Source organism: Haliotis rufescens, unplaced genomic scaffold, assembly GCF_023055435.1.
Source record: "Haliotis rufescens isolate VD_foot unplaced genomic scaffold, xgHalRufe1.0.p SCAF_6, whole genome shotgun sequence".
NCBI classification, from domain to species: Eukaryota; Metazoa; Mollusca; class Gastropoda; order Lepetellida; family Haliotidae; genus Haliotis; species Haliotis rufescens.
Window position 1 is genome coordinate 6152578 of NW_025964334.1, and position 144179 is coordinate 6296756.

The 144179-nt window shown below is 38.5% G+C and overlaps 1 protein-coding gene across 5 annotated transcripts; it reads right to left on the reverse strand.

The window, feature by feature from the left end:
* Nucleotides 1-9301: 9301 nt before the first annotated feature.
* LOC124148802 (paired box protein Pax-6-like) lies at nt 9302-70471 on the reverse strand. Of its 5 annotated transcripts, none has more exons than XM_046520103.2 (11): nt 70423-70471; nt 53370-53535; nt 49847-49936; nt 36296-36642; nt 24137-24362; nt 18749-18892; nt 17580-17662; nt 17071-17237; nt 13413-13516; nt 12344-12463; nt 9302-11892 (listed from the first exon to the last, which is right to left on the reverse strand). In XM_046520103.2, the coding sequence occupies exons 2-11, from the start codon at nt 53380-53382 to the stop codon at nt 11777-11779; spliced, it is 1410 nt and encodes a 469-aa protein (XP_046376059.1). In that variant the 5' UTR covers nt 53383-53535; nt 70423-70471; the 3' UTR covers nt 9302-11776. The 5 variants fall into 5 exon arrangements, with proteins under 5 accessions (XP_046376059.1, XP_046376057.1, XP_046376055.1 ...); XM_046520101.2 differs by lacking the exon at nt 70423-70471 and adding an exon at nt 63236-63323; XM_046520099.2 differs by lacking the exon at nt 70423-70471 and adding an exon at nt 59281-59671.
* Nucleotides 70472-144179: the final 73708 nt, after the last annotated feature.

Consider the following 144179-nt stretch of genomic DNA (forward strand, 5'->3'; position numbering starts at 1 on the left):
ATGTTTCCTGTTCATAACTTGAAATGAATTCATCTTTATCACATAACTGATAAATTATATAATAATAGAGTTTTGGAGAAGTAGGTATCTTGTGTGTCTATGGTGTGTTCCCATAATTACCTCAAAAGAAGTACGTGCCATTCTTTTATTATTGGATATTTTTGTATTCCATAAATATCCATGGGACGGTTGCTGCGCCGTGAAAAGTGCTTTCTCACGAGCATATTATATAATTGAATTTTACTGCATTGTTATTCAGATTGTCAATGTCACACGTGGAGAGCTTTGATGAATAGTTATGCAACAGCTTTACTAATAAAGATTACTTCGTATTTCCTTGATATAAAATTGACATATATCAAATATGAAACAAATCACCGTCTATTTAGGTTGATATAGGTTTGTGAATTTTGACCACGTTCAATCATATAGTGAAGAATGTCTCGATATATCATCCAAAGTGTCTAGCTGAACGAATTCTATCACCATTGCATATAAGGTTTGTTGGACGTCTATTTATGAATTATTCACCGTTTGGGTGACCCTGGAGATCATTAGCTACTGCTCTGGTGGCAATTAAGTTTTTCTAGACTCTAAATGACCCCGACTACTTTATCAGTAATTATGTATTCATTTTATTTTCTGAAACGTTCAGTTCCATTTTGTTCACTGATTATATTCGACAAGGTCGAATAAACAGAAGTTCAAACGTGTATCATTGAAGGACACGTTAATCACGATCTTACTTATCAAATTAAATCTTTCAAGAAATACAAAATACCACGAATGTCTGTATTGTCGGTCGCACTGAATCTATTTTCAGAGAGATGTATCATAATTACTCGCAACCATACCCATATATTCATTATAAGAAATACGTTACAGGACTATGGTGACGTTGTCTTGAATGTGAACTATGATGCTTCCCTTTGTTGAGACTTTCACAACTAAGTTGACGTTTATATTGACCTTGGACATTTTCATACGTCAGTCAAACCATGTTTCGCAGTGAAACAAATCGGTTCTTTCCATACACTGACTTTTTAGTCCATATCCATCTTATGCGCATGACACCGTTAAAATATTTTTTCTGTATTTATCATGCTCACAGCTATACATTGTGACCAACGATATAGAAGCAAGTGATAAAACGGATGAACCCATGACTTTCTGCCTGACGATGCACTGATCCCTATGTAAGAAAAGAGGATTAAGAGAAAAGCTAAATCTGTAATAAAACAGTAACTGAAGAAACGTTCTCTCCCTGTTTCGATGGCAACAAGGTAGAAAAATGTTCTCTGGTTTTTTTTCTATATGAGCAATTCTCCTTAAAAACAGCTTCAAAATATCATATTATAACTTTAAATCTTTTCATTTGGGACTTGTACGCCATTTGGGACATAAAGTCAGGATTGGATAAAAAGCGAGCCGGGAATTTCATATTTTACGACAATCACTATGACTTATCAGCAAGGTATCTTTGAAGCTTCAAATTGCTTTATGATAACGTAGTCTAGGTCTCTATCCAGGTGAACACAAGCTAAACAATGTCTCTCTATACATTATACGCCGAATATCAAAGGCAGGTAGCTAGGCAGGAACGGGCCCCCTGGTGATGTGGGCACAGAAGGAGTCGAATCAGAAGATAGTTTAGTTCACACATTGTCGCCTAAGCGAGGTATGGAATCCACACTAGTGTTTTATGTGGCTTTTAACAGATATATATTCCTTACTGATGGTCCATAAAAGCATTACAGAATTGTAATGGAAAAGCATTCAAATTTATGACAACTTTAGGCAGCCCTTTGCTTGGTACACATTTGTGAGTTCGGTCCTCTTCAGGTTTCTCGTTTTATCAAAAGACGGGTCAAATGTCAAAGCTTATTTTCGATACATTGAAACTTTGAAATTGTACGACACTATTGCTGTAAATAATAGGGCAACTTTAAAGAATTAAATTGAGATAGGGTCCATTGCTTCCCATACGCGACGAGATTATTAATTCTATTTGCAAGTCAACAAAAGTTCAAAGAAAACCGGATCCCTGATTGTATTTGATTTAATGTTATGCCGTCGTAGGGAGGAGGTGTTATATACACAGCTGACTGGATGCATTCTGGATTAACTGGTTTTCTAGAAAGCAGTATTTAGTCATCCTTACCAGTAACGGCCGCAAAACGCAAAAAGACCTGCGTTTTAAAGTCTACAATGAATGGGTTATAGCTTGCGAATATATTTTTACAATAATATATTCTCAAATGAAAATGTCAATAAGGACATTAGACCTTATGTTTCATTTTTCAACTAAGACAAAAAATATTTCGATGAACTTTTATGATGGAATAACATTTATGTAAATTAACTATATATGAGGAGTTTGTGTACAAAATGTGTCCAGGGTGCACAATTGTGCCATCTTTTCATTATTTCTTTATCTTAGATATGAAAACAGATTTACTTTTAAACCTGTTTCCAACACTTACAATTTACCCAAGTAAAGGTGTCATATCTGTATGAAAATGCACTCAAAACATCATGATAACCTGGGAAGAAGAAGTTCCAAATTTTGGGGTTTTGTTTAACACTGGGCACTTAAAACTGACACGAACTGCACCTTTAATCTATAGTTAAAATATACACCAATAGAGATATCTCCATATGCATCACTGTGTTTAAAACCTTGGGTGACACACCCTACACAAAGTCTCATTATACACGGCAATGATTTTTCTACCTTATCCGTGAACTTCACAGTAACTTTAAAACGTTATATGTGTATAACACAGCAGGAAAAGAGTGGAATTATCATTTGCTGTACTTAATATCTTTAGCCCTATTTTGCTTTGCAGTGTCGTTAACGATTACTGCTCTCTTTGAAGATAACTTTGCTCCATTTCAGATGTACAACACCATAGAGAAATATGAATCCATAACGATACTCTAATGCCGCATTAGGCTGATATGTACCATCAATCTATTCAATATATACTGATATTAAATGAAAAGTTTAAAAGACTTCTGAGCAGTCCACATAAGCACTTGTGTTGTGGTTAGCATTCTGGAAGTCCAACCCACTACTTAATGATCCTTGTAGTCTTCAGATGTTTGGCGCTGTAGCCAACATAATCCCTCCCAAAGCTACTGCAGCATATGTGTTCCTTTCGATCCTGACAAAAAGTTTGTATTGACAGAAGCTTTAATATAATTTTATCACTAATCAGTAGAGAGAAAGACATGATGGACTAAAAATCCCTTTGCAATCTTCGGCTAATTGTTATAAATGTATTATCAACACCTCTTAATTTTCGCTTTTTATGACTGGACACATTTCTAAAGATGAAAGGCTCACGTTTGGCCACACCTCTTTCTCGGCAACAGAACGAGAAGTGTAAAAATACTACTCGTAGCTTTTGTGTAGATTGAATTTAATGCATCGCAGGACATGGATCTTTCAAGCACAATAGGACGCAAACGGACACAATTTCATTTTGTAATTAAGAAAGGAAGTCATTTTGCAATGGTCTTTCAATTATGACGTGTTAAATGAGGCTTATCGCCCATATTCGTCCAGTGCAATCTAACCGACGGAAGCAAGCTGTGTTGCAGGCAAGGTCTGCTTGTCTATGTCACCCACGTGTTACTGATGTGTTTACTTAAAGCACAGATATATTTGGATTGTAGAAAAAGCAGCAAATAGTTTAAAAGATTTTCCCGGCGAAAAGGCAATATTAGATTCACACGGGTTCGCAGCAATGTAGAAAGGCGTTGAACCGTCTCGGACAATATTGTAGAGAAAGATCCAAATGATGTATTTAAGTCCTTAGCGTGACAGATTATTTAAGTCTTCTGTGCAAATAATTATATAAGACCAGAGTGCAGTTTCAAATAGTGTTTAACTTGAGTGGTGCCCTGATGTTCTGATTCTGAAAAAATGTCCACGTTTTTAATAACCTATGGACTTTACACTCGCGACTAGCATTTCAAGTTGTTGATGTATGCCTAAACATGGCACTCTTTTGTTAAACTAATTCAAATTTACATTCCATGAAAATACTGCTGGCAGTTCATACATGATCCTGCATACAAATTAGTTGTAAAAAGTAGATTTTCACAAAACACAACTATGAATACGTTACATTTAGACACCGGGTGTCAGCAATGATGTTTCAGTGATCCATTCAAATAATGTTCACCGCTATTTTGCCTTTTAAGTCAAGTAAAATCTGTTTCGGCAGGAAATAGAGACTAAATATTTTCTGGCGTTGGCGTTTTAAATTTTCGTCTTGAGTGTATATTACTTTGAAAAAGTAGTCAACTTACATTTTATCATTTTAACGTACTTAACTTAACAGTCATATCCACAGAGGTTTATCAATGTGTGCTTATCGTGATAGTTTTGTTTTGATGGCTCTCTTTTATCATTTGCATTGTACGTGGTAGTACTATTCCTGAAACTATGAGACAGCCAATGTGGTTTATTGCGCCTGACCCTAAGCATCGATCCATGTTTTACTGTTTATATGTATATAGATGTGACGATACGTCGGTCGCTGGGTCACTTGCCTAAATGTGACACGAGCGAATGAAACAGAGTATCTGGAACTAAACCCTACATTAGTATTGTCTTATAAAATATCTGCTGCAGATCAATCTTCCTGCCATAGGACGTTCATATTTCTACCTCACTACCACAGACGTCCTCCAGCATGACTATAATGTCTCCCGAACAGGACCATTGACGTCATACTACAGGAATAGCATCTCTCTACCACAGGACTACTGAATTCCTACCACGGGACTATTAACTTCCAACCAGGAATATCGACTACCGACCACAGGGCTACCGACTTCCTACCACAGGACTATCCGCTATCGTCCACGGGATTATCGACTACCGACCATAGGACTGTCGACTACCGACCACCGGACTGTTGACTACCTACCACAGGACTGTCGACTACCTACCACAGGACTATCAGCTACCGTCCACAGGACTGTCGACTACCGACCACAGGAATATTGACTACCTACCTCAGGACTATCGGCTACCGTCCACGGGAATATTGACTACCTACCACAGGACTATCAGCTACAACCGTCCACATGACTATCGACTACCGACCACAGGACTGTCGACTACCGACCACAGGAACCTTGACTACCTACCACAGGACTGTCAACTACCTACCACAGGACTGTCGACTACCGACAACAGGACTGTCGACTACCTACCACAGTACTGTCGACTACCGACCACAGGACTATCGACTACCGACCACAGGACTACCGACCACAAGAATAGTGACTACCTACCACAGGACTATCCACTACCGCCAACAGGACTGGCGACTACCGACCATAGGACTATAGACTACCGACCGCAAGACCATAGCCTTCTGACTGCAGGGTCACATATGTCACGACGCCTCCGGGGGAGCCTTAGTCGTAAATCGGTTGGTCATAAGGTGATCTGACTTACTACATGTCATCGTAACCCGATGGGCTGAATCGTGCTAAAGCTATCAACCATTTGCTTTCTTACAGACATAAGTGATGGAGCTGTAATATTGCTTAGTTCGGGTGGTAAAACCTATCATAGGAACACGGTCCCGACACCTGACAACTACATCACTTTGTGTGGGACTTCAACATTCATATAACGACTACACTCAGTGCTGCATGACCACAAGATCACTTCTATAGGACTATCTCGTTCTTACCATTTGCCTACCACAAGCGCTATAGAACTACTACATTCTTCTAATGGGACAGTCAGTTCATACTAGACTTCTCAGTATCCCTTCTAGAAGACTAGCACATTTGTATCACAGAAACCCTTCACGTATCATGACAACTACGTTTCTTCCATAAAACTACCATCTCCCTTTCATGACTACCATAGAACACAGAACAGCTGCATTCTTCCAATAGCATTGCCACCTTCCAACCACAGGCTACGCTTAGATCTACAAAACTGCTACATTCCTGATGTAGCACGACCACCTTTCTATCACATGACCACAGTCGGGATTCCATGACAACACCTCATGGCAATAACAACAATATGTTTTGCTCAACATTTGTCCGAACAACTTCGATTTATTTATTTTCCTACATTTGGCAAACCGGTCGGTTTCTGTTATATAGCGTCATCCATTGTATAATGGTGTCACGTTATTCCAGCGTGACGACATGTGTCTCACCATTGTGCGAGTGATATGGAAATTTACTGATAACCTTAGTATTTTACAATGTCGATAAACACTGCATCAGATTTGCAGGTGTTATTGATTATTTAAGGTTCGGAATTTTCTGTTTGCGAAACAAATATCGAAGAATTCCAATGTTAATTTGTTGTAAATCTCCTAACTGAAAACTACGGATATAACGAACTCAAAAGGGACCACTAATTTTAGTTCGTTATAACCGTAGTTCGTTATAAGCATATATACAGCATAACTACAGCAAATAGTCGGGACAAAAAAGTAAGTTCGCTATATCCGTCAGTTCGTTATAAGCGTGTTCGTTATAAACGTAGTTTACTGTATGTTCTCATTAGTCATTGTGAGGACCGAGAGCTTTCAAGACAAACGAAGTCCGCACGAACAAGCAGCTACCGATGCATTGTCAGCGCAGAAACATAGTTATGGTCATGATGTTTTGAACACGTGGTCTTGTATTGCTTGTATTGCTTGTATTGCTTGTATTGCAATATCTGAACAACATCTGGAAACTGAAACTAACGTTTTGCAGAGAGTGAGTGAGTGAGTATGGTTTTACGCCGCTTTTAGCAATATTCCAGCAATATCACGGCGGGGGACACCAGAAATGGGCTTCACACATTGTACCCATGTCGGGAATTGAACCCGGGTCTTCGGCGTGACGAGCGAACGCTTTAACCACTAGGCTACCCGACCGCCCCTTTTGCAGAGAGTAACTCGTTTGTTTTAGAGCATCGGTATGGTTGATGTATGGGGTAAAATCAGCGATCAGTTTATACATTTCGTTCATGATAACGAACGTGAACATATTGATGTTGGCACATTGGAGTTAGCATGTGATATAGTTTCATCGTGCATTTTAATATACCAAGCATGTGTATTTTGTAAGCACGATTTATCCAGCACGAAAGTATGTTTCTTCAAGTTCGACAGAATATTCTTTTGAAATAATGGCTAGGGAACTATTTCGAGTACAATAATGTTAAGAAAACTGCGACAGTTGCAAAGAGTGCTTACATCCCAACTCATTCCAGGGTGTGCTGGGGATATGACCGTCACAAGGACTTAGTGTCTGTGACGCGAGACAGCAAATCTTGGCAGGTGATAAACTATGAAACATATCTATGTCATTATGATGCAATATGGTGTCGATGATATGAAAAGAGTTATTTCCAGAAAGGACAGAATTCCATTATGTATTTTTGGCGCTTTTATCACAATTTTAGGGTTTACCTACATTGATTTGCAGATAAATATACCTGTTTGCCTACTATGTACATGTGGAGTTGAATCATTGGGATTCCGTACATGCACGTGCTCCATATGTAGATGAGTGAGTGAGTGAGTATGGTTTTACGCCTTTTTAAAGCAATATTCTAGCAATATCACGGCGGGGGACACCAGAAACCGGCTTCACACATTGTACCCATGTCGGGAATCGAACCCGGGTCTTCGGCGTGACGAGCAAACGCTTAAACCACGAGGCTACCCGACCGCCCCCTATACGTAGATGACTCATACATAAAAACAACCTTTAAACTTTCCCCTTATATGTATGAAACATCTGACTTTCATCATCGTTAAACTTGAAACACAAAAAGTGAATTTATAGGACTAAACGAGACAAATTCTATTGGACGTAAAAGGCAAAATAGCGGTGAAAATTACATGAACGAATCTTGGTAATCTTGTTTCGCTTAAAACGCTAATAGTAAATAATTTGAGCACAGAATCCAATGTGCTCGTTTGCTTGACAGAACCTTCAGGTTACCAAAATGTGCCTTTACTAACAAGATCATTTTAATTTTAGGTAAACTGTTTCTCAAAAGCACCACAATAAACACTTGAAACCAGAGCAGTTTCAAAACCTAATGCATTTTTTAAACGTCCATGTTTTGAAGCGTTTGGGTTCTCCAAAAAAGCACAAAAAATACCAACGAACGTTAAAACCTATATATTCATGTACATCTGTTTCCATCAGCTACTATTCATTGAACAAGAAAGCTTGGTTACAGCTTGTTTGTGGCCCACCGGCAGATTTACAATGCAGCGTGTGGACGTTCATGGAGGTTCATATTAATGTGACATTGGGTATATTATGGCGCTGTTGTTAATAGTTAACACATACGTGTTATTCTGGTAATACAGTAAAGTACGGTTATAACGAACTCAAAGGGACTACTAATTTTAGTTCGTTATAACCGCAGTTCGTTATAAGCATATACACAGCATAACTACAGCAAGTAGTCGGGACCAAAAAGTAAGTTCGTTATATCCGTCAGTTCGTTATAAGCGTGCTCGTTATAACCGTAGTTTACTGTACTCAAATGGTCATTTTTAGGTAAGGTTTTATATGCAACACGTACATTATGATAAGCAGTGCAAAAGAAAACTGCTGTTACCCTTCACTGTATTGGATTCAGCCAGTACTTTAAACGACGCCAGCCTGTGACTAAATATAGACTGAAGCCAGAAAATACCAAAGCAATGGTACAATGGGCATTTATAGACAGCAACGCAATGAAACATCTCTATACTGAAGGTCGAATGTTTACGTTTATGTATATAGATTAAACCGCTGCACAACTGATCTTTAGGAACATACAAAATGTACATTTACTGACAGGATCAATAAATCGTACACAAAGACCCTGAATCTTTCTATAGATAGCGAAGTAAACCTTTATATGCAAAATCAAACTGCTGTTACATTTATTAACATCATACGAGGACTATATATACTGCATGTTCCCACGTGAAATGTCATTGTTTGCCAAAGTGTACAGTCAGAGTTTAATGGCGCCGACATAGTCGTTTCTTCAGATCATGGAATGTTTAACCTGAATACATACAGAGCTACTTTGTTATGTACAGGTAATGTTTTATCTTGTCCTTGACTGTATGAGAGAACAAACACAGATTTTTCACCTTATGAAGGAGTAAGTATATACTCCGACACGATGTGTTCCTCATAATAAAGAAGTTGACATCCATAAATTCTCTTCCTCATGTGTGTCAGTTCTAAATGCTATGCAAGGACTTGATACACGCTGTGTATTCATATACAAAATAAATCCATATTTACACATTAAATCATTTTATTCAAGAAAAAAATGATCGCAGCAGCTGTTAAACAGCCACACGTAAGTCATGGTATTATTACTGGGTAGGGTACATGCTTCGTACAGGCAATGTTAAAAATATAGAAAAGACAGGGGAGACAATTACACCGAGTTTCTTTGCTACACAGGGGGTCGAGTGAGACTATACTAGTCGATAAAACATCAGACCTAGAGCATACATCGGCCTAAGATCGATACCTGACATCTTTGATTTTTGTCGATATCTTATAATAAATTTGTGTTGTTCCGTGTGATTCTAAATCACAGTGCCCCATAAATATGACAGAACAAAGATACACACTGTATAACTTTCGTGATTTTTCGCAGTTATATCGACGTCAATATAGTCTACAGAGGAAGAAATAGGGCACACTGTTTTATATAAGTATATGACAACAAGTTATATATTTGTTTCTTCTCCATTACCAGTTTCTAAACTTTGGCCGATGTATGTATAGTTTCTTTTCATTTAAATTTAAAATAACTTAGTGCTGAAGTGAGAAATATTCATGAAATTAAAGGATGTGTTGATTATATGAAATATCCTATCCGGCCTGGTAAACTATCGTGACTAACGATAATACTACGTGGTATATCAAACAAATATTTGTTACATAACAATAATTAAAAGTCTACTTCATTGCACGTATAAAATGTCCGCTGAACATACATATCATACATTAAAATTAGCTATATTTATCCATTAGTTTATCATTTTGATTGTAACTGTGTATTTATCGTACACAATCCATCTATATGCTTGAGAAATAAATAAATCTACCTTAGTGTTCTTGTCAATGCAGCGAAAATATGTTTTGAAGTGACCGTTGATAGGATGAATGAGTATTTTTAAAAGATTCCTCGAAAAGGTCACATAGGTAAATGACTAATTTGAAGAACATCCTCAGTATTGCACATAAAGAATGTCAATCGCAGTTTTTGGATCTCAAATACTGTAGCACTTGATACTGATAATTGTCTCTGCAAATAAGGACTTATGAATCGTCTGAGTTGTAATGTGAACGTGATTAGAAGTTAACCTTCTCTAACCTGGGACTACTGACAGCATGAGAGACATATAGGTGAATACATTCCTTCATTGTTAGTTCTGAGTACATAACCATTGTCGATAATATTTTACATGGATTCGTTTCGTTTCGTTACTAAATCAGTTTTTATATTTCTTTAGATACAAAACAATTATTATTTGAAGGTGCAAGATATTGGCAAACTTTGGTTAGACCGATAGTTTACATAATTTGACTTCTTTCTTTACCATATAACAGATGAAAGCTTGAAACAATAAAAATTTACATTATGACATAACGGCGTGATATAAATATGGATACATTTGAACTAATTTGGAATTGACATCGTGAGAGATTGGGTAATACATAACCATGCGCTGAGCGCCACTGAGATTTCTGCCCATTGTAGGCCATGCTGGGTGAGTGAGGTATAAACAGGGGGGTTGGATCATTCTATATGCTACGGGGCCACTGTTTTGAGAACACGCTCGTAAGTCCACACAAATCTCACACAAACTCTTCGTGTGCGTACACACTCAGTCTGTAACACAATACAACACTAGTTGGAAGTATGACGTCACCAATGACGTAATGACGATGTCACATGACTTCTGTTCTGAGCAATGTCCTGCCCATCTCGATGAGTCTATACATTTCCACTGTCTCTATGGATAGGTAATGCAGTGGACACGCGGATACACGATACACTACGGTAATCTCATTCGTAAACGTGAGATTCTACAGTCATTTTGATCAATGTCAAAAGCCCTGAGACCTTTTTTTCTTACACATAAGAAATATTTTGCTTTAGCGACCACTGACGATATAAGCGTTAGCACTTTCACAACGAAACTGGCCGTGCCAATGTGGAAATGTCTGTGTGTCGTAAAACATCATCACACACTCACAGTCAATACGGAGTCATAAATAAAACTACCGACACCTCAATGGTTCGTTCCTTGGTCATCCTTCGAACCGGACTGGTCGCCGGCATTGTAACATACATTATGCAGATAAATGTTATATATTGTCATAAGCATGGCTTTCATATGACAGTCTTTGAGCATCGTGCGCATGTGCAGTACTGGCAGTAGCCGAGGCTGTATTATTATGCTATGAATCCATTTCTTGCAGAATGGTAATGCTATGGCGGAAGGTGATGGGGAAATGCCTCACGAGTTGGGTGCCTTCCGATCAAGTTTGGTTTAGCTGCTCCACGTTGATCATCCGTAAGAATACGACCTCGACCTTGGGTCAAAGCATTTTAATCCGATATTATGCTGTATTCAGTCTGCTAGCCACGTAACAGACGAACTCATATGATTCTTGCAATAGTGGAAGAGCACGTGACTGCTTCACGTGACATCACATCAAGTTATTTTGAAACATTTTGAGGTCAAGCTGGTCATTGGATCCTTGGCCAGTATTGTGACGTCATTGAGGACATGTGATGCGCGCCCATGTCTTGATGATTTCCTCCCGGAACCTGGATAGGAACTGAAACCCCAGGCGAGATGAGACCTGCAAATCAATAGCACAGCCATTAGTGGTTTGATGGGAAATCCTTCAAAATAACCTGCCATATTCTTATAAACTATTTCTATTTTGTAGGTTGTATTTGAATTTCTAGATATATTTAGCTCAATTTGGCAAAACAATGTTACCTTGTAATGTGAGTTTGTAATTTGAGAACAATAAAACCTCAAGGATATTCAATAGAAAGAAGATGCCAGCGAACGTATATGGATAAAGAAAGCTCACAAAGTAATACAATCATATATGTATTGCCATATCAGAAACAGAAAAATGAGATGTATCAATGATGGTTGATCGGCTATCAACTCGTATTGCCATAACAGAAAACGAAAATGACATCGAAATGTATGAATTATGGTTGAACGTCCTTCAGTGCCAAGTGTCTGAATTGGTTGACTAAGAAGAAGCTTCTTTATTAATAAGGAGACGCTGGTACCTGTGGACGCTCCATTGTGGGCGCTGTGGTTCATGTGAGACTGCATGGATGATCCTGGGTTACATGCCTGGCGGGAATAGTTGGTTAACGCAAGGGGGTCGTAACTTCGGGGGGTGTAATCTAAACATGAAAAAACGGAAAACGTTAAAACCATGCTCCTTCAGACAAAAACGACTGCAATTATTGTCAAATCGTTATTGTTAAAGTTTAGACACTTTGTTAGTTGTTGATGTGATATTCTGTATGGGTGCTACCTTGATGTTTCAGTTATTAACTTCAATCCCATTAGGTATATAATATTAAATCTTTATATTTAAAAATATATCATTTATTTAACAAAAGATCACGAAACAATAATGATCAATATTTATATATATTTATATATGTTCTTTCAGAATAATTTTCTAATTATGGAATGAGTTAGATTTTAAGAGGCAACATTCGATTTATATATTTATAGACAGATACTAGTTAAAAACTGTCTGTATTGCCTTTTATAAGTTTTCGTTTCAAAATAGTGAATATATACAGGGTTAAACACTTCAAGAGAGCACAAAATAATAAAAATCCCTTCTAAATATATAATAACTATACATAACACTGTAAAGGTACAATCGATGCTTTTTGATTCTCGTCGTGGAGTTCAAATCAATTGTCACAGGTATATGAAAACTAATGTATTGATCGACAAACGTATGTCACTGTATGGGTCGCGGAGTACGTTTACAAGCAGCTAACACACATTATATCAGATTTATAGTACAATAACGGTATTGTGTTGGATACAATAAAATCATAACATACCTTAATGATAAATACAAAGCGCTTACAAAAAACAGTTTAAATACGCTAAGTTTAATGTAGGAATATACACGTAATGTGAGAACATGAAATTCATACAGATATTGTAATGAAAAGGTTGTTGTTTTGGGTATTTGGTTCTCTGTGACAAGAAGAGAAATATAGTCCAAACAACATGACACGACAAATCTATATATGGTATATGATATGTACTAGTCTGTATAACAATACAACAGTATAGCACGGCAGCTGGTCAGATTTAGCTCACCTGGTATCATGCATGAATAGGAGGAAGAGCTGGATGACTGGAGACAGGCTGGGTTCGTCGGAAGGTTGTTCGACAGGGAATAACTCGGCACAGAGGGGATAGAACTGCAATAATAATAATAATAATAATAATAATAATAATAATAATAATAATAATAATAATAATGATGATGAACTGCAATAATAATAATAATAATGAACTGCAATAATAATAATAATAATAATCATGATGATGATGATGATGATGATGATGATGATGATGATAACAACAACAACAATAACAATGACAAACAAATACCCCAACAAAACATCGACAATGGTGATAATCATTATGACTCACAGATAATCATTATCGGCTACTTATAACCGAAACTGGATGTTGTTGACTTGATTGGTGATGTTCATTTAAAATGTCAATAGCATGATAATGATTTAAATCGTTTTTCACTTCATGATGACAAACAAGCATTAGAGTATTTTGGATTACTCAATGATCAAAAACAGTATCATGAAAGACAATAATGATTAGGAGTGTGTACTTTTCAACCTGTTTCTATTGTTTTGACATAAAATAACCAACCCGAGCGATAAACGGGAATTGCAATGTGTTTTTGCAGGGATCTTTCAAGTGTTGATTTAAGTCACAATATCTGTGCAGTATCATGTGTTGCTTTAACACATGTATGAGCTGAAGCAAAACGCAAAGAAATGTAACCAATCATTTCGAAATTAGAGGCTGTCTCACGAGTTTATTTTCAAGTTATGTTGCTTTTACGTGCATATTAATGGCGCACTATATGCATATGAAAGAGATCCACGGAATTTATTTTTCAATTATCCCTTGTATAAACAGATTTTCCAATGGAGACCAGACATTTCCCATTTGCATTAATGAATTTCCCCCTTAAGAGCCAAAGACTAAAGTCTGCATGAAACAACCGTGACATCCTCCTCTATGGTCAATCAACACAGCGTGTGTCCATCACACAAACGTCCAAGCGATATCAATCACTAAGGACATTAACAAAAACACTCCACTCATACAATCTCTCCGGTGATGATGCCATTAACATGTGATCGGCCCTTTCGCTAAAAAGCTCAGCTTTTTTTCTGTTTATGTCCCTATTGATTCGGAGGTGGCGCGGCCAGGGAGCAAACGAGTCGAAGCCTGCAGAGTTATGGAAGTCCAGCTGAGACAAAATGCGACATTGTCTGTGAAGGATACCATTACTTAAAGACAATGCACGACCTAGTGGACAGCCTTGCAGTACTCCAGTGTTGGCCTAGGTCTCAAGGGGCCACTTCAGAGGCTCTTGTTGGTGCTACAACCAACGGGAAGTCTTCACCAACCATACTACAACTCATGATCTTGGGCTAAACAAGCTACTCCAAGGCCCCTGCATAATGTGGATATCATTTCAGGATGAAACATTTATTTCACTGATGAATTAATCACCAGTGCCTGTTGCGACACCGAGTTCCATTATCAACATGTGTATCTGGTTTGGCAATTACAATGAACATACGTCATTTGTATAATTTACGCTTAGATACGATGAATTGCTTTCTAAACGAAAAACGTCCCATAGTAGCTCCTACATGAATAATGTACCTCTTGACAGCGTAGTGTATTCATTGTCATGGTTAGAATTTATCAATGGAATAGTTCCAAAGTGTGCTCCCTTAGTAAATATGTCAAACATTTACAATTTATCACGCGCATGCGTGCAGAAATGCTCTGGCTATCTGACCTGTGACTGACTCTCTGAAACAATAATCCACTATAGAAATAGATTCCCGTTTTGTTTTCATGTATATGTTTCTATACCAATAGAGTGTCAATTACAAACTACTATTGATAACCGTGATATATACACCAGTGTCGGGGACAATATGTACCGGGTAATATACACGTTTGTGAATTATGTCACGTGATATGACAACGGGATGACACTTCCCACACCTAGTATAATCCCCTTAGCTCACTCCTAACCCCAATTGTATTTCTTCCACAACTTTGGCTCACATCTTGTTAGATTGGTTAATGACAGTACATATCATTTTGTCATCGATACTTGTCGATAACATCAGCGATATCTGTGATTGGCGGACACTGATACGGATACATGCGCAGTTATTATTTCGTGGCCAGTAACTTTATAGATGTGTGTATGTACGTAGGTTATATCCCATGATGTAACTGTAGGAGTTTAAAAATGGCCAAAAAACGGAGTTTCCGTCATCAGGTAATCTGAATAGCACTGATGTGTTATGTGAGCAATATCAATGGCTCATATAATTATCCATTCATATAAGACCACTTGGATGATTCTAAATGACACGAAACAGAAATAGTTATAAACAGGCTTGGACGCGTCCCAATGACACACGTAGACTTAGTAAATAACAGTGAAACCCTATTGAAGATTAAAACCACTGTTTACAGTTTTCAGAAGTCACTTAAAATATATGGAACTGAGTGAGTATGATTTTTACGCCGCTTTTAGCGACATTCAAGCAATATCAAGACAAGGGACACCAGAGATGGGCTTCACACGTTGAACCAATCTGGGGAATCGAACCCGGGTCATCGGCGTGACGAGCGAACGCTTTAACCACTAGGCTACCTAACCGCACTAAAGTATGTGTAAATATGCTTCTAATAAGTAACACTTTGACACTATCATTAATTTTAACTACGGTCTTTAGTTACGTATTATACCATCACAATCTAGTTCATCAATCAATCATCAATCGGTGCAAACATTTTCCCAAACACCTGCCGAGTGGCTCTCTGAAAACACGAAGAAATCAAACCCGCATATTTAAATACAACTCAGACCGTATCGAGATAAATTACAGTCAATTGGAATGCACTCCGTATGTTTACAGATTCAAAATATCGACCAAAACATGCGCATATCCATTGAGAATGCTATAAATCATTTGTAACATGCATTCATTGTGCCAACAAAGATCAATACAGTCACAATAGATTATTTAACGCTGCACCATTGACATTGCATTCGCAGCGATTATGGTCATGTGTCGCATATATCACCGATGTATTGAAATACACAAATGTACATCGCCGAAGGGGATCAGTTGATGTAATGTACAAGCTTGTCAATTGCACTTGGTGAACCTGTCGCTAATTATGAGCCAATGCCGTTCGATTTTAATTAAGGAGTGGGTAGAATTTTAAGGGAATGGCCACCAGTCAAAGGAAATGTATTACCGATGACAAAAAGTCAGGCGGGATGAAAGGCAACATTAGTCTGACGTTGAAATTGAACTGTGTTTGATGTTTATAAGGCGATTTAAATAGATGTGGTGTTTTATGACACTTTGGAGGTATTGCAATCATAAAAAGAAATGCACTGATTGCAAAGTAAGGGTTAAGCAGAATTAAAAGCGCTTCCAATTTTCTACACTGGGAACCACATACCAGACATTGTTATTTGCTAAAAAAAATCAAGCGTCATAAAAAAGACGATTTTTTAAAGATTTTCAGACTATCTAACAGCTGTGAGACAGCGGTAGTTGCAGTGATAGCTGTCGGGGACGCCGGCGACAAGTCAGATCTGACGGAAACCATGTCGATGAAGGGATCAATCAATCGGACTGTGTCTTTAAACCATTAGCAGAGAAAGCCTTACCTATAATTATCTGTCATCGAGGCGATGGGTTGGTGTATAGATGGATACATGCTGTTGGTGAAACTACTGTTGATGGGGAGGCGTGTGGCGCCGTTGGCGACTTCGCGACGTTGGTTACGGAGTTTCTCCTCGCGACGCCATTTCGCCCGACGATTTGAGAACCACACCTGATTAAAAAACACATGTTCTTGTTAGAGAATGTTTCAGGCTGCAAACTAATATTTGAAAATACCGATTGTACAATGAGAATCCCAATGTTAAATCTTCTGCGGTATAGATACTGATATAGATATTAATATTTATCAATTACCATATGTGTTATATTTTCAGGAGAGTTGGAAATATGAATGATATGCTAAAATATGTAGTACAAAGACCAGCCTTTGGATCTTATTTTATTTACCCCATAAACGGAATTTGTGAACTTGCCTTTTGTCTTTGATTTGTATCTTAAGTGTGCAAGCACATTATACAAGCATAAGTTTCAAAATATAACATTACACACGTACCTGTATGCGTGCTTCCGGGAGATCGATTTTCTGTGCTAAACGCTCCCGTGCAAACACATCAGGATAATGCGTTCTTTCAAATTCTGAAACATAAACAGATTTCATAAAATAAAGGTATAGTCATAAAGATTTATCAAATGGGTTTACTGCCTTTGACATTTTATATACTAGTTATAAGAAATCCCGACGAGAAAATAGTATGGTTTGCGCAATCAAAACCCACGGAAGCGGCATTGATAAACGTTTGCGGGCATGCTACGAAAAGAACAATTCATATCAAACACTACAATGCCAGAGAGAGAAATATGACAATTTGTGAAAATAAAATCAAAGACAGAAAAAATCGAAAACTGTCAAGTTGAATTTGAGCATTTACGTTGTTACTCCAGCAGCAATCGAATCTAAATAATTGTGCTCCGGCAAATTCGATTTGGCCGATATAAGATGAATTTTGAGCGAATATCAGAAATACGGGATGACCCTAAGATTTGACATACAGACGTGTTCAAGCGATTAGAGAGATCAAAGCGAATTACAAGTTGGAAATCGATGAGATTTGTACTCAGATTAATTACAGTCAGGCAAAATGAGCAATTACGTAAGCAGGAATGTACTGCAGTTGCAAGGATCATTGATTGTACATCGCCCGTATTGGTGAAATATTGGCTTCCATCGACTTTCAAACTGCTAAGATCTAACGAAGTAAAACGTGCTTAGTGATACTGAAATTATCGAACTGGGATAGAAATTGCACGTTAAAGGTTATGGTTGGCGGGAAGTTATGTACAATAATAGAAGGTATATGACGCGAGACTTTACACATCTATTGTATAACCCTTGAAATGAGAAATATGTGAGTGTCATTTTTGAGTTTTGAAAGAATCGAAATGACATAGTTAGAACCCATACGTATTTGTATGATATATGAATGCCAAAAGTACAATGTATATATTCCTGTTATGCGTATTCAATCAAAATGAATTAAAAAGCCTACAGTTTTTGTTTTATTAAAAAACGTTATGTTTGTAATATGATATTGTGCATTAAACTTTGAATTTTTGAATTTAAGAAATGCATGAGTATTTCACTTTTAAACAAGTATCCCGTATTTCATATTTAGCCCGTGTATTATCCCCATTGTCACATGTGTCCTCCTTTAGCAATATTACCTTTCTCAAGCGATTCAATCTGGGCAGCAGTAAATGAAGTTCTATTTCGCTGTAGCTTTCTCTTCAATCTCATGCGCATCTGTTCATCATTTTCGCCGGTCTGACCATCACTGGGACTACCCGTGGAACCTGCGCTGCTGTCGTCTGAAAAAAAGGTTTCACGTGACAACAGTATCTTCAATTGATCCTTGCTGAGAAAAATGATAGGGGGAGTCCATCCCTCAACGCGCCACAATACACGGTAATTCTTACTTTTCCCTCTAACTCCACATTGCAAGTGCGATACAATACCCTAAGCTTTAGCACTGGTTTGCTCTCCTGGACTCAAATGGTAGAAGTTCTGGCGGAAACCGTTCAACATATCGCATTACAACGTTAGGGACGCGGTTCGATTTTTCCAAAGAAAAGGGGTGCATTTTGACCTTTTGTGTCGTAAATCTGCCTCACGATCATGGCCGCGGCTCTACGAAGCGCTATATTTCATAGCAGGGAAATCACGGGAGCTCAGATACTTCACAGAGGCGGGTATTAATCTTCAGTTTTGCAATGGCATGCACAAAATAATTGATGCCACTGGATGGCTTTCAAGGTCACTCTGCATCAAAGGTCAAGACGTGTAATCATTGACGTAACGTCTACAAACGGCGTAATTTCCACAGCTAATGATTAGTTACTTCTGCGCATGAGCGCTCCCTTCCTGTTTCACGTGGCTCGTGCTGACCCTTCTACAGGTCATGGAAGTGCATCTGTAAGTGAGATGACGACGAATGAGCGACACCGCTAAGACAATAACACACCGGACGCAAGCGACAGTCGTAGCGCGTTCTGCCAACATAATTTTCTCTAATGCATGCCAGCACGTGCAAGAACTACGTCATCAAAGACCTTTACCACGTGACCTCCTTGCAGGTCGCAGCTAAGAGTGCCGTCTTTATATTTGTATATGATCAGCGAAGTGTTCTGTTCTGACACACTATGGTCATGTCAAAGAATTATTAAAATAATAACGTCTTTCATTATGTAGCATTAGCCTTTCAAACTAACAGGCCTTAGCCCCGTCTCCTCAAGGCTTTGATCATGCGCAGTCGGCAGTAATCTTGTAGCTGTACACGGTGCACGAGCTACACGACCAAACACAATCACGCGCTAAAAGGGAATGTCGAATCAATTAGCTTTGTCAAAGTTTTCTGACATTGTTGCCGCAAAGGACAGGCTGAGAGGAGGGAAGTGCTATTACCATGATCTAAAGTCGACTTTTCTCAGTGATATTACTGCAGTCTTTGTCATAATCAAATCTACTTTCAGACTCTATAGACTTGTCATAATCTGTGAGCGCCTCGGATTCGTCACACTCGCAGTACCAAGTCACAAGTAATACATCTCTCTCTCTGTTTGTATAATACTCGCCGGCACAATCTGTAGGCTTCGTTGTGTTTACAATGAAATGATTGACTTGGATCAATGCGCATTTCAATGAGTTTTCTGAGGAAAGTTGACTCTAATTTGTATTAAGTGGACGGGACATTGCTAGTTCTCGTGGCCAATTTCAATCATGACAGAAAAGGACGAAAAATCTAAATAAAGAGGATTAAGCCACATGATTGGCAGCATTCGTGTCCATATCATTTGTGAAATCTACAAATCATTTTGCTCGGCATCGCGCAATTATCAATCATTGTTTTAGTAAATAACGGTTTTGCGGTTTCCTACCAGCGCCCCGCAGAGAAATACACAAGAATTATCACCAGATCTGTCTCTTTACTGAACATCAAGGGACCCAGAGGACGGAGTGACGGAAACATCATAAAATCAAATGAATGTATTGCATATGAATAGTTCATGTATTTTGGAAACTAAGTATCCTTCTTTGCTCCTTAATGTAGTACTGGATGACTTACATTAGTACAAAATATACATGCAGTCGTTTCAAGAAAGAAATAAATGAAATAAAATCTTTTCAACTGTTGATGAATATATTTTTCACTATTCGTGTCCACATTACAAATGATTAGTGTAATAGTGTTTCTATAAATCCTTCAAAGCGGTGTTTTTCGATGGGGCAAGTATTGATTTTGAGACAGAAGTTATTTGGCTAGAAAATAAAACAAATTAACGTATTCCATCTCTCGCTTTTATATCTTTACCCTTCCGTATATAAACATACTTAATCTTACAATGAATTATCAATCAAGCAAACAGCGTCCTTGCTAAAGGAATTGTGGATATCGATAGCTAGCCTGATCGAAAATGGAACAAATCATGTATTTTTGATAATGATTGATGCACTCCAAGTATATTCCCCCACACCTGTGTGGCTGAAGGTGTTGCGAGCTGGACGCAGGGGACTTAAGGTGTAGAACCCGTACTGGCCTCAACCACCGCCACTACTAACACTATTTACAGCCAGCGTTTGACGTGATGGAACACTAAAACTACTTAAGGTCATTTTCCGAGACTCCTTAATTGAAAAGAAAGAAATTGAAACTGCTAGCTTTCTGTCAGGGTCCGAAAGGCTGTTTTCACGTTTTCATGGCTCATTTGGTCTGCGCTGCAGCTCTTGCTAGACCATTAGTCTAGGTGACACAACATATCTCATGTAGCGCGTTGGCCGAGTAGTGATATAAACGGCTCTCTTCCCGTCTCCCCGATTTAAGCAAGCCTGCGCCTGGTCTTTAGAAGGCATCTCATAGGATCGCATACTCTCAACCCCGACTCAAAGATTCCGGATACTAGCTAGCGTTGAGTCGCAACACTGTAGCGTATTAGACGTGCAACCAGCGCATGTATTTCTTGATAAATAGCTGGTATTGTGGCCTTCCGCGACTTGCTGCATTCACACAGAACGATTAAGTGCTCAAAAGTACTAAACATATTTATACGCGCCAACAAAAGAAGTCCCCCTATCGAGGGAAAGCAAAGAGATGAATTGAATGGCGGAGGCCTTCTCAGTCCAAGGGATTTAATCGTTTCTATTCTCCTCTTATTTACCTGCGCAGGGATTAAGAGGAACGTGTGAATAGCGCGCCAGACATGTCGACGACATTGAACAATGGCCAGAGGGTTTCATCCCTAGTAAAAGTCATTGGTTTCAATAACAAAAATACGCGATTGTTGCGTCGATGAATGCATCGATGTCGGACCCTTAGCAGTAATCGTTATGGACTCGCTATCGGAGACTGGTCATTTATCAATACGTGTTGTTACATGCTTTTGATTAATTTCTACAATTTTTAACAGCAAATTCCTCCAAGCTACGCCTTCTGCAAAAACACGTGGTGAGGGGTACTGTCTGACATGCGCAGATGGCGACTTCCGGCCCTATGGCTGGCCCCCGGCTAAGCGGATATAGGCCATGATTGGACTGAGTTGCGTTCCCAAAAGGTCGATTAACTCTTAATATAACTCAATTAAAGTTACATAAGTACATAAATGAGGGGAATAAAGTGATAGAAAGGGGAGACAATAACTCCGGACTGCGCCTGTGGCTATTATTGAAATGTTGTAATCTGTGATAGCTCGTAGTGGCTATTACGCAAAGAAGTACGGGGGTAGGTGTAACAGTTCTTTCAATTGTGCTGGGGACAAGGATTTGTGAGAAGACCCCACGGGAGGCTGTGAGGGGGATTACAACCAATTGGGGAGGTTTTTATGTTGCTAGGCGTAAATGTTGCGTGAAACTGACCAGACTGTCAAGAGCGGTCATCGCCTGCTACTGGACATTGATTCACGTATTGATGGGTTAATCTGAATGTAATACACCCTTTACCCCCCGCATCTGTTTCTTACCCATGTTATGTATCCCCTATCCTCAGTCCCTCGTGACATTGAACCCCGCCCCCACCCCCACCCCCACAGATAATACCACACACGTTAAGACAAGTTTAGATAAGTCTAAAGACCCCATCAGTAGTAAAAGTGGCACGTTGATTGTCACTGATGTCTGAATAAAAAAGCCATTGTTTGGCACCACATTGTTCTGACATATGTACGTTACTACATTAATGCAGTGCTATACCAGAAGCGAGACTGGCATAATAAAATTTACACTTGTGGAGAGTTGTATTTATCGCCCCCAATGGAGCGATACATGCCTTCCATTAATTTCAAACAATTTTTTCAGACAAACATAAAATAAATTACATGTTATACAAAGAGTTGTCCTCTATGATCAACACCAACGGTGTGGCAGTGATGATAGATGGGTGTTCGGTGCCGAATACATTGCATTATGTTTGATACATTTAGGATGAAGAATGCATTGTAAGCATTTAAGAAGCAATATCCATCAAAGCATACTGATTGACTAACTTATCCCGTTGAGCAGGCCGACATTATGCAAGTTAAAAGTACCATTTAGCGTTCTATGAGAAGAAAGTTTGAACCGTGGTTGAATAGAAGTTATGGCCAGCTTTAAGCCTTTTAAAAGGTTATATAGAATTGATATACAGATTAAACGATGTCACGTCATTTATATGTTCTTTTCCATTATTAATGCGCGTACTTAATCTGTTAATCTGAATAGCGAATGTGACGATAAATATCTAACTTTGTTCATTTTTGAAAATAATTATGTTCTCATGTCTTGATACACCAATGTAAATCTCTTCTTTTTCATTACATAAATATTAAAATGTTTGAAATAGGATTACTGTCTCTGTATATTATAATGGAAATACATGATAGACGAGTGCGACCTTAAATAACAGTTTCAATTTTGTTGTTTTACTTTTAAGTACCATTATACTGAAAAGGTTTGCATAAGAAGTGAAACATCTCTGCTCTGTAAATGCGATATGTACCTAGTATATCTTTTCATGTGGAAAAATATCAAAGGGCAAAATGAACATTGCTATATGTCTGCTGTTCCTATCTTGCCCATATGGAATAACATTTTCTGTTAATTCACGCGATTGTAATAATTCTTTCAATAATTCAATCAACTTTGGGGGGTGTCATGACACGTTCTATGCTGTTTACACAGAATACGGCACTACAAAAGGTTTAATAGTTGACCGTCATGTTTATCTGGGAATTTCAAAATCCACTGTATTCATACTTATACATATTCCATACATATTTCCACACTTCGTTTGCTGTATCTTCTGAATCCATCATCCTTGCCTGTTATACGCGCTGTCCGTCTTTCAAACTTACTACGATATGTAAGTCACATACTCTTCATTTGTCATGAACGGTAGAAAGTATATTGATTTTTTCAACCTTATACAGTTACACTCTAAAAATGCACCACTTCCTTCATATAGCCACACTCAACCCATTGCGTTCATAACATGTACATATTCAAGGAACACTTATGACTTTGTCTTGAAAATGTGAAACATAATTCCTTCAATAAGGTGTTTTATAAATATAAAAGTTTATACTTACACTTACTTTTCTTCTCAGATGCCATTGGGGAGGTTGTTTGAGGAGGGGGGTAGGCGGAGGGAGCGCCGAGGCCCCCGTGCATGGAAACTGTAGGTGTATACCAAGGGTTTGGCCGAGGCCAGCCCTGACCGTTCAGAAGACCAAGTTTATCATACATGGAACTCTGGCCCATAACTTTCTGGTTCTCACTGGCCAGTGTCCGTAGGACACGATTGATTGAAGATACCTGAAATCAGAATATGCATCAAAATTAATTTATGCCAAAAAATTGTTGTCTCCATTGTCGAAACTCTAGTTTCTTTCTTATTTGGTTTACGAATATTACGGACCTATATTAATTTCTAGGTTGTTAAGCGCAGTAGCCTCTGGCACCAACATATACATCTCGTGAAAGAATATAATCTCGTGAAAGAATGTAATCTCGCGAAAGAATATACATCTCGTGAAAGAATAAAGGGAAGGTTAACATTTCTCCATCCCACCTTCCCACGTGGCTAAACATTTTTGCTTCGGTTTATGAATAGTAATTTTCTAAATTAAGTCCGTTTCGAAGATTTTAAGTCCTACTTCTTATTGCATGTAGTCAACTGAATATGTTGCAGGGTATCATTATTATTACATTTTACAGGTACGAGAGATATAAGAATATAGTCATGTGAGAGTTGAATTTATAATGTGTGTAACATCTGGTAGTAAAGTAAAATATATGTAAAATAGTACTCAGACTAGTTGTAACTATAAAGTCCGTTGCTTGTCTCTATTTCGTTCGCCCCAGCTTGGTCATTACAATATTGACATTAATAAATGTCAACAGCGAAGAACGTATTCATCACTGGTTTAAGGCAAACACCTTAATGTTTCTAAAATCATGTAGTTACTCAATTAAAATTTCAGTTATCTATTTTTCCATGAAAAGCTTCCAAAAAGCACATTTTCCAAACAACAAAAATCATCATTCATGAGAATGTTTTTGGGTTATATTGTTTTCGTATTAAAATCATGTAATAACCATTCTTGTAGAGACGAACTTATGTCTAATTCCAGTTTATACATTATCATCAGAGTCATTCCATTTTGTGCACTATTTAATAATTACAATATGAAAAATATATTGAAATTTACTGAAAACAGTTATAATATAATATATAGTCATAAATCGAAACTGTCAGGTGGTTTTTACTTTAAATGTTATTAACATTTTTATTCAAGTGAAACCGTGTCATATAGAATTGTACATCATGTACCGAACTCATTTCTGTAAGTAAAAAACACAGTGATAACAACAGAATGCAATTTTCTACCGATGATCCAAGTAACATTATTTAGCATACATTTGACCAGTTTCTAGTGTTAGTCTCTTTAAAGGATCACATAAAGTAAATTGCATTTAATAGTTTATGTGATTAAAAAACTCGTCCATGGTTGCTATTCAGATATAATGCAGCATACGCCCATGGTTACAAACAATGGTAGCGTATTATGTTTGTCATGTTAGTATCAGGAAAATACTATCCCAAACCATTTTTTACATATATCGAAATGTAAAATATAGCATGCGCGTATAGCAAAATGTACGCGAAGACGAAATAGAAATTGGGTTAAGGTTAAAAATGCATCTTGATACAATCCACAAAGTCCATTATTAGCATGAGAAAATGGAATTCACATTCGTCACCAGCAATTATATTCATCTGAGTCACTCTGATATTAGTTGATTGCTGAGACACATTTATTAAGAAAATTGAAAATTTAAGAAGACAGAAATCTTATCGACGTGTTTCACATTTGCACAAAAATGAAGAAGTCACGTTAAATAGTGACTTAGTATTTGTTGGCGATATATTAAGTAAGTATCGATACCGACAACATACAACATGATCGTCAATAATTCAAAAGGTTTACTCAGTACGAATGAGGAAGTCATATATATAAGAATTCTGTTTTCTTCCTTTACAGCTATCAATAACAATGATGGTAAAAGCAATGATCATAATAACAATGGCACGATTCGGGATTAGTATTACTGGTGATAAACAGAAGGGATAATCATAGTGTATAACAATTGTCCATCAAGATGATCCACGAAATGACGAAATTTAGTAGAGTGTTGGTTAACCATTTCAGACAAGCTGTGTGACAAGATACACAGTCACTCTGTCAGTTGTCACGTCCCGGAGATATCATTAGCCCCAGTTTCTGTCTACTATTATGACCATCATGATGGATTTATTAGTACGAAACGTATGTCCTAATGCAAACAATATCCTCTGACATCCCCTGCCAAGTAAATACTGAAATGGCATGGGGAAATTCCTGACCGCTGTTCCTCGCCCGACACTCATTCATTCAGGCTATTTTGGCAGGGGATGGTGTTAGTGTTCTCTCTTCGTGTGTCGCAACCCCAGGACATCTTGCCATATAATTTATTATGTATTAAGGAAAATATGTGTGGTTGAGGTAAGCACTTCTTGTAAGGAATAACATGAAACTTGGGACACTGACATATTTCTTACAAACATCATGGCATGGCAGAGGGTAAATATGTGTTTTTAAATATAATACTTGTTCGTGTGCATTTTGTTAATTGTGATAGTATACGGTTGAGGCAAAGTGTTTGTAATTTAGGAAATAGAACATTTGATATTGTTTCCCCAAGTAGTAAGGAGGTATAAGACTCCACAACTTTAAAGTATGACACATCTAAACATGGTATACATCAAAGCTGGAAAAAATAACAAAATGAAATATTCACGGAAAAAATGTTTAAGTTTGAGGAAAAACTATACTGCATACTTATTGTAGATAAACGAGAGTACGTAGTGGACATACAGTTAGGTATTTTGTTTTGCTTATGTATAGGCATATTTAAGACATTTGAGGTAATTATATTATTGCGCACGAGTACACATTGATGAGCTAATATCCTGACGTTATTTGATATATTTATAGTTTTGTGATTATATAAACTACTTTCGTGATTCTTAACTGTCAGTTTAATACACTATCTTTCGCAAAAACTGAAATATACATGGAATAAAGGCTTTAGTAAAACTGATCAAAACTCCAATAAAAATGATGAAACACGCCCTTTATACGACTTGAAACTGGAGACAGGCACATTTGTTATCTAATGCAAACAATCAACCCTGAACCAATCGTCTTGAAAAGAAATATTTCAAATTCTGAGACTTTTGATGGAAAATACTATTGAAAATGAATTAACGTCAAAACAGGCGAATATTTTAAAGTGAGATTTATTGGTAAGATTGGAGGGCCATCTCTCAGTCTCAAATCACATAAGAGGGTCCGTCTTGTCGCAGTTTCCGTCCGTGACTAGACCACGTTAGTGCGAGTTCTACTGCTTCAAACTCCCCCCTTCTTTTTTAATGTTTTCTACAAATTTTGCGGTTGACTAGGTTTTCCCGGTGTGGCCATGACAACAAGGAACTCTCTTGAAAAGGAGACTCGATTTTTCAGAGGAGCCAATCACGGCCTTTGTAGCAGCCTCACAGGGCTACCCAAATTAAAAGTGTCATAAAATTTTACTAATTCAACCCCCTTGGTGATTACAGGACTTTGCAGAACTGGAATTTTTAATCAGAGATAATAACACCGATTTTGTTATGTGTTTTAGTAATCAGCGACTTTTGTTTAACGACTTTGTGTCAGATATTATTCGTAATAAAACGCTTCCAGAGGTATTTAATATCTGCAAGAAATCTTCGAAAGGGCATCTTTGATAGTTTCTTTGTGTGTGTGGAAATACTACATGATCTAACCCAAAGAGGATTAATATAGTCATTACTCAAATAATTATCATACTGATAATGTTAATTTTTTTGAATATGATTAGTAGATACACTCATGAGTGTGCATCACATTTTTGTATAAGATGAAGCGGTCGTGTTCAGGAAAAACACAAATATCAATTACAAAATAAACATAACCAACAAATACAACATAGGCTACAACAATATTCTACTTCTCATATGTGCTATGTATATGTGTCAACACGCTGAGGTACATGTATTCAGGAACATTAATCCTAACCTATTTCCTTTGTTCGGATTTAATTAATCTCCATATTACTTATTCATGCATGTTCAAAGACGTGCCAATACGTATTTAGCAGTGCGTATGCAATAAAGCAGTCCCGACCACAACGCGATTCACCGTCCATGTTGTTAAACAGAGACAAGAGAAGGGAAATATGGTAAATAGTGTCTTAAACCCTTTGCAAGAAAGAAATGGTTCAGTTAACACTGAAAGTAACATGTCTCAAATAGTTTTCTTATAAACAAGTTAAAATCAGCTTGAAACTTAACACGTTGTAGACACATATAGAACATATTTGACTCTTAGTGTTCCATGTCCACTATTAGATATATAATGTAATAAATGAATATGAAATATTTTATATCATGCAAACATTTGATATGTAACATTAAGAGTCAAATATGATGTATATGTGTCAACAACATGTTATTTTTCACAGTTCTTATCTGTTCTTAAGAACATACATAACTATTTCACTTTCATGACAATGCAAAAGTTATTTACATAAACTTCGTTGGAACCATTTATAGATGTATTTATAGAATGCCAATCATACCTATATTAAGCCATGTCACTTGCATTTCAATATGCAAATAGCAAAGGACACTCCATTGGAAGGAGCTAAGACGATTCAGTGTAAATGGTTAGATACCAATTTCAGGGATTTGTATTATTTGGACTAACACAAACTGGAAAGGTCCTTCACCAGAGTAAAATCAAGAATAAGAATGTCAGTGTCAAAAGACACGGCGACTCACACAAAGATGAGCACTGCCAGAGACTATAGCTTGAGTGAGAGAAACTCGAGCGACCCTGTACCGGAGTAAAACTCAGAAAGTAGGCGGCAAAGGACATGGTTACTCAAACAAAGATGAAGGACTGTAGCAGCGGTGAAATGGGAGCATTTTCCTTCATGAATGATAAAGTATCTCGGGCTGAGAGCACCTTGCGGGAAGACGATGATAATTAAGATTTCTATTCGTATCATTGAGATGCCGCCACAAATTGATACGCGGGCTAGAGTCTCCCAGCTATTTGGTCTGTTTCCTTCAAGACGGGCTCAATCTTCTGTCTCTTCTATTGCTCCCATAGGGAGCTCGCCAATGAATTTCACTTAAGATATCTTGTCGCCAATTATGCCCCTTCTGTCATCAATTGTGTAGATTTAGTAGGGGGCAGAGTACATAGGCAATCTTGCTGTAGAGTTTTATGGTGCAAGAGGGGCCCTCTTCGCGTCAACGTAATGGGGCAAATATAAAAACACTATAAAAATAAGATACGTATGGGACTGAGAAACAAACGTATTGATTTGTTAGAATATGATATTATGGCGTGTGTTTAACAAGTAGGTCTCTATTCTGGTCACCTTTGGGTTGAGAGCTCCATGAACTGCAAGCATTAATTACATGAAAAGTTTGGTAAAAAATGAAATAGGTTGTCACAATGAGCGCAGTGAGATTTTGCAGTCCATTAGCAGTTATCAAATTGGCCTGGTTACAAAGATAAACAGAAATCGTACTGTATATGAGTTCGATCCAACAATGCAGACACCGAGATGAACAAAGTACATATTCTTCTTTTATTGGGGAATATAAATGTGCTTCTATGACTTTGTATTTGGAATCCAAACAGTTATAAACATGATAATTAAAATTGCAACAGTCACGTAGATTTGCTCCACGTATTCATTGTTTGTCTCAAACTGCATTTAATGGGGCGTGGTACGTAAACAGTCGTGAGAATTTGCATGTGAATAAAGAGGAAATTGAATGGAAGATGGAAAGAAAATTAACAGTATCAATGACGTCGCCAATTGCAGCGTCGTATTTCATTGCAGAGTCACGGCAGGGGGTACACGAGGCGAGCATGCCAGCAAACTGTTTGTAAAGACGATGTACCTCTGGCTGCCATGCCATGGACTTGAGAAGAAAGCCCCAATGGAGAATAGAGGCACTTTCAGCCCAAACTTAGCATGATGGATCGTGCTTTGCGGCACTGTGACATTGCTATAGCGGCGCTAACACAGAGAGTTAGGGTTCGCCTCGTGATGCACGGGCAGCGCCCGCTTTGAATGTGCACGAGCGGGGGAGACACGTGAATCTCGTGCAGTAATTTGTTTTCATCTTGCATCGAGGGGAGAAATTCCCATCGCCTTGTCATCAGCCAAGATATAAATTACTTTCATTTCTGGTTCTCAGAAACACCGTTGCCTTGATGAATTGCCGTGTCGATCTAACAGAGCTTTAAGAAGCTAGCCATCTACTTCTAGGCCTTTTATTACACTAACGAGATATGTGTCACCTCCGCTAGTTCGCACTGTGACCCTTGCTTGCGACTGCAAGGGCGTCCATCCGCGAGGAAGGGACACCCTAAGTAGCTACATCGGGGACTGATAAATTTCTTCAGTTCTAAGAAAGGTAATTAAATCGAAAATCAACATTCGTGGGTGCAAATTAGAAGGACTGACTGAAACCTTGGCAAGTGCGTCGCTTGGCGATAGGGACCGTAGAGGGCTTTTAAGCAGTCTGCAAAAGTTCCAATTTGCGTTGAAGACTTGGCACCCGACTTTATACTTCTTAACGGTGTCTTAGATAGTTATGTGTTCAACCTAGCGGAAATTTTCTTCGCAGATAACTGCGCTACTCTCGCAAGAAAATGGCTGCTTTCACGATTTAATAAATTGGTGACGTTTATTATCATCGCGATGAGCCGAAGGGCCTAGAAATAAATGAGAATTAGGGCCTAGATTTCGGCGTGGCACAAAGACAGCCACATGCAAATGAGGGACTACCCAGCTCACCATGGCCGCTCAGGCGGGAAATTGTTCAGTCAAGCGAACGCGATTTGATTTTTTGAGAAAAATCATCCCAGATGTGTCAAGTTTTAATTAATATTTCAAAAGGTGTGTGAGGGAAGGCAAGTTTACGAACCGGTTTACTATCTGAATCATAGCACAGACGCCCTCTGAAAATGTCCCGCTTTCCATTGGTGTCAAAATGGCGGGATGGACAGTAATATCACATCTCTAACTTCAGACAAATCTTAACCTAGGTGAGAAAGCATTGGTCCAACATTAGGCCAGCATGTGCGCGCCCATCACATCCTAGAAGAAGCTGACGAAAAAGCCCCAGGCTACTCCGTCACCCGCTCAACTTGGAGTAATTGTCAACTACAGGATAATTAAAGAAGCGAGACCCCTTGTCGGAGTTTGAGTCTACGCTCAAGCCAGTGCTCGGGCGAGGAGAACATGGGTGATGACAACGGGACATCTGGACGTATGGACATTCGATGACCTTTGGTCTCGGATTGGAGTTGACCATGACTTTGACATTTAATGCCCAGACCATCAGTGGGGGATTCAGCTGATTACATCTTGCATGTTCAGTCGAAGACAATGGCTTATTTCTTCAGCACCGCTCACGTTATTGAGACTATGGTCCAGCTTTCATTGACAAACCTCCATGTAAAGTATCCTTACATTATCCCTATAGGTTATTTCTTTTATGAAATGAGAAATAACATAGCACCTTCACTTGCTGTTATGAATGTTCAATGTGTCATCGTAACCTAAATACTGGTATTAAATGACAAGACACGTTATACAGTACGTCCAATACGACGTGGTATAACCAGAACACACAGTATTTAACGAATATATCCATACCTACACATTTGTCAAACAGCACAAAACCAGTTTATTAATGTCAGTTTCTTTATATACACTGTCTATTGTATATAGGACATATGATCTCGTGTGATACCAATTTCATAAATCATATTTTTTCAATATTTTTTTCTAAGATAATACAAAGTCAAGGATGGATAATTTGAACCTTCGCATTTCGCAAAGATCATTTTGAAATTGATGAAACTGCCTTATTCGGTTATAGATATGGTGTCCCTTTTCACCTTTTTGAATGTTCAAAGATTTAAAGAGATATGAATAGCTTTAAACCGGCGAAAAATTATGAGAGGGAAAGTACTCCTAAATATTTTATCATTGTTACATCATATTTCTCAAAGGAACAAAATTGTGTCGAGGCTTTGACAGTTTGACGTGTAAAATATCATTTATTATGGAGAACGTTGGATTAGACATAAACCCAGGTGTGAGAATAGCACCAATCTAATCGATGCTGTAGCTAAAGTGATGAAAATCTTGAAAAACATATAATAAATTATACAATGTATATTTTGGTAAAATCAGTTTGCTTAATACCCAACGCTACTTACATGCTAACTAATTTGGACAAGAAAGGAATGTTGACACTTTCCCTCGTTCTCAAAGGTATAAATCACAACTTTACTAAATGACTTGTAAATAAACAATGAAGTAAGGTTCGATATATATTTTCTTGGAACATCATCAAGAATGATTCTGTTAGTTGTGAAAGAATTATGATTTGACACACAAAACGCGGTTTTAAGATGTTCTCCATTCAGTGGAAGAATGATTATTCTTGCTTATGCTTATGTGAATACGTGTGTGTCACTTACGCAACATCATAATGTCTTTATCAATGAAATCTTTGAAGAAGGAAAGGATTCATGTAATTCTAAAGTGTATTTTGCCATATAAAATGCATGTCCTCTGTATTTGATTCCATTACTCGTGTATTTGTTTAAATAGCTGATGAAAAAAGACCGAGGGTCCACAGAAATATTGGATTAGTTCTGGCAAAGGGGATTACCTAGCCATTCTTACAAACAAATGGCAATACTTTGGGATTTTCTTGTTAATTTACTCCTACTGCAAGATGTAGAGGAATAGCCAGGAGCTTTCTTATGAATCATCAGAGAATTAATCAGCTCACTCTCAATTTGATCTTCATTGCAGAGTAATGATCGAACACTACTTCGCACCTGCACGATAAGGACGCCCAATTCAGAAAAGAAATTAAGTGCAAATTTTAAGATAATTAAATTTATCAGGTATTCCTGGGAAAATCTGAACAGATCTTCTTATGTCGTCCTCCCAGCCTTTGTTGTCCCTCGAGCACATCCTCATCAGTCTCTTAGAGAAAATCCGGTTTGGGGGGAATGCGGAGGGGATTTGTAATAATTTTGCAATTTCATTAACTTTCACGGCTAAGCGAACAAGTAAAGATGGTCATTTCAATTAGGTACTTATAAACCTACTGCTACTTCGCATGAACAAACATTCCTTTTTCGAGAACCATTACATGACAAGTAAGTATTGAATATATTTGACTTATTAAGAAATCATTTTGGACGAATAGGCTACAAGTTATGACATTTTACTTCAGACTTGTTCTCGGCAGCCGCGTCCTAAAGAACCCATTTCCCCAAATAGCCAAGATGGTCTGAACTAATAGGAAGACATATCAAAGCATGACGCATTTTCCTGTCTAATACCAGTGTAAGGTGTAATACTTGTCATCTTTTAGTCTCGTTATACAATGTGACCCAAATGTGATACAATAGACATTTGCCCTTCAATGAAACATCAACTGTCACCTTTGATATTTGATCAGTTGCACCCATGCATGAACTCACCGCCGTCAACTCCCTATATCGTCACTTGCATATAAACGACTTAATTTTTTTATTTGGCGTCAAAAGAATGTCACAAAAGCTCATATAAAGCCTTGATTTCATGTCTTCAAACGACAAAGGTTTAGACTGTCCGACATCGTTTATGATTTGTGCTGAATATATATCTTTTGATCATCGACCTTGTAATAATAGGAGAAAACCCATTAGCCATCGCCTGCCACCTTAACTCTAGACCAAATACACAGCCTACATTCCATGTAATTTTTATAGGTGTCGATAGAAAAGGTCCAAACAGGGTCGAGAATCCCAATCACTCTTGTACTGACCCCATGTCTGTGGGGAAACCCTGCTAAGAGGACCCCTCGATGGATGGGATATAAGTATGCACTTGGCATCATAAACAGGGCTCTTTATTGAATCGTTAAATATCAGTAGAGGGTAGTGAGACTTTATTGACGCCATACAGAACCTTTATCTTCTTAGCATTTATCTGAACCCAACAGAGAGATTTACGGGGCGTGGAGGGCCGGAGTATGGGCATGTTTCCTGCTAGCCCAAATTTCGTCTCACGTATAGGCTTCGCTCACTGCAAGGGGTCTTTCAATCCAAGCAGCAATTTCCTCACAAAACATGTTAAATATAATATCCTTTACCCAGCAAACACCACACATTTGAGGACAATTGTGGCGCATCTTTGAAGCTGAGCCACAATGGGCACTGATGAGAACAGATGGGACCGTCATCTCGCTTCTAGCAGAATGCCTGCTCTATAGGTGGCGCTCTGCTCTTGTACTCCCCGTAAGAAGTCGTGCTGTGTGTTTTCAATGGCCAAACAGAGACTCTAGCCTCAGTTTCTGTTTGCCAGTTCAGAAAACCTCTCCTTACGTTTCTGAGGGTCTCTATTAAATATAGGATTGCCGCCACCGACGATGATAAACTGTTTGTGTTTATTTTAGCATTATTATGTATCCCATTTTATGTTTTCTGCAGGTGTTGAGTGATGTATGCAGAAGTCATAGCAAACAAGGGACACTAGAGTGTACGATTTTTGAAGGTATGTGAGAATTCGTCTACCATCACTATGAACAAAATATCCCTAAATCGAAAAGTACCTGTTGGAGAATCCAAAAGCAGTATTACTTGCACTTTGGTGTCTTTCAAACGCTGAACGTTTCGTCAGTAGGACATGACAATATCCATTTTAGAGAAAGAAATAATAGCATATTTTTCAACATAATCAAAGTTCAATATCATTGTGAAGTAAGATCATAATGTATCGCTGCATAAAGAATGTACTTAATGTATCAAACATTAATGCGGTTGGTTTTAAAGTAAAGTTGGTTAAATATTGTCCATACCTAGTTTTTACATACTATAAATGCACCTTCTCCTTCCTAACTGTTTCCGAGTCGCTACACGTGAACAATAGATTTGATCCATTGCCCATACTTAAACCCTACTTTACATGAAATACACATTATGCCCTCCCCATTGCCACAACACACTGCGTCCCTACGTGGCGCTGTACGAGTATTCGTTCGTGAGCTAAACGGTATCCAGTGGACAAAGCGATAAAACAAGGTAATAAAAAAGTGTTTTGTAGTAGCACTGCAACGATACACTGCAATAAAACACAGATCAAAAGAATACACCAGCCAATATAAAAACCCTGTATTTGAAGTTCTGAATGATGTAGATGTGTTAGGTTGCTACTAATATAAAGCTAAGCGAGAATCCTTGAGTATCTGAAGGAAACAACACAGGACCACAACACTTTTTTTAACAGGTTCGATAAAATATATCTGAAACTGCGTGGTGTTATTTCTGAATTGTCACGTGACCTAACGTGTATTCTGATTGGTTGATTGTCATACTGACCTAACTTGCCCATCTTCCTTGTCTGAATCAGTGACGTTCTGGCTGGGAAGTGATTACAGTTTAACCTTAAAATTCCAAAATTGCTTGCGACATGACAGTCGTATTGCACCTTAAAATGAAAATATTGATTTCATGTGTAGGCCGTGGTGTTAATCAAGGGAAAGCAGTTGCATGCGCTATCTCAGAGCCATTTTCATTAAGTTAATATCTTGTGAAATAGTTTTTCATAATAGACAGTTTAAGCCAGAGTATTGTTTGTGAACATTCTGGTAGGCTACGGTGAAATATGTCACATACGGTGACCATATCATGTAGTCGTATTGGTGAAGCCTATAAACCGTGGTGGAATATAATTTTCCTTAATGGTTAATACAATCCCTTCCCAAAATAGTAGACTTGGCACAGAATACAGTTACAGATACTGGGAACACTACCATCTGGTCCAAGAATGTTGGATCAATGCATTGTTACAAGAGGTTCCTATTGATTTCATGATTAACTGTTACGTTTAGGTTGATATAACACCTTCAAATCAGTCTACAAAGCCCATCAGAACTGTAGAAAAGGAGGTAGTTTGGTATCAGCATGTTCCTCTGCATAATGCTCCCAAGAATATTATATCATCTCCTCACTAATATAAGTATGTTTGTTCATCACTGAAGTGTCAGATGTTATGCATGATGAAGGTATATACAAATGAATACTCACACTTGGAATATTATCTTGATTGCACACAGCTTCAGACAGCAGCCGATCTCTGATTTCCCAAGCAAATATAGACGGGCACTCGCGTTTAAACTGCGCAATTTTTGAAACAACGTCATTTGTAGCCACTCTTGGTTTGCTGCCACCAATGGCCCGTGGCCGGATGGAGCCGGTCTCGTAGTAACGGCCCAAAATTTTGCTCACACAACCGTTCGATACTTGCAAAATTCTAGATATGTCACAAGGCCTGGCGCCACTATGGGCAAGTTCGACGATTCTCTGCCTTGTTGAGTCTGGCAATGGTCTACCATTAACAAACACGCCGCCCAATTGGTTCACTCCACTGTGGCCTACAAGAATAACATATTTGTATGAATAAACAATGTGAGTAGGTGGGAATGTAAATAAGCTGAGTAACAATATAAAACATCTATCAACCTTTGATATAACAGGCGAAATCATATTCTAGAAAAATCAGCACTTTACATTTACTCATAATTTGCGTTTATGTTATATAGGTATGTGATATGCATATCCTCTTTTTCAACGACATACTTAAGATGAGCACGAAACTCAAACACCGTCAATAAGAATAACGAAGCAATAACGTATGAAATCATGACGGAATCATGTTGTTGCGTACAGTAATTAACAAACATGCTGGAACAAGCCACTAATATATATCAAACACAAAGCCTTAACATTGGGGTGAAAAAAGAGAGATTACAATACATCTTTCACTTTTATCACTTGATCTGACACGAGGTTTCCCCGATTTGAAACACCATATGTTGGTCAGTATGATATTAACTACGCCATTCATTAACATAATGAGGTATGACCAAATGAAAACCAACCGACTATCACAACCAACACTCTAGGAATTAATATTATTTCCTACCACAACTTTCTGCACAGAAACGTGTCATGCTTGAAAGGTTTCATTTCTACGGAAGAATAACTCCCAGTCTCCCGTATCTAGTTGTACACGGTTAGCTAAAACCAATTGTGAAGCATCAATAAATTAATTTATCAATTGTATTGCAAATTGTTAATATACGTCTATTGTACTGAGAAGGAATAGAACAGGTATGGTTCCAGAGAACGTTGCAAACTCATGCCGTCATGTAGAGCAGCTTTTCAAACGTGAAATATAATATTCTGGGAGAAAAATATAATTATTGTACGCAAAAAAACCGGTAGGATAATTGTCCCTGTTTGATCAAAGATGTGATTATCTATTTTTATGTAAAATGGTGTCCTTTCCTTTACAATGACATTTAATTTTTATGCAAATATTAATTACCCCTATAGCATAGCATTGTGTATAATCACCAAACTGTTTCTTTAAAATATTCCACTGATATGGTATCGCTTAAAATCTATATCTGAGCGTGTGGTTATCCTGGGAACTCTTCTTATTTTTGGTACGTTCTGGCGGCAATATGAAATAATACAAAGGCTTTTATGAAAACCAAAATATGGTTGAGCATTGCCCGTATTGAGTTACACGATTTGGTTTTAGACGGACATAATGTCTGTGATTTTTTCTTTTTAAACCATTTAAAGGAAACAAAACGTACACTGATACATCAGATATGAAACTACTTTCTTAATTCATTGTGGTATTATTGTATGAGAGCACTAAACACTTCTTCGTGAAGTAAGACAAGAAAAACATACTCCTTTGATAGTTGTGACGTCCTACTGTCAGCATTAATGATAATTACCTTTTAGGGAAATTTATTGCCTTCTATAATATCTCAGGTGACAGGCGAATGTATTGTTCTGATGTCTTAACCCGCCATATGATATCTTCATGATCCGCACAGCTTCGTCGTATCATCAAAAGCGTATCGTATATCATCATATGATTATATTGCAAGCCTGATATTCTGCTTTGAAATGCGAGGACGTAAGCTTTGGCTAAGAAAATAATACCGTATTTTGACAGTGAAATAAAACTCAGTATTATGGATATAAAATTAAACAAAATGCCATATTGATAGGACAAAGGAGAATCCAATATATGAAGAAAGATATGTCCTTATCTTGGAAGAATACACTTGACGTACATATTTCCCGTTATTATTTATTGACATTCTGTCATCTTAAATAAAAAAATGATATCGTCTGAAAATGTATCAAAAGTTCATATTTGATCTGAGTAATTCTATCCTGGAAACAATGACCAAAAGGATAGTCTTGGTTTCTTGAACAGATGACCGGAGGCGGATTGATAACGTATTCTGTTTAAACACTTAAGACAATAGCTGATGCCCATTCAAGCGTTAATGCTACATTAAAGCGCCCTGTCGGTTAGATGTCATTGGCTGTCAATGCCGACAACACACTTGTCTGTTTGCTTTAGCTACTCACACCTTACAGCTCATGTTTGCTTTAATTGTCTACGTTTCTTGCTAAGTCAAATAATATTAGTAAATTGCTGACAACTTCATTTTGGAAACTAAACAATCAGTTATCACATCAGAGAAGGTAGACATTTGACTTTTCGTCGTGACCCGTGATATCTAAAACTAAATTTAAAAAGCAACAGCTCCCCTTGAGTCCAGGTCTCAATGTAATTTCACGATCTATCAGATAACGAATTTACTAACTAAGCGCATGTTATCTATGGAAAAGAAGTTTTGACCAGAAATACGAAGTAACCGGTGCTGTATCTGTGAGGCGTTAACTGACAAGGAGTGGATGTGGGATAGTGCCATACCTCAGGTAATAATTTGCACTTTCGTGGTAACGAAACTAGTGTCGTCTCTAAGACAGCATATAATCTCACTTACAAGTAATCGCACTCACAATACAATAAAGAGTTTCTCGTCAAGGATTAATTGCAAGCTTTTGTGGACAGCGAACAAATGTCAGTTATCAAGACAATAGAGAGATCACTTCGAGAACACAAAAGGCTGACCGTACAATGCGGTATTTTCTTTAATTTCATTTGGACAAAATAACTAAATTAAGAGCATCCGTTCGTAGAACATCTTCACAATCCAGGAGCTCGCGGAGAAATCTGGCTTCGGCTACAGCAGATAGCAGAAACAGTCGACTTCCGCCTCGGGCTCGTAGGACTAGCAGACGGCTTCCGGTTTATGTCAGTGCAAGACGTCAGTTTTGAGAAACTAGCCCCGTTAACGGCCTTCCTTGGGCTCCCTACCCTATTCCTGACGATTTCACATTAGACATAATTTCCTTTTATTCACTCGTATTGAGGACCGTGTTTTTAACAGAGGAAACAACGCCACAGGAGTGATACGCGTGCGCCGCACGTGGATTGCTGACCACAGCTACCCGAGGAATACTGTCAGCCTCTCTTAATGGCACTAAATATAACTTAAATTAACAGTTCCCATAACTCAAAATATAATCTAAGATGATCTGCATAAGGAAAGATAAGAAATACAGTTTCAGCTCATGTGGGCATTATTCATATTCAGGCAGGCTACGATGACGAAACAATAATACTTCAAACACGAAACAATGATACTTCAAACGAATTCACCGACTGTTTTTTTAGGCACTGATACAAAAACGATAAACAGGATCTGCATTTGAAACTATGCGGTCGGTTGAGTATTTAAAAGAACTTCGCAAGAAACCAAAAGATATTTCATCCGTTTCGCACGAATTCTCATGCTTCCAGAAATAGTAAGTACTGATGCAAGTTCAAAGCCGATATCGAAAGTAGATTTAAAACAACAAGTTTGTCTTCAACACTTCGAGTTGCTGTTAACACAGAGTCTAGATCTCTTACTTAGGCACTGACACAAATGAAAGAAAAAATGGAGTTTATGATTAACATTTACGTGTATTGGGGAATGTGCGTACCAGATGGCGATAGTCAAGGCTGAAATTGTTTCAATCCCTGATCTTCTAAACTTTGATATTAAAGGACTCTACTGACATCATGAGGTTCATCTAGTAGCGCCCTACAACAAAGAATGCAACAGTTTATGTCCATATAATAGTTACTCTCATTCCATATCACTTGTAATCTAATACACCACCACTGCCCTGTGCTACCATGAGAGGAACGTTTACGAGGGGAATATGAGGCAAGTTTGCCAAACTATCGATGGCTAAGTGATATTTTACTTAATCACCTGGGCTACATGTTGCATTTGCCCCTACAAATCTGTCAGCTAATTTTATGTCAATCCTAAATAATACTTGTACTCTCGTCGATAAGAATACTTCTTCCACTACTTGTGTGTTTTATTCTGAAAGCGCTGGATAAAAGCTTGCACATTAATAAATTTACCGTACATGTAATGAGAGCTTGTATTTTGAGAGTTTCTATTTGTTTCCATTATTGTAATGAATAGTAATATCTGCATTATTTTGTTGTGTTAGTATATAATATTAATATATATACACATTTTGTACGTGTGATGTACGACTTCTACACCTCGTAGCTAACAGCGAGATCCTCACATTCCCGTGTCGTTGTTTCTGGGTCCGACACATAGACTCGCATGCTTTGCAGTGCACTGTCAAGCGAGGAGCCCCAAATCCTCGACATTACAAGAGGTCCAACATAAATTAGCGCCTAACCACCACGTTCTGTCACATACGTGGACACACAATGTCTAAGAATCGTAAATATAATCCTAAGAGGACAGTCGCGCTAAGACATCGCCTCAGGTACTGCTGACGTTCACTGTATGACCATCATATTTGTAGATATTGCAAACATGAATTTTCATGAAGGCGTTTAGACACCTTATGAATGCATCTATCTTCCATGACTATACATGTATGCTTTGTATGTTTGTTTGTTGTTTAACGCCGCACTCATCAATATTTAAGCTATATGACGGCTGTCTGTAAATAATTGAGTCTGGACCAGACAATCCAGTGATTGACACCATGAGCATCGATCCACGCAATTGGGATCGATGACATGCATGAACCCAGTCAGCGAGCCTGACCACCCGATCCCGTTGGTCGCCTCTTAAGACAAGCATAGTAGTCGCCTTTCACGGCAAGCATGGGTTGCTGAAGACCTATTCTACCCCTGGTCTTCACGGGGAGACAAGCATGGGTTGCTGAAGACCTATTCTACCCCTGGTCTTCACGGGGGACAAGCATGGATTGCTGAAGACCTATTCCACCCTGCATCTTCACGGGGAGACAAGCATGGGCTGCTGAAGACCTATTTTCCCCCTGGTCTTCACGGGTGCTATACATGTATACAACCAGCGATAGGTATAACGACTTCTTAACTTTGTGATTGTATTGACTATTTCCTAGTTTATGAATGTACTGAAGCAATATGATACACAACATCATTTGAATCTGTGTTCTACATCTCTGTCAAAACATAGCTAGTATTTTAAATAATTTGAACAAACATTAATATATACTTACAAATCGATCATTGTTCAAAACCTGTTGCACTTGACAAATTCACAAATCACCCCCAATGCGTAATTACACGAAAGGTGATATCTATACTTGATTCAGTACCATGGACGATTACTCAACATTAGCCACGTGATCCTGCCTATAACAGTCACGTGCAACGTGCATATCACAGCGACATCATCATGAGCTGTAATAAACCCATTTACTTCCTTTATTCTCATGGCCACACGTGTGTCCAACCGTGGTTTATACTAACGGTTATTATCAAAGATTTTTCTTTAAGTGGAACACCTGGTATCATCACTGTTTGATAGTAAATCATAAACACATCCTTGTGATGTAGTCGGAATGGTACAATGGGCTCTGCTTTTAGCAGAGATTCCTTATGATTACACAAAGGGCTTGTCCGCTTTTCAGTATACAGTCTACCTTATTTTGCAAACCATGTCCATTACTAATGCTTACGATGCGAGACACGAACGCAACAACTGCATTCATTAATATGTCAGAATTGCATGTTTCAAATATGAAATATCATTTTTTATCCTGTATACATTTTACCTTAAAAATAAAGCTGAAATATTATACCAGTTGTGAACCATATGCTTTTCAGATGTTGTATTGTCAAACTATAATATAGCATAACGGTACTGTGAAATAATCTATTTAACGTCACGATGTTGTGAAGTACGTAAAATGGAATATATAGCATTAAATTCATTACATGTTTCATTAATCATGTTTGATGCACAAAGACCACTCGCATTGCATCCCGTGTTGGCGAATGATTTATGATATTAATATTATTTGAACTGTTGTCGGTTCAAGCCTCAACCATTTTGCTAGATGACACAGGAGGACTACTGCAAGTCTTTTAAGTGTAAATAACTAAATGTTATTCGTTCCAATAAAGTTTATGGGGGGATTTAAAGCCCTGTACGATCGGACAACACAGCAATTAAGATATTAGGCAATTTTATGATGCATTTTGAATGACAACTGCCAAATGTTGGCAGAGCGGGTTTCACTTGACAAGGGCAAATGAATCAATGGCACAGCTCAAAACACGGTTATGTCTCGCGGGAATCTCGTAGTCTTCCGAGAATTGAGGGAAGCGTGGAAGAGAACCGGGATTATGAATCTAATGGCATTGCTATCCTACAGACTACTGCTTAAGCATCGCTTGGACTAAATATGGGCTGCACAATTAGATCTGATTCAACCAAAGGATATTCTAATAGTTAAACGCAAGAACAAGATATTCGACCATGTACACAGAAATGATTTGTTCTTAAGGAACCGTTTAAGGTATCTACGTTTGTGAGTTTTGACATACCTTTCAAAACGTTCTGAAATATATGATCTTCATGAAACTAATAAAATAAGATATATTTTTATTAAGATACTAACACTTGTGAGAAATGGAACATATCATACGAAATAAAGCACATCAGAAACTGGCTTCAGCTTGACTCTGTATAATGTTTGTTTCTTGAATAAATTGAAACGCAAATGCTTCTATAACTGTGTCGTCAAACGCAAAACCCATTTCGCAACTTGCAAAACGTAGTAACTAAATCGGAGGACCATATCAGGGAGAAAATTTCAGAGAAAATTCAATTTCGCTTCCATTTCAGAGTGATTTAAACAACTTCGAAGAGGCTTGGTAAGCCACGAACGGGAAAAGCGTCTCTGCGGTGACGCTGCTTAGCTGTCTATTTCCGAGCCGATTCCACCTCTTCCAACTAGTGTAATTGACTTGGGCTTGGCTGTTCCGACTGATTAAGGAAGATTATCCCTGTGGTTCTCCTGTGCCAAGCGCCAGTTTCGATTGGCGAAATTGGCACTCATAATAACAACAACGAGCGGTCATGAAACAGATAGTTTACAATGTTCAACATGATTGTACGGTGGCCCACACCACTCGACAATGATACATCATCTTAAACTAGCGGTCGTGTTGACCAGTCACCACTATTCATCATTCTAAACTGATGGTCTGTAGGCGAAGTCCACCCATATCAAGCACCAAGTCAACTGTGTGGCGAGTCGTGAGAAACAGCTCCTGAAATACCTTAAGCGTAGGACATAGACCACAAAATTTCAAATACGGCTATAACACGTTCAGCAAGACATAGAACGACAAAAACGTCATTTTTTACACATCATCAGGTCTTTTGATCAGTCATCGTCACCCTCCTGCTGGCTTCTGACACATTCTATAATATTAAACACTGAGACCGAACATACTCGTAATAAGATCCGCGAGAGTCTCAATGGGAGATCTTATATACTTAAAGTTGCTACTTACTTGTGTGTACGACCCTCACCTGTGTATAGTTAAATGTGGCATCTAAGAATAAGCAACAAGAATCCGTCTACACCTGGGTATACATTTGTTTCAGCTGCGTCGAAAAAATAGAGTATATATTTATACCATGTGTGTAATTATAATCTTTCCAGTGTTGTATATGAAAGAGATGACAAAAATATCCCAAGAACCAAAACACGTAGAAAGTGTGTACATTTACACCTACTGCATTACCTTAATAAGAAATGTAATATGTGTGATATAAATAAACCTCTAGCGTTTAGATGCTTCATCGCCGAACATATGCTAAGTGGACTCCCAGCGTTAAATGCACTCACTACTCGACTACAAGTGTGAATTAGTGACCGCCGCACACGACTCAATCGCCACACTAATCGCCATTAATACTAATGGTTACAAATGCGGTCCACAATGGATGACCACTGTTGGATAGTACAACAGCTACACCATCCAGTGGGTCCATCGCAGCTGATAAACCCATCATTAATTACCACAGCTCCGCGGCGGTCACTAAATTGGCCTTGCTAGTGACCTCAACTGTCCAATGGTCTCCAGACAGGCAGCAACCTAATGGACAAGTCAACACATTCTTTTCCCAAAACGCCAATTTTCTGCTAATACCAGGCCTTGTTACATCTACCCTAAAAGGGAAGGCCCCTCCATGTTGTTTAATTAACAGATCTCCAAGTCAGTCATTTTGTTTTCTACCATAATATGATTAACGAGTACTAGATATCATAATGAACTCAGAATAGAGATGTAAGAATAACCCAATGTACTTTATGAGTATTTTGTCAAAATGACATAACGTACATCCAGATAACTGCATCTAATGTTCAAATAGAACTGTGAAAGAAAAATGTAAACTTTGACTATTCATCTCTTTCAAACTTGTATATACAAAAGAAACATAATGTCACTTATATGTCGCTGGTGTCACCGTGTCATGGTGAAGGTTTTGGTAATTCTGACCTGTGCTTCTACGGCCCATAAAAATATCGAAATTAAATGAAGCATTTACTAGAAGTGATCATGAACTCGAGCACGACAACGACCCATGTGAAGTAGCTTTGTCTGTGTCTCTGATCATGTATGATGGAAGAATATACATTGAAGAAGTACCACAAACGGCTTAAGGCAGACTAATATCATATGTCAACATTGTGTTAAGTGAAAACTGTTTGAAGAATAAACACATGAGCGCCGCTGTCTTATGGCTGATTAAATTGTTCTCATGAAAATGTGATAGCACGGCATTACAAGAACGCCAAAAGTGTGCCCGGGATAATATAAAGAAAGCAGCCACCTTTTGATATATAAGTTGGATTTATTTCAGCATAAATATTTCCAAAGTGCGACTGTCACAACTTGTAGGATACTTTGTATTATTTCTAATAAAAATGACGCCCTATTTGCCAAAAAGAGTAATAACAGAGCCTTGTCGTGGGAAATAAAAAACCCCGGAATATGCTTTGGGACTTCCCATGCCTAGTTTGGTTAAGTTACAAAAAATAACTTCTTCTGTCGCCCTCTTTGAATTATCTGCTTTTTCCAATGCCATGTCTCTACGAGTGTCCATATGTCTAGAAAATCATCTAAACAAAGTTGGAATTTTTCAAAGGGGAGCTAGTTCATTCTACTGGAGTCCCATAAACCAGAAGCTGAAACCGAACGAACACCGTGTTCATAGAATGCAATTTGTTGTAGATAAACAAACTACAGTTTATCTGCGGTGCCCAAATTGTTAAATAAAAACAAACGAACCGTCAGCAAGTTGTTACAAGGACTCTGTTCCTTGTGTTTTTGATACACTGAAGGACATCTTAGATGAATCTGTTCATTAATTTTCTCAAATATTGTGATTTTAGATGTTATTTTTTCGGAATGTTATGCCAATGTTGCTGATGCCTATGGTTGTGCCAACACATGCTCTGATACGCGCTGCCTTTGAAGTGGGAAATACATGCATCTGGCAACGGTTTGGGTCCTTAGCATCTTTTAAGCATGTTTTGCTACACAGCTAAGTGTCGTCTCGGGTTTTGTTTGAATAGTGTTTAACAACTCGGCAGTCAGGACACACAAAACCCAAACACTGGAAATCAAGCTGAAACAGACGGGAATGATAACGAAGGGAATAAAAACTTCAATCCAGAGACCTCATTTTCCAAAATTGTCAAACATGAATAACTAGTTCTGTAACATGTTCCAGATTCGTTGCAGTTTACGTATTTTCATATTCCAACAATTTGGAGATCAATTACAAAGAAATCTGACGAAACGGATTAATAATAATAATAATAATAATAATAATAATAATAATAATAATAATGCCGCAGTGGATTTGATCATGGATGTAAAATTGAAAAGTAAAAATATATATTTAAATGATACAGTTAAACCTTTTAGTTTCAAAACTTTTTACGAATACATTTATTCATATACGCTTTTTGAAATCAGATTTATGATCAGGAGAAAGGGTTTATACAAAGCTGATCACTGAGCTTATTTAACACTCAGTTTAACAAACAGTGAAAACAGTATCGTGCCACCAATGACAAGTCAGTGAAGTTTCTTGAATTAAGTTTATGTGTAATTATTACATGTTTCCGCTCCACTTGGAGAAACAACATATACTGAGTGCGCCAAGGAGGGCTATTCGATAAGATATGAATCATTTTGTAACCAGCTTTGAGAAAGTTTCTGGTCATATCATTTTCATTACGTATACAAAATACTACTGATTTCATAATACAAGACGCTTTGTTCAAAATGACAGAAGAAGTGATGGTTTTGTGTTGTGTAAAACATCTTACTGTGATTACAATTCCAGCGTCATATCTTATCATCTGTGCACACCAAATGTATATATTACACAGTTGTTACGTCATAACGTGAAATTGGGATGTGCATAAATAAGACAAGGTAACGTCATACATCTATTCATGCCATGTCTATTTTCATGGCATAAAGTACACAACCGAAGCTAGAACAGTTGTAGTATTATAATATTGGCACAATGTTCAAACAGAGTTGAAGCATTATCAAAGAAATAAGTGCCGGTCCTTCTGCAGTAGTAATTACACTTTTCTTTCGGAAATACATCTAGTGACAGATGAATATATTGCAAACGTTCACGGCGATATTACCGATTAAAAGTCCTGTTGTCCTTACAACCAAAACAACTCGAAATCAAACAGGAACATTGAATATTTATTTGTCTCGTTGTCAGGGTTAAATTACGGCTCCTAACGCCGATAATTAAAGACCTGATTGAGGCTGAGAGATACGGCGTAAGATCAATGTGGAGGGAAGCTATTGCCCACACTTTACATTTTGGTGGCAGTGTAAATAGATCACATGGTGGTTGTCAAAGGCTGACGAAGGCTGAGAACCTCAAAGCTTAGACACGTTCACATTTTGAACTGTGAAAAGAAGAATATGATTTCAATACTTATCATGTTGATAATTAATCTTATTGTCAGGGAAAGACAACACGTATATTGGAATAGGTTATAATACACGACAAAACAGTGGTCTTTATAATAACCAGTTGTGTTGATATTGTGAGCGGTTTGGATGTAATGTTATAACACTAAATTGTAAGATATAGGCATACACTTAGCTCCGAAAGGTTGTACAAATAAAAATATCTGTAGCATAAAGGTAACGAAGACTATTGTGAAAGAGCTTCAACACAAGTACGCTTATTTTGTAAGTGTGCAATTACTAAAACATAATGGCGATGTATTCACGAAACTACGGATATGACGTCAAACTGAACATGACCTTTTCCCTTATGTACCCAGTAGAGAACAACATCATCGACTGGTACACATTAAACCACGTCAAGCTATCCTTCGATTAAAAGTCTGACATGACCAATTAGTAAAAATACGGACTTCATCGGAAAAGTATTAAAGTGTGATTAAAGAACTTCTTCCCCCGGCCGGCACTGAAGATCAAAAGTGCTTATGGAATGTAATGAAAAGAGAAAACCGGCCTTAGAAGATTGTCAAGGAGTAGAGGGCTTGATTCCTAAATTACTGAAATAAGCATGCCAGGTAAATGCGATGGGATCTAATTATTTATATGCTAATTTCCGCATAATTTCTGGCGGTTTTAGCTCAGATTGTAAGACATGAGCTTTTGATGTCGACAGTATCATGAGTTCTGCTGAGCAAGCGAGGCAATAGACGGTGGCGAAAAGCGAAAATATTCAATCTTTTTAAGGTGACATATCGATTTTTCTTCACGGAGCTTGGCAAAAAATTCTCTGGAATTCTATATGCCAGGTATGAGACTTAAAATGAAGGAAATATGACAACACCACACTGCTTTCATATAATACCACTCGCATTCTGAACTTTTCTAATTAAAACTGACATTAATTGCTATTCATAAATCAAGGCTTTTTTATCGAAGGTATCTTATCTCATATCTTACGTTTCGTTTAGTAGACAGAGCGCTATGAAATATGAAATGAATGTCGGTATCTTTCACATTATCGTTGAGGTTAAAGATTAAATACTGTTGCTAATCATTGATTGTGGCGAATGCCCGACAAATAACGTCGAATATTTGTCGCAAAATATTGTTCACTGTAATGATGATATGACGCCTTCACATTGATATACTGCATTTTCACAAATGGTAACGTAACACAACGCAGTGAAAACTTAAAACTTAGTCTTACTCTGTACATATACAACTATTATCAAAATATGTAGGGACAGGAAACGGAGTTTTCACTCTATGATTGTTGAACGAGTGTTGTGAATGTGTATTCGGAAACGTACGTATATTTTCGTGAATACAAAATCAACGTTATATCACTTCACCCTTGTTGATTCATCTGGATAAGTCCACGATTTGCACTGGGTCGGTTCGCACATGTATGTTGGTAAAACAATAAAAGAACGTCCAGATGTTATAGCTTCGTTAACAAAATATAATTACATTTCATAGTAGCCTCGTGTAGAAAGAACCACCCCAACTCAGACCGCCTAATACAAACTACGCCATAGATGTATGATCATTAATTATCAAACACATTGATCGTCTAAGCACTAGAAGTAACAGATATTACTGTTGGTGTTAGTTCTCTGATGCATGACTTATGATTAATTATTGAATGTCTTAAACACGGCAGAGTAACCAAATATAAACGTGGAACCTAACAGTTCAGACACACGTGCATGTATGCTTACACAATGCAAGTCCAGAACGCCAGTTTGCTTAAAACACAACTCTAAAGTTTTTAACATTGTCTCGATCAGCATAATTCTGACCGATTTCTCACCAAATTACATATGAGACAATATGTCTGTTGTTGTTCAAATAACACAATATTGATTAATATTCCCTTCTGTGTCTTCTGTATCTTAATCATAAATAAAACAGATCGAACGGATATACTCACATCTACAAATAGTTCGATATAGTTTTCTCAAATACCCGCCTATATTATATTCAATATAACATTAGCTTTCATAAACTGTCTTTATAAATTTGTGTTGCACCTTATATGAGAACCCTCATTAACCTTAACAACAAAAATAAACAGAAGGGTTTCTCCTCTGTCAACATAACTTGATGATCCTTATTTGATGTAAGTAACAATACCATTGTTAAAAGTTGATAATACAAAAATCAAGAAAATGAGAATTCTTTTTAATATTCCCATTTATGGTGTCTGTTAGAAAAAATACAGGTGGCATAATATACAGTGCATTGGCGTATAGTAAATTTAGAAAAGAAGAAACTTGTCAGATATTATCATGCATTATCCAAAGAAATATATGATTCTACTTGATAATGGATTATAATGAATGTCTTACCTCGTTTACGTGTATGTTTCTTAGCATTGCTTCCACTGCCGGTGCTCCCAGCATCACTGTGGTTGGTGCTATTAGGGCTCGTGTCTTCTTCTGGAGAACACAACAAGATATAAATGAGAATCAGAGAAGCTAGGCCACTTCATATCTGCCATATTAGCACGTTGTTCTTCGAATACATAGCAACAATGATAGATAGGACCGTCGCCAGTCTCTGCCAAACGCCAGGAAAGAGGACCAAGACAAGGAGATACACTATAGCCCCAGGCTTTTCATACTGTACACACAGAACGGACGGCTCTTTGCCACTACGGGAGTGAGATCGCTCTTTAGTCTTACCTGTAAGTAATTAATCGGGACAGGTAAACGTGAATGCATGTCTCATCTCCATCTCTGTATCTGAAGTTGGTCGAGACACGTGATAGATTGCTTAAATCCTTCAGACATGTCAACTCTTTCCCTCCCAGCTTATTATGCATATGTGTCTGTGCAACGCTTAGCCCCTACCATGGGAATCTTTTCATGCTATAAATGTGTAAAAAATGAGTATCTCAATAGTTGGAGTGTTGATATCCAGTTCCATGATATAAACGCACTCACACATTCATAAAAATTATGTCAGGTAATGTGACAAAACACGTTCCGCATCAAAATAAATGCAACGTCCTGGTTTGATAACTGTTATGAAATTTGCTTTGAAGAAACCCAATTTCATTACTGTATTAGCTATTATTTCATTTTTATGCTGGATGGAGGCCTAGGTTAAATTGTTTCCCATAAAATGGAATTGTTTGTGACGCTATGTTAATTGAGAAAATTATGGTCAAGATCGATTAGAATGATTGATTGTCGCCTGAATACTTTGTTTACATTTTCACTAGATGATCACGTGATCAAAGAGATGTTTCCAAACCTGATATGGCATTGGTGACAGTTCTGTGAATTTGATTCTAAAAAAATCGATCAAAGCTTCTAGTCAGTCTCAGTGACTTGAAAACATGGAATTAGTGTATGTGAGGGATACACAATATGACACTTACATTTTAAAACAGGATAGCAATTAAATTAGCGTGCCGTCTTAACACGCGTGTACATCTACATGGCCATTACAGAATTTAATTGCCTCATACATCGTATTTAGCTTGCTAGTGGCCTGAAGTTACAAGGAAAGTAACGACTGAAAAGGAAAAGATTACAGTGGGAATGGGAATGTTACTTTTGTGGACGTTACTGCTTGAAAGCACGACATCGAAAATAGAGAGAGAGAGAGAGATAGAGAGAGAGAGAGAGAGAGAGAGAGAGAGAGAGAGAGAGAGAGAGAGAGAGAGCCCGACGAATAGATACACTGGTAAACTAATGCATTGTTTTGGTTTTAACGTTTCACTGGATTAAATAATACCATTAAATACCTATATCTATACCGTTGCTTTAAACCAGATCACATGCTGGCAGTGTTCATTCCTATACTGTATAGTGTAAACACGTCATTTTCATACAGTTGACAGCATATGAAATGATTTTTATTGAAATCACAAATTAATCTTGGAGGATAAGAAGGAAATGACGCTGAAAAATTAACAGTCACCTAATGAGAGCGTCTGCATTTTGTTAAGGCTACCATATAAAACGTTTATCCCCGATCCGAATCCCTTTCGAGATAGCAGCATCCTTTTGGACAGCGCCAGGCCTCTGGTCGTAGCAAACGATAAAATATTGCGGGCATCATTATTCAAAGGATTTAGTTATAATTACAGTCGACTTAGCAAGCGAAATGTTGAAAATGCATGAGCAGGGAGCTGGGATAAGGGAAAGCCCCTTTGTCAATTAGCACTGAAGTCTCACATGAGTCGAAGGAGAACCATGGCTAGGTTCTCCTAACCACCAGTATCGCTAGTCACTCCGGACTCTTGATTTCTATCGTCTTAATTTATTGATGTCGAGAGATCTTTAAGACGGTGTTCCTTCTATTGGCAAGTATTTGGTATTCATTACAATTTCGACACTTCTACAAGGGAGGACTTAACGGAATTCGGACACGGCACTTGCAAATCTTGACACAGATCGGTATCATAAGGACGGGGCTAACTACAGAAATCGTTCAAGTCATAGAAAACCCCTAACTTGTCTCTTTTAGCCATTTGCTACGACAATCCTGTGTTTCGCGTCAGGTCAACTTAATGTTTCCATGTCTGAAAACGTGATCGTACACAGTCCGATTTTATCGGAAATGGCCAATTTCTTCTAACGATTGAATACTGCGTAAGGCGGTGTTGTTTCGTCGCCATTTTCCTGACATCCCGTTGAGTTGGGCGTATGCTATTACCTCAGATTCTACCAGTTTCTCTTCACGCTGAGAAAAGCTTTTCATTACTCCTATATGAATTTTATCATCGTCTTCTTCATACCAGCTGCACTATATAGAAGAAACAGCTCCCTGAATAGCACGGCTACATAGCTATACAGACAATAAATATAATAGAAAATAACTCAAGTCTATACCTTAATCACAGATTTTTGTATTGTTGGAGCCTACATAAAAATGCCCATTAAGAAGGTTTTAACCCGTTTAGGAAAATACTTCGGCCGTGGATGTTCCCAAATTCAAAGCAGGAGTAACGTGTAAACTGTAACTGTATCGTGAAAAACACTAACAAATCGAACTGGATTCTCAACAAAAATACACCCATGTTTACACTTTTAAATGTAATCTCTTTGATCAATGTATGTAACAAACATATTTGTTGTGCTATCATTTTGTAGGAAAATACTATATAACAATTTAGACGTGAAGTAGAATGGTAAATGTACTAGTAGACACATGTTATAAAATATAGTGTTCTGTAAAACATTTTGGATCCAGTAATACTAAAAAATAAAACAATTTATTCAAGATATAAAACGCAGTTCCTTTTCAATCCATATTTAATTCATCCATTGAAATAATATGCTCAATATCTTGTTTATACTCTATTTTTGTATTTTCAGAAATATTGATGTATATGAATATATGAATTAAACAAATGTGAAAAATGAAAATCCAATACTGGTATTCATGTAAATCAAAACATCTTGAAGACATTGCGTGGATCAAATGCTGATTGTGTAAATGAGTAATGCTTTATACGACACTTGATTGTATGGTCAAGATAGATCATGGTGACGTGTAACCTAATTGAAAAAAATATTCTTACAGTATTGAATTACTTTTTATTGTACGTGAAAAGTATCAATAACAGAAAACGTGAAAAAAGAGAAAGTGTTTTACACCTTTAAATCCCCCAGTTTGGTTACATGACAAAATAACCACAGGACTAATATCTCATGAAATAACATGAAATATGAAATTGTGAGAAAAACATCATATACGATTACAGATTCACGGTTGAAAATGGCCGATGTTTACATTTGTCTATAAAAGTTCCTTTTACATTTCGTAATGGTATGTCTGTATATACCACTCACAAGGGCTCGAATTCACGTGGTACTAAATCTATGATTTGTGTATATGTAATAAATGGTGACAAACCTTTCGCAGGCATGGCGTCCTCAAACTGTGAGCTATCCAGTTTGCTTGTCAGTTTTGTCGTCTGCTCCAACAAACACTTGTTCGCGAGAAGATAAATCCAAAGTCGTGTAGTAGTGGTTTACCGGGCGTCCATGCAGTCTCCGGAGGTTGGCCACACTAGAAGGGTCTGGAGGGGGTAAAAGAACCAGTGATTTACTCGCAAAATACCTAAATTATATTGTATGAGGTCACACCTGAATTGTCGTGCTCGGTGTCTGAAATACAACATCCCGTCGTTCTAATCGCTTGTAATAAACATGGCCGACGGGAGGAGATCGTCAACGCTCACGGACCAAATCAGATGCCGTTTTCAGCCTTGAGGGAGTTGAGAAAGATTGGGCTTCAAACTGCCTGTATCGTATGTCCTCTGTTCTACACTGTGCCTACGCAACGGCTCATGCCCAGGAGACGATAATTCCTCTCTCACGCTAAACCCACCCTCGGGTTGGTCGCTGAATGTTAATAATTACCGGATTATATCAACAATTTGTCCGCTGATAAGCCTGCAAAGGCATAAGCGCTTGTTGTGCAATTTAGGACGCAAGGTACGCTCAGCATTTGGATATTATTAAGTATATTGGGAACACATGTGTTTATGTCCATACCTGGACATATACATAACAGTCTAGTATCAATAATGTCATTCATTCATCGGCGAAGCCACCCGAAATGCTACAACAAGTCTCACATCATTATGAGAACGGGTCACAGAAAAAGTGCATCGTTGAATATTGTCCAGAGGTGTTGAGTCTGGCTGTCCAGTGGTCGTGTCACGCTGTGACGAAAACAGAGCTAAGTGTGACTTGTCACATACTTCAACAGCTAGATAGACCGAGGCTGACTTACATTCAGGCGAGACAGTGTATCAGTTTGACATCAACTTCCTAGGAAAGGTGGGCCACGCTAGCCTGGGTGTCCATCCTACACTATATCCCTAAGGGTAGGAGGAATCCCGTTCAATACAGGGCACCCGTGTATGTAGTAGTAGTATCACCTCCATGCTATAGTGCTATAGTGTCTCAGATCGTGGGTTGCCCCTCTACAGCTAAGGAGCTGATTGGCCGGGGAACAATATCACTAGACTTCTCATGAAAGCGGCAGTCCATGCAGGCCAATCGTTCACGCTCGGCGTTCTAAGCTCAATGGAACTAGTTCGAGCTCTCGCAAATGCGTTCAAACTTATCGTGAAATGCAGACGACAATATCTACATATCCTTGGTCACGAAAGAAGAAGAAAAACTAAGATAAAACGAGGAAGAATGCCTACTTCACCACATAATGAAATCGATGAAATGGATTCCCGACTCCTAATGCATTTCCATGTGAAATTGGATTGTTGTTTTTTTTCTCTCCCACAGTGTAAGCATAGGATTGTAAGCAACAATGAACATCACCAAATTATGCGTAATGTCTGTTTCACAATTGGCTCAATGTTTGTTCTGTATATAGTTTCTAACACGTTGTTGTTCTGACACAAACAGTGTTATTGATTGAAATGAACATCACCTTGATCCTATTCAGAAACATAGTTCTTTTATGCATTTGACACTGAAAGATATTTTCTTGTTTCATTCAAAGCATTTCTTGACATTTATGAAATTTGCATACAAGTGCATGCCATTTTATCATAACTATTCTGAAAGGCATCTGCTCCCCGACAAAAAGATATGTTTCTCGTCAGCTGAAGTCGACCATTTATCTGTGTCAGCTATTGAATATCATTTCAGACCCACAGAGTATCAACAAATATGAATTCAGAGGGACGTTTGTGTGAGGATGGTATCGTGTGATGTTCATAACAAATGCATACAACGTATTGGGTAATGGAGTCGACGCAATGTTCTGAGGCTTCCAGGGCCCAACTCCACCACCAAACCTTTACCCCGGTCACGGTTGAGAAGGGTACAATCAATCCAGGATAGGTTAGCCTATAATCTATACACGCAAATACTAATAAAATAAGAAGAAATAGACTGTGAATACAAAGTTTGGATGGTGGAGAACGTCAAGGGGATTTGTAGTGCTTCACGATGTGTCTGTGTATAAATGATAAGGTACATTGATCTGGCTGTCAATCAATGACTAGCAAGGATCTGCATAGTAATGACCTCACCGTGCATTTCACTGTACCTACTGCAATATCACGGCATGCACATTGTTGCCTCACAGCGATATACAGGAATGCTGGTTTGATGGTATAGTATCTTATATAAAGAATACGGATGCTTCATTTAGCTCTTTCAGTTGTACGAGTGGAGATTCGGTGGATCTTAATGTGACATTTTGAGCTTCCTACAGATGATACTGTTTCTTATTTTTCTTTTTGGAAATGCAATATTAATATATCTCACAACAGTGGGGAGAATGAATGAAGCGAAATAAGCAAGTTTAGTGTTATTTGTATGTGTTTATGAAAGAAGATAATGGATGATGCTCAAGTCAACTTAACTCAATTTAACTCAACGATTGACCAGTGTTGTCCGCACTTGAAATAAATAGTTCAAGATGATACAGCCATTATTGTCTAGGGAGACACAGACAAATAAAAGATTAAACGACTTCGCTGAAAATTGCCATAAATTCTTTCGATGTTTCTGTATAGTAATCATTCATCGTACTAGAAAATAATTTTGCCACAATGTCGTCTGGAAAATCTTAACAGCATGATAATATTAAGATAACGATTCATATTTTGACACCATATAGTAAATGCTAAATCATAAGATATGTTAACAGTTACGGTTCGATTTGGTCATATCCATTGGGATTAATAGTAAATATGAGGATGGATTAGGATTAAGGATCCAATCAAACAGGGCCATTTACTGAGCTTAGAGCTGAAGTCGAGGTTTAATCCAATAAAGACTTTACAAAAGATACATATATACATATCTAATTCCTTCAAGTGAATATACACCATTAGCGATTGTGACAAATTGGTTTTGACGCTTGAGTTAATGCTCGATTGGTAGATGATATATTAAGAGACTATTATTATCTGACATTATTGTAGAGTTGGGCTATCTGTTAATACCATGCAGGTGTTATTTCAGATGAGTATTTGTGTTAGGAGAAAATAAATGTAACATATAAAAAACCAGGCTATGTTGTCAAACAGATACTTTTTATCATCTATTTGCATGAAGCATTCAACATATTTAAAACATAAAGTACCGGTATAATTTTCAACGGAATATAAACACTGGCTTTGAAATGGACTTGGACTGTTTTCTCCATTATTTTGCATTCTTGCAAAATTCTATTATGTGCTCTTGAAAATTTATTCATTCAAATCCTTAACCAAATTTGAATCTTCGTGTTTTGATTATGCGGATGGTTTAGAAAATAAAACACGAAAATTTACACTAATCATGGTTTTGGATTACATGTTGAAAACAGGCCTTGATTACTTGATAGCCATAAAATGGCACTCGTCCCTCTATGTTAAATTGCAAAATCCCTGAAATTATTGGTTTGAAAGTCGTCCGTATTATTTTTGTAACTAAGACGCCTAACGCGAGTTGTGACGTTGACAGGCACACCAGATGGGGCAGAACTGTCGTAAGGCAACAGAGGGGGAAAAGAGCCTTAGGCACATACTCCTTACTAATTTAGGGGAAAGTGTCAGAGATTTACTCACCTCCTTGGGGTCTGAATCATTGGGTCCCAACAAGTTTAACTAGTACTCTCTTTGTTTTCTTGTTTCAAGATTAATCATGATGATATGTATCTTATTCACTGTCTGTATCATCTTCGCTTTCTATCAGTAACACCCCTGATAAGTGTTGACATCGTTGTAAGCACTTATTTACTGGATTAGTCTGGTAGGATTAGGAAAAGGAATAGAGGCGTTTGCCTCACTTGTAATAGTGTGGACATCTTTACAACAGTGTATTGTGGGAACATGAATTGCGAATTTATAATCGGATATTTTTGTACAAATATTTTCCAATATGCGTATTGACTTACTGGTAATGGATAATATTATGGGTGGTGTATTATATGATATATTTTAATTTCTATATCAAGGTAGGTTTTGAGTAACTTTGGAAGAAGATTTGACAACTTTCGTCACGTTGATACTGAAATATTGATATTTACTCGGGTTTTGCTGAGACAAAATATTTCATCAAATGTTGCTTGGACAATCTATAAGGAAATATGAATATATCTCTATTGTTGAGTAGTATTTCTTTATGTTGTAATAGTATTCCGAGTTTAAGCAGATTTTCTCGGATTTTCCTTATTCCTGAGCTGAGCTTTTCATAAACCAGATTTAAATACTGACAACACATCATAACACTTTCATATAATACGTAAGAATATGTGTTGCTTTGAGGTTTTCATAAACGGCACGTGTGTACACCAACTAATCTTTTAAATGTAAATAACAGTATTAGATATGCGTTTTGTTTGGATTTGGTATGAGATATTAAAACGGACTTTTGGGCGACAAAACCATTTCCATAATCATAAGAACTCTCTGCAAAAAGCACAGTCCTTGTATGATTCCGACTTTATCATAAGTATGCTTTTATAAATCACTATCAAATAGTGGTGATACCAGGTGTTCGCGAAAAGATGAAGCATTATTACAGCAAGTATATTCTTAATAGTAGGGCAAGTTCCTATTCCTGCGGCATGAAGGTAAGGAGGGCCAGATATGGAGATTACAGACATTTATCACCGCTTGTAGCAATATACTAACGATTAAGCGAGGTCTTGAAAGGCTATGCCTTATCGTTACTGATAAATATTACGGTAAAATATGATATGCATCTTGATGAATGATTTGTGTCAATTTCACGGATAAAAAGATCATATTGCTAACGGGGAAACTTCTTGCAAGCCGTCTTCTGCATTTCCCGTCTCCGCTTTTGGAAGAAACCGCTCCAAGCGAGGGACTTGCTTTTGATATTGAGTGTTTGTCGGGTTAGTTGTGAGCGTCTTGATTAAGTCATCTTAATTGTTGCGGTTTAAACACTTAACGGACACTTAATAGGGTCTTTAGGGTCGAAAACCTTAATCGGTGGGAGCGATTAAGCAACATCGTTCTGGAGTTTATTTACATGACAAATGGAAATATAAACTTTGTAATGTTTATACGTCTGCCCACAACACAAACCAAACAAACATCATATCATTCAATACTTGATATGTATTCAATCATAATGGTCCTCAAATGCCAGTATTGATTAATGTTTACCAAAGAATAATTCTATCTGATCTAATAGTTGAATATAAATAAAGGAATTTGGGCAAAGTTCTTTCAAATTAAAGGAATTGTTATGAAAATAAATTGTACATTCAGAAAAATTTTGAAGTGTTGGCGGTGGGTTATATTTAGACATGATAATGTTGTGTTATAACTGTTCCTAATATACTGTTCTATTTCAGTGTGATCGTTTTCTCCGATTGAATAAACAACATGCCTCTAGGCGTGTATTCATGCAGATGCACATTACAAAGAAACATCGAGTATAGCAATCCATTCGAATAATTTCAAACATTATTTACGATGAAGCAGTCATAATGACAACATAATATTTACATGCAACTTTTGACAAAAGTCGGTATTCCGCTCCGATTCCCGATCTTTCACAAGGGTGATATGTCTTTAAACCCTTCATTAACTAAAGTGACAAGGCAACGACTGAAAGAATAGTTAGGAGATAGTGGAATTAATATACACATATTTTATACAGTACGAATGATTAGGCGGGTGTTGAAGTGAATGAATCCTACCCAGTCTCAAGGAGTGCACATCGTCGTGTGTCTATGTGGAATGAACGACATTCCCTATATGCGAGGAGAGTGGCGAACATTGCCATGCATTATCAAGGAGGAATTATGCAGCAAATATTGTACATACCTTGAGAAGGACACAGACGTCTTCCTTCAAGGGTCACTGCACACTTGTCCACGAATCTTAAGAAGGTCCTTGCAAGTGTGAAATCGCTGACTTATTTGCCAGAAAACACAATTTTGACAGAATGTTGCCAAACGTTCGTGTGAGTGTTACGTAGGAAGTAGATCCGCGCCGTGCAGAGTTGGATGGCTTAGTAACCAATAGGCTGTGTATATGCCTAGTCCGATGTGTGCACTAATACACTGTCAAACAGTTGTCCACTGATTTGACAACTGAGGAAAAAACTCGAATGAGGTGATGCAGAAACGTATTCAAGTGTTAAGCCTTAATGCCATCCGAATGCCATCTCCATCGGTTATAGAAGCTCCACTAAACCCGGGGATAGCCTTTCGTTTCATCGACTAAATTCTAAAACACATGTTTAATAAAATCATGCAGTGGGCGGAGCCTTGAGATCTTCGCGTGCAGTGACTGCCACAGTAACTGGGGGCGTGGCCTAACATCGACTACGGATCTAATGACTATGCTGAGGCGAAGGCTTCTGTGACACTAGACCTCCGTATACGAGTCAGCCGAAGCGAGCTGCGATCCCGGAGCTCATTACCATAAGAAGGCGGATCGCGATTAGCCAATTCGAAAGCGCTCCGCCCACTTGTGAGAGAGCTCGGCGAACAGATCTCGTTTCGAGCAATCAGATCACTCTGTCAATCACTTGTCAACGTGACAGCTGGAGATAATGGGAGGATCTAAACGCTGGCGATGATCTGATCATTCGATGCTATTGTCGTAAACATTACAATAAAACATTAATTGAGGAGTAACGCTAATAGCAAGGACCTGTTTTAAACCAAGGCTCAGTTTACCCTGAATCTGTGCCTTGTTCAATAGGTTCCAAAACAGGCGTAACTGAAGAGAAGCAAGCGGTAAGAATAGAGTGCGTTTATCTTTAAACACTGCGGCCAAAGAAACCCCCTCGCTTCTTGTCCATTTACAATGGCAGTCTTACACTGGGTTGGCGAGGCCCCGAAGGGAGAGATCGAGAATCGTGGATGAGAAAATAGATGCTTTGTAAGGAGACGGGAACTCAACTGATCCGGAACCCCCGTTTGGTGGATAGAGGCTTGACTGCTTCATGGCTGTGTCACGTAATCCCACGGCCACAATATTGCCATCGTATGGAAATATCCGGGCTTAGGACACTCTACCGTGCTATTAAAATGTCCGCACCATGGTTGAGATGTTTGGAAGCTTGCTGGGTAATGATAGCTGGATTTCGAACTGGACTTTGGTCAACGCAGTAATTACTAGTATGGGGCTCCAGCCCAATGATTAAATGCTGTCATACCCACGGGAACAAACCGACTGATTTGAGGCTCTAATGTTCACGTGAAATTTTAACATACCTAGTAGAATTTAAATGATTTCGTTAATCGTTGGGGTCGTTTGCTTCAGTAGAGATAATCAAGAAGTGATTCAGAAAATTTACATGGATAATTCTAGAACTATGTATGCATTAAAAAACATTACTTTCAAAGTCATTTTCTTAGTTTATTTTTGTCTTTTCAAAATAACATGTGAGTATTATTATGAATAGTACCCACAAACCTTATTTGATACATTTATTAGGTGTCTATTCCACATTTATCAACGTAGATCAACGTAGCATCAAGGGCCATCTGTTATATGTAGATACGATATTCACATATAACTGATATAAGAATAAATGAATATATCACATACAAACATAATACCACACAAACGATAGGATCGTTGACGAAAATAAAACCTGTTTCATTATAAAACAACTTCAAAATTCATTCTGATCACAGGCTACATTGGCGATAAGTATTTGATAGTCACAACCACAACATCACTGTAGCACGCTTTTAATGTTCGAAACATGGAATTTTAACCAACTCAAAGGACAATCTAACTATCACTGTACACATTCATGTAAGTTTGTCTATTATCAAGAAAGGATTACCTCAAACTACATAAGCTATATCCATATTGCAAATAAAAATAATTTCACTGAAAATTTCAAGCTTTAGTTACTGAGGTTTATGACCGAACTTATGAATAAACAAATTTACACTGACAAAAACAACACTTTCTCAATGTGAGATTATCACGGGCATAATCGATTAATACGTATAATTCTTCTTAAGTATAATCATGATATGCATTTGTACATGTTAAATTGGACGTGGTGGAGGTACGTCAATTGTAACGTACCACAATTTTAAGAAACGTACACAGTACCTTAATAACATTAGTTACTTACACTGCCTCATGGGCAGTATCAGAGAGCTACTACTGTCAGCGCAAGATGATATGTAGTAAGCAAATAGTTTGGTACACAACTCGCAAAAGAGACATTTACAAAATTGATAATTTGAATTTAAATCTTAATAAACAGCTATGTATATAATTACATATTATTAAATTATAAATGTTAGGACGTTCATAGCATAGTTTGAAATAAAATAGATAACGTTCATGGTTCAATATCTAACATTGCTAAACGATTGTGTCCTGGACATTGCAAAATAAAGAAGTATAATTAACATAAAAAGGTGTTATCATCACCTGATGAAGGAGTAAGCATATACTCCGAAACGTGTTCCTCATAATAAAGAAGTTGACATCCATACATTCTCTTCCTTACGTGTATCACTTCTAAATGGTTTAAATGCGGAAAATGAAAACAAGGTGAACCCACACTTGTTTACATGAAACCCAAATACATAATTAAACTACTTCCAATAGACACAATTGAACTACCAGCGACAGCAAAACGTGAGGGTGTGAATAAACATAAAATGGTAAAATGTAAGATAACAGCACACTCTTTCTGAACGATTCACTATCACCTATGAAACGAGGAAACATATTGCTGATAGAATCGCCGTGCTTGAAACAGCTACATCATGTATTCATGTTTAATTTGCATTTTATGACAGAATAACACAGAAAATGTGGCACATCTGTCTCTTAAGTTCATTCCCAACTTTATCTCCGTCATTATACAATAGCCGCCATATGTCGGATCAGATACAGCCACAACCTGACGTGGATGTTCTGATGTCTGTGAACTGTGAATTCGATAATGTTGTCACTCTATGTTTACAAAGTTACAAAGCCCACAAAACATGTATCATAATTGAAAATATTTTGCCATACAATAGATTTTACACACAACACATCCTATGGGCTATTCTGTTTTTCAATTATATATTAAAAACGATTAATTATATACTGAATGGCTGTTGTAAATAGTTATTAAGCGTAACACTGTTTGGTATCAAATATCAAACCGGTTAATATAACCTATTCATAATTTATTGCTGATTTAATTTTCCAACCTGACATGTGTGGGTAAAATATTTGGCTGTTAATCCAACTTTTCTGAACTTTCCGTAAATGAGAAATACAATATTTACAATCCTATTGTCTATTTGTAGGTTACGTTTTAAGTTAAAACAATGAATTTAACATTCTGTAATGGATCTCCCTCCAAATATATGATCCAGAAGAGAAAAAACTAGGAACAGTGAAATAGAAATCTTCATAACAGATATGTACGATCTGATATTTGTACACAACAAAATCAGTGACCTACATGTTACCTCATACAATATTTACAATTGACGAATTAATTCAGCACACCATTGTTTTACATGAAATTGGTGGTGTATTATTTACATAAAAGCACAACATATTAATCTAATATAAATACATGGATTTCACACATAGACAAAATATACGTAATAAAAAGCAATTTGTAACGTTTTTCATACTCTAACAACGATATTTCCTTTTCCGTGATGTATTTACAATGACTGACATTATCTAAATGCATCCTCACGTACATATGGCATTAACACATTTTTAATTCAAGTTTACATCAACTGAAAACTGATTGGTATATGTTATCGTAGATGTTCATGTAACTTACGGCATTAAGATAGTATATCTCCACATTCACCCTGGTCAATCAACGCACGAAGAGAGAAAACGTATACCAAAGGCAATAAACGAAGCCACTTACATCTAACGTTATCTTTTACCACTGGCTATAAACTGTGTTTATGTTTTGCAAAAGCTTAAATAATACATTAAAATGCAATTTCATATTATCATATGTGTTACATTGCGCTCTCTCATAGCGCTTTCTTCGGCTGGCAATGCTCAACCACGAATCGATAAGTTACTTGCGGTCCTCAATCAATAGAAATGACATGTGTCAATCACGCACGTAATAATTAATGAAGATGATGTAATTATAATAACTCCACCTCCTGTTGAATCCTCCCTCCATCTACGCCCACTACGACGCCATATACGGTAATGTGTAATCAGTGCCTCGACCAAGCGGCCACCATCGCTATTGTGCACGAGCGCGGCTACAAAATGAGTTGGAAGTATCGCGTTTTACGCAGTATGGGCCCTGAACAATAACATCAGCCAGCCTCGCTGAATTTATATGCATATTTTCCTGATGGCCGTATGATGCTTGATGTCAGTCATCAAAGAAATCTGACTTAACCGTGTAGGTTAGCAAAAAAGTTGTTCTAAAGTTCACTACAAAGGTAGCTTAGTACATGACAGCTCAATCAGTACGAAATTCACACATAAAGCAATGGTAAGTTTGATAGAGGCTCATAGATGCATATTTCTAATTTTTCACGACATTTATTATTTATTTAGTAGATACATAACATAACTTTCATAAATAATTAATTTTACAAATGTAAAAGAATATATAAATTATAAATAGTTTGTACTGATAACATGTGTGATTTATTACTAATAACGATTCCTCAGAAAAGTCGATTCAAAGTGGCGTAAGTGTAAAACTGTTTTCATTTTTACTTATCAAATTGCTATATATAAACATTACCATTTAAAAAAAAGGGGAAAACAATAAGATATTATTTTGTAGTTTGGGAGCAAGGCAAAAGCGCATCACAAATTCAAAAACAGTCACAACCTGACGGCATGCTTTTGATATTTTAATATGGGTTTTAAATATTGGTGAGGGTTGACATGAGCACCGATGCCACGGTGTATCCTAGGCACAATTCTTATGAAACTTACTTTTAGAAAATCAAATCAAATACGTTTATATGTAAAATCGCTTTATTTTTTACGTTATTTTAAATATTTCGTTTTCACTGATAATGAAACACATTGAATATCCTAGACTTCTCACGCTGATCAATTGTCTAATATACACAGAGTTGATTAATTAATTGAAACCCACTGAAAGGCGATGGTCCCTGAATTCTTAAAACAATATTTGTACTCTACATTATACATTTACTATCGTGATGGATTCAACGGATATAAGCACTGTTCAAAACTTGTGTACATAACATGCATATTGTATATCGTGCATTAAGATTCTGTCACACTGTGTACGCTGCAATATTGAATGCGCCTATAAATATACACTACTTGATGAATGAAATATTATTATTAAAAAATATGACACTTTTCACACTGTTGACTTGTTCAAGTTTTTTACGTGAAGATCAACAGAGTTGAGGACGAAATGTGAATAGGTGAAGAGAACAAAGTTTTATTTGCGGATGAACCTTTTTATAACAGGTTTGTCTTAGCCATGTTAATTAATGAGGAATTGTTGAAAGGCCGTTTTTCATTACGAGTATTTTGATATAAAGGGATTTTCTACATAGTTTGATAGCAACTTCTTAGAAGCTGCCGTAGATACACAATTAATGGATAACAATTTCTTTTATAATGCTATAAAAGTATAACAGAGACGTTGTTATCCCTAAATTGTCTCTATTTTCTACTTTTTTACGTGTCTCAACAGTATTAATTTCCAAATTTCCCTAATTTACTGCCTTCTCAGATTGTTTTATGCATTGTTCGGTATGTTAAAGCTTGATATCGTAAAGGTACGGTAACACTGTATGCTTGAACATCGCCAGCTTGAATACACAGTAAACCATGTGAACGTACTGTCGATACGTCATTACTTAGGGTGTATCTTTGTTCGAGTTTCGCAATACAGTTCAGCAACTGAAGGAAACAAATGATGAGGTATTGCTTGTAACGAACTACGGTTACAACGAATTTAAACCGTCTCACCGATTCTCTTATATCTGTCCGAATGTACTGATATAAAAGACCATGCACGATTAATACACATTTTATTGTATAGAAACTATTGAATGCAATATTTCGTAATGATGATAATATGAAAATATCGATAATTGCTTAACTGTGTCCACGAACGCTTATATTTGTATTTAATTAATAAAACATTTTATCACAACATGCTTGTTTGTTAGCCAAACAAAACGACTTTGAGCAATATGTGCAATAATCTACATTATGAACAGGTATACAAAATATCTTTTGATCATTTTTGACTAATTTTTGGAGTGCTAAAGGACATATTATTTTTACCGGCAAATATGTTAATTTGTCTTTTTGAAAATGCCTCCTACATTCATGTATAAGAATAGATAATAAAATAACACAATATATAATAATCGAAAACAGACGCTATACTTTGACAAAGAATAGACAAAATATTTACATGTGTAGCACTGATTGCGTTCTATTCGCTTGTCTGTCAAAATCAGCAGATGCTTATCATGTTCCAACACTGTTACTCACAAAGGATTTCAATTGTTTCATTGTTAAATAAACACTAAATGTATTCACTTGTTTTCATTTGAATGAGTACTTTCGTGTTGAAAATTACTCTTCTTTGAAGTAATTTTAAATATTTTGTACGGATCCATACATTCCTTTGAACAAATATTTCATTTTAAAGTTTTACATTTCGTATTCAAATACGTTTTGTTGCTTTGCGCCTTCGCAATTGATTTCCCGTCATAATTAAATTATGAGGTCCTGTTTCTATCGACCAACCTGAGAACCGTTCTTTTCTATAAGAATCCATGTACAGATATTCTCTATATATTTTATGCCACACTGATTTATCAGAAAGTTTTCGCCATTGATTTCTACTAATATTCAGTCAGAGGCATAAATGATGTTACCGATGCTGTTCTAAAAGGGTGCCTTTTAAACAAACTGTTAACATATTACCAATTCACTGGTTTAATTTCATTAATCGGCATTCATCATAAGCACAACTGTTTATTGATAAAAACAATGCACTCGCTGACTTTAAAAAAACTTTAAACGCCGTCAAAATAATTAAGAAAGGATCTAGAACGAAATTAGTGCTGCCAGCGTATCTCTGAAAGCCCAATCCTATACCGTATTCTGACGGAAGTACACGTTACATGGAACCAGAAATATCGCAAAAAATCTACATTTTCATCAAAGATAAGATGGCTGCCGTATTACCACTGGATTACGCATGGCTTAAGTACGCTTAGTACCGTCTTAAAATGGTTATGGAGTGGCCAGGGAGGCTCGACACCCGACTGCGAGTTCCTTTGGTCTTACAGGCTAAAAAATCTGCTTACTTTAAGATCAAGTGTCTCCGTTGTTGCCTGGTTTATTTTATTTCTATCTAACGTATCCGCTGATCTGTAATTAGTTTGCTAAACTTCTAAGCCAATCACCTAATAATGAAACCCACAGGTTGGCAAACACTCCCGCTATTGAAGACAGCTAAAGTTCTGCAGCTTCTCCGCCCATGCAGTTCCTTTACGCTTTAACACCACGTGTGCAAACATTGTATACTGTCTTGTGGAGCTCGCAGTCTCTTGGCAAACACAAACTGTCCTCTTTATACGCTTTTCGACAGTCACGCGGCCGGTTGCTCATTGTTAAGACCAGTAGCTGGTAATAGCAAAGCTACAAAGTCGAGTACAGCTCTTGTATAGCAATATACTTGGCTAGCTTGTACAAACTCTGCACTGCTCGATAGCCCTTTAAGTAGAATGTAAGTGTCAAGCTATTGTCGCTGCGTGGAGGGTTAAGGGTTCTTCACATTCCAACGTGGCACTCAAAGTCGCTCGGATAACAAAACTGTATATGAAATAAGTGTAGGAGGAACGGCTTACAACCCCACTTCATGAGCCCTGGTGTATTTGTGAGCTGGTGTTAATACCACTATTACCAAACAAGATGTCATTCAAGTATGAGTGACATGCTGATCTGTCCATAGATTAACTCGTACACATCATATTAATATACTATTGCTCTGGACAAAACATCCCCACTTGAAATTTTCGGCGGGCATTATTTTCGAATTGATTCAGAATTATTTTTCCATTGTATTGCGTAAGCCGTCATTTGAAAACACTGCCGCCTTTCTATCTGCTAGGAGAATAATTTATACAGACATCTGACGCCATATAAACACATTCACTGTATGGAACCAGAGGCGACAGATTATATGTAGATATGCGCGTATATTGCATGTATGATATTCATTGTATACTTATGGAATGTATTTATCACAATAGTTCGATACTTAATTATCTATTTTTAATACCCCCCCCCCACACACACCTAAAAAAACCAACAGACCAAAACAAACCAACATTCATGCTTACGATATATTCTAACGTTAATACACATTTTGACATAATTACGTGAACTGCTTACAAGTATTATTTTGATTTTTGTATTAAACTGTTTGAAACATTACGCGAAGTACTCCGGGCAATGTTATCATTGAAAGTAGTTGTGTGTCGACACGACATCATTCACAGAGTAAATTAACAGTAAAAACCATAGACAACAGTCTCTTTATCGACATTTAAAATATCCCCCCGAAATTCTTGGTTAATACTTATTATTTGTCGTATATGTGAGGAATGTATTCGTACAGAAGGCGAGTGTTGAGAAAAGTTTGACAGAACAATGCACCGTTAATATCTACTGTCATTTGCTCTGAAGAGGATTATCCGGATGCCGCCATGTCGCAACATATCTGTTACACAAGTAGACAGATACGAGAAGCAACAGGAATTGTCTGCCCATGATGCGGCATGTTAACTACAGGCTACGGGGGCATAAATAAAAACATAAACCGATAACATTATACACCAAGCTTCTAACAAAAGCTGTTGAAATTGACAATATAAAGGCAGAAAGCAACGCTTATAATATCCAGCTACAATCAGTGATTTTGGTCAAAGCACTCTTGAAGATATCCGATTTGATAATGAGTTTGTCCTATTGCCAATTGCGACGAGGAAATTTGGAGTTTAACCCTTGACCTTTGTAGAGAACGATATCGTACATTTGCAGAACTCGATCATACTTCTAACAATGTATCGGATTTCCCCAACCGTTTTTTCACAAGCAAGTAATAGAAGTGTGACTACTATACTCTCCGGTAGTCGCCCGCCCAACGCTCCACTATTAGTGTATGTTGACACCCCTCCCTCCATGTCTAATCATTGCCTCATCCCCTGAAGAGAGGGGGAGAGGGAGGGACGATTGACAGGGGGCGCATTAATGGGCTACCAGACTGTCGAGGAATGCAAAGGACAAATAACTGGAGGTTCATGGGGAACAGGGAAGACTCTAAGCTAGAATCACAGGTTTGGAGGCAAAGCAACGTTACTGGCTCATGTTTCGTATCCTAATCTAAACTTCTAATTAGTGCTCTTAATACGCAAATAATGAATTCAGGATGGTTCCTTTAATGTCGCCGCTCACCCCAGCAGGACCTCCGGAGTGTTCGCCCGAAGGTAGAAGAAACCATCTTCCCTAGTTCTCCGCTTGCGTCCCTTCCTACCCCTTACTGGGCCCTATCTCTCACTCTCGTTAGGAGCATCCTACCTCATAGAAAGAGCGACCTGGCGTCGCTATCTCTTCCCCTAGCTTTTGATAAGCAACAAATCCGCTTAATTGTTATTTTATGAGTCGGTTTGGGTTTTTTCACAGCTGAGCTTTGAAATGTGGCACTTTTCCTAACGTTTGTCCTGAGAGGGTTTGCATTAGTCAATCCCTCTTCACACAGGGGTCCGTTGTGGCTTTGTGCATGAGAAAGAAAGTTTTTCTTTCCGCGAGAAGGAGATGTGTTGAGGTCCCTTAGGGATGTGGACGATCTGATTGTGGTGCTCCCGAGCAACCTCTGGCTGGTTCACGACCGCAGAAGAAAGGCAGAGATTTGCCCTAACTTGACTCGTAGTGTGACGGGAGCACTCTCGGTTCTATACGCTAACATTGAGATTTCTATACTTCGTCTGCGCTATGAGTACCTTCCTTTTAAAACGGGACTTGAAAACATCTAGACTGGCGTCATGCGACCGTTTCATCTTCAATACCAATGGTGTTGGTAGTGGGACGGCTCTGTGGAAGCACAATGGAACGTCTGACTCGAGTCTGGACCCTGTCGTCTGCTCATTGAACGTCAGCGACAGACGACAGATGCTTTCAAACTATGAAAAAGAGTCGTGGGCAATTTGGTTGTTTGGAGCTGAAAAACAAGATCCGGAATTTGGCCTCTTCGGGGATCAAAGTATTGCAATACAGGATTCTAAGACCAAACTCAGATGATACAAATTCGAATCAGGCACGGGTTTAGGTAATAAATCTTTATGTCCCATTGTCGATATTTCTGAACAAGTTCTGATATTAACACTATGTCAAGTACACATATAGTAAAGGGGAGTTTTATTGATGGCATTTGACACGGGTAGAATTAGGGGCTGGAACACCGTCTCCGATGATGGCACAATGATGGCACCAAGAAACCATATGTCAAAACCATCCGTCTCATAAACAAAACAGTCATGGCCAAGGAATGTCAAGCACGTGGAACACCTATATATAAATGTTTAAGACCAATGTATGATTACTTTGGTATGCGTACAATACAATATCTGCACTCAAAGGACATTGGCGATTAGTAGACTTGGCGCTGTTGCCACTGCAAGAGGACAATGCACGTACATTTTATACAAATGAATACACCTACATGTATTATAAACGAATACATTCAGGTGATGGGTAGGGGGTAAATGAATATGCTGAATGTAAATATAAAACCCCAAGGCCAGAGAATAATCCGCCGAAACAGATTCCATATTGGGCATAAAGGGTAACAGGGGAAAATATATGAATGGATCACTTAAAATCAGTGATAGGACCCGAAAAGGGAAAGCTCTACCGGTGCGTCCGCCACTCACACACTTTGCCAAATAAATAAGTGTTTGCAATCATGCTTACCGTTAGTAGTCCATCTAATGGTATCAGACCGATGGTTTCAGATCTGGAATCAAACAGTTTCAGTGTAAATGTAAATTCCCAAACGAAAAGTAACTATTTGAACCACGATTTCTATTCGCCCTTTCTGTGACCTATTTGTGGCACAGGTGTGGGATAAACACAAGTTTGCAAGTGTAGGATTTATGTCCACGCCCCACGTAACAGGATAAATGACAATCAAACATAAATCAACTTGTCATTATGTAAAACACACGCATACATATGTTTCTAAACACAGACTCGTCGTGTTCTGTGAATAGCTCCCGATATGGGTGCAATGTGTTAAGCCTATTTCTGGTGCCCCCCGCCGCGATATTGCTGGAATATTGCTAAAAGCGGCGTAAAACCATACTCACTCACTCACTCTATGAATAGCATCTTCCTGTTGATAATATCATTCATATGATGACTTTAGTCATAACGCTAAGAGTCAAGTAATATATAGAAAGAAAAATCAAACACACACGAATATGTCAACGTCAAACAAACTTGACACAGTCATGATATATACATTTGGTCTGACCACTGACCTAATTGATTGTATGTTTTGCGCATTGGGCATAAGAACATGTCAACGATGAATACTCCGACACATGATTCGCGAACACCTGGTGTCATCGCTATTTAATGGTGATTCGTAAATACATGCTTATGGTACAGTCGGATATCGTATGATTCGTGTAATTATGGCAGGGCTTGTCGCTTTTATTAACACATTGTACCAAACAGAAACACCAAGTTTATGCATGATCATTCATACCACAGATGACTGCAGCGTTGAAGCCAGATCATATCATAGTCCCATGTCAGTTTACCACATCGGATGACAGAACGGTCTGATTGTGAACATTGTCATCGCATGGCGACAAAACATAATCATCTGTAATAACGTTGTCCCAGCCTAATTCAGCGGCCCTAAGTAGGATGTATGCTTAAATCAAGTCTACTGTCCAGGTGTGAGAGCGGCGAGTTAATCTCTTCAAGATCAAAGTCAACTATCTCAAGTTAAGGTGACTGAACCTTTCCATTGGTAGGTATTGTCTGAATCAAGTGCACCCCGATAGTCTCAAACAATAACGGCAGAGTTATCTCCCCTTTCATTGTTAACGTCGAGTGGCGCTAGGGTGGGAAGCCATTGGTGATTGGAAAGGCACCTTAATTGTTTGTTACATTTCTGACAAGTACTACAGTATTACTGAAGGTCAATTTAGTGTTTAATCGTTAAGTATGTTGTAAATCTCCTCGAAGGGGAGATAAGCGGCTTATCTTCAAATGGAACCGACAGCAAGTACTTAACGGGAACCATAGCCGCTTATCCTTGGATAGACTCGTACACAGATTAATGAAGTAACGTGCCACACTCCAATAGTGTTACAAACACACTACTGTGACGTAGGTAAGTAGATTGGTGTAATGACAGTTGGTAAGTTTATATTTGTTACGGAAGTCGAAGTTGTGCAGGACGGAAGAACTGCCTGAACTAAATCTAACTACCGTATTCGACGTAATAAGCGCCCCGCTCTAATAAGCGCCCACGGCGATATTTGCTAATATATTGGCAAGTGAACAATCCCAATTAGCACCCCTTCCGATTGATCAAAGTACACAAGACTTATTTATTCGTGTATAATACGCACTCGTGTGTTATATGCACCCTTAATTATGGGCAATTAAATTCTGGAATCAGCATAAACCACGAAATTTATCTTTCAACTCTGTTTTTTCCACCAAAATAATATTCTAATAAGAGCCCCCTATTTCTAATTTTGAGAGCGCCCTGGGCGCTTATTACGTCGAATACGGTAATTTTGGAAATGAAGAATTACACTCTTTGGTACCATCATACGCTTTATAATAATGTCCTTCGACGAACGTTAACTGCATAACTAAGCCAGTATAAGCATACGGACTATCTAGTGGGTGAGTGAGTGGGTTTGGGCCGCTTTCAGCAATATCCAAACCATTATCAGTCCAAGGGACACCAAAAATGGGCTTCACACAATTTCCCATGTTGGGAATCGAACCCAGGCCTTTGGCGTGACGAGCTAACCCTTTTTTACCACTAGGCTACCCTTCGTACGACCTAATGAAATAATTAAAACAGACATTTTACGGCGATGGCATACAGTTTACGCATACACTTGTGCAATGAGTGAGTGAGTATGGTTTTACGCCGCTTTTAGCAATATTCCAGCAATATCACGGCGGGGGACACCACAAATGGGCTTCACACATTGTACCCATGTCGGGAATCGAACCCGGGTCTTCGGCGTGACGAGCGAACGCTTTAACCACTAGGCTACCCGACCGCCCCACTTGTGCAATGAGTAATGAGGTGTGGGACATCATGAAGTGTGGTGATGACATCAATTCCATAGTTATTTCATGTCATCATGATTCAACCTCCTGCAACCTAATTTACATACTTATTTCACGTGACCCTGGAATATATTTCCTAATGTAATGGGTTCATGCTATAGATATTGACATGACGAATTCACTTACATGTTGGTTGGTTGGTTTGTTGTTTAACGCCGCACTCAGCAATATTCCAGCTATATGACGGCGGTCTGTAAATAATCGAGTCTGGACCAGACAATCCAGTGATTAATATCATGAGCATCGAGCCACGCAATTGGGATCGATGACATGCATAAACCAATTCAGCGAGCCTGACCACCTGATCCCGTTAGTCGCCTTTTACGACAAGCATAGTCGCCTTTTACGGCAAGCATGGGTTGCAGAAGATCTATACTAACCCGGATCTTCACGGGTCTTCACTTACATGTAAATCAAAACGTCAAAGCATAAATGGCATTCGTGAAACTGGAGGCAATACATACAAATCATCATTGTTAACTTGGTGATGACACCAGGTGCTCTGAACCGTGAAGATGCGGGGTAGAATAAATCTTCAGCAATCCATGCTTGCTGTAAAAGGCGACTATGCCTGTCGTGAGAGGCGACTTACGGGATCGGTTGATCAGGCTAGCTGACTTGGCTGACATTGTGGGAATCGAACCAGGGTCTCCGGCGTGACGAGCGAACGCTTTAACCACAAGGCTATCCCACCGCCCTACGACTTTGGTAAAACCTTAAGTACGGTTATGGTGCTGACAAACCAAGAGAGCATACTCGGGTATAATTTAGGATTCAAACCCACGGCAATTAAGCGTACACGAAGTTATGGAACTAACTCAAACAAACAACCTCGTTTATGATATACAAGTTAATAATTAAGGGCCTGTGTACTCATAAACTTATATTAACACTACATTACTGCGCAATGTCTAATTAACAATACCAACTACTGACAAAATGTCCTGTTTTTATTAAAAAAAAATTAATATGAAAGTCTCATTAAGCCATCGTTTGCAAAATCAATAGCAAAATAATCTCCCCAAGGCCATGCAACTCTGGAGTGTACAGCGACATAATTGATAGTCATCGTTACTTTAATATACACTCTTAAAAAAAAAGAAACGCACAGGTAGATTTTTAGTAAATCTATTGTACCTAATAAAGTCGATATATTTAATTCAATATCATTGATACAAATATGAAATTTTGGAGCACGATAGCCACATGTTGTCGTTGTACAAAGACATTGAAAACTGTTCATTGCCATGTCACATTGGGCCACAAGGTTGCCCTGAACTCAGCAACTCGTGTGACCCCGGTCAGCAATCACGGCTCTGCATCTCCTCTGCGCCATTCTGTTTATCACACGTTGGTCAGTTGTGGGAGTGTCTGCGGCGTGTTCTGACGTTGACGTACACGTCGATCGAGTTTATCCCTGAGGTGTTCGATTGGGTTGAGATCTGGAGATCTCGACGGCCAGGGCAAGACGTTGATGTTGGTATTATGAATGTAGTCTACCGTCACACGAGCTTTGTGCGGTGGAGCGTTGTCCTGTTGAAACAGCTCCCTCTGGTGGTCAATGACTGGAAGAAGGTGAACCTGAAGAATTTGATTCATGTAGCGATTTGCTGTCAAATTTCCCTGTACCATAACCACGCCAGATCAGATATCATATAAAAACACGTTGTCTTCCATCTCGTCAGTGAAGAAGAAATCGTGATTCATGGCTAAACCACACTCGTCTCCAGTTTCTCAAATTCCAAGGCTGTAAGGTATGGCACCAACGCAAGCGTCGCTGTCGATGGATCTGTTCTGTTGCAAAACAGGGACGATAACTGGTCTTCTGGGTCGGATTCCAGCCTCGCGAAGATGGTTCCTGAGCGAAGATGGTTCCTGACAGTCTGGTCCGATATCCTCCTCAAACCAGGGATGCGTCCTGCAGTCTCCGTAGCTGTGGCATTGCGATGGCGTAGGTGGAACAGTCGAATGTAGCGATCCTGTGCAGGGGTGGCAACTCTTGGTCGGCCGGTTCTCGGACGGTCTGTAGTGCAATTAAATGGTGTGTATCGGTCACAAAGGCGACAAATGGTGCTGTGGTGGACGTTAAAGTGGCGTGCAACAGAAGACTGCGAATCCCCTTTTTGGATACCTCCTATGGCGATGTTCCGATCGGCAGCGCTGAGTCTCGGCATTTCGAAAAATATTGACAATTGAATGACAAATTGGCTTATGCTTGCCTCTTTATAGCCACTACCACGAGTTACGAATGCCATAACCTGTTTTCCTCAATGACATTTTTGAACAAGTGTGAATACAATGCCGTCTAAGACATTGCAAATCGACAATGGTTGCGTTTTGACCAACATTTCCCAATAACATATATCCAATTTATATAGCGATTTGTTTGTGTAGTCAGCTTCAAAGAACTTCATTCTACCTGTGCGTTTCTTTTTTTGAAGAGTGTATAATAGCATAATTGTAGACCAAGAGGTATTTACTAATGTGTGTTAGATGATGTGAAGGCTCCGGCTGCCGAAAATGACAGAGAAAGTACCCACGATCAGTTTACATGAAATAACACATGTAAGTGAATGTTGTTTATCGCCGCAGCCAGCAACATTCCAGTTATACGAATTTGGACAGCATGAGCAACGATTCATTTGGACGGGTCACGATGACACAACCAGGTCATATGTAATAGCCACTCGATCTTTATTTGTTGGGTCTTTCGAGATGAGATTCTTCCGGGTGATACAACATATATCCTAAAATATATGTACTTCATATAACATGAGTTATAACAATGTGTGCACACGTGAGTCATTGGCATGGCTGTCTGTCTCTAGTCTCGGGGCGGTGGGGTAGCCTAGTGGTTAAAGCGTTCGCTCGTCACGCCGAAGGCCCGGGTTCGATTTCCAAGATGTACAATGTAACGCCCATTTCTGGTGTCTCCCACCGTGACGTTGCTGGAATATTGCTAAAAGTGACGTAAAATGCAATTCACTAATTCACTGTATGAACACAATTACTGCACGATACAGAGTTTTGTCCCTCCCAAATAAGGTAATAATCATTGTACACAATAGAACCCATTTTCCGAGGGGTGCCAATCATGCAATGTCGTTTTCCCGGGAATTTAAATATATATTCAACCTGCTTGTTGACACATGGAAAACATTGAACATGAAACATGAGTGAGTGAGTGAGTATGGTATTACGCCGCTTTTAGCAATATTCCAGCCATATCACGGCGAGGGACACCAGGAGTGGGCTTCACACATTGTACCCGGGCCTTCGGCGTGACGAGCGAACGCTTTAACCACTAGGCTACCCCACCGCCCTTTCATGGAACATGAAGCTCAATGAATAAATATTCATATTCATAGAAATCTCTGCCAAAAGGTAAGGTCAGGTGTGGTGAAATTGGGTTTAACGTCGCGTCCAAGATTATTGCACGTATATAGCGACGTGCATGCACGTGTGTGTGTGGCCGCTTGTACTAGGCCGGACAAATACCGATTAATAGTGCTAGCTCACTGAGATACCGCAGTTTAACATGAATATCCGGGCCGGGCATCGAACCCTGGACCTTCCGCTCTCCGGGCGGACGCTCTACCACCAGACCACGGTTGCGGTTGCAAAAGCAACCTACGATTCCGATTACATCAAGTGCATGTGTTATGAATCATTATCAAACAGTGATGATGCCAAGTGTTCGCGAAAAGGTGAACGTATCCTTCCCCATCGGTTGCACCCGTCACAAACACGCAAAGGCAAGTCAACTGTTCACATGAAAAAACACACTAACCATATAAGTCAAAACAGGGAATTGCATCGGATATCATTTTTGTCATTGATGCGTCAAATCTGGAAATGTCCTCCACATGTCTACCATAACACCTTTTGAAAGCTTTTCTGAGGCACTGAATGTTGAAAGCACGTTTCAGAGGAATGACGTATGTTTTCACGGTTCGTCAATCAAGAGCCGATGATTCTGGCGCACTACATAACGTAGTTAACTGCTTAACGTTTTTGATAATTTACCAATCACATGAAGCGTGGAACAATATTGTAAACGAATGATTGCAGTGGAATGTTTTGTGATGGTGTGGTGGGTTGTCTGTATTTTGTCATGTGACGAAGGCTAAGCAACGTCCGTCACACACATTCGTAAGCACAAGGAGATATTGTATATTCTATAGATTTATCATCGTACCCAGACGACGCTGTACACTTTGTACCCATGTGAGGAATGGAACCCGGGATCTTAGTCCGTGTAGCGAACTCTTTAACCACGAGGCGACCACACAGCCCAAACTTCCATGAAGATCTGATGGATATATTGTGACTACAACTGACTACATCTTATCCTAGATCATAACGTCTATGGCTGTTCCTGCTCTCAATAACGGCATAAACCCATTTTCACTCACTACCGCGACTCACCATATATTTGTATAGTATCATGTTTCAATAAACGTAAACATAATGGCTTTAAGCATTAGGTAGGAAGGTGTTTCTCATATTGATGAATAAAAAAGAAATTTGTCAAAGAAATTTGAAATAATATCAACAACCTACTTATGTCTGTTTTATATTTGTATAAATATCCTGGACACATTCGCTATCACAATCCGACTCCACTTGGCACAACGTAATCATATGCCCTCCAATCACAATGCTCTCAAGAACGAGAACAAATGCTAGAGAGAGGGTCGGTAGAGGTTGTGACGGAACTACCTAAAGTGGCGAATGGCTCCAGAGAATGTACCATCATAGAACGGATAAAGATAGGTAGTCCTGGCTGGCACTCACTATAGATGTGACCTTGGAAATAAGTTCGAGGGCGTAGAAGACGACTCATTTCTAAAGTGTGGCAGAGCTAAACTGGCATCATGTGTAAGAAAATATGTTTCAGTACAACAATAGTATGATAAAAACAACGATCCGTAAAGCTAGCTACAATACAAAGTCCGGTATATCAATTATTTAATTTAGACATTTCTGTTGTAGTTCAAAGTATCATTGACTGTAGATCAATCCCGTGATTAAATATTTACATGCATTGTACCAATGTCGTGTATCAATAAGTCTTGCCACCTTCCCATCAGATCAAAGGCACCATTGTGCTAGCCGCATGTATTCCAATGCGGATCCTTTGGTAACGTCATGTTGAGAAATATAACCGTACGTTATATGTCATTATATACATATATGTTTTTCGTTTGTTGTTTAGCGCCGCACTGAGCAATATTCCAGCTATATTAGGCCGGCTTAGTCAATACCGTTCTGCACCCGAGATTCCAGTGATCGATATTGTGAACAACGATTCACGCCGTCAAGTCACGATGACACGCAACCAACCTCGTCACCGAGCTAATCGATCATTTGGAAAACACTTCTGTCTGTCTCTCTGACATCATACTGCCTCTACGTGTGCCGACCAAGACCATATCAAAATCTACCGGCAGAGATAGATCTTCATATCTAAAACTAATTGTTTTCCAAGTCACGGGTATCGTCGTTTAACTCACTCTATTTTCATAATTCATGTTCACTAAAGACTATTATTTCTGTCTATTATCAGACACTCCAGGAGTAGAACGACACATCAAGTGATCAATAAATTCGCTCAACCACTGCACTTGGTATGCAGCCTTTCGCTAGTGGTGTATATCTATAACAAATTCTGATGATTTGGGCATCAAATTATAACTCCTGGTGTCATTACTATTGAATAACAATACTTCGTACTGCGGGGTGGGACATGATACGCCCACCTTTTCACGAACACCTGGTATCATGACTATTTAATATGTATTCATAAACACATGCTTATGATATAGTTGGACTCTTATGATAATGTAAAGGGTTTGTCGCTTTTATACATATTTGTCACTTCACGTTAGCCCTCGTCACGCAACAGATCAGCCTCTGATGTTTGACGTTTAACTGTTTAAAGCCAGAATGCGATGACGCACACAAACTACCGTGTTCTGTGTCTGATACTATAAGCACAATGATATGTAGATGTATAAATATGCATGTAAGATAGCTTGGTTACTTAATTGGACTGTAGAAAGCTTCATCGCAATCTCACAACTAATTTCACCCTGTCTCACTGCCTCAGTACCTGAATTATCAAGTGAACAATGGAATCTGATACTCCTCCGTCGTTTGTATTTGATGAAATTTATAGCATTTAGTTCACGACTAAAGATGACATGAACAATTTCAGTACCCTGCTGTGCGAAAAATGCCGCCTTTAATGTTTCTTTTCATTTGCAAGCTTATCGGACGTACACTAAGCATGCTTTAACACCTTTCAAAGGTATTACAAAATAACACAAAACTTCCAAAAAGCACTTGAAACATCTAATTCCATCTGAGGTACTCCTGGGAAATATTTATGATCTTATATCTCCATAGTAACGTTAATGGGTTGATCTCATAAGAGGCGGTGTAGGAAGATACAGTGGAATAGATCATACAATAGCATTGTTATGAACACCCTCTTTCTTCTGGCCCATTAAATAAACTCCAAGAGAGGGATGAACTGAGGCCTTAATCGCGAACTCTACGATCCGACATGATTAAAAGGAAAAAGGATGTGACAAGTATTACCCAGTTTATGATGCGGTTTATAGGAAACTCGAGCCGTGTTAAGTATTCCATGACAATACCAACATGTTTGATGTCCTCGTTGGGTGATGGTACAGATGTGAGCTTTTGTGTACCTGAACTCTCACATTTGGGGCATCTAGGAAGAACTATAGATTGTTCTCAAATACTTGCATATTTATTTTCAAAACGTGAATATCTTTGCTCATTATTTTTCAGTTGAATATTTTCTACGCCTTTAATTAAGGAACGTAAACACCCTGCATGAGAAAAGCGAAATGTCTACTTATCGTTACATTCATTTCTTGCCTAATAATCTCCAAGATAAATACGTTCGGCTTCATGAAGATGTCTTTCACGATTGTGAAATTTGTATTTGAGATGAAACGTATTTTAATGATATTCTGTATATTAGCTGTCGTACCAGCAGCTATGATGCCAGTGAGTATAAATCCTAAATTGAAGTGAAAGATGCGCCATTTTTCTAGCGTGAACGAGATCAGATAACCTCCATTTCAGTGTACCCATGTACCAAACGGTAGATTTATATCCGTTTGAAGCAGGTTTTTATCTCAGTCTATGTGAAAAACAGACTTTACAGCATGCAGAAAAATACACTTCAACATTGGAGAATTGTAATCCCGAATGAAGCGTGACTAATACCTACATCGCTTAATATTGGCCTTAGAAAACAACTTGAATAACGAATGGGAGCACATTTAATGCACTTTGATGCAAGAATGGAAACAAAATGAAGTAAAGCATTGACTCCGCTTCCACTCATTATCTGAAAGCTATATTTTCTTCCGAAAAAAATTCCTCTTTAGTCGTTTCATATCAAAGATTGGGTGAGCTAATTTATATTAGATTTGAATTTGTAATCAAAACAGCGCAGGATCATTAGGCCTTCATTTAATGAGATTATAACAAAATATTTATTCAATACTTTTATCTATTTGATTTGATTTTTCTCTCATTAATCATATTTGGGCCGCTGAAAATCGAATTTTCCCTAGTGATTGCATATCCTCCGATTCTGCCCCGTTAAGTTTCCTACTTTTTTCTCAAAGGCCCTAGGCCCTTCTTAGACTTCTTTCTATTAACTTTGCTCATTTCAAGCTTTTTTATGGGCTGAGAATTGATTTACGAAGCGGGTTATTAAAAATTGAGACAAAGTTAAGCACTGATTGAATCAGCGATATCACGTCGGAATTACCACTTTCAAAGTCATGTGATCGAAATACAATTTGTCGGAAGCTATACAAAGCAAATTGCGAAGCTATATACTGTGGAAGTATCATCAGTGGTATGAGGGCAACATTTATATGTTTGACAGTTTCCTCTTCACCATCTATGTATATACTCGTAACACCGTTTGTATGCTATACATTTGAACCTCTCATTCAATTTCTCAAGTTCATACTGCCACGTATGTTATGTATATTTTTATGCTATGTACAAGTCCTTTGGTCGATGATATCCCATAAGTTATACGGCCATTTATTTTCTCCCATTTGTTAAATGAGTAAACTCTTTAATTAGTAAAGCTTTTAACAGGTTTTAAGGTAGACACGTTGAGGACATTTCCAAATTTGACACATCATGGACAAAATGATGTCCAATGCAATTCCCTATTTAAACGTCTACCATATATTCCAGTGGGTTTTTTTTCAGGTGAACACTTGACTTGCTTTTGCATGTGTGTGTGATGGATGACACGGGTGGGACAGGACACATCTGCTATCATCACTGTTTGATGTGATTCAGAAACACATGCTCCTGATATAGTCGGAATCGTACGCATTCGTTCTAATATGGAAAAGGTTTGTGCTATTATTTGTACAGCGAAGTGGAGATTAATTAAAACAAAAATCTGAGTATACCCCTAGAAGCTGAAATGATTAGTCCAGTTTCGAAAGACAGGTAAGGTAAGAGATAAAAGAACGAGTGTATCTTCTGGACACAGCATAGATTAATTTTACATGTGAACTGAGAGTTTCTAATAACATGTTTCATCACTCTTTAGATGAAAGTATAGTGAATCGATGTTTTGTTATGCCTAAATGCTCAAATCAAAGAAGTGAGTGAGTATGGTTTTTGCGAAGCTTTTAGCAATATTCCAGCAATATCACGGCGATATCAATATCAATGACACATTGTACCCACGTCGGGAATCGAACCCGGGTCTTCGGCATGACGAGCGAACGCTTTAACCACTAGGCTACCCGACCGCCCCTCAAATCAAAGAAGAGAACCAGGTTGAGGCTTAACATTATACCTCTGGTTGAATTGAGGACAGATTGTTCCCCTTCTTGGGTGAAATACAGTCACAGACAATGGTAATTTTACAAACGTTGTACAACGTCATAATCAATACCTTACCTCGCAGCGTACTTCATCCCGGTAAAATAACAGAATATTCCCCATGTTATGCTTTCATATAACATCCAGTATGGGTTCATTACGTTGTACAGCTGTGCGTGACATTAATTAGACAAGGTCCAAATGATACATTGTTTGACACTCATACACAGAAATACTACCAAATGTCAGGCTCTTGATGTTAGTCCAGTATATTTAATGCATGATATTGTTGCGGCTAGTTTTATTGCCCTGATTTATTGCCTTATTCAATATTTATTAGTGCCAAAGAACCGCCGTGGTTCCTCTTAAATAAGTTTAAACAACCATTTTTAGGATGACAAGTATAATTCTGACGGGGCTGGACTGGAGAAATATTCAATTACAGGTCTAAAGTTTGATAGCGTCATATGAATGGGTGTATGGTGAGACTGGAACCTAATTCTCAAAGCTATTTTTTCTGAATAAAGTAGGAATATCAGGCTTGAGAAGTTCATATGTCCATTAGTGTGCGTATTACACGTCGGGGGGTAAAGTCAACATTATGTCTGAAGTTAGGTTACCATTTGAAACTTAATTAAATGTCAGTTTAATGTTACACAACTGAGATAGGCATCCTCCTGCATGAAGCGGATTTGTCATCTATTCACGTATCAACACAACCTTTAAAGTTTTAAAATTATGTGACTTATTGGCAAGAAAAAAACTAAACTTTGAACATCAAGTTTATATTTCGGTTAACATTGTAAACGTTCTCGAATTAGAAACGCTAATGATTAATAATTGTATCAGTCGTGATGGTAATAGTGAGTTTGATGAAAGCATAACATACCGCGTTAAGGCGTTTTGAACTTGAGTCACACAACGACAGACACACAAGAAAAGGGGCATGTTTAAGGATAATCTGTATTACATAGTACGCCGTAGCTTGGCGATACTTCTGATGCTTCTAGCAATGCTAGACAATGAATCGAGCTTCTTTATTCCCAATATTTTTGTTGGAAGATATGTTTTCACAGACCCAAACAATGAACACGGGTCATGGAGAGAAAAATTGCCCGATTGGTCAAAGGTTTGGCCTCTGCAGACTAAACAAAGGAAGAACTGAATACATCAGATCAACGAACAGATTGATTAATTGGAGGTATTTAATGAATATTTTTGAAAGAAAACAGTTTTCAATTATTGAATACATATTCTGGGCGTATATTCATCATTATGTCCCGATGCCCTTAGCGGGGTTCCATCAAGGGAAACCTAACGCGGGGAATCTCTTAAAGATGATCTGGAAGCTTCGCGTATTGGCCAATAATTTATTTCTTTCGGTGATCAGAAGGGGCAATCATTCACAGAAACGACGCAGGGGTTGGCGATGTTGGAGCTGGGGCTAGCAACTGCTCATCTCTGGTGAGGAATGAGCACATAAACCCGCTATCAATTACACTTCCTCCATGCTACTGGCCCGATGAAAAATTTCGCCGAAAAGAAATGAGAGCTATGCGCCCGAGGTGATTATTTTATTATCGCTTGTGTCACATTAAAAAAGCTCAAAACGAAGATAGATTGCCAGTGCCGAAAAAAGACGCAGAATAGGAATGGCTTACTCCGGGCATATAACGTGCAAGAGTGTTCCGAGAATAATTACTGAAGACGGCCAAAGCTTGGGCAACTTCGCCAAACTCACTCATGCGTACACTGTACGTGCAGACCATGGGGCAGCGGATATCAATCTCTTTCATTACGAGCAGAATTTTCCGTCTTATTAGAGACGGGCTTGGAATTAAATTGTCTCTACCGTGCGGAAAATTTTGGCCCTACGCTCCCCCCGACCGGACCAGTTTCCGCAATTTGACAAAATTCAATTTTCAGTTTAATCACTCTCTTCGACATGAAAACGCATTCTAAGTGTGTTTGATCTCCTATCTGAGGGGGGAGAAACGACGGCCGAAAATTTAATTTTGGACACTGGAGTACGGCAAGGAGACCAATTTAGACCCCGACCCTTAACGTATTTGGCCTTCGTAAAGCACTCAGTTAGGTATTTTATTACAGGAAAACTACCATCCTAGGAATGTTTTTACGATCATACTTCGTTCAATGCATGGGATTCACGCAATCAGAAACATATAACAGAAAAATCGTCAATGACATTTCACGACCCGAGAAGATATTAAGTCATGCTCGGTCACCTCTAAGAACAAATAATTTAGAGTCCGTTGTCTCAAGCCATCATCATCCGGCTTGCTTTTATTTGACGGCTAAGGTCATAATATCATTTGGCGCAATTTGTGGGTATGATTCGATGTTTTGACTGAACGGCCGATTTCCATGGGCAGTTTATGAACTCTATTCACGTGCAAAGACCCGTTATTCATCAGTTAATGACCCCAGAACATCACATCGTGCTTGGTAGCTCTCCAAAATAGATAGCCCTGTACCTATATGGGAAGACAATGCCTTCACAAGTGGTTGTTCACGCACCGTAAATATATGTTAATACACTCCCATTTCAACAGCAGTTGCCACTTTAGAGCTTATTTGCATAATGGTAGTAAAAGATAAAACATCGCCGGAATCAAATATTGAGAGAAAAACACCTGCACGTGGCCAAATATATCTGAGGAGATTTAATTCGAGGTTCCGAAATTAAATTTGGAAAGAAACCCTTGGGCCCAAGTTGGGATACGCAAGTTGAATTATGCTCAGTGTTCTAACAATAAAACTTTAAGAGCGATGAATGTTTTATCAGGAATACAGAATAATTATCAACAAAATTACTATCAACAGGTAAAGTTGATTTGGTCTGGAGAATATTTAGATGACAAATTGTATTGATTTTGTCACACTCGGTACACGTCATCTACTTTTGACGCAGACAGTGAATGAAAACTGACAAGGATTAAAACAGTTGTAGGACAATTGAGTTCGAAACACGTCCTTTTGCAAATTAAAACGACATGTGAACGCGGTATTGTTTGTATAATCACCCCTAGGTGAATGCATACATTTTTTATTCAACTGATTTTTTTTTCCATGATTGATATCATAACGGTGGAAACAAATTTAAAACAAGAATCGTAATATTCATTCTTGCTGTTATTACTTCAATGTTACATGTTACTGAATTGGACTACATTTACAATTATCAAATATCATGCAAAGAAGAAACAAAAGTAATCTCAACATTCAAATCTTAATGCGGTGCCGCATTATTACCCCAGAAAGCGTTTCCTTCCAACGAAGCAAAACGTAATAAAAAGGCTGACTTTCGTATTATGCAATTTTCAAATGAAAATTCCAATCTACGTGCAAGAGAATGAAAAACGGCAAAATTTGTTTTTTAAAGTCTGTAACGCTTGTTATTTTCTTTGCAGTAATCGACCTTATATAGAGACCTTAGATGAAACGACCGTAAATAAAGTCACGATTGAAGGTCGGTCCTCACAGAAGGTTCGGGGCAGCAATTTGCTCTCTGTTCGCACACGTGGCTACATGAATGCGCCCAACAGGAATATCTTCATGTTTCCTAGGATTCCGTCAGAAGCTAGAGGCTGATCGCTGATGCCCGTGTGGGGAATCAAAAAGCTGCATGTATTAGCGACAAGGGATCCATACACATTTGTGTGACAATTGAGATTTCTGCCGATAAAGGAGGAACAACATAATAACTGTTCCTACCCATCGATTCCAACTTGATTTATCGTCCTGGGAAATCCATCTAGTGTTTTAAAGATATCCAAAAGGCACCATAGAGGCTATTTGGAGTTTTCATAAAGACCAAGTTTACTCGAATGATTACACGTGCTTTGAATCAGAAGAATCTTATACCTTGGATTCAGACACACTTTGTATTACAAATTGTGCAGATGAAACCGTGTGTGTTTGTATATCATTGAACATGTTAAGCGTTTGACGAACAATGACATGACAAAACTTTTAAGCATCATAAGAGTACAAAAAGTTTTGTATTTGCTACAAACTGAAGAAATAACTTCCATTTAACTATCGACTTACTAAAAGAACATTTTGCGATTGATTCGCTTATGTTGATGACGTCATGTACATTCTATCCGCGAAACAAGTTTACAATACAGAGAAATATATATATATATATATATATATATATATATATATATATATATATATATATTTATTTATATTTATGCAGAAATAGTAGGGTGCGAATATAACGTTGTCATTTGGGCATAAGTTATAATAACAATAAAAGATTCAAATCCCTTTCCATAACCGTAAGGAATGTCCATTGTTAGCATATAAATAAACTTAGATGTTCATACCTGACAAAATAAAAGCATTTGTTCTTACGAATCTACGATGTATTTGCTGAACGTAATGTGGAAAGTTTAAAAATAGGAACCCATTCATAGTGAAAACGAATGACAATGATTATTTCTCTCGCCACATTTTTATTTACAATTTTAAGTGCAGTAATATGGCTTAAATGTTTGAAAAGTGTCCGACTTTTGAAAATAACAAATTAATTGAAAATTGGGAAAAACTAACCATGAGAAAGTTTGTGAACAAAGATGACATTTTCACCAAATGTTTTGGACCGTCGTGGCGTATTTTTACACATATGAGGTAGACAGCTGGACCAAACAATGTTATTTATAAATGTCCAACTTGTAAGTGTTGAAAGATCCGTCGGATCAACACATTCAGTGATTTCCAGAACAATAATGTAAAAGGTTTCCCGTACTGTGAAATTTGACAGTTCAAGTTCTGTATATATTTTACTCTCAATGATAAATGACTTCACGAGTAGTTTGGCTGTGTATTGTGAGGATAAAGATCAAGCAAACGCTATTCCACAATTATACATAACAAGGTTCATCACTATCTTTATAGATACTGCTATTTGTATTCAGAAATTGATAACCATTGATGGTTTGTAGATATGTGCTTTGAAACTAACATGGGCACTACACCCAAAGTGCTGAATATTTAGTATATGTACGCAAAAAGCGTCGGAGATAAAAGTTATTAACATGATTAAGTTAGAATTAATATTAAGGAGGAAATAAGAATATATATATATATATATATATATATATATATATATATATATATATATATATATAGTAGACTTAAAATAGGTTCTCTGCAGATTCTAGACATTAAGATGAGATATTTCATAAGAAAATGATATTTGTTTAAGATCACTTGTGGCTTTGTTAAAATATTTATAGTGATTTTGATGCGGATGTGGAATGTTTATTTGTCATATAAATGGTTTATATACACATAAAGATAGTTAAAAAATAGTCTACTGTGTATACCGGAAAAACGGAAATTTTAACATTTGTTAAGGTGATATTAAAATAGTGAAACTAAATTAGGTTTCAGTTAAGAAGTGACTACATATGCAAATTTAAGTCATAATGATATAATTTTCGGATGTTGTTATGTTAGTTAACATTGAATAACTCTTATGTAGTTTTAAACTCGAAGTTCAAATTATCTGATATTGCAAATACGTGTAAACTGCAACATCTCACTATGTAAGGCTGTCATGCAGCTTTGACTCTTTAGAAATCCACACAGTAACCTTGTATAACTCAGTCTATTTCACCGGTTTTTCTTTCATCAAAATACTTTGATATCAGGATTAGCAGAGGCTGAGCCAAGGAGATAGTTCTTAGTACAAGTCAGTAGACAAGGAGTTGCCATACAGAGAGAGGAAATCTTCACCGGCAGTGTTGTAACGGCACGTGCCGGGAGAAAACCAACTGACCCTGGTTGTTGGGACACTTCAAACAAATTCTTAATGAGCAGTTAATTGGGGTTAATCACTTTAGTATCAGTCCATAAGTGAAACATGGATGGATTCATTAAGATTCGGTCATTCTGAGAGTCGGTGGAAATTCTAGCTTAATCCGAGCTTGGTGAAAGCCGAGTCTTGCTGAGTCCATCCACGAAGTGTCCTCCCCGCTGCTCTCTATGCAAGTTTTCTTAATCTGTCTTGAAAGGTTGGCAAGCCTTGAAGAAGCGGCAAGGAAGCACCTAAAATACTACCTTCTGGCTCTAATAAGAAACAACTGAAGGAGAAAATACGAAATCGCTCAAGTGACTACACATCGTAAATGTTGTGTAATACTGAATTTGTAACCTGAGCTAAGAAAATAGGATCTTGGTGGTGCTTGAGACAGGCATTACAGGATAGGAAAATAACATTTCTGTTTAGAAAAGAGAAAAACATCAAACCGGATCGGGATAATTGCTTGTGGATTTTCTTTATCAGCAAATGTAGCATGTTTATTCAGTAACTTGAAGTGTTTTTGAACTGTATGAAATGCTTTCTGTTTAATGTACGGATGGTATTTGGGGGTAGTTTTATGCTTAAGACAATATGGGAATATAAATTATTTTAGTTTACCATTCAGCCGAAAATAATAGTTTTCACAAAACAGTATGTACGTTATGATAAATATTTTCCTTGTGATCTTTATAAAACATATGATTATATATTCATAGGTAGCGTTCAAAACATTAATGAAAAGTTGAGAAGAACCTTCGTGTGCTGTTTGTTTGAACAACACAAATGTGTAGCTTTGCTAACTTATTACATTATGTATGGTTAAGCTCACTGCAGTAAAATTACTATTAAACTGTTCCTAAACAATCTGACATTCAATTCACACTGGGCGATTAAGAGAAAGTCCTACAGCATTTAAATACCACACCAATTTCAATTTGAACTAAACATTAATGCAAAAGCTCATATTTCATTATTAATTGACCATTGTGTTACAAATGTGGAAATTCTATTTCCTAAAACAAGAAAATCCAAATGAATTAACAAATCAAATAACTAGATTTTAAGTGTGTTTGGGAAGATTAAATACTAATTCATTCAAGAGTTATTCCACTTACCGAGAAAACACAGAAGTCTTTCTAATTTTGCCGCTGGGTTGTTAAGCGACTGTCGACGAGTTGCTATGCAGCGATGTAAAGGACTCCTTCAATATTCACGGGGATCCGCGTATCTTGGGCCTTCGATCTAATCTAATCTATAAATTACACGTTAGGATATCCAAATTCGGAATTAATTTGCCTATCTCCATTTACACCTTATTAATAGCCCCAATTTCTCCTTCCCAGCTTTCTTTCTATTCCTGTGAAGTTTCTTAATGATAGTTTGTCCTCGTGGGTTATCTACAGAACATAGTGTTCGCGGCAACTTCTCACAACTCGCACTGCTCTGTTAGACAATTTCTATTGTCCAAAGCAGATTTCCATTGGCAATTTTTGCCGAAAATCTTCGGGCTCAGGGTTGGAAAATTGAAGTGTTTTTGATAAAACGTATTCATTAGAAAGGTTGGGATTGTACCGGGTCACCGTGTCGTAAAATTCGCTTTGAAGCATCCCAGTGAGGAGTACGGGTCCAGAGCGGCACCCCGCGGGGTGGGACAGAGACCCTCCCAGCCGTCATCTCTTGATCCCACCGTGTGCCTTTGTCACAGGCGAGAGATCGCTGACACTTCTTTCTCAAAATACCAAATCATTTGTTTGGGACCATTAATTTGTACCGAGCCTTTTACCCATATCGTAGTTTTATCGCACATTTCCCTCAGATTCAACTATACCCAACTGGGAAGAGAGAACGGGGGGAATTATTCAAGCGGTCTTTTTTATCCCTCATATGACACCCTGTTCTTACAAACGTAGGTTATGCTCTACACACCTGGTAAGCAGAAATCTCATTAATTCACCTGTTTCATGTTCTCCTTGACAATATCGGTGTCAGCATTTGTCAGAACATCAGAGAGTCGTCCTGTGGCAGTTTACATACATCCACACTCCTCTCACCGACGTGTGAATGCCTTTGTATGGCTGAGTGCTTTATGATGAGTTGGGATTAACATTCAATCTTTAGTAGAAGGCATCGATTTGAATATTTTAATGGCATAAAACGATTTGTGGTCGAATAAACAATTTTGTCACTGCCATGCTTTTCAATATTTTCTTAAAAACGCCAGATAACAAAGAACATGACAAGAAAAATGTAAATGATTGATGATCATCGTACACGTCGTGTCAGGGGGATGGAAAGGGACACATTTTCACTTTTGTGAGAAGTGAAGATAATTACATGACCTTTCCACAATGTCAGATAGGTAGGGTATTGATTTTGTCAATATGGGATCCCAAAATACATTAAATTGGCTTGAGTCACACGGATGACAGGAACTCATTAGTCAATAAGGCGCAATAGAGTCGACACTACTATTATCTGGTACATTCAGTTTTCAATTACATTTAATTCATATGTACATCATGAGGGTAATAACTGTTCATTTGGACAGAAACCAAAGAAATTTTAAAATAGTCAGAACGTTAACTTTTTTTCTATTCTTTGAACTAAATAGAAATAATTTCATTCTGATGAAACTAATATCACGTCACTTAAGATTCAAAATATACGCATAATAGCCGCAAACACTCAATATGCGATGCCATTTGAAAACAAAACCCAAAGTCCTGTTGTGCAAATAATAGTATATACAAATAAGCGGCTATAGAAGTGAACAAAATAATTTGAATGATTTGCGAATAAAAGAGAACTGATATTGTAGCTCTTGGTGCTATTGATCATATTATACTTATTTTCCAAACAATTCATTTTATCAAGGGCTAAGTCAAAATTTGAATTGTTTTTTAAATGGCTGAAAGGTTTCCATTTTTATTTATTTTAAAATATACAAATGAATAATTCATTGAAGGAACTCATTTCATAAAAGAATCTTTTATATAAGAGTTCAAATAAATAGAAACCGCCATCGTCAGTGAATAACCAGTCACGATTATCCGAGACTATTAAACAATTAAACTTAGGTTTCTGGTTCATTTATCTACTCTAAAACGTATTTGGACTCATCATAAACTGAATATAAAAAATCACCAGGAATGTCTAGTCTTTTATCGTTAACGCAATGGCGGAATAATGTCACATTTTATATGACAAATAAAAATCTAAAGGTGTTTCAGTGCTCTGAAATTTGAGTGATTGGTGTACAACCGTTTGATCAGTATCCGTCACTAAAGAAATAAACACGTTAAAAGGTATGATCTATTCCCTATTCTATCTCATTACCCAGCTCTACATTTCCAATATTACAGCCTTTTATCGCGGTGCCTTTGTTTACGTCCTGCAAATAAGGCGTAGTAAAAATGACAGACATTTGACAATGTCAGCATACGCACCATTGCGTTATATTATGATGCATAAAAAATTGCCATGTAAGATCCTATCGGATCCACAGAAGGGAAAGTTGTCTCATTAAGAAGTACCACATCGCGATGTTTGAGATAGACTGATGTGATCTGACAATAGTGATGTACGGTCGTTTGCTAACACCGACTGGTTAGTTCATTACCCCATCGCTAAATAAAGACTCAAGACAATTGCTCAATCAATTGATGATCATTACGAGTAATTACCCACAGCAGTGGTGTGTAGGTTCTGGTCACTCGTACTGATCGCCTCACACGATTCGTGTGAAAGTTTTTACCCGGTCTGGATTGCGTGGCGAGCCAGAGGGGGTGAAGTAGCGTCTTAATCGAACGTAAATCCAAATCCATTCTACGTAGATCCCTCCATTGTCTTGGGCGCAAAACCGCTATAGGCTTAATGTTGAGTATAGTTTAGTTGTCCCAATGTTACTCTACATAGTATCTTAGAAGGCCTATGCATAGAAAGGGCCTATTGTGTGATTAGTACTGCTATTCAGTGTTTTTGATCGAAATAAAAGTGATCTATTTATCCTCTTTTCCCTGTATGGGCTCGACAGCTCAGGAAAAGCCCTCTACCCGCCAGACTGGCGCCAACGTCAATGTCCAGAAGGAACGCTGCCAAAAGTCGACCATACCTGATTGTTCAGAGCATTCCGTCACCATTGTGTTGGCTTCTTACAATGGAGAAAGACCTAAAACAACTGGACAAATACAACCCCCTTGAGGTACCCCAACTGCATAACCCGACTACGTAGTAATTGATGTTTTGGTTTTGAGTGCCCCCTGGCGGTGTACCTGTCCCTCCCTATAGTTAACAATCTATGACGACAATGGGACTGGCCATTGGCTAGTTGATGGTCTGGTGATTCTTCAACGGCACTGTAGAAAGGAGGGTCAAGTACCATTTAGAACACAAAAACTTTATTTAAACCATTTTGATTAAACACTTCCTCGCACTTAAAACTGTTATCGACTCTCAAGGATTTAGAGGAAGTAACAATAACGAAGTACGCTGACAGATGTTAGAAGCCGTGTTTGAGTCCTCATAAAATACTTGATGCTCATAACAAATATTTGATACAATTGGAGAAACAACAATGTTTGAAAACAAATAAATGTGAACACAATGATTCTATTTACTGATCGACATTTAACGACATAACGAGCTCTTCAATGTGTTTTCGTCGTTAGGACTTCGGATGGACATATGTCTTACATTGTGATTTCACTTTAAATAAAAAATCAACTGAAACATGTTACCCACTGAACTTTTCCTTTACAAGAATGGAAGGACATACGTCAACCACTGTATTTATATTCTACGTAAACAGATGGAGACATGTCACACAGCGTACTTTTTAACTTAACATAATGTTAAAGGAAATATGTCATACCCATGCCAATTCTTTATATAAATGTGGATGTACATATGTAATATAAAGCATATTACCTTTACACATAAATGGATGGAAATATGAGAAACACATTATATTTCCTTTACATAAAGTGAGTGAGTGAGTTTGATTTAACGCCGGTTTTAGCAATATTCCAGCAATATCAGGTCGGGGGATACCAGAAATGGGCTTTACACATTGTACCCATGTCGGGAATCGAACCCTGGTCTCCGGCGTGACGAGCGAACGCTTTAACCACTAGGCTACCCCACCGCCCCTCCTTTACATAAAATGGAAGGAAATATGACAAACATATTACATATTTTTACATAAAATAGAAAGAAATATGACAAACAAATTACATTTTTTACATAAAATGGATGGAAATCTGACGACCACTGCACTTTGAATGTACATGCATGTATCACAGGCCCCGGTACCTAGATGTATGAGATACGGTTCGCGTACGTAGAGGAATTTATGTAGTCTAGGATGACAGTCATGGAAAGTTTCTTTTGTTAAATATGGTCTCTGGTTACAGTTAGTGTCGTGACACTGCAATATAGACCATTCGTTTACGTTCATATAAACGTTAACGCCATAGCTTGGTAATATAACGTAGCCTAGATCTAATTACGAAATTCAGGAGCTCATCTCGACTGTAGTATACCGGTATACAGTAACGACTTAATCGTTGACATACTGTTCATAACGCCAGCTTAAACATTCCCATATTGTTGCTGTGTTGGTGGTTGTAAACGTACAAGCTCCTTACAGCGGACCTCAAAGAGGCAAAAACATATTCGGAAATTTTCAGGTTTCATTTGTCATGAAGACAGATACAAAATACAGTTATGCGAATAACAAAATGACCAGACATTAGTGAGTTGGATTTAAAGCCGCTTTGGGCAGTATTTCAGCGATATGACTGCGTGTCAGTTTAATGTGGAAAGAAATCCCGGAATGATGCAGGTCTTAGATTTGTTTGTTTGTTTGTTGTTTAACGCCGCACTCAGCAATATTCCAGCTATATGACGGCGGTCTGTAAATAATCGTGTCTGGACCAGACAATCAAGTGATTGACATCATGAGCATCGATCCACACGATTGGAATACGATAACATGCATCAACCAAGTCAGCGAGTCTGACCACCCGATCCCGTTAGTTGCCTCTTACGACAAGCATTGTCGCCTTTTACGGCAAGCATGGGTTGCTGAAGACCTATTCTACCCCGGATCTCTACGGGTATGCAGGTTTTAGACCTTTATGACTTTGTTGAAACCCAGCGCACAGGTGTAGTTCGGACAAAGCTTAAAACACATAATCACGGCAAATCTGTGATTCGAACCCAAGATCATTGGTCCCTAAGGAACGAAACTCTTCATAAAAATAACTCCTAAAAAGATATAAAAAACCCAGACCTTACAAACAATTTGAGACAAGAGTACTTCACGAGCATGAGAAACAACGTTTTACATACGACATGGGAAACAAAAATATATACAGCAAATTAAGCCACGACAAAATTAAATAACCCTACCTTTACAGTTGAAGCTAGTAGAATAAATAATCTTCTTGTACCAAACATGCTGAATTGAAAATGATTACAAGGAAGGAAGCTTTAACACAATGAAGACGAGAAGAAACCATATGTGCATTTCAAATTAACATTTCCAAATGCAAATTGCAAACCAGGTATGTAACCTTTCACACCCTCACATCACAAATTATGATATAATTTCAAACATAAATTTGTACGAACACGTGCATGTGTAATTCACTTCCGGCACGCATGTCATTGCTCTTCATTTGCAGGTGTTAAAACACGACGCACTTCCGGCCCTACTAGTAATGCCTTGGGCCACAGATAGATGACAACACGTCTTAGCGAGACAGAGACAACGCACATATATACAGTTGTATTGTACATAATAAGTATATGTAGAACAGCTCACGACAGATGTCATGGGCATCGATTATCACGCTGTGTTGGATCTTGATATGAAGCTGATGACGGATCAATAGCAGTCGTACATGACGAAGGAAAGGTGTTATAAGCTCCGATTAGAATGGCCGCCCAATGATGACGATGTTTGGATGAAGCAATCTCCGTGTCAATTCCCTATATACAGACATTCTGTCACGCGACTGAGGTGTTATATCTGCCGGATGTCATCTTTGTGACGGACAGAATGAAACCGATATCGACTGTCATTGTTACGCGAAGGACAAATCAGTGGTTCTCAACATACCAGACGCTTTGACACTTTAAAGAGAGTTCGGTTATGGAATATTTGAAAGGATTATTGTGGTTATGAATAGCTCTAACGTAGACCAAGAGAAATGTGGTCTGATCAACTCTGTTCTGATGTCCAACTTGTAAAGGGCACGTAACCAAGACGGAAACTTGACACCGACAAATTCCGACCACATATTTTTTCACTTAGTACAACATATAGGGTGAATTTAAGGTACACTGTGAGCACAAATAAAGACATATTTGTGCTTGTGCTGTTCATTCAAACCATCTGAAACACAACGCTATTTTATTCTACCTCCCTCGTTCGTAAACAATGACTGACAAGAATCGAACTATTAACCTTTTAGTCTATCAGTCCGAAACACTTTAGGCTATCACAAATGCTAATAAAAGAATAGAGAACCACTTTGCATAAATATATGTAGATTAATTTGTGTTAAGATTGAGTTGCAATTGAATAGTTTTAAGATTTTCAATGCCTTGTAAATCCACAATAACATAATATTTGGGATAACGATTTATAGCAAGCCCGAAATGTCCATGTCTGTAATTTAAACTATTTTACACAGGAAATAACGTAACATTGTCTACAAGGGAAATCGGTTTAATGTTCATTGGAAACAGTTTTAGATAAACCAACAATAGAATAGGCTGCGACAAGAGAGACATGGAAAGATTTAGATGACACGTGGGGGGTTAAAGATTACCAGTTCTCCTTCGGTGGAGGCTTGAAACAATCAGTGAGTCACTCGCTTTAAAAACTTCCTCGAATCCTAATAGGGGAAAGCGAATAAAACTTCGTATTATTACGCGCCGTTGCTTTTAGTCTTTTAATGGTTTTTACAATTGGAATTCATCAAGAATATCTAGTTATAAATCAGTCTCCATGATTTATTGAGAAGAAAACTGCGTAAGGGAATAGGAAATTGAGAAAATATGCTTGGATGTTGAGTGACAATGTCTGAAGACTTGCTCAAACGGGACTTCTAATTGATACATAATTAATGTATGTTTTCCCCTTGTTATAATGGCGATATGATATGTCCGCGCTAGTTTTAATTGATGACTGACGAAGTGGCTCTTTCATTGTCATTTCTGTGGTCAAGAATCCTCTGTGTCCATTCATTGACCGCATGATATGTTCCACTTGACATCCCAGAAACACTGTCACCTTATCAATAGGCATTGTAAAAAGAACAGTCTGAATATCAACCTCCTGTCGTGTTGATGTTGTTGAGCGAGATGGCTAAGAGTATCGGCTTGAGTCGTTTGTAGCCGACTCATGATAGCCAAACACAAACCCCATATAGACAGGCCAAATCGCTCTATCTTCAAGACTAATGAAGATTTAATAGTAACTATTATAGAAGGGCAACGGAGAGCGGAAGTGAAAAGACTCGATTGGGATTCTATAGCTGAAAACCAAAGCCGGAGCAATTGTACGAAGGGGACAATGCCACGGAGTGCTGGGTTGCCGCCCTCGCCCAAATGTTCAATACAAGTTGAGGCCATCAAATTTTGACAATTGCATTGCGAGTCGCTCTTGTATTGTGGCCACTGTGAACAGCGATTTATTAATAAGTCTATAATTTATCAAGGCGTCTTGCTGGCTGCCTCGTAAAAAGTGTCTTTGAAACCTACAAGAAGTTTTACTGCACGAATCAAGTGCACTGCACAGAAGGATGAAGGGCGTATTAAAACGACACGCGCGCCCCTGGCCGCATAGGGTTCGGCTTTTCAAAGAAACAAGAAAAATGGTTCTAAAATGACAATTTAGAAAAGGTATGACAACAATTTCAGTCTTTTATTGAGGTTTATCGAACTTTTATTCAATATTTGAAAACCCCGTACAGCAGTTATTGCAGGTCATTTAGTCCGCATTGAATTGCGTCATATGAGACTAACCAGATAAGCATGGCTGGTGTTGAGATTAGGCTGGTCGTCACGCCTTTGACACAGCCTGACATACATAGAAATGTATTTAGTGCGTCGTATATTAGAGGAATTCCAAGTACCTTGTTTTTATTCATCAGGTTGGAACGTAAAGCTTCGCTCATCAATATAATCAATACCAAAGCCATAAACATGGCGTTGTCAACACAACAGTGGCTTTAGTACCCGCCCGTCTAGACGCTGTCTTTACAATAATGAATATAAGCACTGAATACATATACTTGAAGCATAGGCGCCTTGGGAGAAACTGATATTGCAAAATCATTTGAACATTACAAAAGAAACGGAGGAATTATTGTAAACAATTTTTAATTCCTTTCAATCGACAGGAAACAACAATTCGATTCCTTTGAACTTAATCTACATTAACTAGTTGTGGCAAAGATCCTATACTAAAAACTTCAATCAATTACTTCGGGAGTACCTTGTTGAATACTTATTGTTTATTGTGTTGGCACAGAGTGAAGCATGAGAGAATATTGACAAATACATGTTTGTAAGTTAGTCTCAGTACTTCAGCCGTAATATATATTGCGAGATAAGAATTTGAATAATTTATAACCAAGTTCTTAATTGAACGTTTTTAGTGAAATATTTTCTTTGTAACAATTCAGCAAAATGTAATAAATAATACTATTCAAGTAGCACTTTAGTTCATTTGACAACAAAAGAGATACAGGTTTCTAGATTTCACTCATAAAATATATTGGAGGTGTTTAGTTTGGGTTGTGTGTATAAATGTGTAACTCTTAATGTTGCAAAATAAAAACATAACCAAACATAGTTTTAATGGCTTGTTTGTGATTCAAATACTTAATTATGGATGTGCAGATGTCACACTAGATATTAGCGTACAAAAAACGAAGTCAGTCAACCTAAAAACATTATATCAGATATGATTTCTATGAAAGCCTGTCAGTGCTGCCACAATGCTACCACTAATGATATTCCAGGTGTTAACGGCTGTGTCCGTATATAAAAAGGAACAAATTAACGTAATTATCGGCGTACATGTCCATTGTGTATCAGAGGCCTATACACAACTATAAATATGTATCCATTTATACTTAGAAGATGAAAACATGTCTAAAAAATAACAAAGTAATGTAAAGTTTGTTCAGATAAATCTAAATCATATTTTTATTTATATGTTGTGCTTATATGATTATTCAAACACGTTTTTTAAAACATGTCCTTAAGTAACTTCTTATGTATATGTATGTCAAGATAGCAATTTACAATCAATGTTTCGACTGCTTCTATTTCTTGTATGGAAACATCAAAATGGGTATATATTTGAAAATGTATGGAATAAAAAACACTTAAATGTTTCATTAATTTTACAAGTAAATGTATACAATAGATTAACTCGAATGTAAATATACATTATTTTTTATGTCTTTTTGTGTAATCATGATGACGTTCTTTTAAGCGCAACTAAAGTTTCATTAAACAAGGATAATGGACAAACTTGATACAATGCAAACTTAATTATGAATTCATGTATATAACTTTTCAATGACATGCACGCTAGCGGGCGCATTAGTCATATGACATGAAAGGTGATTATCTTAATACCTTGAAATGCATAAAGAAATCAAACTGGTTTAACCCTATTTGTTTCGTCTTCACAGTGTATAAAATTAATAAATAATTATCAACCTTACAATGTAATTTAATCGTTCGACTTCGTATAGATATTAAACTGCAATGGAATATCGTTATAAATTGATTTTAATTATTTGGATAATTAAAACCACATTCATCCACCACGTAGAAGGCTTACGACAGCTTCGGGAGTAAATGGCAAGTAATTGGGCAACACCGACGGGGTCGTTTATCATAAATTCTGCCGGACAATTTGCTCTTATTATGTGACCTTGTGATGCCCTATTTGTCACCCGGCTGTCAAGACATTTTGCACGGAAAGTTGTTCTCTAAGGGACCTGTACAAGAATGCCAAAGCGAATCAATTATGTATGCCACGTAACGTTTAGAACAGCCAAATGTAAAATTGTGCCGACCGAAGAACTGTTACAATATTAATCAAAAGATATTGTGAAATTTCACGTAATAAAATTAACGTTCAGCTATAAAGGAAAACTGAGAAAGATTCCCAGAGAACTAAAATGGAATGGATGGATAAATCATGGTCGTTCAAAAAACCTTGCGCGGTTCCCTATATGAAGGACACCTATTTAGAACTAATAGTTTTGTTTGAAAGAACAATACGGCACATATAAAATGCTATGCGCAAAATGTGATAATATTGTTCCAATTCTAAAAAGAAATATGTGTGGATTTTAACTCTGAAAAAAGTTGGAGTTCTGCTATGAATAGCAGGTAGATTTAATTGATATGCTCAATACGTTTTTTTTCAGAGGAACAAGGATGTGCGCTTAATGAAATAAGCACATGTTGTTAATTTAGCTACATCTGGCTACGCTGTTACTGGGGGATGATAATAAAACGTAACGAATCGCGAGACTGGTTATTAAAAATTCTTACAAACACAGGCATTAATTTTTTTTAATATATGCCCATGAAGAGTGACTAACATGTTTATCGAAATTATTATCATTTGCGACACTTAATCAGTATGAAAGTAAATTACTTTTTCGGTTTCGACACTGTTCAAATATACTACAACATGTTATTTAATGCCATATGTTCCTATTCTGACGGTGGACTTATTAATGCGAGTTATAGTTGTGTTATAATTTATTTTCAAACAAAAGATTTTACAAACCTAGCATTATTTACTGTTTGTTATTCATATCCCAATGCGCTTTTCGCAATAAGAAATGAAACAGTTTTTGTCTGATTGAGTGTTGCTTTCGATTTGATAATACCGGCAAATAACAGTCTGGAAAGAATGGGTAATTTACATCAAAATTATAATTATTTCGTTTAAAATGTATAGCTTATTCGTACATTTTGCAAAGGCTCATTTTCGTAATTATTGACTCCGCGAAATTCGATGGCGTTGATGAAATTTGTCTCGAGGCAACACAACTGGTGCTGCGTGCGGTCAACGGGTCAAGGGAAATAACTCTAATTAAAGTGTTCTCCGCATTAAATTTACTATTCCGAGTTACCCAAAGGTTCAACGCTACATTCAAGGCTAGGCACAAAACAAACTCTTTTACTTCCTGATCCAGATTTCTCATCATCAAAACATTATTATTCTAATTTAATTGGAAAGAAATAAGATAGAATTTGAAATGATGGTTATTATGAAAATGCATACAGTTTATGGAAATGGAATTTATAATAATCAATATGGAAGTGTTTGATGGAGAGTTCAAAGTATTGGAAACTAGAACGAATCTCTCAAATTGATGGGCCTTAACGAAATCGACAACTTCACAAAACGACTATTTCTAGTATGTACATGTTAGAGAGCGCGGTGCATTGAACACAATAATACAGCTTTCTCTAATCAAAGTAACAGAGCTGACATGATAATAGTCATCAACGTTACATCTCCCTAAGATCAAGCTATGATCTCTTCATCAATGACAGACAGTTCTTCAAACAAAACTCCGACCATTCTAATAAGACATCAGAAATTAATCCCTGTTTCTAGTACGGTTGGTCACTTACCAGGGTTTAGGGGCCGATCCTTGATACGCATCAGTGGGACCCCGAATAGGGCATTAATGTATTATTTATGCCTTCCTAGTTATGCTCAATGGGTTTGATTGTGAATTTAATTGGTAAGTGGTCCCAGAGTCTTTCCTTAGGTTCCCATCCACATCACGAGCATGATTAAACCAAGAACCGATTGACTGAACCCGAACAAGACTAAAATACGAGGCTGCCATTTTTGGGATGGTAATTACTGTCAAAACAATGCGACCCCTTCTGTGTTTTAAACGACATATTGTTCAAATAATGAAACAAAAAATTAGGTTTTTACCTGGTTGAATTTCCTTCTGCGGTAAGCGTTGTGCCTTGGTGCCCTTCAGCCTCTAGAGATCTTCCACACCGGCAGATTTGCAATGAAGGTCCCTATCACAAGACTATGAAGTTTATACGTCACTGTTAGTCAAGCGAAAGCTTTCCTGATTGGTTGAATAACTAGCTTGTGAGCCCGTGAACGATAAAAACTACCTTTTAGTGAAGATTCTGGTAGCAGCAAGTGCGGTCCCTTGTCTAGTTAGCCAAATAATTGGATCAAAATTGGCAGATTTATGTTTTGAAGATGTAGTCATTGCCTTCCTGGGGATTTGCCCTTAATACGACAAGACAACCGAACTTCTATGCTCCTAAATCGAAATTACGGAGGCGCGTGAACTCGGAAGTTACGATGCCATGCCACCATTGGCGATGACACTGTTCATGCAGGCAAAAAAATGAGCCAAGAGATCTTAAATGTGTTATTCCAAAATTAATGGCGTCCAATGGTATAAGTCAGTTGTATATCAATGAAGACGAATTACAGACTCGGGGAATAATTGTGTTATTACTCTCAGAACCATCTCGTTTCCATCAGCAAGAATGTATAGAAGACCAAAATCCAGAATGGATGTTTTTATACTACATGCTGAATAATATGTATGAATAGATAAACCGTTGTGAACCCTCCTGCAGAAAGTGGCATCGATAAATTGTCTCCTAAAATGGTGATTACTAGTTTCGTGGGCATGAACATTGTTCTGAGTGCCACATACAGCCAGATAATGGTCACTATCATTTCAGGAACAAAAACCGTCTAGAACTCGGTTCTAAGAAAGAAGTCAAGCTTTGTTTGGATTGATGCGCTGTACCAATATAGAAGCAATGATGTTAGACCGAATCATCAGTTGGAGGTAATGAGTGTACAATCAATAATCACAGATTATGGATTTACGATTATTGAATAATAACTCGTTCCAAGTGGCGCGATTATCCACAGACGATTAGCGCTCCAGCCATCGCTGTGAGACAAGGAGAGAAGGAGGAGGTTACGCCTTCAGGAGGTTTGACAGACTTTGGGGGCATAATCATGATGCCCCGAAACTGAAGGGCAAAGAATTCATGCCTCATTTAGAAATAAAGTCTTGTAACTCTTATGGCGGAAAATTCCCATCCTTTGATCCTAAAGAATTTCTGCACAACATTCGACAATCGCACAAGAGAACAAAGGACTTCGGCCACCACGGCCCCTGTTAAAATTTCACGGCCAATGCTCGCGAGAAAGGCTCTTTACCGGCTAGTACAGAACAGGGCTGACGAAACCTTTACTTAAATATTCCCCCACTGCGTCGTAAGATGTTCTCTTGGCTTACACCCAGGACAATTAGCGTTATCCAAAACGTGGCAATTAAGAATTTTTCTGAATTTAATCAGGTTTCTTGCCCGTACAGTGAAGCAGAAAACACGATTGTGCAAAACGCTTGTTTAGAGGTTCTTGGGCTCGTGGTAGGGTCTCCCAATGCACGGGCCGCGTGTCCTCCAGGCTCTCTCGTGCACGCACCACGCATGTTGACTCCGTTTATTGGTGGCAAAAGTCTACCATGTTACATCACTGACACGCTCATGTACTTGCGCGTCTCCCCCGGCAGGATCTTCATCTGCTACGGCAATGTCAAGCAGTTCTGGGCCGAACATGAGCGGGTTGCAGAAGCTGATGTCGTTGTGTTAAACTGTGTGTGTTTTATTGTATGACTAAGAATATGATGAATACTATCTGGGTGTGATGTCCGCCTGATGTTTGGTATTGTTGATGATCAACCCATTGTTGTGAACGCCATGTTTTGTTGACATTATTGTACTTTTGTGACTTAAAACACAATTGGCACAGTCATCCCAGCTTCAATTTCAGCATCATGCATGTGGTGCTGACGTAAAGATGAATAAATCGACTCTGTCCCACTGCACGATTGATTGTTTCAAGGTCATTTGAAAAGTTCAACACAAACATGTTGACCCTTTTTCTGTTCTGTTAATATTGTTGATACGTTTGACAACAAACCATACGGACACATGATAATCTTGATTCCTAAATATGTTCCAAACAATGTACATAATTTCCAGGGCCCCGTTCCACAAAGCGATCTTAGCACTAAGATGATCGTAAGTCCCATCCTTTAACATAGGCTTACAATCATCGTAGCGCTAAGATCGCTTTGAGGAACGGGGCCCAGGACCTTACTTTTGGGACAATTGTTCACGTATAAGTTACAGTTGAACATACATTCTTCCAATGTCCATTTTGGACAATATTGATTGTTATGTGAAGCGTGAACTAAGTTATTTTGACCTTAAAATCCCCGGACGTAATGAAGTTAAAGTGGTGCAGATAGAGACAAATTATCCATTAAAATGTTTTGAAGTGTGAGATTACATGAAACGTTAAATTGTTTTTTACATTGGTTTAAAGAAGGTTACAATTTGCAAGAGTTGCAAATGTATTTCGTCGATATTATAAGTATTCTCAACAATTGGACAATTTGATATTGTGATCTGCTTCCAAAAGGTATTCCACGAAGCACTATCAAATAATAGTGTTGCATTTAGATTGATTTTTTTTAAAAACTTACATTTGACAATTGAAACACAAACCAGCGGTAATCGTTTATTTTCAACGTACTCAAACATTTGCTCACGTTTCAAGTTTATACAAAAAAGCATGCGATAAAAAAATATCCTGTTGAAACGGAGGCAAGTTATGTGACAAATAATGCGTTAAATTTTGGGTGGTGTATTACATGACATATTTACTATGCTCAGAAAACAAATGAAGTACAGAACAGCTTTAAAATGAGATTGAATGAGTTTGGTTTAACGCCGCTTTGAACAATATTTCGGCGTCATCACGGCTTGTCAGCTTGATGTGGGATGAAAGCCCAAAGTGATGCAGGTGTTAGACGTCTACCACTTTGGTGAAACCCATGAGCACGGGTCTTACACATGTAAGAAACTTAATCAGTGCGAACCGGGAATCGAACTCACTGTTTCCAAGGGACGTAATGCGGCAAAATGTATTGCTTTAGACGACTAGGCAACCCTCCCCCTAGCAATGTGTTCAAATCATTGTGTGTATGTTGTAAACAAAGGTAATATGTGTGAAATAGGAGTAAGACTACATTTCCGACTGTTCCATACATACTATTTTACTGTTTTCTTAACAACGTAGAGGCGGTTGGCTAGCCTAGTCATTAAAGCGGTTCTTCGTCACGCCGAAGCCCTGGGTTTTGTGTGTGTGTGTGTGTGTGTGTGTGTGTGTGTGTGTGTGTGTGTGTAAAATTGCTGAAAGCCGTGTAAAAAACAACTCACTGAACACAGTTGTGTATGAATTGAACATTGTGAGTATTGTATTTGGATAACTTAGTTACATATAAAATTCATAAACTATCTCGTGAAAAAAAAGTAATTTTACAAAGTATCATAAGATATGTCTTCATAATTCTTCAAAGATAAAGCGACAAAAGCTCTTTCCTTAATCACACGAAATACTGAAGGAGTCGATTGTACGATTCGGACAGTATCATGAGCATGTATTTATGAATCACTATCAAATAGTGACTATACAAGGTGTTCGCAAAAAGGTGAACGTATCGTGCCCCACGACTGGAACCCGTCACAAACACATGCAAAGGCAAGTCAATTGTTCATCTTTAAAAAAAACAACAACACGGGAACATATGGTAGATGTCAAAATTGGGAATTGTATAGGACACCATTTTTGTCACCGATGCGTCAAATTGGGAAATGTCCTCTACGCGTCCGACATAAAACCTTTTGAAAGCTTTGCTTGGGCCAAGAGTGTTGTAACCATGATCAAACAACTTTTGAGTCGAATGAAATGGAAACATGAAATATGTTCACCAGTTCTTAATTGTGTAACTATTGACATTGTAATTAACAAAGGGTTTTGAAACGTTTATGCGTTTAAAAGATGGCATTGAAATATTGATGATGTAAATAAACATGAATATATTTAGAGTTTTGGTTGATTTAAATTGAGAGTAATATTTGGTTTAAAGCCAGCATTGTCAACCATTATTTAACTGCTGCTGTTCTGGTTATATTTTAACATAGTTTTTTATGCTGATTTCCCTCAAATGAAATCAGCATGAAAACGTGTAATATTGCAAATGCAATGTCGTGCATTATGCAATTTTGCACTTTTTTCGACAATATTTTGGAGAAAAAAAAAATCCGGGATTTTGAATGGGTTTGTAATAGGTCTGTATTACATGCAGATGAATAAGGATATCTGGTCTTCTTCATTTCTAATTACAGTGTTCCCACTTAATTATCTTTCTAATTAAATATAACAATTGCTTCGTAGACTCATTAACTGCACTGTAACTTTTAATACAACATTCTTGCAACAGTTTAATATGACATCGAGCTGAAACACTCGCCACACTTTCCTACAGTCATGGTGGAACCATCCAATTCATGAATATCAATGGAACGAATGTCTTAAACGAGGCATTTCATTGAAGAACTTGTGTTAGCAAATCAAAACAAATTAGAACATTGGTTATCAAACACGGACTTTAATTTTGAGAGTGTCCCAAGACGGTTTGAAATGACATGCTCATCCAAGTCTGGTTTGACGGTTATGATGAGAACAGATACGATATGAACTGATTGGGAGAGGAGAATAACCCCCTTATTATTTGTATCCATTTAAGATCTCTGCGGTCACGTTAATTAACGTTAAAGTCCCGCTGCGATGACGTAGCGGCGAGATTTGCACACAGTAGATTTGAAGGCCACGTGCCAACTGGAGTGAAGGTGACAACGCGTGCACACGAGCACGTGCAACTTGAAATGAATATGATTGGTTAAATTGAGGTAATTACAAAAGTTTGACCTGGGGCACTAAGGAAACATGTCTGATTTAAGTTGCCTGTTCTGTGTGCCGCCTAACCCCCTGATGGGGTGTTTGAATGTCTTCAAATAAGACAATGTCTAACCCGGGAAACTGCAAACTTGTGGACCTTGTTTACGACGGGGCTTAACAGGGATCCCTTAGGTGTCATTAGATCTTCATCTCAATTCACAATGAAATGGCGTCTGTCCCCGCGAAGGATTACAGCAATGAAACACGCTGTAAATCCAAAGGACAAGTTAATCTTAAAGCTGGGAAACGTCGGGAAAAGTAAAATATAAACATTTGCCTCATTACCTTGCATCACTCATACTGTCAGTCGTAGATATACAACCATTTAAGAGAATTACAAAGAAGGATTACTTCGGGATATAACATATTTTAAACCTCCATATATCATCATTGCTAATATCACTCTTTGCTCTGTAAAGTAACTACAATTAGCCTAACCAGAGATGCATGTCCAAATGTTACTGAATGTTATAAAGGATGAAGGAAGTATTCAGTTATATAGACAAAGCATCACATTGGGCATCAGTCAGTGGGCATCAGTCTTTAATACTACTTACATGGTGCAGGTTTTGGCTTGCAACATCCATGTCCAAGACAAAACGTTATGTTTGGTAACTGCACGCGCAGTATGTGCCTAAATGTGTGAATGATTTGCTGGCTGGTTGCGTATATGCGCACTTCATGATCAGCAGCAATTCAAATCCTTACGAAGTGCTCTGTAGGTCAAAGAATAATGATCTTCCTGGTGTTAATATCACCCATAGGAGATTCCCTGCCCACACGTGTGAAATCTTGGACTTGCACCTTTTGGGCCAAATTCCAATATTGGGCTACCATATTGAGGAATTGAACCTGGGTTTTCAGGGTGACAAGCGAAGACGTTAACCATAAGGCTACCCCAACACCTCATTCTTTTATGTCTGGAGAGACAATATGAGAGACGTAAGAGGTTTTAAGCCGCTTCTGGCAACAGTGCACCATACCACGTCTGGAGAAGGTCACAGATGGGTTTTACACAACCCCGGTCTTCGGCCACCCAACAGCCAACACTTTAACCAGTAGGCTACCTCACCCCACCACTCTATACGTCAAAAGAGACGACTGAGAGGAGGATTAGGATTGGGATTCATGGTTGACCATTCTGGTCTGTCTGTCTCTAACACGATCATATACATGCCGCCATTGCATTCATGTTGGTGTGCCGCAAAACAACATTCACCCAGCCATGAACATTGTGGGTTTCACTCTCACATCATTCTAACTAAAATAATGTTCAAAGCGGAGTTAAATCCAGCTCACTCACTCACTCACTCTAAATAGTATGTGTTGTGTAGGTTCTATTTTGTGAAAACGTTACATCAGCGGTGTGTGGAACGCAATTGAATAGATTGTTCCTGATACTGGAGAATCTGTCAAAACCGGTCTCTGACTAATCCATACTCCGTCAATACGGGACCAAATTTACTGTACCGATTTACATTAATATATCTAATACGAATGGAATACGAGTTTTATCAAAGTCATGTAAGGATACTTTCAATTATTTTGTTAAACATCGTAGATACGGTTGACTGCCTGATATAAGTGTTAATTTCGCCGTTTTTGCTACAAAACTCATGCTCTATATTTAGATTCATATGTACCGATATTTCGTTCTCTTCGCGAACATGAACAAATGATCCGAAAACAAAAATCACCAGCCATTTCATCCATTTCTCAAGACTAACTACAACGTCAAATGAACTCACACGATGAAAGGCAACTACAATTTCACTTAAAGACCTCTCCCAAAGGACATTTCTTCAAAATGTACTCTTATCTTCGAGTTTTGGTAATAGTTGTGTTATCGCTGTTATCGTAAAACAATTGAACGCCAAATGCTACGTGGAAGAGAGCCAAATGTTCACGAAATTCCTACGACCAAGGAAGGGCGTGATCAGCATCTCAAGATGGTATCTGATGACATGTTAATTGCACTGAGGGTCGGGGAGGATACGGGGTCACCCTGTAATGAGACCTGTCCTGGACAACAATTAGTGAGGCATCTCCATGCCGGGCTCCTGATAGGGAGTGGTGGTGTGGAAAGTAGTATTCATAACACAATTGGTGATGGACGGACATTTTCTTGTGCTATCATTGGCAGTCAAAATTGATTTTGTTATATATTATAACGAGGAAATGAGGTATCTTGGAACTAGTGTGCAGGAAATGTGATATTATGACAGTGCGGCGATGTGTATTAGGTTAGTAATCACCGTTTATATGACCAATCGCCACAAAATAGATCAACAGAAATGTTGAACGTGACTAGAGACGCATTCTGAATCTCCAAATCATGCAGAGATGATCAAATGAAAGGAGGAGACATGTATCAGCGTTGTATTGTAAACTCACTGTATTTTTGTTGTTGTTGCTGTTGTGGTTTAACGCTGCAATATAAATAATCGAGTCTGGACCAGACAATCCAGTTATTGACATCATGAGCATCGATCTGAGCAGTTTGGAAGCGATGACATGCATCAACCAAGTCAACGAGCCTGACCATCCGATCCCGTTAGTCGCCTCTCACGACAAGCATGGGTTGCTGAAGACCTATTCTAACCCGGACCTTCATCGGGCAGCACAATGTGTCTTCACAGATACATCTGCAGGCACTGAAGTGTTACCACCCATCGTGGGTTCGAACCCCGGCTTCACCCGTATTCGGATCCTTACTATATCAGCATAATACCATTGCTTGATGGTTTCGCCAAAGTGATAATCGCAGCTTGCATCACTTTTCTCCCACTGTGATCTGGCGCGCCGTCGTATGACTGGAATAGTATTCAATCGTCCCTTAATGCAACTACACTTGCGTTCTATTGCTATTACAATCAGTGCCTATAACGTGTGTTGGTTAGAAAAAGGTCTCTACAAACATTCTGTCTTTTTTTCTGATTGCTGATGCAAAACAGTTCAATTGATATCTTTTAGATTATAAAATGACACCACGTATTTGGAGATAATTGTATATATTTCAGTATATAAAGCCTTTTTTGTTTTTATTGTAATTAGTTGTGATCGATTTTCCTTCTCTTCGCTGGTGATCACAATCGCTCCCCACCTGGGCACAGCATGAGGGAAAATTATCTTGTCAACCTCTCGTTATCTTCTCGTGATCGCGAGACGAGATCTCGCGAGCTGTGCCATCTGTTTCCTTAGGATAACCCTCAGAGGAAGACGAGTAGGCGATGTTATCCCGACATTTTCATCATGTAATAGCTTCCTCACAACATCCTTAGTTTCCTGCTGGGTCTCCAACTGAAATAAGACACGGAAGAGCCAATTTAAAGAAATTTATACCGCTTTTATCAATATTAAACGACGAGGCAATGTTAAGTGTCAGTTTGAAACTGTAGTTTAAGTTGCTGGTACAGCCTTTGGTTCGGGTTGTTTAGAGGTTGTACCTGATCTAATCTCCGTGTTGTGATTACGCCAGAAACAAGGTTATTTGGCAATACAATGCCATTGTTCTCCCCAACCACACCTCCGTAGGAACTATTATCCTCTACGTTTACTCCATCTTTCGATGGTTTTTACCTCCCTTCTCCTCATTTCAAAATGTCTTCGTTAGTTCTACACATTTGTTTTTAATTTTCATACTAATCTCTTCTTGTTCCGCTATTTTTCTGTTCGTCATACCTTGCTGTCTCTTATATTTATACTATTAACATTTCAACAATATCTCTGACATATGTATAATTAAGCCGTCAGAATCATATCATTTTTATTTTCTCCAAGTTTCTAAATTTAAAAAAAGAAGAATTCAGGATACTCTACTTTCACTTCCCTCCTGCCCGTCTATATTCCACTGTCATACCTAGACTTTCTTTCTTCGTTTGATCACTGCTCAAACTAAATTTTCTTCATTTGTACTATTGTTCTTCATATTCATCTGCTTCTGCACGTCACACCTACACATTTCCCTACCCGTAAAAACCAGAGTTTAGATTGGTCTTAAAAGGCGACTCGGATGGTCAGACACGCTGACTTCATGAAGCATGTCATCATATCCAAATTGCGTAGATCGTTGCTCATGATACCAATCACTGGATTGTCTGGTCCAGGGTCGATTATTTACATACCACAGTCATATAAATGGATAGGTGCTTAGTGCGGCGTTAAACAACAAACAAACAAAAACTTATAACACATACGAGTTGCTTTGTCTTTTTCGGTACCACACCACTACAACTGCCCTGTATTTCCCCGTATCAATCCTCTACAATTGTCCTGTTTTCTTCCTATCACACCTCTACAACTGCCCTGTATTTCTTCCTATCACACCTCTACAATTGTCCTGTTTTCTTCCTATCACACCTCTACAATTGTCCTGTTTTCTTCCTATCACACCTCTACAACTGCCCTGTATTTCTTCCTATCACACCTCTACAACTGCCCTGTATTTCTTCCTATCACACCTCTACAACTGCCCTGTATTTCTTCCTATCACACCTCTACAATTTCCCTGTACTCGCCCGGATCATAGCTATCCAATTGCCCTGTACTTCCAACATAACACCTCTACAGACACCCTGTACTTCCCTGTATCACACCTACACAGTTGCTTTGTATTTCTCTTTATCTGACGAATACCTTTGCCCTACATTTTCCTTTCAACACCACTACAACTGCCTTGTATTTCCCCGTATATCACCGGTATTTCCCTGTATCGCACTTTACAATTACCATACATCCCTCCGTATCACACCACTTCAATTGCCCTGTATATCCGCGTATGACACCTCTACAATTGCCCTGTATTTCCACGTATCACGACTCTACAATTGCCCTGTATTTCCTCGTATGACACCTCCACAATTTCCCTGTATTTCCTCTTATCACACCCCTACAATTGCCCTGTATATCTCCGTATCACACATACACAAATGCCCTGTATTTCCCCACATCACACCTCTACAATTGTCCTGTATTTCCCCGTATCACACCTCTACAATTGCCCTGTATTTCCTCGTATCATACCTCTACAATTGCCCTGTATATCCTCGTATCACACCTCTACAATTGCCCTGTATTTCCTCGTATCACACCTCTACAAATGTCCTGTATTTCCACGCATCTCACCTCTACAATTGCTCTTATTTCCCCGTATCACACCTCTACAATTGCCTTGTATTTCCGCGTATCACACCTCTACAATTACCCTGTATTTCCCCACATCACACCTCTACAATTGCCCTGTATTTCCGCGTATCACAGCTCTTAAATTGCCCTGTATAACCTCGTACCACACATCTACAATTGCCACGTATTTCCTCGTATCACACCTCTACAATTGCCCTTTTTTTCCTCGGATCACACCTCTACAGTTGTCCTGTATTTCTCCGTAACACAGCTCTACAATTGCCCTGTATTTCCTCGTATCACACCTCTACAAATGCTCTGTATATCCCCGTATAGTACCTCTACAATTTCCCTGTATTTCCTCGTATCATACCTCTACAATTGCCCTGTATTTCCTCGTATCACACCTCTACAAATGCTCTGTATATCCCCGTATCGTACCTCTACAATTTCCCTGTATTTCCTCGTATCATACCTCTACAATTGTCCTGTATATCCTCGTATCACACCTCTACAATTGCCCTGTATTTCCTCGTATCACACCTCTACAAATGTCCTGTATTTCCACGCATCTCACCTCTACAATTGCTCTTATTTCCCCGTATCACACCTCTAAAATTGCCTTGTATTTCCGCGTATCACACCTCTACAATTACCCTGTATTTCCCCACATCACACCTCTACAATTGCCCTGTATTTCCGCGTATCACAGCTCTTAAATTGCCCTGTATAACCTCGTACCACACCTCTACAATTGCCACGTATTTCCTCGTATCACACCTCTACAATTGCCCTTTTTTTCCTCGGATCACACCTCTACAGTTGTCCTGTATTTCTCCGTAACACAGCTCTTCAATTGCCCTGTATTTCCTCGTATCACACCTCTACAAATGCTCTGTATATCCCCGTATAGTACCTCTACAATTTCCCTGTATTTCCTCGTATCATACCTCTACAATTGCCCTGTATTTCCTCGTATCACACCTCTACAAATGCTCTGTATATCCCCGTATCGTACCTCTACAATTTCCCTGTATTTCCTCGTATCATACCTCTACAACTGCCCTGTATTTCCTCATATAACACCTTTACAATTGCTCCGTATTTCCCCGTATCATACCTCTACAATTGCCCTGTATATCCCCGCATCACACCTTCAACACTTGTCCTGTATTTCCCCGCATCTCACCTCTACGATTGCTCTTATTTCCCCGTATCACACCTCTACAATTGCCCTGTATTTCCCCGTATCACACCTCTACAATTACCCTGTATTTCCCCACATCACACCTCTACAATTGCCCTATATTTCCCCGTATCACACCTCTACAATTACCCTGTATTTCCGCGTATCACAGCTCTAAAATTGTCCTGTATTTCCCCGCATCTCATCTCTACAATTGCTCTTATTTCCCCGTATCACACCTCTACAATTGCCCTGTATTAACTCGTACCACACCTTTACAATTGCCACGTATTTCCTCGTATCACACCTCTACAATTGCCCTGTTTTTCCTCGGATCACACCTCTACAGTTGTCCTGTATTTCCTCGTATCACACCTCTACAATTGCCCTGTATTTCCCCACATCACACTCTACAATTGTCCTGTATTTCCCCGCATCTCATCTCTACAATTGCTCTTATTTCCTCGTATCACACCTCTACAATTGCCCTGTTTTTCCTCGGATCACACCTCTACAATTGTCCTGTATTTCCTCGTATCACACCTCTACAATTTCCTGTATTTCCCCGTATCAATCCTCTACAATTGTCCTGTATTTTCTCTTATCACACCTCTACAATTGCCCTGTATTTCCCCGTATCACACCTCTACAATTCCCCTGTATTTACCCGTATCACACTCTACAATTGTCCTGTATTTCCCCACATCAGACCTCTACAATTGCCCTGTATTTACCCGTATCACACTCTACAATTACCCTGTATTTCCCCGTATCACACCTCTACAATTACCCTGTATTTCCCCACATCACACCTCTACAATTGCCCTGTATTTCCGCGTATCACAGCTCTAAAATTGCCCTGTATTACCTCGTACCACACCTCTACAATTGCCACGTATTTCCTCGTATCACACCTCTACAATTGCCCTGTTTTTCCTCGGATCACACCTCTACAGTTGTCCTGTATTTCCTCGTATCACACCTCTACAATTGTCATGTATTTCCTCGTATCACACCTCTAAAATTTCCCCGTATCACACCTCTACAATTGTCCTGTATTTCCTCGTATAACACCTCTACAATTTCCTGTATTTCCCCGTATCAATCCTCTACAATTGTCCTGTATTTCCTCTTATCACACCTCTACAATTGCCCTGTATTTCCTCGTATCACACCTCTACAATTGCCCTGTATTTACCCGTATCACACTCTACAATTGTCCTGTATTTCCTCGTATCACACCTCTACAATTGTCCTGTATTTCCTCGTATCACACCCCTACAAATGCCCTGTTTTTCCTCGGATCACACCTCTACAGTTGTCCTGTATTTCTCCGTAACACAGCTCTACAATTGCCCTGTATTTCCTCATAAAACACCTTTACAATTGCTCCGTATTTCCCCGTATCATACCTCTACAATTGCCCTGTATTTCCCCGCATCACACCTTCAACACTTGTCCTGTATTTCCCCGCATCTCACCTCTACAATTGCTCTTATTTCCCCGTATCACACCTCTACAATTGCCCTGTATTTCCTCGTATCACACCTCTACAATTGCCCTGTATTTCCACGTATCACACCTCCACAAATGCCCTGTATTTCCCCGTATCACACCTCTACAATTGCCCTGTATTTACCCACATCACACCTCTTCAATTGCCCTGTATTTCCACGTATCACACCTCCCCAATTGCCCTGCATGTCCCCGTATCACAACTCTACAATTGCCCTGTATTTCCCCTTATCACACCTCTACAATTGCCCTGTATTTCCTCGTATCATACCTCTACAATTGCCCTGTATTTCCTTGACCACCCCTCTACAATTGCCCTGTATTTCCCCGTATCACACTCTACAATTGCCCTGTATTTCCCCGTATCACACCTCCATAAATGCCCTGTATTTCCCCGTATCACACCTCTACATTGTCCTGTATTTCCCCGTATCACACCTCTACAATTGCCCTGTATTTCCTCGTATCATACCTCTACAATTGCCCTGTATTTCCTCGTATCACACCTCTACAATTGCCCTGTATTTCCCCACATCACACTCTACACTTGTCATGTATTTCACCGTATCACACCTCTAAAATTTCCCCGTAACACACCTCTACAATTGTCCTGTATTTCCTCGTATCACACCTCTACAATTTCCTGTATTTCCCCGTATCAATCCTCTACAATTGTCCTATATTTCCTCTTATCACACCTCTACAATTGCCCTGTATTTCCTCGTATCACACCTCTACAATTGCCCTGTATTTACCCGTATCACACACTACTATGTCCTGTATTTCCCCGTATCACACCTCTAGACTTGCCCTGTATTTCCTCGTATCACACCCCTACAATTGCCCTGTATTTCCTCGTATCACACTTCTGCAATTGATCTGTAATTCCCCGTGTCATACCTCTATAAACTTGCCCTGTATTTCCCCCGGCTCATTTGTATACAACTGCCCAATCGTCCGGTATCACACCTATAAAATTGACCTGCTTGCCTCTTCTTCAGGCATGTGCTATTTACCATACAATACAGTGATTAATATTCTAAGCGACGATCCACGCTCTCTGGGCAGAATGACACGCCTTCAAACCAAGTCTCCGAGCTTTTTCACTATTTTAAGCACACATATGTACTAAAGTCTCACAAATGTAAGAAAGAAAAATATTCATTATGAACATATCAATATTTCAAAGTTTTGCTAAATTAAGAAAAACAAACATTTCCAGTGGTCTGAAAGGGCCCTTAATCATACCATCCTTTATTATAATGATAATTGATGGCATTCCAGCAATTATCGCTGTTGTGTTACAAGTTTCCCTGGCGCTGCACCTACCTATCAGCTGAGATTGATGAGTTTAGGCATTAGGTGTCTGGGTTACTGATTTTCTCCTTATGTTGATTGACTAGGTTAGGACCGGTTACTATGGGTCGCTATCTTGTCTATACACACTGCATCCGATTTAATTAATCATCGACATTTCACAGCTAGGACCATTGTGTAATTTGTCAAAATAGTTGACCTCACGTCAACTTAATACAAGGGCAAATTATGTTGAAAACGATGTTTTAAATTCCAAAGAAGTTGGACATGGCTGAATATATTCTGAGAATTGAATATATAATGCATCAGAAGTGAATTGAAAATATTGGATTCATCAACAAAAATATTTTGCATTCAGTTTAATTCTGAATTATGTATGGAGGTAAAAAAAAGAAGAAAATTCATAATCTTTTAACGAATTTAAAAAATTGGCGAAGAAACCCCTTCCGTAATCAAAAGAAATCTCCCATTGTACGCTCCAACTATATGGTTTGTTTGGAATCACCGTCAGATAGTGAGGATACTTGTTGTTCGCAAAAAGGTGAGCGTATACGCTACAAACACATGCAAAGGCAAGTCAATTGTTCACATGAAAATACACGTGAACTTATGGTACTCAGACCTACCCCACGGGGATTCCGGGTTGGACTATGCTGGTCGTAAGACTGCGTGAGTAGTTCCTCATATTATCAACCACTGGTTGTCTGGCCCAAACAAAGGCCCCAGTCACATAGCTTGAATATTGCTTTGTTTGACGTTAAACAATAAATATACAAATTTATAAATTTCACAAATTTTCGTTTCAAGGCTCATAATGTCATCACAACTTTACGAATATATACTTTATATCAGCCAGACAAAGCGATTAAACTTGTGTAAATGAATAAACTAGTTAGACAATAAAAAATTGTTGAGATATTGAATGGTTCAAATATATTCAGGTTATAATCGCCTTACAGCCGAAGATTCCAATTTTATGGCGATTTTGTTTCCTGTTTTTCTGAAGTCATAAAAAGCGGTGTAATGTCATTATGTTGCATAATTAATCGAAGGAAATTAAACATTCATATTAATGTGCATGCGCTGCTGACAAATTCTGTTCCTGGTTCAATAAAGAGAAAAACAAAATACGCCGGTAGTTTTGCTTTCTGATTTTAACAGGAATGAAATAAATATTTCATTTATCTTTTCACGTATCCTATATTAAAATCTTATCAATAGCCTCGCCCGTCCATGACTATCTAGTCGGGTGTGCATTTAGTTTTGCTGCGATAACACTTGACATTTGTATGTGTCTGTTTAATAAAATGATCTTCATGTCTGTATCGTGCCAACAGTAGGTCTTATCTTCAATTATCCTACGATTTAGGTGTTTCACAAGAGTCGACCTGTCGTCTTGATGTTAACGTCATCAATAGTTGCCGTCTCAATTATGATAGCCCGATATGTCGGGTACCGATACCTCCTGCCTTTAATAACGCGCCCTTGACACCTTCCAATCTCAGGGTCGAGCCTAGGGTCACGCGTGTTACAAAAGCCTGAGTCAGAAAGATGCTCACAGGCGTTGTGCATAGTGAACCTCTCAGTAGGATTGTACCAGTTTGGACGGCGGAAAATTCGACTTGATCGACGGAGCGAGATTTCCTTACACGTCCGAGTCTGGGCTGACAGTTCGTTATTACCTTTGCGGAGAGAAGCTCTGCCCTTTAAAATTATCTTTCTCCTTGACTTGCGTTCAATCAGTGTGCGTTTGATTGCGTGTTTACATTAATATCTCATGTCAAGTTGGTTCGCCATGCGGAGTCAGTGCAGCGTGCTCCCATTTTCCACTGTAGTTTGGTGAGGTGGAAACTCGGCGGGCTGCACGCTGGGGTCGAGTAGGGGTCTATCTGTTGTTTGATTGACACCTACTGTTACACATGTGCATTGCATCAATCCCATAGCAGCACAAACTGAATACAGCCAGCCTACTACCAAATGCAAGCCATGTTTCGCGGTATGTTCGAGACGTCTTTGACCACGCTACGTAGTTCCGTCGTAGTCAAGCGTAATCGGCAACGTCTTTCACGTCAGAATGACGTTCACTTCACACATATGCTTTGATGAACTCGTCTGAAGTCGGTGTATGATTAAATCTAATTCTATCAAGTTTGCTTCATTTGGAGGTTATCAGATATGGCTCATTTCAGTCAGTCTCGTTTGTCATTTCCTAGACAGTTTTAGAAGTAATGTTTGCCCCAAATGATGGTGTTAAAACAAACGTAAAATCGTCCAGAAGTAAACCCAGTGTTGAAAAAGCGGCAGAATTTAATATTGTTAGCTAAACACTTACGGCTTGGAATCAATTCAACGGCTCTTAACATCTATATTGGCATGGGTGACAAATGGTATTGGCCAACAAGGAAGCTGGTGTTACGGGCAAACACAATAATTTCCTTCAACGGATTAAATGTAGATCATAATATGTGCAATAACATAAAACATATGACAGGGAGTGCTGCGCGATTACCATGTTATACAGTACATAAAATGACATGCTTGTTTAATATGGAAATGGTTTGTGTGTGAGAATATATTGACATTTCTATATACATTGTATTTACATTGTATTTCCATGTATAAAAAACATGAATATAATGCCCAAAAAATTATAAAAATATTATGAATGGATGTGGTTTATGTTAAGTCTAGGTGTGCTTTATTGACCAATCTTTGAGGTAGAATTTAGTACATTTACACGGCGTGTGAATTGACAAAAATGCATTTCACTTTTTCAGATGTTTTTATTTTATTGATTTGTGAACTATTCGCATTGAGCAGGGTTTAAATCCAAAGTATAAAATGTCCAAAGGAAGCAGTCAGCGTCCGTGAAGAATGAGGGAGTTTGTGTCCGGGATACAGTCATCAATCTATGTTTTCATTTCCTTGATTGTTTTTTTTAACTTTAGGTTTGTCCGTAGGCGGTTAATTTTGACATTCGAATTTGCAATGTATTTGGTATTGACATTTTGAACGTTTTTTTTTTGTATGTGTACACTGTCAAGTACAGAGATGTTGCCATCAGTGAAGAAAGTAAAACGTATCAAGAAAATGATTTTTAAGCGATAACATTAAACTATTCCATTAAATGTTAAATTTAGACTACCTATGTGGCACTTACTCATCAATTCAAATCTACTTAATACACATGGGCGATGAAAATTAAAAACGCTGATGCTTAAATATCATATGTACAACAAATATCAACAATAGGGAAATAAAATTGTTTCCAAATTAAACGCATCAGTGATAAGCAGTATGCCTGATGTCCCTACTTTGAATTTCTCCCGTGTTTTTTTTAGGTGAACAATTGACTTGCCTTTGCATGTGTTTATAACGGGAGCCAGCTGTGGGGTAGGATATGCTCACCTTTTTAGGAACACCTGGTATCATCACTGTTTCATAGTGATTTATAAACAGATATTTATGGTATTGTCGGAATTATACAACGGACTCTACTTTTGATAGAGCTTTTTATGTTTATGGAAAAGGTTTTCGTTCACGAGAACAATCTTCAATTCGAATTAACGTCTTTGAGAGGCATTTCGAAGTTAAGGGTACGAAGGATGATGAGATATATGGATGAACATATTCCTTATTACAATTGAGAGCGACGTTTCGGTGTAGGTTCTAACACCGTTATCAAACGAGTATATAGCACTTGCTTGATAACAGTGTTAGAACCGACACCGAAACGTCGCTCCCATTTGTAATAAAGAAGTTGTTCATCCATATTTATCCTTACTTTGAAATTCGAATGACCATAACATTTTGTTCTACTACGAAACAGCGCTGGAGTAAAGAGGTTGAGTGACTTTCACAACTAGCTTCGCTCAATTGACACTAACTGGACATAGGAAGCCTATATAGATGGAAATGAAGTTCTCACACAGAACTTCTATAGATTTCATTCCTAATAGGCAAAATATAACACGAACATTAATAGCCTCGGGGAAATTGACGGGAAATATAATACACATGATTCTTGTTGTTGAGACATTCCATATATCGGAAAGCAATAACGCTGTGATATCAGCTAGACACGACACGACATTCATAATCACGTTTGTAATAAATTCTTCACATTAGAGCTTACCAATTTCTTCCAGGTACTAACGTAACCCGAGTTCCTGATGAATTGTCTGGCATAAACTGTCACACGATGGGATTAAGCTTTCTTGTTGTATTTGATAATATTGATGATTTCATGTAGGGGTAGTATATTGTGATTGTTTCATGTAGGGGTAGTATATTGTGATGATTTCATGTAGGGGTAGTATATCGTGATGATTTTATGTAGGGGTAGTATATTGTGATGATTTCATGTAGGGGTAGTATATTGTGATGATTTCACGTAGGGGTAGTATATTGTGATGATTTCATGTAGGGGTAGTATATTGTGATGATTTTATGTAGGAACAGTATTTTGTGATGATTTTATGTAGGGTTAGTATATTGTGATGATTTCATGTAGGGGTAGTATATTGTGATTGTTTCCTGTGGGGGTAGTATATTGTGGTGATTTCATGTAGGGGTAGTATATTGTGATTGTTTCATGTAGGGTTAGTATATTGTGATGATTTATGTAGGGGCAGTGTATTGTGATTGTTTCATTTAGGGGTAGTATATTGTGATGATTTCATGTAGGGGTAGTGTATTGTTGTGATTTTATGTATGGATAGTATATTGTAATGATTTCATGTAGGGGTAGTATATTGTGATTGTTTCATGCAGGGGTAGTATATTGTGATGATTTTATGTAGGGATAGTATATTGTGATGATATCATGTGGGGGTAGTATATTGTGATGATTTCATGTATGGGTAGTATATTGTAATGGTTTCATGTAGGGGTAGTATATTGTGATTGTTTCATGTAGGGGTAGTATATTGTTGTGATTTATGTAGGGGTAGTATATTGTGATTATTTTATGTAGGGATAGTATATTGTGATGATTTCATGTAGGAGTAGTATATTGTGATTGTTTCATGTAGGGTTAGTATATTGTGATGATTTCATGTAGGAGTAGTATATTGTGATTGTTTCATGTAGGGGTAGTATATTGTGATGATTTCATGTAGGGGTAGTATATTGTGATGATTTATGTAGGGATAGTGTATAGTGATTGTTTCATTTAGGGGTAGTATATTGTGATGATTTTATGTAGGGGTAGTGTATTGTTGTGATTTTATGTAGGGATAGTATATTGTGATGATTTCATGTAGGGGTAGTATATTGTGATGATTTCATGTAGGGGTAGTATATTGTGATGATTTCATGTAGGGGTAGTATATTGTGATGGTTTCATGTAGGGGTTGTATATTGTGTGGATTTCATGTTGGGGTTGTATATCGTGATGATTTCATGTAGGGAGAGTTATATTGTGATGATTTCATGTAGGGATAGTATATTGTGATGATTTCACGTAGTGGTAGTATATTGTGATTATTTCATGTAGGGGTAGTATATTGTGATGATTTCATGTAGGGATAGTATATTGTAATGATTTCATGTAGGGGTAGTTTATTGTGATGATTTCATGTAGGGGTAGTATATTGTGATGATTTCATGTAGGGGGAGTATATTGTAATGATTTCAAGTAGGGGTAGTATATTGTGATTATTTTATGTAGGGGTAGTATATTGTGATGATTTCATGTAGGGGTAGGATATTGTGATGATTTCATGTAGGGATAGTATATTGTGATTATTTTATGTAGGGATAGTATTTTGTGATGCTTTCATGTAGGGTAGTATATTGTGATGATTTCATGTAGGGGTAGTATATTGTCATGATTTCATGTAGGGGCAGTATATTGTGATGATTTCATTTAGGGGTAGTATATTGTGATGGTTTCATGTAGGGGTAGTATATTGTGTGGATTTCATGTTGGGGTTGTATATCGTGATGATTTCATGTAGGGGTAGTATATTGTGATGATTTCATGTAGGGATAGTATATCGTGATGATTTCATGTAGGGATAGTATATTGTGATGATTTCATTTAGGGATAGTATATTGTGATGATTTTATGTAGGGATAGTATATTGTGATGATTTCATGTAGGGGTAGTATATTGTGATGATTTCATGTAGTGAGAGTTATTTTGTGATGATTTTATGTAGGGATAGTATATTGTGATGATTTCATGTAGGGGTAGTATATTGTGATGATTTCATGTAGGGGTAGTATATTGTGATGATTTCAAGTAGGGATAGTATATCGTGATGATTTCATGTAGGGATAGTATATTGTGATGATTTCATTTAGGGTTGTATATTGTGATGATTTCATGTAGGGATAGTATATTGTAATGATTTCACGTAGGGGTAGTTTATTGTGATGATTTCATGTAGGGGCAGTATATTGTGATGATTTCATGTAGGGGTAGTATATTGTGATGGTTTCATGTAGGGGTAGTATATTGTGTGGATTTCATGTTGGGGTTGTATATCGTGATGATTTCATTTAGGGATAGTATATTGTGATGATTTCATGTAGGGGTAGTATATTGTAATGATTTCACGTAGGGGTAGTATATTGTGATGATTTCATGTAGGGGTAGTATATTGTAATGATTTCACGCAGGGGTAGTATAACGGATGATTTCATGTAGGGGTAGTATATTGTGATGATTTCATGTAGGGATAGTATATCGTGATGATTTCATGTAGGGATAGTATATTGTGATGATTTCATTTAGGGATAGTATATTGTGATGATTTTATGTAGGGATAGTATATTGTGATGATTTCATGTAGGGGTAGTATATTGTTGTGATTTCATGTAGGGGTAGTATATTGGGATGATTTCATGTAGGGGTAGCATATTGTGATGATTTCATGTAGGGGTAGTATATTGTGATTATTTTATGTAGGGGTAGTATTTTGTAATGCTTTCATGTAGGGGTAGTATATTGTGATGATTTCATGTAGGGGTAGTATATTGTCATGATTTCATGTAGGGGCAGTATATTGTGATGATTTCATGTAGGGGTAGTATATTGTGATGGTTTCATGTAGGGGTAGTATATTGTGTGGATTTCATGTTGGGGTTGTATATCGTGATGATTTCATTTAGGGATAGTATATTGTGATGATTTCATGTAGGGGTAGTATATTGTAATGATTTCACGTAGGGGTAGTATATTGTGATGATTTCATGTAGGGGTAGTATATTGTAATGATTTCACGCAGGGGTAGTATAACGGATGATTTCATGTAGGGGTAGTATATTGTGATGATTTCATGTAGGGATAGTATATCGTGATGATTTCATGTAGGGATAGTATATTGTGATGATTTCATTTAGGGATAGTATATTGTGATGATTTTATGTAGGGATAGTATATTGTGATGATTTCATGTAGGGGTAGTATATTGTTGTGATTTCATGTAGTGAGAGTTATTTTGTGATGATTTTATGTAGGGATAGTATATTGTGATGATTTCATGTAGGGGTAGTATATTGTGATGATTTCATGTAGGGGTAGTATATTGGGATGATTTCATGTAGGGGTAGTATATTGTGATTATTTATGTAGGGGTAGTGTATTGTGATTGTTTCATGTAGGGGTAGCATATTGTGATGATTTTATGTATGTGGGGGTAGTGCATTGTTGTGATTTTATGTAGGGATAGTATATTGTGATGATTTCATGTAGGGATAGTATATTGTGATGGTTTCATGGAGGGGTAGTATATTGTGATGATATCATGTAGGGATAGTATATTATGATGATTTTATGTAGGGATAGTATATTGTGATGATTTTAAGTAGGGTTAGCATATTGTGATGATTTTAAGTAGGGGTAGTGTATTGTTGTGATTTTGTGTAGGGATAGTATATTGTGATGATTTCATGTAGGGGTAGTATATTGTGATTGTTTCATGTAATGGTTGTATATTGTGATGATTTCATGTTGGGGTAGTATATTGTGATGATTTTATGTAGGGGTAGTATATTGTTGTGATTTGATGTTGGGTTGTATATTGTGAAGATTTCATGTAGGGGGAGTATATTGTCATGATTTCATGTAGGGGTAGTATATTGTGATGATTTCATGTGGGGGTAGTATATTGTGATGATTTCATGTAGGGTTAGTATATTGTGATGATTTCATACAGTACATATTGCGTTGACTTCATGTGGAATGTATATTGCGATGACTTCATATAGGCTGCATATCGTGATGATTTCATACAGGTGTATATTGCGTTGATTTTATACAGGTGCAGATTGTGTGGATTTCATACAGGTGCATATTATGATGATTTCATGTGGAGTTCATATTGCGATGATTTCATATAGGCTGCATATCGTGATGATTTCATGCAGGTGTATATTGTGATGATTTCATGCAGGTGCATAGTGTGATGATTCCATGCAGGGTGTATATTGTGATGATTTCACATGGGTGTATATTGTGATGATTTCATGTAGGGGGAGTATATTGTGATGATTTCATGTAGGGATAGTATATTGTGATGATTTCATGTAGGGGTAGTATATTGTTGTGATTTTATGTAGGGGTTGTATATTGTGAAGATTTCATGTAGGGGTAGTATATTGTCATGATTTCATTTCGGGGTAGTAAACTGTGATGATTTCATGTAGGGGTAGTATATTGTGATGATTTCATGTAGGGGTAGTATATTGTGATGATTTTATGTAGGGGTAGTATATTGTGATGATTTCATACAGGTGCATATTGCGTTGACTTCATGTGGAGTGTATATTGCGATGGCTTTATATAGGCTGCATATCGTGATGATTTCATGCAGGTGTATATTGTGATGATTTCATGCAGGTGCATAGTGTGATGATTCCATGCAGGGTGTATATTGTGATGACTCCATACAGGGGCAACATAATGGGAAGATTTCATACAGGGGCTGGTTTCATGTAGGAACAACATATTCTGAGGATTCCATGTAAGGCAATGCATTGTGGTGATTTCGCATGGTGCAAAGAAGATTCGTCTCGATGATGTTACTCTGGTAATTTGTAAACGGGTATAGGCTAATGTCAAAGCAATAACTACCTTGTGTGAAACTAGGAATATTTCGCTGTGTAATGACTGTTAGATGACAATATATACATAATACATTTGACGTCGTGGACATAGAAGTAGGTTGAAATTACTCGGCAAACTTGCCAGGATTACCAACAGCCTACACCCGTGAACATCCGGCTTAGAACAGGACTTCAGCAACCCATTCTTATACTAAATAGCGGCTATGCCCGTCGTAAGAGTCAACTAACGTGGATCGATGCTCATGATGTCAGTCACGGGATTGTCTGGTCCACACTTGATTATTTTATAGACCGCCGTCATATACCTGGAATATTGAGTTCGGCAACAAACAAACAAACAAACAAGCAAACAAACAAACAAACAAACAAACAAACACACATACAAACACACAAACAAACAAACAAACAAACAGTCTTGTGTTCCTCTACGTTAACACCTGCATCAGTTTTGAGTGAAATGTAGCGGAACCACAGTGAAGATTTGGATTACGTGCACTATTGTGTGATAACAGCAGATTCACGTGAGTGTGCTTGTGATGCAAGTTTTCCGCTTTACGGATCTAGATAATAGGCTGACATTTACAATGCTTTAACACTTCAAGACACCAGCAAAAACATGAGGCATCCGCACCAAGGCAATGGGTTAAGCTTTCTTGCAATCAGATTTTATGATGTTTTGTTTCTTTCTTTAGTAACTTACATGATTGTATTTACATGATCTCACATAATGGGATTAATTAAGTGTAACGGAAGAAGTAAGTAATTAATTTTTTGTGTGTGTGTCATTTATCATTATATTTCTCATATTTTCATCCTTACCTTTATTCTTAATGATTCATGATCTTCAGTTACATACGCAGTTGTCTTTTCTTAGCCTCGGCAGGCTGCTAAAGTATCGTCATGTCGAGCTTGGTGTCACGTTTGGATATTTTCTTTATATTTATTGATTACAGCAGCTGTTTCTTGGACTTATTGTCATTTTCAAAGCTACATGTTCAAAGGGTTCTCAGAAAATACATAACATCACTATTAGATTAATCTATGGAATATAATTCCCACAAATATCACCAAGACAGAAATATAAAAATGACTCACTTTTGTATAAAAAAATCAACGTGTTTTATATTTCACTCAATCAAGTCTTGTGGAAATGTCATTCATTTAATGTATTGCAGGTGCGCGTATGAGAAGTGCAGCAAGATCAGGATGGTGGCATGGCGACTTGTGTTATTTGGTATGGTGTTGTTCCACTCACACTCAGAATACAGAACAGAACAGTTGTACACTAGCCCTTCATCTTACATATACCTTAAATAAAGTTAATGGGTTTAATCATATATCAGCAAATCTGTGAGATGATAAGAATTATTTAACATGGCAGCACCAGTTATGAACACCTTTCTGACAATCAGGTAATATTATACGCTATTGATAAAAGGCAATTTTGTACTATTTATAATCTTAAACCAATATTTATCGTTCGAATGTATATCATAATATACAAAGGATAACGACCTAATTCACCATAGATTGCTACGTTACATGCTTTCGAGTGGACATTTAAAATTCTTTACAAAACGTGTACACGTTCAATAACGGGAGCAGTTTTAAGACCCCAGACAGGAAGAACTCAATGTCCAAAGACAATAGACGAAGTATCAGAAGGGACATTTTAAAAAGTGGAAATGACAATTTTACGTTTATTAGGCTATGTCAGAGAACCACGATAACGTTTCTCCTTTTGACACTGATATGACAGTTGGCAGTCTTCAAACTTATAAATATTATGAAAACCTCTAAAATAAGCTTTTGAGATTCATTAAACATTTCAAAACATGCAGTGTAAAAAATCGAAAGTACGTTCTTAACAAAGTGCCCATTGTTCATTGGACAATATTATGAACACAAATGACATTTAGAAAGTCGTCAAATATAACAATTGTTATATTTGTGTTTGTGTGTGTGTGTGTGTGTGTGTGTTTGTGTGTGTGTGTGTGTGTATGCGTGCGTGCGTGCGTGCGTGCGTGCGTGTGTGTGTGTGTGTGTGTGTGTGTAAGCCGTGACACTTTACACTTGTCAGATGTGTACACAAAGAACGTGATCCCTGATGGGACTCAACCAAAAAAGTACCAGAACCTGTACTTTACTAAGAAAGTGTTATCCCAAATATAACATTTGTGACAATAGTGTGTTCTGGCAAGTAGTTGTATGGGGACTGCACTGTATGATGCGTTCCCCTTGTCCAAGTATTCTATGGCATGTGTGAAACAGAGACATTGTCCCCGTGTGAAGGATAATCAATACAAGTTACGGTTGATATTCAGACAAAGTAGTGAACGACTCGAACCAAATATGCTACCACTGCGAATCGTACCTAGCCTAGAACCTTAGATGCATATTTCAGTGCATGCCAAAAAATTATATTTATGAATAGTGAGCCATTGGCCTCTCATGCACAGAGGTATTTTCTGTTGTAATCAGTGAAGTTGCTGTGTTGTGTTTGTTTGTTTGTTTGGTTGTTTAATTGCTGTTCCACACCGCACGAAACAATATTAAATCTTTATTCCTATAAATAATAGCGTTAATCCAGTGATTGGCATCAGTAACGGTCCACACCGTCGGGGTACAGTGACATGCAATCAACCATGTCAGCGAGCCTGACCCCCGATCCATCTCGTCGCCTCTTGCAACAAGCACATGATGATGGGGGTGTGTTGTTACTCTGAATCTCCAAGGGGAGACATGGTTGAGACTCTTTAAAGATTTAAAATCATAACCGGAGAAAATCGCTGCGATTGTGAAGCTAAAATTCATACATAAGTTTAACAAACGTGCATTTGCGTATATTAACATTGCGTACATTATTATTTATAGACCAACATATGCTAATGAACACTTCAAAGACCATGTTCACATCTGTGCACATGATAATTAGCTTTATGGGTGTGTTTATTTACTTTGTGGACACTCTATCCACACATGTGCATCAGAAAATTAGATATGTGGCCATTGTTTCACAGGCTGCATATATCTTCATTATTTTGCAGACTGTATATTCACAGACGTACATTTGTCAAATAAAAGCGAAAAATCCCTTTCCATATTTATAAGAAATCTCTGCCAAAAGCAGTCGTTTACACGATTCCGACTATATATCAATAGCCCGAGTTCATGAATCACTATCAAATAGTGATGATACCAGGTGCTCGCGAAAAGGTGAGCGTATCCTGCTCCACCGGTGGTAGTCGTCACAAACACATGCAACGTCAAGTCAATTGTTCACCTGAAAAAACACACGGGAACATAAGTTAAAATGGGGAATTACATCGGACATTATCTTTGTAAATTATGCGTCAAATTTGGAAACGTCCTCCATGTGTCTACCATAAATCTTCATAAAACACTGAGGCCTACTCTACACATTCAATACGTCAACGCCAAAAACATTATGACTGGAATATCTGGAACAGATTCCATTCGTCAAAAATGGAAAAGCAGTGATGAAAATACATGGATCACTAAAAATCATTATTCACCAAGTGTTCGAGTAAACATGCCCTACCGGTAGAGCCCGCCACCCACACACGTTCATTAAAAACGTTTTGGCTTTACTGCATTGGTTTGTTTGTTTCTTTGTTTCGCACTTAGCAATACTCAAGCCTTATGGCGGCGGCCTTTCAACAATCTATTGCTTGCTATTATGAGCAATGACCCGTACCTTTTGGGTACGACAGCATCCACCCGGCAGAACACCGCTTTTCGCAATTGCCAGCAATATCACGGACACCAGAAATAGGCTTCACGTATTGTACCCATGCGGGGAATCGAAGTGACGAGCGATCACTTTTACCACCAGGCTTCCCCACCGCGCCGTTACCGACATTATAAAGGTTTGGTCCAACAGTTTGTTCCATTCTACTCCTCATTCTTTTATGCGATTTGACACATTACATATCATTAGAGACCGCCTCCGTGGTCTAGTGATAGAGCGTTCGCCCGGAGAGCGGAAGGTCCAGGGTTCGATCCCCGGCCGCGTCATACCAAAAGAGGTTAAAAGATGGTACTTCTTCCCTGTCTGGCGCTCGGCATTAAGGGGATAAAAACAAGGACTAGTCAGCTCGGAGTCAGTATGCTGTGTCTGAGTGGGGTATTCATGTTAAACTGCGGCATTGTATCTCAGTTGGCTAGCACTATTAATCGGCATCACACACACACACACACACACACACACACACACACACACACACACACACACACACACACACACACACACACACACACACACACACACACACACACACACACACACTTTGATGCGACGTTAAACCCCATTTCAACTCACCTCACCATTATCTGTCTGGTGAACTTATGGGAGTAACCAACAACAAGTACCATCTTTTAACATGATGGTATGACGCGGCCAGAGTACATGCTCTAAAGCACCCGAGCAACATGTAGACGCCATACGCCTGTACTGAAGGTACATTTGCTCGAAACGAAAAGGATATTGAAATCACCCTCTTTTACAGTTCGAGGTTGCCATCATTGAATGTCTATGCTCACACTCAGACAGGCCACTGAATATGATTTCTCAGTTGTTTGGTGACTACTAGGGCAACGTGTCCGTTCTACGATTTGACTGAAGTATGAGCAAGGAGAGGGGTATAATACCCATATATACGGACGCTAATTAGCTATGAGGATGCTATATTTACAGACGTAATTGCTAATTTACTTTTCGGACAAGGAATTCACAGACCTACAAATGATAATACCGTAGGTAGACATTATTAACGTGTTAATGCACAAGCTTTTGAGGTTTTGGAGCTTTGAAACTGACAGACGCATATACATACATACGCCATTTCACTAAAGCTATGCATATCAATTCCCGACATATGCTCTTCATTTCGCCGACGTTGAATATCCTTTGATAACAGCAAAAGTGTCTTCAAAACCAAAAGACAGGATTATAAAACCTTTCTTACACAATGCATTGTTTAATCACACGAAATGGGCAAGTAAAACACCGAAAGTTTCTGGTACACTCTCTCTCATATACATCTTTTATTTAAGAAAATGCCATCCTAACACTTGTTTTTCATGATATAAGCTCAAGCGAGAATTGGTAACATTTAGCGTTGAAGGCATACTTGTGAATATTTAAATGTACTTTGATTTCAAAGTGAACGAAATGTGATCAAGTTCATTTCACATTGAGACGCTCAGCCGCCTTGATTGTATCGAATGTCTCCGACTGCCCGAATTACCCTTGAGGGACGACTTGTGTTGTTTTGATATCCGAGCATGCATATATATGTTACAGGAATTCAGAAGCAACCCCGTCAGCAGATGTCCCTACTGCCACGACGAGCCATTCATACCTAAAAACACAATCAAATTTAAATTATAAGGGATATCTAAATTTTCAAATTTCTAATAACATCAACACTGAACTTGATCTTTTACATGTATTGACAAGAAGTGGTGTTGCTGAAAACTTTACGTATTCACCATTACTAATTTAAAACTGCAATTTAAAATGGTCCACACCATTTTTGGATCCCTACCATGATCAATAATGTGACCTATGGTCGTGGACTGCTGAACAGAAACAATATTTTACCTCAAACGTATTAAATTGAATGCTTCCTTCAGTAACTGGCCGTAAAAAGAACATTTTCTAAAAGAAACGCCGGTAATTTCTGTGTCCCCGCTCGTGGTCAGCGCTAGAGTCGCGGAGATTTGCACCATTGGTCGTCGATCGATCAGCTTCCCGTTTCCGGTCAAACCTAAAAAGCTATTTTCGCGTTGTCGGGTCGACAACTTTTATCCCATTATGGTCAATAATCAAGTTTCTTTTCAAGTGACAGAGATAGGAGTATAAATACTCAAAAGTCGTTAACGCTTTAATCTGTAATAATGATTGAGAGTTTTTGTGTGACAAGATTGATGACTAATCAACGCATTATTCAATGTCTAAAACTTGGGGATGTTTACAGTTTGGCGTTATCGGGAGCATAGAGGTCACATTAACTTACTTTCTCGTGGTTGTCAAGTCCCTGACCCAGGTGTGCGTTAGTTTTCCTGATAGAGACTACCTCCTTGTGATGCCTTACAATCATTCAGAAAGTGTACGAATTGGCGCGGTCACGCAATTCGACTCATATTGTACCGAAAACCAATAATTTTCACTGTACAATTTTGTGAATAATAATGAATTATCGAAGAATATACATCAATGAACGTTTTTTCATCAAATTGCATTAGGGACGGTGGGTAGCCTCATGGTTAAAGAGTTCGCTCCTCAGCCGAAGACCCGGGTTCGATTCCCCACATTGGTACACTGTGTGAAGCTCATTCTTGTCTCCCCCGCCGTGATATTGCTGGAATCTAGCTAAAAGCGGCGTAAAACCATACTCACTCAAATTAGATTACTTAACTAGATTAAATAAAGATATATTTTGTTATATTTGTACACAGAAACATGTTGTAAAGAGAGGAATCCGATTAAATATGTTGGACTGTTAAAACACATGAACACAATACTTTAATAAACATATAAAAACATCCTCAAGGTTATTTTATTAAATTCATACATTATTTTGTGTTGTATTGTTTATCAACTCAAAAACAACGAAAACCTAAGTATCCTAATACCCAAACGGCAGAAATTCGGTGAGGAGAGACTATACTACGGAAAACATCATCGTTTGTTGCTCAATCGTTTTCCATATTAAGTGTAGGACACCAGTGCTTCGTTGTACAGTAGGGGTCTCACGAGTCTATAGGCTTCATCCTTTCGTGAACACCCAGGTCGAGAATGGGTTTTCAGCAAGCCAAGCTTGCTCGTAAGAGGCGATATGCTTGTCGTTAGAGGCGACTGACGGGATCGGGAGGTCACTTTGCGATGCTGATCCTGCGCCTCTAACGACAAACAGGGATTGCTGAAGACGAATTCCAATCCGGATCTGTCTGACACATTGTAGCAATATTCAAGCTTTACAAGGGAAACTAGTGGTTGATATTATGAGCAACGAAACAAGCTGTCGTGGTACGATGACGTGCGACCAACTAAGGACGCAAGCCGGACCAACCGATCTATCCAGTCACCTCTCACGACGTGGGATGCAAGAAACACAATGAGCCAAGTCCACTCATGCAATCCTCATACGGGCGGTGTTGTAGCCTAGTGGTTAAAGCGTTCGTTCGTCACGCCGAAGACCGGATTCGATTCCCCACAAGGGAAAAATGTGTGAAGCCCATACTGGCGTCCCCCGCCGTGATATTGCTGGAATATTGCTAAGCGAAGTAATACCATACTCACTCACTCAATACTCATACATTCATCATATAAGATAATAGTTCACCAAGTACATTGAAGTGAGTGAGTATATTTTGTGTTATGCTTGGTAAGCGCTATTCCAGTCATAGGATGACCATCGATTCCTGGCAGTGCTTCACAGCATGATGACATGCTAGATGACACATCGAGCCAGTTCATGCATATTACCCGATCCCCAGGTTTGGGTACTCCCGACAAGCAATATTCTTGGCCGCGACGTTAAACCAGATTTCACCTGGCCTCATTCTTTACCGCCAATAGACTGTTAAACTGTTCCACGGTGAACGGTGACATTGTCTGCACTTCACCCCATGATACTTGCTCCAGATCGCACATTTGTCAGGTGAAACGCGAACCAAAGAAACATACAGAGCGGTGTGTACGTTAAGAAGAGGTGTTTCCAATGTGTACCAACTAATGACAAAACTAACAATCAGTCAAGCGTTACCACAGTGTCTTTAATCTTATCAGGATATGCTCCACGTTATTTCCAAACTACTAGTATATCATAAGAAGAATATGCACAATGCTGGTAGACACGGGGTGGTCACCTGGGATCTGTATCATTAGTAGATCATGGACAATGCTGGTAGACACGGGGAGGTCATCTGGGATCTGTATCCTAAGTAGATCATGGACAATGCTGGTAGACACGGGTGGTAATCTAGGATCTGTATCATTAGTAGATCATGGACAATGCTGGTAGACACGGGGAGGTCATATAGGATCTGTATCATAAGTAGATCATGGACAATGCTGGTAGACACGGGGAGGTCATCTAGGATCTGTATCATAAGTAGATCATGGACAATGCTGGTACACGGGGAGGTCATCTAGGATCTGTATCATAAGTAGATCATGGACAATGCTGGTAGACACGGGGAGGTCATCTAGGATCTGTATCATAAGTAGATCATGGACAATGCTGGTAGACACGGGGAGGTCATCTAGGATCTGTATCATAAGTAGATCATGGACAATGCTGGTAGACACGGGTGGTAATCTAGGATCTGTATCATTAGTAGATCATGGACAATGCTGGTAGACACGGGGAGGTCATCTAGGATCAGTATCATAAGTAGATCATGGACAATGCTGGTAGACACGGGGAGGTCATCTAGGATCTGTATCATAAGTAGATCATGGACAATGCTGGTAGACACGGGGAGGTCATCTGGGATCTGTATCATAAGTAGATCATGGACAATGTTGGTAGACACGGGTGGTCATCTAGGATCTGTATCATTAGTAGAGCATGGACAATGCTGGTAGACACGGGGAGGTCATCTAGGATCTGTATCATAAGTAGATCATGGACAATGCTGGTAGACACGGGTGGTCATCTTGGATCTGTATCATTAGTAGATCATGGACAATGCTGGTAGACACGGGGAGGTCATCTGGGATCTGTATCATAAGTAGATCATGGACAATGTTGGTAGACACGGGAGGTCATCTAGGATCTGTATCATTAGTAGAGCATGGACAATGCTGGTAGACACGGGGAGGTCATCTAGGATCTGTATCATAAGTAGTTCATGGACAATGCTGGTAGACACGGGTGGTCATCTTGGATCTGTATCATTAGTAGATCATGGACAATGCTGATAGACACGGGGAGGTCATCTGGGATCTGTATCATATTAAGTAGAACACGGACATTGCTGGTAGACAAGGGGAGGTCATCTGGGATCTGTATCATTAGTAGATCATGGACAATGCTGGTAGACACGGGGAGGTCATCTAGGATCTGTATCATAAGTAGATCATGGACAATGCTGGTAGACACGGGGAGGTCATCTAGGATCTGTATCAAAAGTAGATCATGGACAATGCTGGTAGACACGGAGAGGTCATCTAGGATCTGTATCATTAGTAGATCATGGACAATGTTGGTAGACACGGGGAGGTCATCTAGGATCTGTATCATAAGGAGATGATAGACAATGCTGGTAGACACGGGGAGGTCATCTAGGATCTGTATCATAAGAAGATCATGGACAATGTTGGTAGACACGGGGAGGTCATCTAGGATCTGTATCATAAGAAGATCATGGACAATGCTGGTAGACACGGTGAGGTCATCTAGGATCTGTATCAAAAGTAGATCATGGACAATGCTGGTAGACACGGAGAGGTCATCTAGGATCTGTATCATTAGTAGATCATGGACAATGTTGGTAGACACGGGGAGGTCATCTAGGATCTGTATCATTAGTAGATCATGGACAATGTTGGTAGACACGGAGAGGTCATCTGGGATCTGTATCCTAAGTAGATCATGGACAATGCTGGTAGACACGGGGAGGTCATCTAGGATCTGTATCATAAATAGATCATGGACAATGCTAGTAGACGCGGTAAGGTCATCTAGGATCTGTATCCTAAGTAGATGATTGACAATGCTGGTAGACACGGGGAGGTCATCTAGGATCTGTATCCTAAGTAGATGATGGACAATGCTGGTAGACGCGGTAAGGTCATCTAGGATCTGTATCCTAAGTAGATGATGGACAATGCTGGTAGACACGGGGAGGTCATCTAGGATCTGTATCCTAAGTAGATGATGGACAATGCTGGTAGACACGGGGAGGTCATCTAGGATCTGTATCATAAGTAGATCATGGACAATGCTGGTAGACACGGGGAGGTCATCTAGGATCTGTATCAAAAGTAGATCATGGACAATGCTGGTAGACACGGAGAGGTCATCTAGGATCTGTATCATTAGTAGATCATGGACAATGTTGGTAGACACGGGGAGGTCATCTAGGATATGTATCATAAGGAGATGATAGACAATGTTGGTAGACACGGGGAGGTCATCTAGGATCTGTATCATAAAAAGATCATGGACAATGTTGGTAGACACGGGGAGGTCATCTAGGATCTGTATCATAAGAAATTCATGGACAATGCTGGTAGACACGGGGAGGTAATCTAGTATCGGTATAATAAGTAGACCATGGACAATGCTGGTAGACACGGGGGAGGTCATCTAGGATCTGTATCATAAGTAGATCATGGACAATGCTGGTAGACACGGAGAGGTCATCTAGGATCTGTATCATAAATAGATCATGGACAATGCTGGTAGACACGGGGAGGTCATCTAGGATCTGTATCATTAGTAGATCATGGACAATGCTGGTAGACACGGGGAGGTCATCTAGGATCTGTATCATAAGTAGATCATGGACAATGCTGGTAGACACGGAGAGGTCATCTAGGATCTGTATCATAAGTAGATCATGGACAATGCTGGTAGACACGGGGAGGTCATCTAGGATCTGTATCATAAATAGATCATGGACAATGCTGGTAAACACGGGGAGGCCACCTGGGATCTGTATCATTAGTAGATCATGGACAATGTTGGTAGACACGGGGAGGCCACCTGGGATCTATGTCAGAAGTGCACACTACCGCTATATAAGAGAGATCAGACAATTATGCCCTGAGCATTACTTTCCTATCTCAGAACTGTGTGTGCCTCTATCAGAACAGCTTCAGCCGTTACCACACATCAACATACGCAAGAGTGTATTGTAGGTTTTAACGCCACACACAGCAATATTCAAGCTATATGACGGCCGCCTACAAATCATCGAGTCTAGACAAGACAATCCAGTGATCATGAGCAACGTTCCACGCCATCGGGTACAAGACACGTGATTAACCAAGTCATCGAGTCTGACCTCCCGATCCATTTGATCGCCCCTTACGACCAGCATGGGTTGGGGACCTATTCTATTAAACCTGTTATCCCCACTGGGGACATACACAAGACAGACGTGAAATAACTGGTGACATTAGACGTTGACGCATAGATGGATCCACGAGTAAGTGATTGAGTGAGAGAGTGAGAGAGTGAGAGAGTGAGAGAGTGAGTGAGTGAGTGAGTGGGTGGGTGGGTGGGTGAGTGAGTGAGTGAGTGAGTGGGTGGGTGGGTGGGTGAGTGAGTGAGTGAGTGAGTGAGTGAGTGAGTGAGTGAGTGAGTGAGTGAGTGAGTTTCTAACTTCTGATCGGTTTCCATGTACAAATGTTATTAAGTTGACATGTTATGCAGTCGTGTGATTGAGACATCTTGTACACTTTCTGAAACGGTGCACGAGTATGTCAACTACACAAGTCAGAACAAAATTTGCAGACAGCAAGACGAATACCCAACCGTCAGTGTAGGTTCTTCCATCAACTGATATGACTCACTCCCTACACGTGCACAGACAGGGGCGTGATGCTCCCTCGGGCCTGACCACTGCTCCTCTTCTTGTATTGGCGTGTGGGGAAGGGGTAGCCTAGTGGTTAAAGCGTTCGCTCGTCACACCGAAGGCCCGGTTCAATTCCGCGCATGGGTACAATACGTGAAGCCCATTTCTGGTGTCCGTCATATTGCTGGCAATTGCTAAAAGCGGCGTAAAACAATACTCACCCACTAATGTAGGTAACAGTTAGCGGATTATCAGCCATGTAGTTAGGACCGTTGACTAATGGGAAGGCACTTTGTTGTTTTACTGCCTGGCGCTCGGAATTAAGGGGGTAAAACATGATGCGCGAATCTATCCCATACGATGAGCTTTACATGGAGATTCCACACCTGGGTACAATGTGTGGAGCCTATTTCAGGTGTCCCCCGCCGTGATATTGCTGGAATAATGCTAAAAGTGGGATACAAATATAATCACTCACTCACCCTTGTTTTCATAAACAATATCCAAATGGTATCCAATTATGCAGGAGTCACAAAACAAAACAAAACCGACTAACTCGTGTGTTTAAAAAAAATATATGTTTGTGTTGGATAACAGTTGCGCCTAAGTGAAAAGTAAAAACAAATTGTGTGTGTTTTTACAGCTGGCAATATTCCAGCAGACGTGAATAATCGAGTCTGGTCCAGACAACCCAGTGATTGATAATATGAGCAACGTTCCACGCCGAACTGGACCACTCGATCCATTGTGTCGCCTCACAAGACCAGCATAGGTTGCTAGGGTCCATTCTAACCGGGACAAAAAAACGCACCTGAACTACAAGACTACACCTGTGTGTGTGTGATTTACATCGTTTGATCGTGTTTTTTGTGTGTGTTTTTTATATTTCCCTTTAAATCTTTTTTCAAAGGTAATTGTTTTTCGTTCTACTTGAAACACTCGTAAAATATCTCTATTCATCAGATATTTTCAAAGTTGGCGATTTATAATGTTGTGCGACTTCAGCATTATTTCAGCAAATTCAAGGCGGGGGCACCACAAATGGACTTCACATATTACACTCAAATAGGGATTAGAAACCGGGTCTTTTGTGTGACGAACGAATGCTTTAAAATAACACCTAGCCTACACAACAAGCGGCTTGTAGTGATCACATATATATAATAACAACAAAATGTTTTTTTTGATACTAAACTAATCTACATGCGATATTCTTACCTCTTCCATGTAGATTACAATAATACTGACACGGAGCGTACTTTATTTTTTTATAAATTCCTGAAATTGCCTAGCATGTGTGCGCGAAAATACCCATGAAGACAGTACATGTAGTTGAAGGACAATACCCTCAATTTTCTCCAGTTTACTGTAAAACAGTCAATTATGCGCTTGTCGGTTACGTTTACTGGGATTATTCTCGTTGACATGTGAACATTTCTACCTGTAATATGTTCGCGCCCCGATTCGATGTTAGCGGTCAAAGGGAGGTAACCGTGTCAATGTCTTAACGACAGCCTCATTGTAATGTCGGTATCGATTAAGGTTCGATTAAGTGAGCGATGTTTTACGACGTTTTAGATAATTGGTAGAACTTTGATTGTTATTTCATTCGGTGCATGTTTCTGTAACATAAAAGCAGAATAAATCTGACCTTACAATGCTTGGAAATAATTAAACTTCGAGTCCCTTTCTTCTCAATGTTCATTAAGAATCTCACATTTAATCAATTAAAATCGAATGAGATTTGTTTTTTGACTCGGGTAAATCTTCTTTTTAGGTGGTAGGCACACCCTATCCCGGCATGTCTCCCGGCTCCATGACTGAGGCAGCTGTTTGATGAACACGCGCACAGCGGTCAAAGGGAAGTAACTCTGTAATGGCTGTCATTCACGAGAACACGGTTGGTTCAGTGTGCAACAACCTAGGTTCGACTCACAATACTGACATATGTTTTTCCTTTCTTTGCAGCTCTGTGTATTTTTGTAGAAAGTTTGTATACAATGCATGACGTGTATACCAAGAAATGTTCGGAAAATTCGAAAAAGAAACAGGAAAAGAGAAAAGATACAGTTCCTGTCATCGGCATTAGCCACAAATACGGTTTACATCTCCCCCAAAATAGAGTGAGTGAGTGAGTGAGTGAGTGAGTGAGTGAGTGAGTTAGTTAATCAGATAGACAATTCCCCACAAGACAATTCCTTACAGATATTTCCACACATGGACAATTCATCACACAGATAATTTCCCAAACAGACAATTCCCCACAATGAACATTTTCCCAAACAGAACAGACAATTCCCCACGGGATACTTACATACACAGACAATAACAGAAACAATTCACATGGGGCAATTCTCAACAGGATAATTCTCTACACAGACAATTCCCCACAGGATAATTCTCTACACTGACAATTCCCAACAGGATATTCCTCTCCTCAGACAATTCCCCACAGGATAATCTTCTCCACAGACAATTCCTCACGGGATAATTTTCTACATAGACAATTCCTCACAGGATAATCCTCTGAACAGACAATTCCCAAAAGGATAATTCTCTACACAGACAATTCCCTACGGGATTATCTTCTCCACAGACAATTCCTCACGGGATAATTCTCTACACAGACAATTCCCTACAGGATAATTCACTTCACATACAATTCCTCACGGTATAATTCTCTACATCGACAATTCCCCACAGGATAATTCCCTTCATATACAATTTCTCACGGGATAATCCTCTACACAGACAATTCCCCACAGGATAATCCTCTACACAGACAATTCCCCACAGGAAAATTCCCTTCACATACAAATTCCCTACAGGATAATCCTCTCCACAGACAATTCCCCACAGGAAAATTCACTACATATACAATTCCCCACAGGATAATCCCCTACACAGACAATTCCCAACAGGGTAATTCTCTACACTGACAATTCCCCACAGGATATTCCTCTCCTCAGACAATTCCCCACAGGATAATCTTCTCCACAGACAATTCCTCACGGGATAATTCTCTACACAGACAATTCCCTACAGGATAATTCCCTTCACATACAATTCCCCACGGGATTATCTTCTCCACAGACAATTCTTCACGGGATAATTCTCTACACAGACAATTCCCTACAGGATAATTCCCTTCACATACAATTTCCCACGGGATAATCCTCTACACAGACAATTCCCCACGGGATAATCTTCTACACAGACAATTCCCCACAGGATAATTCCCTTGACATACAATTCCCCACAGGATAATCCTCTCCACAGACAATTCCCCATAGGATAATTCTCTACACAGACAATTCCCCACAGGATAATCTTCTCCACAGACAATTCCTCACGGGATAATTCTCTACATCGACAATTCCCCACAGGATAATTCCCTTCATATACAATTTCTCACGGGATAATCCTCTACACAGACAATTCCCCACAGGATAATCCTCTACACAGACAATTCCCCACAGGATAATTTCCTTCACATATAATTCCCCACAAGGCAATTCTCTACACAGACAATTGCCAACACAGACAATTCTATACAATTCCCCACAGGATAATTTCCTACATATGAAATTCCCCACGGGATCATTCCACACAAAGACAATCCCCAACAGGACAATTCCCAGCACTGACAATTCCCTTCCGCCTATTTATCCACCTGAACTAGAAATCAGGAGACCAGTGAGACAGCCTCATCTATTCATATTTAGATTCATTCATAAAAATTCAGAGTGACAAAACACAAGACTGTATGACAAGAGGGATGACTTCACCTTTCCAGTAGTAAACATGTCGAGCAATATTCCTGCAAATCCCACCCTTGGTGTCCACATTTCACAGCTTTGAGGTAGAAGCGAGATGTGTTTCTACGAAGATTTCGGAAAAGCGTGATACGACTCTTGCTCGGAAGCTGTTTGATCAAGGTTGCGACTTTCAATGCCTCAGTGAAGCTTTCAAAAAGTTTTATGGTAGTCATGTAGGGGACATTTCCAAGCTTGACCCATCATTAACAAGTATGATGTTGGATTTAATTCATTATTTTGACTTATATCATACGTTACAATCTTTTTCAGGTGAACAATTGACTTGCCTTTGCATGTGTTTGGGACGGGTGCCATCGGTGGGGCAGGATAACTTCACTTAATGCATGTGATAGTGATTCATAAACACATGCTCATGATACAGTCGGAATCGTATAATCGACTCTGTTTCGGCAGATATTTCTTATTAAAATGGAACGGGGTTTGTCGCTTTTATTTAATATAATTATTCATTTGCTAAATTTACAAAAAATCTGAGCAGTACGAGTGTAATGTATAAGACGGTCGCAGCGCTATGATCACATAAAGTCACAAGTCCGTGTACGTCACACCCCATAAAGTCAGAAATCAGACACAACACCCTACAGCTGATGCACGATGCTACACAAGGCTTTGTATATCGTTTGGTTTGTATTGTGTGTTGGGAACCTTGACTAATTACATAATTATCTTTTGCTCATTACCGGTCGGTGTACGTCTTCAACCTGACTTGATGTACGTTTCTTGGATGCTTCGCTAAAAGATCAAAGGCGCTGACAGTACTCTCTCCTGCGGTAAGTACACAATTACGTCATTCTGGGCATACGGTAAATTAATCCATTGATGGATTCTCCGTCGAATCCGTAGCAGAACTGTTAGAACTAACAGCCCGGAACCACTGTGTCCGTGCCCAAGTTACAAGCATGACAAAGTTGTCCGAGGCGGACGTTGGTCCTCTAAGAATTATGCATGTCAGTTCCCACAGGAATGCGCAAGCCTTGAAACATTACAAAATCATACTTCAGTTGCTCACCATAGAACATGTAGCAACATACTGCAGTCAAACACAACCGTTATTGCTCTTCCTTCGCCATGTTTGTCTCACGGCGACGCCATTTCACGTCAAGTCAACTCGTCCCGAGGAGTCGATTCACGCCAGTCGTACGAGCGCTAGTAACTCGGTAAGCAGTCCACTTCAAGTGTTGCGGTTGCTGCTGACGTTAACTGAAGCACCAGCCTTAACTTTTACAACGGAAAACACCCCAATCCACAATACCCAGAATGCAAAAATCCGAGGAGCAGGTCAGCAGGGACTCCTGAGGCAGAAAGCTCTCCATGCTACTGTCGTACACATTCGACAGAGTGTGTGGGTAACCGTGGCGCTGCTGTCGAATCCATTAGACAGGCGTATAGTTAAAAGGCTCCCGTAAATAAAACTCTACAATAACTGTTCACCATGTAGACTTTACGTATCATTTAAATTGTGTATAGTATGCAGTCCGATATATTCTCCATAAAATTGTCATTTTTTTCTTTTGATCATAATTAAATGTTCGTTGATGAAAAGAAAACACTTAAGTTCCTTAATTTCTAAGAAATAGCAACTTTTGGTTTAACATATTATGAACAAAGACAAGTGTTACGTCATCGATTGGATGAAACGATCATGGCGGTAAACTCTACATTCATCGTTAATCTGATACTAGAACAATCTTTTAGTTAAATCTAACTTGATTTTCGAGAATTATCTATACAGATAATAAATTTGGGTAAAAGTAATATCTTATTTATCGAGTTTTAACTTTTAGATTTCCCATCACGCTGTTGTTTGAAATTAAAATTTATCTTCTGACATCATTCTATTTAATTATTCATTGTATTTGTATGTTGTAAGACAAGTCCAGTTCGGGATAAAGGGAAGTCGTCTGGGGATAAGCAACGCACTTGACCATTAAATTTGTTGTTTTAGACTTTCGTGATTTTGGCATGTAGTTATTTTGGGAGGATGCCCGTATCATCCCCTTTATAACACACGTGGCCGCCCTCCTAAGACTCAGGCCACCCTAATCAGTAGATATGGTATTCCTGTAAAATACGCGAGACCCCATCTCACTTTACAATCTGCATGCTATCCGGCAATAATACGCATGACATTCCTTAAAATTACGCATGATCCAGATGATCCACCTTTCCAATATGCAATATATCCCTATGCAATACGTATAATCTCTTTTACAATACGCACGACCTCCTTTCTAATACGCATGAAACCCTTGACAATTAGAAAGATCTCCCTTTACAAGCACAATCGGGGCAGTAGGGTAGCCTAGTGGTTCGGGTTCGATTCCCGACATGGGTACAATGTGTGAAGCCCATTTTACAACACGCATGAACTCCCTTTACACATGGTCTCCTTTACAACACGCATGATCCCCTTTACACATCGTCTCCTTTACAACACGCGTGATCTCCTTTACAACACGCATGAACTCCCTTTACAACACGCATGAACTCCTTTACAACACACATGATCTCCTTTACAAGACGCATGAACTCCTTTACACATCGTCTCCTTTACAACACACATGATCTCCTTTACAACACGCATGAACTCCCTTTACAACACGCATGAACTCCTTTACAACACACATGATCCCCTTTACACATCGTCTCCTTTACAACACGCATGACCTCCCTTTACAACACGCATGGTCTCCTTTAAAACACGCATGATCCCCTTTACACATCGTCTCCTTTACAACACGCATGATCTCCTTTACAACACGCATTAACTCCCTTTACACGTGGTCTCCTTTACAACGCGCATGATCTCCTTTACAACACGCATGATCTCCTTTACAACGCGCATGATCTCCTTTATAACACGCATGAACACCCTTTACAACAGGCATGATCTTCTTGACAACACGCATGAACTCCCTTTACAACACGCATGATCTCCTTTACAACGCGCACGATCTCCTTTACAACACGCATGATCTCCTTTACAACGCGCATGATCTCCTTTACAAAACGCATGATCTCTTTTACAACGCGCATGATCTCCTTTACAACACGCATGAACACCCTTTACAACACGCATGATCTCCTTAACAACACGCATGAACTCCCTTTACAACACGCATGATCTCCTTTACAACGCGCATGATCTCCTTTATAACACGCATGAACACCCTTTACAACAGGCATGATCTCCTTGACAACACGCATGAACTCCCTTTACAACACGCATGATCTCCTTTACAACGCGCATGATCTCCTTTACAACACGCATGATCTCCTTTACAACTCGCATGATCTCCTTTACAAAGCGCACAATCTCCTTTACAACACGCATGATCTCCTTTACAACGCGCATGTTCTCCTTTATAACATGCATGAACCCACTTTACACATGGTCGCCTTTACAACACGCATGAACTCCCTTTACAACACGCATGATCTCCTTTACAACACGTATGATCTCCTTAACAACACGCATGAACTCCCTTTCCAAAACGCATGATCTCCTTTACAACACTCATGATCTCCTTTAAATGCGCATGATCTCCTTTACAACACGCATGATCTCCTTTACAACGCGCATGATCTCCTTTACAATGCGCATGATCTCCTTTACAACACTCATGATCTCCTTTACAATGCGCATGATCTCCTTTACAACACTCATGATCTCCTTTACAACACGCATAATCTCCTGTACAACACGCATGATCTCCTTTACAATGCCCATGATCTCCTTTACAACACTCATGAACTCCTTTACAACGCGCATAATCCCGACATGGGTACAATGTGTGAAGCCCATTTTACAACACGCATGAACTCCCTTTACACATGGTCTCCTTTACAACACGCATGATCCCCTTTACACATCGTCTCCTTTACAACACGCGTGATCTCCTTTACAACACGCATGATCTCCTTGACAACACGCATGAACTCCCTTTACAAAACGCATGATCTCCTTTACAACACGCATGATCACCTTTACAAAACGCATGATCTCCTTTACAACAGGCATGATCTCCTTTACAACACAGATGATCTCCTTTACAACACAGATGATCTCCTTCACAACACGCATGATCTCCTTTACAACACGCATGATCTCCTTTACAACACGCACGATCTCCTTTACAACACGCATGATCTCCTTTACAAAACGCATGAACTCCCTTTACACATGGTCTCCTTTACAACACGCATGATCCAATTTGCAATCTCCATTACACACGTTACAATATGGATTGACGTACTTTACAACACGAATGATCTCCTTTACGTATCACACCCCACCCCCGTCCTTTCTCGTACGCATGGCGTCCTTTTACACTTCGGTATTCCTTTACATGTGCGAGGTCTTTACAATACGTATGGTATCCCTTAACAAAATGCGTGATCTCCCTTACAATGCGCATAATTCCCTTTGCGGTACGCATGATACGTCTTAGAACACTTGATATGGATATGGATTTTTTTAAATTAATGTAAATAAGAGCGACAATTTCATCCCCGTGATCAGAATAGTAAAAGCGACATAATCCTTCCCATGGCCGCATTAAAACTCACCTCTAAAAGCTCAGTCGACTGTAGGATTCCGACTATATCATAAGCATGTGTTTATGAATCAATATCGAACTGTGATGATACCAAGTGTTCGCCGAAATCTGACACTCGTCACAAACATACACAAAAGTAAGACAATCACTTGGAAAACAAGGGCCCATATGGTACAAGTCAAAATAGGATCGTACTTCATTTTGATTTTGCCAATTCGAGCAGAAATTCCGATTCATAAGCATAAAGAAATAGATCAGCAAGAAGGGGAGCGCAATTAATGCCATCTCCTCAAATTGTTATCTGTGAGGACATATTGAATTTCATTAAACTTCAGATGACATTGCTATTATTCTTTATAAATTGTCCTAAATCTTGGAATGTTTAAAACTATATCTATGCTCACCACGTTAAGTTGCACATGCCCGCTGCATCAAGGGACGTTTTGATAGACATTCAAGAGTCTTTGCCTCAAGAATCCACATGCCTCAAATACAT

Excerpts from the sequence above, each read along its gene's own strand:
- LOC124148802 (XM_046520103.2), bottom strand. Across the intron at positions 36,643-49,846 it reads GAAACATACACGTAAACGAG|GCCACAGTGGAGTGAACCAA; the intron begins GTAAGACATTCA and ends TTATTCTTGTAG. Across the intron at positions 12,464-13,412 it reads CTATTCATGCATGATACCAG|ATTACACCCCCCGAAGTTAC; the intron begins GTGAGCTAAATC and ends TTTCATGTTTAG.